Genomic DNA, 144,179 nt, shown 5'->3' on the forward strand with positions numbered 1-144,179 from the left:
ATGCTAAAGAGTTCTACAGTGCGTGTGCACTTTATTTCACTCCATGATATGTTATAAATATGCTACAGACTTATACAATGCGTGTGCACTTTATTTCACTCCATGATATGTTGTAAATATGCTAAAGACTTCTACAGTGCGTGTGCACTTTATTTCATTTTTAGGGTAATCAGTTCTTGTAAAATGCTAAAGATTTTTACAGTGCGTGTGCACTGTATTTCATTTGTTAATAAGATCAGTTGTCCTAAAAATACTAAAGACATATACAGTGCGTGTGCACTTTGTCATTTGTTAATATCTTTTATACTCATTGCGTGTACATTTTGTCATTACTTAATATCTTCTGCACTTGTCAATAATGTATATACTCTGTGACTGTAGACTTAGTTAACTAAATAGATTTTTAGAAAAATTTGTTGCTCATGGCAAGTCCAATTGACTCACCATCACTGCCAAATTTTTGCCCCCCCCCCCCCCCCCCCCCCCCAGTGGAGGGTTATGTAAGAGGTCCGAGCAGATGTAATTTCGATGTATTGCTCACGCAATGCAAGGTATAAGAGAATCTCAGACCAGAGAGCAGTGTTGACTGCAGTAGGAACTGTGTAGCTGTAGCAGTAAGTCGTTGCTAGCGAGTAGTCTGGTGTATCGTGTTGGCTGGGCCGGTCGTGGTGCAGCGATGCCGGAGCCTGAGCATTATTGTATAAGGCAAAAAGCAGCCTCACGCATATGTAGTATTGTTATCTCAAGTCCCATGTAAATGCTTTAAAAATGTCCTAATAATAATCTTTCTCATAAAAAAATAACTTTTAACGACCATTCATTTCAATTGAAAGAATTTACTAATATCTCCAATCCATGATCATCCCGATTATTGCAAAAGAAAAATCAGTTGTTTCCTTTCATAAATGACAAATCTATCGGCCAGCATTGCACAGGGCTGTGCCAGAAAAATTTATTGTAAGAGCAGATATATATGCGTTATCCGGCGACTTCATTGATGTAAGAATTTTTCTTTTTTTATTCAGAATGATCTTTCAGGGCCATGACGCAGCACTGCTGACGTCCAAAATTCAAAATTTACCAGGTTAAATTCATAGTCAATTATTGAAAAAATTGTAAGTGAGCGACAATTTAATTGAGAGGTTAGTTACATTGTATTATTACCAGGTTACTAAATTTATTTTTTTTGTTGGGACGTTACACTGTTGAGAAGTTTAGGAATTTTTCTGTTTTGAGGTTACACTAAATGAGAACGAATTTTGTGGGGAGGTTACACTACCAATACTGGTAGTACTTTGACGGTGAGGAAGTAAACAACGCGTTACCATACGACGTCGGGAGCGGAATTGCCACTAGACAACAACGTAAATCAGATCCGTCTTGCTGTGTTTTCGAAGCATTTTGCTCTCTCGAGTTATGGCGGCAATTCGACACCTGAAAATAGCACTGTTTCCACAAAGTAACTTTAATTCGTCATAATTCAGACAATTTGTACGAAACACATTGACGGAAAAAATCGCAACACCAAGGGTAGAGTAAAGAAATTTCGGGAATACATTTCTCTAGCTGACATATTTAAGTGATTAACATTGCAAGACCACAGGTTAATGTAAGCGCGAGATAGGGCACTGCAAATGTGAAATGCTAGTACATTAATAACCAATTTAACCGCCTGAATGTTGAATACAAGCATGCAAACGTGCATCCATTGTGTTGTACAGGCGAAGGATGTCAGTTTCTGGGATGAAGTTCCATGCCAGTTGCACTTTGTCCAACACGGATACGGTTAATGCTGTTCGTCGATAACGCTGAGTTGTCGTCCGATTATATCCCATACGTGCTCGACCGGAGACAGATCTCGTGATTGGGCAGCCCACGGCAACATGTCGACACTCTGTAGAGTACGTTGGGTTACAAGAGCGGTATGTGGGCGAGCGTTATTCTGTCTGAAAATACCCTCTGGAATGGTGTTCATAAATGGCAGCACAACATGTCGAATCATCAGACTGACGCATAAATTTTCAGTCAGAAATGGGTGGGACGACCACGAGAGTGCTCCTGTTGTCATAGGAAATCGCACCACAGATCATAGCCCAAGGTGTAGGTCCCAAACCAACACGCGGTCATTACTGGCACCGAGGCAGAACCAGTTTTCATTAGAGAACACAACGGAGCCTCCAATCAGCTCTCGCTTGACACGACTGAAGCCGCAAAAGGCGGTTGTTTGGGGTCAGTGGAATGCACTCTACACGGCGTCTGATTCGGAGCTATCCTTGAAGTAACCGATTTGTAACAGTTCTGTGTGTCACTGGCACTAACTACTACTCAGATTGCTGCTGCAGACGCAGTACCATGCGCCAGAGGAGCTAAAGACGATGGTCATCCCTCCCGGTAGTGCCACGTGGCCGACCGGGGCTCGGTCTTCTTGCGACCGTAGATTCTCTTGACCACCGCTGCCAGCATTCATGTCCAGTGTTCCTTTCCTTTCAAGCCCTTCTGCAGTATCGCAGAAGGAACGTCCATCTTCTCGCAGCCCTATTACCTGGCCGCGTTCAAATTCAGTGAGGTGTTGATGGTGAGGTGTCCGTCGCATTAAGGCCTTCTTGACTAAGATCAACTCACACCGTCCACCCTCAAACGTAAGTAACCCTCACAACCATTACAGCGTGTATTTAAAGGAAGTATCATTTGCATCCGCATAGTGGCGCTACTGACGCCAATCCTACGCGACTGGCGCGAACTTTGAATAGACATCATCTTTCAGATGTTGCTAGGAACACGCCTGCCAACTATCGTTTATGCAATACAGCTGCTTCTTGGCACTGTGACTTTTTTCCGTCAGAGTGTTTCTAAATTATAGGCCTCTACCAAACCTTCTTGGATCAGTGTATCCATTAGTTAAAACTGGGTCAAAATCCCTGTTGCACTTCCTGAGGTTAATCTGCATATACAGACGGACGCAAGTAAGGACTTCAATATAAGAGAAGAGATATACATCTACATACATACTCCGCAATCCACCATACGGTGCGGAGGGTACCTCGTACCACAACTAACATCTTCTCTCCCTGTTCCACTGCCAAACAGAACGAGAGAAAAATGACTGATTATGTGCCTCTGTATGAGCCATAATCTCTCTTATCTTCGTGGTCTTTCCGCGAAATGTAAGTTGGCGGCAGTAAAATTGTACGCAGTCAGCCTCAAATGCTCGTTCTCTAAATTTCCTCAGCAGCGATTCACGAAAAGAACGCCTCCTTTCCTCTAGAGACTCCCACCCCAGTTCCTGGAGCATTTCCGTAACACTCGCGTGATGATCAAACCTACCAGTAACAAATCTAGCAGCCCGCCTCTGAACTGCTTCTATGTCCTCCCTCAATCCGACCTGATAGGGATCCCAAATGCTCGAGCAGTACTCAAGAATAGGTTGTACTAGTGTTTTATAAGCGGTCTGCTTTACAGATGAACCACATCTTCCCAAAATTCTACCAATGAACCGAAGACGAATATCCGACTTCTCCACACCTGCCATTACATGCTTGTCCCACTTCATATCGCTCTGCTATGTTACGCCCAAATATTTAACCGACGTGACTGTGTCAAGCGCTACACTACTAACGGAGTATTCAAAAATTACGGGATGCTTTTTCCTATTAATCAGCATTAATTTACATTTATCTATATTTGCAGTTAGCTGCCATTCTTTACACCAATCACAAATCCTGTCCAAGTCAATAGATTAAAGTTTTGTGCTTATATTTGTATACTTTAAATAACTGTAGAACCCGCCAAACGACAAAGTAAAAGCGAGCACGTACGAAAAGTTCCGTGAAAAGAGGCATTGTGGAGGCCGTAAGATGCACGGCGGGCTCCGGAACTCCACAGGTCGCGCCTCCAGGGAGACGGGGAGGCGGGCGGCGAGCGGCGGCAGTAACTCTGGCGGCGGCGGCAGCTGGCCGGCGCGTGATAACGGGGGCGGGGAACGCCGGGCTCCGATCACCGGCTTACAGCGACCGCGGCCGGCGCCGCGCCGGAATCAATAGCAGCCGCCAACGGCGACGCGACGCACGGGCGCCGGCACGAGGCGAGACCTCCGCCGCGCGTTGTCCGCCGGGTGTCCGCCTCAGACTCCGACCCACTCTCTAACTTCAACTTTACCCTCGACGCAAAGGGCCATCGTGTTAAAAGAAAGAATCACTGGCTCTACCGAGTATGACAACAGATTTACAACGCGATTCACTACGGCCTTGGAGATGCACACGTCGTTCTTAACAGAGCAAAATAGAGGAACAGAAAAAACCTTATTTCAGGGACCACTCAAAGTGAGCATTTTAGGGGCACTCTCATTTACATTTCATGTTAATGATCTAGTGGAAAACGATGGAAGCTCCGTGAGGCTATTCGCGTTGGATGCTCTTGTTTATGGGCACTGTGCGACGTCAAATGACCATAACGGTGAGCAGACAACCTGATGAGGATCCACTAAAGGTACTGACATGATAATGACCCTGAAGCTAAATAAATGTAACCTACTGGCCATAAATAGGCTAAGAGGTCCACTACTTCTGGAGACAGTTACTTTTGCATTGTCTCTTTGCCATTGTCGAGTCTTGCACCAAGGGAAGCACGGGGACGATGTTGTTTGGTGGCCAGTATCCTCTTTCTACAACACAATTGCACACATGAAATAACAGGTTTCTTTATTAACAAGAACAAGAAGCTACTTATGTTTAAACTAGCCCATGTGTTTTGGTACGAGCTCTTCCGTAATAGTCCACATTAGCCTCGCTGCTGGTGAATTACAAGTCCCTCTATAAACATTACACTCTCGTGGCCGATGGTGTGAACTGACAGACTCCAGCTAGAATAGTGACTGAGCTATTAACTGACCTGACTCTGTCTGCGACTGGGTGACTGTCTGGGACTTACTGGGCCCTCCGGTTTGCTGCAACGATCTATGTATATCACTAACGTCGATTTGCAGTAGGGTTTTGGAACATATACTGTATCCGAACATTATGAAGTACCTCGAAGGAAACGATTTATTGAGACATAGTTAGCACGGATTCAGAAAATATGGTTCTTGTGAAACACAACTAACTCTTTATACGCATGAAGTAATGAGTGCTGTCGACATGGGATGTCAAATTGATTCCATATTTTTAGATTTACAGAAGGCTTTCGACACGGTTCCTCTCTAGTTGCTGTAGATGTAGGAAGTATGCAGCAGACCTCAGCAGTTACGGTGGCTAGGACAGTAGCAAAGTCTAAGAGAAAGAAGAAGGTTCTGCTGTTAGGTAGTTCTCATGGTAGAGGTGTAGGCCAGCAGTTGCAGGAAGTTTTGGGGAGTGAGTACCAGGTCACCAGCATTGTGAAGCCTAATGCAGGATTGGCTCAGGTGACTTTTAACATAAGGGGGTTATGTAGGGATTTTACTAAAGAGGATCAGGTAGTGATTGTGGGTGGGGCTGGTAATAGTATTGATAGGGATGGGGAGTACGACATAGATGGTGACTTGGAAAAGATAGCCACTCATACTGGCAACACGAATGTGCATTTCGTGGAACTGTTTCAGCGTCACGATCGGCCTCATCTTAATACAGCCGTCAGGCGTAATAACATGAGACTTGGGGGTGCGCTGATGACAGAAGGCATGAGTCACATTTCAGTGGTGTCGGTGGAGTCTATCAGCAGGACGGGTTTCACTAGACATGGCCTGCACCTCAACAGGTATGGGAAGGGGAGGTTGGCAAAATTTATAGGTGACAGCATAGGTGGGGGTGGTGGGATCACTCATGGGACAATTCCGGTAGTTGTGGGTGTTAGAGCTGTACCTTTTTTAGATTGAAGTCAGCTGATAGGTATTCCTGCTTAAGGGAAGTCTCTCTAACAAAGAAACCACTTTCTACAAAGCTTGGGTATCCGATTAATGAGGGAATTAGTATATTTCATCAAAATATACAAGGTATTAGAGATAAAGTTAGTGAACTGCTTATAGATGTTGACTGAAATTATTGGTATATCTGAACACTTCTTAAACAAGGAGATAATTCAGAGGCTTCCTTTACCAGGATACAGGTTGGCTGGCAGCTTTTCTAGGAGCTCTTTGCGGTGTGGAGGAGTAGCCATGTATGTGAAAAACGGTATCCCATTTGAGTCAATTGATGTTTCAAAGTACTCCACTGAAAAGGTGTTTGAATGTTGTGCTGGTGTGGTTAAATTTAGTGGAGCTAAACTTCTTACTGTTGTTATTCATAGATCCCCAGACTCCGATTTCACAACATTTTTGCTAAAGCTAGAGGAGGTTCTTGGTTCACTTTATAGGAAATACAAAAAGTTAGTTATATGTGGTGACTTCAATATTAATTGTATAAGTGATTGTGCAAGGAAAAGCATGCAGGTAGACCTCCTTAATTCATATAATCTTATGCAAACCGTATTCTTTCCAACGAGAGTGCAAGGGAACAGTAGAACAACCATAGACAATATTTTTGTTCATTCGTCATTATTAGAAGGGCATTCTGTTAGCAAAAAGGTGAATGGCCTTTCAGATCATGATGCACAAATTTTAAGGCTAAAAGATTTTTGTGCTGTAACACACGTTAAATATAGTTACCAACTTTTTAGGAAAGCTCATCCAGTTGCTGTACAGACTTTTGTAAACCCTATCAAGGAACAAGAGTGGCAAGATGTTTATAGTACTGATACAGTAGACGATAAATATAATGCTTTCCTCAAGACTTTTCTCGTGCTCTTTGAAAGTTGCTTTCCGTTAGAACGTTCAAAACAGGGTACTAGCACAAACAGGCAGCCTGGGGTGGCTGACTAATTGGATAAGAATATCTTGTAGAACAAAGTGGCAATTATATCAAAACGTTAGAAACAGTCAAAATCTAAATGCAGCAGCCGATTACAAACAGTATTGTAAGGTGCTTAAAAAGTTATTAGGAAGGCAAAAAGTATGTGGTATGCAGATAGAATAGCTAAGTCTCAGGATAAAATTAAAACCATATGGTCAGTCGTAAAGGAAGTGGCTGGTCTGCAGAGACAGGTCGAGAATATAGAATCAGTGCGTAGTGGGGATGTCCGTGTTACTGATAAGTCGCATATATGTACAGTACTTAATAATCACTTTCTGAATATAGCAGGTGAACTAAATAGAAACCTAGTCCCAACAGGGAATCATATAGCGCTCTTAGAAAAAAGTGTTCCGAGACTGTTACCTGAAATGCTCCTCCATGATACTGACAAGAGGGAGATTGAGTTAATAATTAAATCACTAAAGACCAAGAACTCTCATGGATATGACGGGGTATCTAGCAGAATACTGAAGTATTGTTCCACGTATGTTAACTCAGTACTTAGCCATATCTGTAACTTTTCCTTTAGGAGTGGTCGGTTTCCTGACCGATTAAAGTACTCGGTAGTGAAGCCACTTTATAAAAAGGGAGACAGGGATAATGTTGACAATTATAGACCTATTTCTATGCCATCGATGTTTGCTAAAGTTATCGAGAGGGTTGTATATACAAGGTTACTGCAGCATTTAAATTCACATAATTTGCTGTCAAATGTACAGTTTGGTTTTAGAAATGGCTTAACAACTGAAAATGCTATAGTCTCTTTTCTCTGTGAGGTTTTGGACGGATTAAATAAAAGGTTGCGAACGTTAGGTGTTTTCTTTGATTTAACGAAGGCTTTTGACTGTGTTGACCACAAAATATTACTGCAGAAGTTGGAACATTATGGAGTAAGGGGAGTAACTTACAATTGGTTCGCCTCCTACTTTAAGAACAGAAAGCAGAAGGTAATCCTCCGCAATATTGAGAGTGGTAATGATGTTCAGTCCCAATGGGGCACTGTTAAATGGGGCGTTCCCCAGGGGTCGGTGCTGGGGCCACTGCTGTTTCTTGTTTATATAAATGATATGCCTTCTAGTATTACAGGTGATTCAAAAATATTTCTGTTTGCTGATGACACCACCTTGGTAGTGAAGGATCTTGTGTGTAATACTGAAACATTATCAAATAATGTAGTTCATGATATAAGTTCGTGGCTTGTGGAAAATAATTTGATTACAGTTTCTAACTCACAATTCAACAAGAACTGACATTTTAATCAGACAGAATGGGCATGTTATAAGCGAGACGGAACAGTTCAAGTTCCTAGGCGTACGGATAGATAGTAAGCTGTTGTGGAAAGCCCATGTTCAGGATCTTGTTCAGAAACTAAATGCCGCTTTATTTACCATTAGAACAGTATCTGAAATAAGTGACATTTCAACACGAAAAGTAGTATACTTCGCATATTTTCATACGCTTATGTCATATGGTATTATTTTTTGGAGTAATTCTTCTGATTCAAAAAGAGTATTTTTGGCTCAAAAACGGGCTGTTCGAGCTATGTATGGTGTAAGTTCGAAAACCTCTTGTCGACCCCTATTCAATAGTCTGGGAATTTTGACATTGCCCTCACAGTATGTATTTTCTTTAATGTCGTTTGTTGTTAGCAATATTAGCATATTCCCAAGAGTTAGCAGCTTTCACTCAGTTAATACTAGGCAGAAATCAAATCTGCATGTGGAATGCACTTCCTTGACTCTTGTGCAGAAAGGAGTGCAGTATTCTGCTGCATCCATTTTCAATAAGCTACCACAAGAACTCAAAAATCTTAGCAGTAGCCCAAACACTTTTAAGTCTAAACTGAAGAGTTTCCTCATGGCTCACTCCTTCTATTCTGTCGAGGAGCTCCTGGAAGAGCTAAAAAATTAAGCAAATTCCAGTGTTACATTCTTGATTTTCTTTATTTAAACTAACGACTTGTCGCCTGAATATGTTTCTTATATTTCATTTTATCTGTTTCTACAATCGTGTTATAATTTCATGTATTGACTCGTTCCATGACCATGGAGACTTCTCCTAAATGTGGTCCCACGGAACAATAAATAAATAAATAAAAACAAGCGTCTTTTAAACAAACTGCATGCCTATGGAGTATCGCCTCAGTTGTGTGACTGGATTCGTGATTTCTTGTCGGAAAGGTCACAGTTCGTAGTAATAGACGGAAAGTCATCGAGTAAAAGAGAAGAAATATCAGGCGTTCCCCAAGGAAGTGTTATAGGCCCTCTATTGTTCCTGGTCTATATTAACGACATAGGAGACAATGTGAAGAGCCGTCTTAGATTGTTTGCAGATGATGCTGTCATTTAACGTCTTGTAAAGTCATCAGATGATAAAAACGACTTGAAAAATGATTTATATAAGATATCTGTATGGTGCGAAAAGTGGCAATTGACCCTGAATAAAGAAAAGTGCGAAGTTATTCACATGAGTAGTAAAACAAATCAGCTAATTTCGATTACGCGGTAAGTCACACAAATCTGAAGGTTGTAAATTCAGCTAAATATTTAATGGTTACAATTACAAATAACCTAAATTGGAACGATCACATAGATAATATTGTGGGTAGAGCAAACCAAAGACTGCGTTTCGTTGGCAGAACCCTTAGAAGGTGCAACAGGTCTACTAAATAGGCTGCTTACACCACGCATGTTCGCCCTGTTCTGGAGTATTGCTGTGCCGTGTGGGATCCGCATCAGGTGGGACTGACGGGTTTACATCGAAAAAATACAAAGAAGGGTAGCGTGTTTGGTATTATCGAGAAATAGAGGATATAGTGCCACAGACATGATACGTGAATTGGTGTGGCAATCAATAAAACAAAGAAGTTTTTCGTTGCGACGGAATCTTTTTTTGAAATTTCAATCACCAGTTTTCTCCTCCGATTGTGAAAACATTCTGTTGGCACCCACCTACAAAGGCAGAAATGATCATCACGATAAAATAAGAGAAATAAGGGCTTGCACAGAAAAATTTAACTGCTCGTTTTTCCCGCGTGCCCTTCGAGAGTGGAATAGTAGAGGGACAGCTTGAAGGTGGTTCATTGAACCCTCTGCCAGGCACTTTATCGTGAATAGCAGAGTAATCACGTAGATGTAGATGTCAATACTGGCGGTAGAGAGGGCGTTGGTTTCGCGTTACTTGCGAGTTTGTCTTTCGCCTCTCTCTTGTTAGAAGCGCTTGATTCAGCGCCTATTATCCTTCTTCTTGCAACTGGTGTGCTGGCGACAGTTTACGGCAGCACAGTTACTACCCAAAAACTACTTATAGATCACCATCCAAAGCTGTAAAAAGTCTATTTACCACGCAGAAGAAATACCAGGGAAATCATATGACTGACTAAAATTCGTTGACCGGACTTATGAAAATATATTTCATCCACGAAAGAAGTAGCTTACAAAACACTCGACCAGACGAGTCCTGAGTTTTGTTCATCAGCCTGAAACCTTTACCAAGTAGAATTAATAGATGAGATGGAGAAGACCCAACTAAAGGCGGAGCGTTTTGTCACAGAATCGTTTACTCGATGCCAGATCTTTGCAGAGATGCTCAACAAACTCCAGTGGCAGATGTTACAAGAGGGGCATCATGGAGAAGTTCACTATTGAAATTTCGGCAGCATTCATTAAAAGAAGAGTGGGGTAACATGTTAATAACTCCCACACACGTCTCACGAAATGATCACGAACAGATACTCAGAGGAACCACATCTCACACAAAGGTCTGCTGGCAGTCATTTTACTACACGCCATTCGTGAATCGAATAGGAAAATGAGTAAAAAGGTAATCATACGGACATACACAGCAAAGCGACTTGTGGAGTATGTATGTATAGTTGTTGAAAAAACAGCATGGAAAAACCGCGGGAAATGTGAGCTTGAATGTTAATGCAGATGATAGCCATGACTGCACGTGAGCTTGTTGTATTTGGACACCAACAGCACATGTGGAGTGTCCCGAATACGTTGCGAGTACATTAGTGGTCAGAGCTGTGTCCTATGTTGTTGTGTGTACATTATGTCGGAGCTAGTACATTCGAGCGTGGGAAAACTGTCGGACTGTCGGTGCTCGTAGGTGCGTGCTTTCGTAATGAAGGGAGCCGAAATGTTTGCTGGTTCAAGACACACCACATAGAAGATTTACACTGCACACAGGGAAGGCGGAGAAGCATCATCGGCTATGTCACAATGCGTGGTGAATGATGGTGACAGACTGTCAATGAAGACGACTGGGACAAAAAGTGAAATGACGGCAGCACCAAAAGTCACTGCAGAACCGAACGTCGCACTTACTAACCTTGTCAGCACCAGAACAACGCGAAGGGAACTCCATAATCAGGGCACTGCAGGGCGAACTGGAATACCAAACCTGTTCAGCACTTGTGCAGGTGCCCATAACAGAAAAACCTGGTGCCGAAGTCATAAAACGGGGATCATGGAGCAATCGAAGAAAGTAATTTGGTCGGGTGAGCTTTGTTGTAAACTGTTTCCAGCTACTGGCTGATTCTACGTCCCAAGGGTGAAACATGGCGGGGGTTCGGTGATGATATGGTCAGCCATGTCGTGGCGAGATCGCATTACTGCCAGGGGTCACTGACTAGTTTGGCTGATCAGGTCTATCCCATGGTTTGTTCCCAATGGTGATGCTATCTTTCAAGACTTTCACACAGCTGTTATCGTCAAGGGCTGGTTTGGTGAGCACAAGAATGAGTTATCGCATCTGCCCTGGGCGCCATAGTCATGAGATCTCAATATAATTGAACCTCTGTGGTGTACTTTGGACAGGAGGGTGCGTGATATCTACCCACTTTCATCGTCGTTATTGGACTTGACACTTAATCGTATTTCAGAGGAAGAGTGGTATAAGATACCCGTGAAAAACATGCAAGACATTTATATGGCAATTCCGAGGCGACTGGAAGATGTTTTGAAGGTCAACTGTTTTCATACGTCACAATAGGCATGCCAGTGTGTTGTGTTTTTGGTGTATTCCATATTTTTGTCCACGTACATTCTGACTGACCTTCCGTGCAGCAATTTGAAACATGCAGTCCGGGAGGGAGCATTCCTTATATTTTTGCTACACATTGATTTGTCTTGCCATTGGTAACTAAAGAAAAAAAGGAACACTTCGTTTTCACGCACTTCGGCGACAGGTCAGATTTCATTGTATCTTCGCACCTCGAGCACTTCTCTTGGTTGGTGAATTTGACTGCCAGGTTACGATTGACTGTGAAAATAGGTTAAAATGTACTTCATTAAACCTGATGCCACAATTACCGGAACGTAAGGTACTTCATCTACAGCAGACCAGACGAGTAATTTGTCAAAATGGTTCAAATGGCTCTGAGCACTATGGGACTTAACAGCCGTGGTCATCAGTCCCCTAGAACTTATAACTACTTAAACCTAACTAACCTAAGGACATCACACACATCCATGCCCGAGGCAGGATTCGAACCTGCGACCGTAGCAGTCGCGCGGTTCCGTAATTTGTCACCCGAGGAGAAATCACGCTAATGCTAAGTACGACCAGCTCTAGCCTTGATAAACGCGCCTCATTTCGTCGAGAAAGACATTTCCTAAGGTTATTCAGGTATGTCATATACCGGTGAATACACTCATTGATGTTTAGAACCCATACTGCTACCAAAAAGTTGACTGCTACGTTCCATCCGTTGTTTCGAGTAGTCTCACACATTTCTATGGGTTTAAGATGGAATGGTTTACCGGGTCTGTCGAGGTGCGTCGGGGTTCCTGAGTGTTCGTCGAACGAGGAACGTATGCACGCAACCCTGTGAACGCATTTGTCATCTTACAATACTAGTGTGTCCACGGCACACTCATCATGAAGCCGTAGTATGCAGATATCCTTCAAATAAACCTCTTGCTTAATGTTATCGGCAACCTGAATGAGTGGGCCGTAGTCATGGTACGAAAAAGAAAACAACAGTCCTGTCTTCAGCCTGAACCACACCTTCCACACACTGCGGATAAACGTTTCGTTGGGCCACTGGATGTTTCATCTCCTCATAAAGAATGCAAAATCACTACTCGTCACACCACACTACAACAGCCAGCTAAAAAAATGGTTCAAATGGCTCTGAGCACTATGGGACTTAACGTTTGAGGTCATCAGTCCCCTAGAACTTAGAACTGCTTAAATCTAACTCACCTAAGGACATCACACACATCCATGCCCGAGGCAGGATTCGAACCTGCGACCGTAGCGCAGCCAGCTACTGTTAGATTTCTGTGCTTTTCTTCACTGAGAAAGTGTAGCTCTATTTAACACAGAAAGCAACCACCTTTCGCTAAGTACGCAACTTCAAATATCAAATCCATGTTGTTGTCTTTGCTGACAATAGCTATTCTCGTCGGAACCAAGTCGAGTGTCTTTGGCAAAGCATAGCATTTGTCGCCGTACCGGCTAAGACGTTTCTACGACCACTTTTCGTCGCCCGTATTAGACGGAAAGATGTTAATTAAATACTCACCTTTCAAATTATTCCCTTCACTGGAGTTCAGAGTTTCTTATCAGTCGCACTGGTGTTCTGTGAAATGTACGTATGTCTCTAGGCAATACTTTGGAGCTAGAGTGAGCTGCCCAACAAAAGGGCTGCGTGGGAAGAGTCGCGTGCTAGCGCCCGTTCAATGGGAGTCAAAGCTTTATTCCCCCTGTTGAAACCTATAAAAATGACGAAAACTTGCTATTCCTGCACATATAAGTAATGGGTTCATTTATTAAGTAATTCCTGCCTACTGCCAGTTGTGCTTTTCTTTTTAAACAGAGTGCCCATTTCGATGGTAGACCCATCCCATATTAATGCCTGCTAGTGTTGATGTAGATTCTAACGTGGAACACTGGAAAGCTTTTTATCATAAAAGTAGAGTTAAGAACATCGAAAAATCTAGTGAAATTCATTGTCTGCACGACAGTAAATCTTAGAATGTAAAGAACAGTTATACATCTCTTTTAACAAAGGAGACACCTGACTGTCTTGCTGATAAGAGAACGTCTGATGCTAAATGTACATGCACCCAAGATGCTTCATAAATAATACTACGTAACTGGAGTTGGTAAGCTTGCCACCACTTACAAATGTTTGTATGCATTTTGTGGTACCCGGCTGGGAAACGCCTTTGCCTTTCTCCATCTGTCTTTGAAGAAAGAATTTCACATTGGCGCATCCACTCAACGTGTGTAGCCCATGAGAGATGGATATAATAGCTACAGAAATGGAGTCAAAGGATCAGTAGACAGATATATAGGTGAACTTCGCTGGTATTCAGAATGTTAATAAAACTTCATTTATGGAATTATCCTCAGGAATAATAGAAATATGTAATAAAAAATTTGTATTTAAGACAACGTGCGTAGTGTGTCCTCTGCTGGCTGTTTTGACAAGAATGTATCCTGCTAGTATTGTCAGAGCTGCTTCCTGTTGGCAGCTCCTAACTACCATTCATAGGCACCTTTGGCATGCATCTGTATCGTTGAGCGATATCAGCCAGAACGGCACGTATTAGTGATTACCCTTCTGTGAGCTGTGTACATTGCTCACGGACCCCTTATGCAACTTTCGATGGCTTGTGATCACTGTCCGTTGACATGTGTTGGCTTATCAAGAGACTGCATGTTAATGTGGTAGCTCTCTATGGCTGGGTGCTGTCTTGCTACCATTGTGTCAGCAGAGGCAAACGCTACTACGTACATATTTCTTCTTAGTAAGAATCTATTTGTCGTTAAATAATGCATAGCAGAATTTGTTAAACATTCAAGCATCTTATATTTACCTCATGCTTTGGAATAGTGCGCAGTAGTCATACTTTCTAGTACTTACAGAAAACACCGTGACATACTTAAATTGTAGTACTTCTGCCGACAGGATGTGCCCATTTAAACAAACATAATGATGTCACACACACACACTCGCACGCGCGCTAATAATATCAGGGTGATGCAGATTTGATATACAACACTTTATTTGAACAAATAATATATTGTTGTAGGCTAATTTTACTTATATGTCTTCTTACTCTTTTTATTGTATTTGGGGCAATTGACTCACCATGCTGCTGCTGGTGCTTGATGATCTCACACTGTAGTGAGCAGACATCGAGTAATGTGACCCACAAAATTGCTCTGGTAATAAAAGAGGAACTAGGGAAGAGAGAGCTTGTTGTTATTGGGCCAGAGAGAAAGAGAGAAGGGAAGAATTCTCATGGGTAGTAGAAATATAACATAGTGGTTAAGATCATGGACGTCTCTCCTCAGCCATCCAAGCTACCAGTAGATAGTAATGAAGCGACGTGGTAATTCATCAGTGCGAATGCAGAAAGTATAAGAAGGGGTTTATATGTTGTTAAATAATGCTAAGTGGTCGAAGAACGTAAACAGTGGTGGGGGTTGGGAGGAGCGATTATGACATAGCTTTTAACAAACTATGATATCACATATTAGTAATTCAAGGATTTTTTCATCACAACAATAGCTTATTTGTTGCACTGGGTAGTTCCTCAGTGTCACGCTTAGACCGGTTTTTTGTGGAAAAATCATCTGAAATTGTAGCGAATTACAATAGGAATGGTGACAGAAAATGTCGCAAAACTTCGCTGCTAATTGTGTCAATAAAGAAATAGAATTTGAAGGTGGGCATTTTGAACTATTAATTAAGCTAATATTGGCTATAATCTGTAAGTAGGATAAAACCATGTCACACACCATGTGCCTAGTGCAGTGGATGGACTAACATCATCCGACATTTTGTAGAATATGCCATGATGTCATAAAATTACAGTAATAGATACTGTAATGTCGAAGTGTCTTACCTCGACAGTTGTGGTAATTTTAACCGCCATTTTTTAAGTGTGATAACCCTGCTGCTGGAGCTCCATGATCCTTCCTCTCACTAACATGTAAGAGAATAAGAATGATGAGGCCCACGCATTTGTTCAAGTAAGGAATGGATGAGGAAGGGGAACTTTATTCATAACGGTCCAGAAGTTTCTCGTCTTTATCAAGCCTTAGTATTGGTCGAGAGAGAAAGAGAGAGGGAAGGTAGGTGGGATGTCCCCAGGGGGGAGGAATGAGCTTGAATATATTCGCGAAATTGCCTCAAGTGCAACTTACATCCCCCAGATGTCTTGTCTTATCACTCGAAGTCTTATCAGTGACACTGAAAAGTGGACTCGAACTGTCACTGCCCCTCTAGTTTCATGAACACAGAGGCGCTGTAGATAGAGGAAAACTGTTTAAGGAAGGGTGGGGCACATGTGGAGTGCTATTTCTGCAAGGTTTCGAAGGAAAGTTTCTGTGAAGTTTGGAAAGTAGGAGATGAGGTACTGGCGGAAGTAAAGCTGTGAGGACGGGGCGTGAGTCGTACTTGGGTAGCTCAGTTGTTAGAGCACTTGCCCGCGAAAGGCAAAGGTCCCGAGTTCGAGTCTCGGTCCGGCACACAGTTTTAATCTGCCAGGAAGTTTCAAGAATAAAATTCACTGGTGACTATAAACACAAAATGTCTACCATGCCTAGGAGCAATAAGTTACAGTTCAATGCCAGATATCCTGAAGGACAATGTTTAGCTAAGGTTCTTGCCAAAATAATTTTCCCCTGTGATCGTTCTGGAATAAATATTTCATAGCCGTCGGAGTTGGGTGCCAATGTTAATGCACGCGTGCTCACTTCCTTCTTAAGGAGCTTCTCGAACTTAACAGCCTGGCCTGTAGTTCAGTAGACTCACCAGTAGAAGCCTCCCGTTAGGCCACAACAGGGAGTGATATGACTAAGCAGGATACGAGCGGCGACACTGGCCGCACTTCCTCCAGGATACGACCGTTTCGACGAACCCCCACCGCCCCGCCTAGGTCGGCGAAGCCCGGTTGCCCCGTCTGGGCAGGAAAGATGAACAAATACTCGTCAATATAGCAAATATATGGTCACACACGCATTATCGATCGCACTCACAGGCGTCAAGTGGATATGTGATACTATTTCAGTGACAACTAAACAGTGTCAAATTTACTTGGAACTTAGCAGTTGGAGCGGTGTGGCGTTGCAGCCCCTGTCGTCTGGATGAATGCACTGATGTGTTTGAAAAGGATGTAATAAAGTCATTGTATCGCCTCCGGAGGCGAGCTGGTGCACAACTGCTGCAATTGGTCCCCGATGTCCAGTATACTGGCACTGGAACGGCACTGAGGTCCGTGCTGCTTCCATGCGAGTTCAACTGGGTACAAATATGGTGATCTTGCTGGCCACGGGAGTACATAAGCACCAAGCAGACACTTCATAGATATACGTGCCTTGAGTGGACGAGCATTGTCCTGTTGGAAAGTGGCATCACGGTCCTGTTGCAAGAGAGATAACACACGAGGTCGCAGGACGTTCGTGACGTGCCGTTATGCCATAATTCTCTAATCGCTACCAGCCGTGACCTTAGGTCGTGTGCGATTGCTCCACACGCCATGACGCCACCGATGAGCCCCTCCAAAATATGGGAAGAGTGTGACGTCTGTGAAGTTCGTCGTCATGTATGACGGTGTCGTGCAGAACCGTGATTCATCCATCGCTGAACCCTATACGACGCCATGCATCAGCAGTCCGTATTTATCGGTCACAGCACTACTCCAAATGCAGCTGTTTACATTGTAAAGTCGACATCACCGTACGTATAGTACGATAAATCCATATTCCGGCATCTTAAAGATGAGAGGCGACTCAGAAGATTGCTGGCGCGACCTTGAGGACGAGTACGCCTGCCGTCACGTTCCCCTGCAGTCGAACATCGTGACACTGTCAGATCCGAATGCCCCACAGATCTAGATATTGCACAATTCGACCAGCGAGCCAAATGGAGGCCGACAATGAGGCCCATTTCAAACTCTGTCACATACTGATAACGCTGTCTTACACCATTACGAAGCATTCCCTTGTCGATCAACGTTCTCAGTCACCAGGCGCAGTTCACGCCCTTTATATCCCTCGCCAGGCCTGGTAACATCACTAAACACCAATAACACTAACGGTGGCCGTTCTACCTGTCACTGAGAATTGCGGCTGTAATCATAATTAATCTTAAGCGTACCCGTGCTACAAAAGCAAACGGTAGCGTTTCAAATTCTGGTCGGTTGCAAAAGGGTTTTTGTATTTTACTGTGACCTCAGACTAATATCTGTGTATGTCCGCACTGTCAAGTTAGTAATTTTTTCTTTTGATCGTAGTTTTGCCCAGAGCTGACTGTGTGAACTGTCTAATAGGAGAGGTGAAGACAAGAACACACCACCTTGAACAGGATCCTGTCTGGTGGCAGGTGTACTTCCAGTATAATTCGTTTCATAGTTCTGTTTTTGTGGCTCTGAGCATCAGCCCCATTCTATCTCGTGCTGATGTATTAAATCCCCGTGAAGTATGTACTTTTTCTGAATATTAAATTCGTCTCCTGCCGTAACATATCATCCGCACGAAAATTAAAATTCTCATAAGCTTCAGTCCATGGACATCTGAAAATTTTCGTTTCCAGCAATCGCTTTTATTAAATCTCAGTGGACACCTTTTATAATATTTTATAATATTTACGAACTGAAGTTTCTCTGGAATGATTTGCAGTTTTTCCCCACGTAGTAATCACAATCATCGTAGGTTGTTTCGGTAAGATTAAGCAATTTATGTCCTCACAACCTTACTGTATGCAAGATAGTGGGTTCCTCTTGCAAGATGTTTCATGCTCTTTTGCTTAATTTATGTTTTATAATTTTTGAATTTCTTTCCTTGATAAGTAGAATAATGACCCAACATTCGCTTCTTAATGTTCTACGCGTTCTGAATATAGTAGGAACAGTGATTAATTTCCATTTTTTGCTCTCTCTTCCGAGTCCAATAATTATGTTTAAACTTCCTTGGTGAGAAATTGGTCCTGAGACTGAAACCGTCGTGTTACGCATAATTTACTGACTGTTTCGCGTCTCACTGTGGGAGGTTAGTTGCTTCTAAGAGCAAAAGCTTCGACCGCTGTACGGGAGCTGACAGTGAATGCAGCCGTATCCACGCAACGGCCACCCCGTCATGACGTCATTCGAAAGCTGTGAGAGATCACCAGTGCCGGAGGAACTGACCTGGAACTCGTTCGTCGGACGAAATAACGTCATTTGCGCCACTTAGCAGGAAAGTCCATAGCTTCTGAAGACGTCTGTCGCAGCAGAAGACGAATCTGTAGATAGAGAACTGAGCCGGAGAAGGCGGCCTTAATATAAGAAGTAATTAACTAAGTAAATAACGACAGGAGACCTTCTTTGTATTAAACACTACAGTAGAAAAAATATTTTCTTTTTATTTCCATCAATATTTGTTTAATTTGTATGTAATCCACCCTTATTTCGGTTTCTAATTTATCTCAGGTGAGGCAAATAGGACTGTGAATATTTTAACTGTAACTGTCTAAGTTGTCGTTGCGATTTTCAGTCCAAAAATGGCTTTGACGCAGCTCTCCAAGCTAGTTTTTTGCGCGATGCCCTTCATCTTTCCATAACTACGCCTGCTTGCTGTAGTGAAGCCTTTTTCGCTCTCTACGGTATTTACTCTTCACACTTTATGCCATTACTTGATGCCTGAAAATGTATCTTGTCAACCACCCGCTTTGTTCAGTCAAGTTGCGCCATCAAATTCTTTTCTTCCCAAGCTAATTCAATATCTTTTCATTAGTTACCTAACTGACCTACCAAATCTTCGGCATTACTCTGCAAGACTGCGAGTCAAAAGTTTCAACTTCTCTTCTTGAGTGTAATGCTTATCGTACAGAGCAGTCAAATGCTTTCACGAAAAACTTTCTAACAATTAAATATACACTCCTGGAAATTGAAATAAGAACACCGTGAATTCATTGTCCCATGAAGGGGAAACTTTATTGACACATTCCTGGGGTCAGATACATCACATGATCACACTGACAGAACCACAGGCACATAGACACAGGCAACAGAGCATGCACAATGTCGGCACTAGTACAGTGTATATCCACCTTTCGCAGCAATGCAGGCTGCTATTCTCCCATGGAGACGATCGTAGAGATGCTGGATGTAGTCCTGTGGAACGGCTTGCCATGCCATTTCCACCTGGCGCCTCAGTTGGACCAGCGTTCGTGCTGGACGTGGAGACCGCGTGAGACGACGCTTCATCCAGTCCCAAACATGCTCAATGGGGGACACATCCGGAGATCTTGCTGGCCAGGGTAGTTGACTTACACCTTCTAGAGCACGCTGGGTGGCACGGGATACATGCGGACGTGCATTGTCCTGTTGGAACAGCAAGTTCCCTTGCCGGTCTAGGAATGGTAGAACGATGGGTTCGATGACGGTTTGGATGTACCGTGCACTATTCAGTGTCCCCTCGACGATCACCAGTGGTGTACGGCCAGTGTAGGAGACCGCTCCCCACACCATGATGCCGGGTGTTGGCCCTGTGTGCCTCGGTCGTATGCAGTCCTGATTGTGGCGCTCACCTGCACGGCGCCAAACACGCATACGACCATCATTGGCACCAAGGCAGAAGCGACTCTCATCGCTGAAGACGACACGTCTCCATTCGTCCCTCCATTCACGCCTGTCGCGACACCACTGGAGGCGGGCTGCACAATGTTGGGGCGTGAGCGGAAGACGGCCTAACGGTGTGCGGGACCGTAGCCCAGCTTCATGGAGACGGTTGCGAATGGTCCTCGCCGATACCCCAGGAGCAACAGTGTCCCTAATTTGCTGGGAAGTGGCGGTGCGGTCCCCTACGGCACTGCGTAGGATCCTACGGTCTTGGCGTGCATCCGTGCGTCGCTGCGGTCCGGTCCCAGGTCGACGGGCACGTGCACCTTCCGCCGACCACTGGCGACAACATCGATGTACTGAGGAGACCTCACGCCCCACGTGTTGAGCAATTCGGCGGTACGTCCACACGGCCTCCCGCATGCCCACTATACGCCCTCGCTCAAAGTCCGTCAACTGCACATACGGTTCACGTCCACGCTGTCGGGGCATGCTACCAGTGTTAAAGACTGCGATGGAGCTCCGTATGCCACGGCAAACTGGCTGACACTGACGGCGGCGGTGCACAAATGCTGCGCAGCTAGCGCCATTCGACGGCCAACACCGCGGTTCCTGGTGTGTCCGCTGTGCCGTGCGTGTGATCATTGCTTGTACAGCCCTCCCGCAGTGTCCAGAGCAAGTATGGTGGGTCTGACACACCGGTGTCAATGTGCTCTTTTTTTCATTTCCAGGAGTGTACTTTAGGTGATATTATATTTCGCCTACCCAGAAACACTTCTTTTCTGTGGCCTATCTACATTATATATTCTCATTACATCAGCAGTTATTTTGATGCCAAAAGAGCAAAACTCGTCTGCTACTCATTTCCTAATCTAATTCCCCCTGCATCGCCTGATTTAATTTGACTACGTTCCATTACCCTTGTTGTACTTTGTTCAGTGTTCATCTTATAATATCTTTTCAAGATGCTATCCATTCCGTGAAAGAAACAGTTGTCCGCAGTAGACTGTAGTGTTATCTCTAACTATCGGCTCTGCAAATGAGCGAGGCTTCGTCAGTGTGCATCGCTAGCTACGTCGTCCGTACAACTGGGGCGAGTGCTAGTCCGTCTCTCGAGACCTGCCGTGTGGTGGCGCTCGGTCTGCGATCACTGACAGTGGTGACACGCGGGTCCGACATGTACTAATGGACCGCGGCCGATTTAAAGCTACCACCTAGCAAGTGTGGTGTCTGGCGGTGACACCACATTATCCGTTAGTTTTTCTTTTTGCAATTCACAAGTTTAGACTATTGAATCATCTTCCAGCACCTAAAAAATTCGTGAACATGGACGAGTATTACATTAAAGTACATACACTTCGGAATATCGGAAACCATAACTGTAGTTGCGTTTACATTCCATGAAGACAATCTTACTTACTTACTCATAAGCAGTACGTTATATGCCCAACGTTTTGTGACATAGAATGGGAAAGACCGTTCGGTATGTTCATTCATACGTGGAATAATGCATCAGCATTGCAATCTGAGACCGAAACAGAATACTTGAAGCAGTTAACATCATCTCATATGTAAACCGCACAACTTACACACTCAGACTATGGCAGAAGTCAGATGTTTTAGTTTCTGGCAAAGAATACACTCAAAGTTAAACAGATCACTACCGATAACAAACCTCTGTGTACATTACATGCTTTGGTGAAGTGCTACTAAGTGTAATTTAACCGTACGTCTAAAAACAGATTTTGTGAAACATATTTTACAGCGCCAAAATAAGTTAATGACCCAAATGTAAGGATGTCGAAGTGGTATGCATGACATACATATTACAAAACAGTATTTAATCATACTGAATGTATGCATTTTAAGTGACATTGTAAGATACGTTTCACAATATCCGTTGTTGGACATAAAATTAAATTGTACTTAATCGGACGCCAACAAAGCATATAATGTACACTGAAGCACTTTATCGATAGTCATCTGTCTTACTTTGAGTTTACTCTTTTCTAGAAAATAGAAAAATCGATCTCTGCCACAGTCTGAATGTATAAGTTGTGTGGTTTACATATGAGATGAAGTGGTTATTTGCTTCCAATACGATGTACTCGATCTCAGATTGCAATGAAGACGTATTATTCTACCTACGGGTGAACACATGGAATGGTTTTTATCGATTGAAAGCCACGCACGTAGGGCATATAGCGCATTGCTTATGAATAAGTAAGTGGTACTGCCACTACGCAATGTAAACACAATAGGGTAATGATATTCCACGGTGTATGTATTTTAATGTAACACTCGTCCATGTTCATGTAATTTTGTCGGTGCGGGAAATGACTGGACAATCGAAACTGGCCCATCGCACAACAAATAAAAGATAACTACGCAGCTTACTGCGGACAATTTTTTCTTTCACAAAATTCTAGGAGGCTGTGGACCAACATATGAACCAAATATGTACTGTCCAGTATGTTTATCTGCTACTTCAAGTCCCTTGCCGATCGTGGCGCAAATACAGTGTTATCGGCAACCAAAACCTTTATGGTTCTTCTCCCTATGTAGGTAGTGGCCTAAAATATTTATTCTGTTTTATAATGGAGAGAAAGTAAACAACTTCTTCGCATGTTTGGCGACAGTACGAGTTGACCTGAAAGTAATCTGAACGCAAACTGTGGTCCACTTTAGCATTTACGACACGTAGGTGATGATAGCGGTAGTGATTCTTTAGAGTTTTATTACAATACAAACATTTAACACTGGCTGGAAATACTGGGTTTGGGAAACACAGTGATTGTCTTGTCAACTTTCCTAATTGCACGTTTCAGCCTCATGTTACACAAGTGTTACCATTACAGTTTTCGACTTATAACCAAGTTATCATCAGATGATCCCTTTAAAAAGAAAGAAAAGGAATATGTTAAAGTCGAAGGTAAACAAAATTACAGATAAATTTAATACCCTCAGTATCACTTGATTTATTCGGCAACATTCCATTATTTTTTTTTATACTTTTGTTGATACTCTTCTTATAAATTCTTTTTTAGATAGTATCCATTGCGGCCATTGGTCATTGGGGCATAACATGTCCTGAAAAGCATCCGTATTGCCAGCAAACCTCGAATTTAATTACAGTATCACTCAAGAGTACTTTGTAGAGACATTAAATTCGGAAAAAATTTCTTTACGAGAACTCTATACAGGGTGGTCCACTGATCGTGACCGGGCCAAATATCTCACGAAATAAGTGTCAAACGAAACAACTACAAATACGGAAACTTGTCTAGCTTGAAGGGGGAAACCAGATGGCGCTATGGTTGGCCCGCTAGATGGCGCTGCCATAGGTTCAAATGGTTCAGATGGCTCTGAGCACTATGGGACTTCTGAGGTCATCAGTCCCCTAGAACTTAGAACTACTTAAACCTAACTAACCTAAGGACATCACACACACCCATGCCCGAGGCAGGATTCGAACCTGCGACAGTAGCGCTCGCGTGGTTCCAGACTATAGCTCCTAGAACCACTCGGCCACCCCGGCCGGCGCTGCCATAGGTCAAACGGGTATCAACTGCATTATTTTAAATAGGAACCCCCATTTTTTATTACATATTCGTGCAGTACGTAAAGAAATATGAATGTTTTAGTTGGACCACTTTTATCGCTTTGTGATAGATGGCAGTGCATTAGTCACAAACATATGGCTCACAATTTTAAACGAACAGTTGGTAACAGGTAGGTTTTGTAAATTAAAATACAGAACGTAGGTACGTTTGAACATTTTATTTCGGTTGTGCCAATGTGATACATGTACCTTTGTGAACTTACCATTTTCGAGAACGCATGCTGTTACAGCTTGATTACCTGTAAATACTGCATTCATGCAATAAATACTCAAAATGATGTCCGTCAACCTCAATGCATTTGGCAATACGTGTAACGACATTCCTCTCAACAGCGGGTAGTTCGCCTTTCGTAATGTTCGCACATGCATTGACAATGCGCTGACGCATGTTGTCAGGCGTTGTCGGTGGATCACGATAGCTAATATCCTTCAACTTTTCCCACAGAAAGAAATCCGGTGAACGTGCGGGCCATGGTATGGTGCTTCGACGAACAATTCACCTGCCATGAAATATGCTATTCAGTACCGTTTCAACCGCCCGCGATCTACAACAACATGTTGGAAGTACATCGTCATTCTGTCATGCTGTGAAACATCTTGTAGTAACACCGGTAGAACTTTACGTAGGAAATCAGCATTCATTGCACCATTTAGATTGTCATCGATGAAATGGGGGCCAATTATCCCTCCTCCCATAATGCCGCACCATACATTAACCCGCCAAGGTCGCTGATGTTCCACTTGTCGCAGCCATCGTGGATTTTCCGTTGCCCAATAGTGCATATTATACCGGTTTACGTTACCGCTGTTGGTGAATGACGCTTCCTCGCTAAATAGAACGCATGCAAAAAATCTGTCATCGTCCAGTAATTTCTCTTGTGCTCAGTGGCAGAACTGTACACGACGTTCAAAGTCGTCGCCGTGCAATTCCTGGTGCACAGAAATATGGTAGTGGTGCAATCGATGTTGATGTAGCATTCTCAACACCGACGTTTTTGAGATTCCCGATTCTCGCGTAATTTGTCTGCTACTGAAGGACCACTTTTTTCGCTTTGTGATAGATGGCGCTGTAATAGTCACAAACGTATAAGTACGTGGTATCACGTAACATTCCACCAGTGCGGATTACCCGCGAGAGCAGCTAAAACACCTACTTGGGCATCATCATTTATCACAGGTCGTGGCTGAACACTTCCTGTTTCCTTAAATGACGTAACTATCCGGCGTAAGGTCCGGACACTTGGATGATGTCGTCTGGGATACCGAGCAGCATACACAGCACACGCCCGTTGGGCATTTTGATCACAATAGCCATACATCAACACGATATCGACCATTGCCGCAATTGGTAAACGGTCCTTTTTGACACGGGCATTGTATCACGAAGCAAATACCGTCCGCACTGGCGGAATGTTACGTGATACCATGTACTTATACGTTTGTGACTATTACAGCGCCATCTATCACAAAGCGAAAAAAGTGGTCCAACTAAAGCATTCATATTTCTTTACGTACTACAGGAATATATAATAAGAAGTTGATATCCGTTTGACCTATGGCAGCACCATCTGGCGGGCCAACCATTGCGCCATCTGGTTTCCCCCTTCAAGCTAGAAGAGTTTCGTTCTTTGTAGTTTTTTCGTCTGATGCTTATTTCGTGAGATATTTGGGCTGGTCACGATCAATGGACCACCCTGTATAATGAGCATTTTGTTTCCCACATCTGATATACAGTTCTAAACTTTGCATCAATAATAAAACACAAATTAACTAATTACATTGGCTCAAAAGTATCTGTAAAAACCTAAGAAGCGAAAAACGATAATGAAGTTTTGACCCATGATGCTCTTGTCTTAATATTTGGTTGCAAAACCCTTTGCTTTTGTTACTGGAGAACACGCAGATGGCATATAATCCACGGGTTTGGCCAACCGCGCCTAAGGAATCTTCTTCCATATTTCACACAATTCTTTGTAGAAAGCCACCTTGTTGGACAATTATGGCGAACACTTCTATCCACCTCGTCCAGAAGATATTATTGGGTTGAAGTCTCGACCTTGGCTTGGCCATTCGAATACCTTTACTTTGAGCTGCTTTAGAACTGTCCTCACATGGCCAAAAGTGTGCTTCGAATCATTGTCACTCTTGATCTGCCAATTGCGAGTAATGTTTCGTCCTCGTGAAGTATAACATGGTCAGAAAAATTTCACTGTACTTTAGACAATCCATTACCTCAGGCATTTCGACGAGAGGCCCCACACAATTTCGAGAGAAACAGCCCCTCACCATGAGATTTGCTCCTCCGTGTTTCGTGGTCTGTACCTGGTACTCTATGTCATTCCCAATGCTTTTCAGCCGTCGAACGTACTGTATCCCGTCTGAGGAGGTGAGATTAAACTTGATTTTATCAGTCTGTAGAATTTTTGACCAGTCTTTGACGCTTACTTCTTAGCAAATTGTATTCTGGCCATTCTATTTTTCGCACTTATCGTAAGATTTCGAAAAGGTAGCTTGCCATTAAGAGATATAGCTGCTATGCTACGTGTAACTGTCGCAACATTGACCTTCACATCGTGTTTTATCTGTAGACCATCAGTATTGCCCGGGCCGATTTTTTGGCATGCTACTTTGATTGCCTTTAGTTGATTGTATTTTCTTATTGGTTGGTTTTTCGGGTTAACCACTTCATGCATTATCCTCTGTTGTCTCCTTCGTTTTTATGAAGCCAAGGCCAGACACTCACAAGCTTTTGCGAGGCGCCAAACACATTTGCAACGACAGACTGAGTTTGGCCCTGACTCAGTGCCGTTTAGACAGTTCGTCTGAAATCTACTGAATATTGCTTACAAGGGGAGGCCGCCAATTGTGAAATTAAGATTCGCTTCATACCGCGCATAATAAAATCTCATGGCCAGAGGTGTAATGTGGCAAAGCACCAAGATGCACTTCTCAGCCGTTGTCGAGAAAATCGACAGTTAAAAGAAACCGTTGCGGTGAAATATTCTCTACGATTAATAATTTCCTACAGCGTCGTGGCGCAGCGGAAAGCGCTCGGGTTCATAATCCGAAGGTCGCCGGATCGAATCTCGCGGCATGTAACTTTTTTTATTAATTGTTTTTTGTAATTCAAATGTACACAGACACGCACACACACACACACACACACACACACACACACACACACACACACACACACATATATATATATATATATATATATATATATATATATATATATATATATAATTCCCGGCAATCAGTTGCAACAATTATGCATATAACAAGTTGTTGAAAGTCGTTTGTCGTGGAAAAACAATACTTGAAACAAAACACAATATCACAAATAATATTCAAGTGGATACAATTTATTGAAAAGTTCGGTATACACTCGCACATAATTAACAATTAGTGACCAGAAGTAGCTGGAGTATCGCACGGACCAGAGTGATAGTTACGATAGAAACATGGAAAGCAGAAAACAGCACGACATAGAGCACATCTGATAAACGATGCGTTTTTACAAGAGCAATTGTTTTTTAAATTATCTGTTGGGAAAGACACCTGATTGACATTCTGAAAAATTGTTCCATCGTTCGTCAGGTTTGATGCATACCACGCGTAGCGTATCATATCGGCAAAAATCGGAGAAGACAATTGGTGGTGGACGATGGATTGGATTTTTATACAATCGTCTCTGGAGTTGATGTCACGGTTTCGCTCGATTAAAAAAGCACAATTTTCAAGGCGCTTGATCAAATTTTTTACCTGCCGGTAAAAATACACGTCACACGGTTGGACGAGAGGAGTGCACTTTGGAGGAATGACTTTTATAGTGCACGTTGGTAACTTCTTATCGTCCTGGAACATCTCATCGTATAATGCCGGGTTCGTTTGCCCACCCCAAGAGTCGATCAGAAGGAGAAATTCTTTCTTTTGTACGTATGGTTGCACAGCATTACGCAAGAAGTCCATGAACAAACTCGTTGTTAGTTTACCGGATTTGGAGGATGTAATAAAAACGTTGATATACTTCTTGGCGTACTCGTCGACTGTCTTCTGTACTCTGGGTCCAAACGTATCTGTGGACTCTTGGAGGCATACGAAAACATGTGGCAAGACTCGTCCAGACATCGTGATTGAATATTGTGCCGTATACGAATGCGTCACCTTGTTCATGTCGTGTCGGGTTACCAGGACGGCCTTCGTGTGTGTGTGTGTGTGTGTGTACATTTGTATTACAAAAAAACAAATAATAAAAAAAATGTTGCATGGCGCGAAATTCGATCCGGCGACCTTCGGATTACGAACTCGAGCGCTTACCGCTGCGCCACGACGCTGTAGAAAATTATTAATTGTAGAGAGTACTTCACCGCAACGGTTTCTTTTAACTGTCGATTTTCTCGACAAAGGCTGAGAAGTGCATCTTGGTGCTTTGCCACATTACACCTCAGGCCATGAGCTTTTTTTATGCGCAGTATGAATCGAATCTGAATTTCACAATTGGCGGCCTCCCCTTGTCAGCAAATAAAAATATTAGAATTATATGTGCTCTATGTAGTTAGGTTTGTTGCTGTCTTCCCATTCTACAAAACACTTACGAACCCCTTGGTGACACTGTACATAGCTAATGTCCACACTTACCTCCACTCAGCAATAAATGTATGTAATAAATATATGTAACGAAGGTGAGGTCAAGTAGTCTTCTGTCTGAACAGCCGGTTTGTTTTGATTCTGCATGAAGCTACAAACCTTTCTCACTCTCATCTAAACTACTGATTCCTTTTCATGTCCTTTAAGTCTTGTGGTTTCTGTACAGGTTGTTGATAACCTTTCGCTCCCTCTATTTTGTCTCTGCCAGTTACAGAGTTTAATAAGGGTATTACACTCAACATTCTCAAACTCTGCCAATACAGGGAATGAAATGTCGACTGTATTATTAAAAAGGTCTTCAATTTCTAATGTTAAAATATTCTCTTTTAGTATTCGCTATCTATGTTACTGACCTGAAAAGGATCTGAAGCTTACTTTGTCTGTACCTTTGTGCGAGGTGTTTGTCACTTCCTGCATCTAAGAAACGCCATGTACCCTTATGATAGGATCCTTGTCCTGACATACGCGCTCAAACGTTACAGATGAGCAGGTTGCGGACAGGTCAGGTCGGTGAGGCGTGGCCAAACTGGTCATTATGGAAATGCATCGGCGAAAGTTGAAAATTTGTACCAGACCAGGAGTGTAAACCGGATTTACCGCTTCTCACGAGCGGTTGCCTTAAACACTTCGGCCATCCAGACAAGGTCCCGAACCGACTCCCATTTCCAATTTACCGGACGTTGCAGTGCAGCGTCCGTCGTCTAACAGGTACCACTCAGATATACGCATTTCTGTAAGAGCGCGACGATATCTTGACGTTTGTTTCTGTTCGGATGCACTAATTTGTCCTAACTCCTACGGGTATCAATAATTTACGAGTAGGAGTTTAATTGACGAGGGACTCTGTATTTCAGGATGCGATAAGTTGGGAATTTCAATCGGTCTGGGACCGTATTCGGGTGGGTCATGCACTTAAGGCAACTGCTAAGCGGTATATCCGGGTTCGAGTCACAGTCCGGCACAAATTTTCAGCTCTCGCCTCTGCATTACCACAATGCTCTGTGCTGCTGAAAGTCAAGGTCGCCCACCCACACCTTCCCATTCTTTCCTCTTCTCTGTTTCATATAAATGTGTACAACAGCCATTACACCGCGAGTGGTGTCTGTTCTGTCTGACATGTCCAACAGAACAGACACCTTTCAGGTGTATACAAACTGGTCAGTTCCTGGTGGCGCCGTGCCGGTGTTCCAGCAGTGGCGCGTCGCCAGTCCACGACATCGGCATGTAGGTCGTCGACACGCCGCATTACGCGCCCTCGCTGTCTCGTTCGCCACCTGTCGCTCACATACACCAGCTGTTAATTACCTACAGCATGTTATTTAGCATATACTCACTGGCAGATCACTGTTGCTGTATTCTGGCACTCCTCACGTAATATCTGAATTTACGATCTTGTCTAAATGAGCACAGTGATATGCTGCACGATTTTAAAATTACGTGTCCCACTCACATAACACAAATCAGCGACAAAAATTGCTAAGCAATAAAGTTTTCTGTAGGAGCCTTCTGAGACATATGCACAAGAAGTAGAAGGCTACAAAAATACGCAATTTTTTCTTTGCAAAGGACATCAGTTCTACACGGTAGATTGTTTGCATTTAATCTGCTGTAGAGTGTAAACTGGTGTGAGCACTGTGACTTTCTCTTGAAATTTTAAACTGTGTATTCAGAGAATGATTCTGACGAAGAACTATACGATGCTGTTTACTGCCTTGGTAAGTTTATTCCTACGTGAGATATATTTCAAGACGTGGAGGATCATCGTCTGTTAATGGCTTCAGCGAAACTTAAATAGGACCAGTGATTTATTTAGGATCCTTAGAATCATAGGTTCAGCTTGTGGAGAAGGGGAAATGTTGTGACTGCTACCCAGCAAAAATCGCATTCAGAGCAATTTTTGGATTAAAAGAACGTAACGGAACATTTCAGATTCAATATTTAATAAAAACGTGCTGTATAATTTATGACCTAATACTCTGATGAGATTAATAAGAAAGATGACAAATCAAACCATTAAGGTATTCAACTTAATTTATTAACGTCGGCAACAGCAACTGAATTTTTAAGAGAACAAAAAGTGGTGTGTAAAGTCGTGCAATTTAAAATCAAGATATCGTAGGTAGAAGCAAACACTGTTTGTTAGACAAACGCAGAATAATAAAAGAAATGTAACAAAAAAGCACAATTTAATGTTTATTTTATTCATATACAATACTTTACCAAACAATCAGCCTTAAAATGGACGTTTCAAATAATCTTACTGTGTAATTGGTTTGCGCATGCATATCATATCAATAATGGCAATTAATTATAATACCTTCATAGGTTAGTTGTGTCAAGACGTCACTTCCAACGGTGAACGAAGTCAAACATGGAGGCTCGGAGCCTGCTCTTAATCAACTTCAGTTTTTAAGAAGGCCTCTCTCCACTGCTGTTCGTGACTGTAAGTCTATATATATTCGTAGAGCGACCTTTGCATAACAAAAACAATCCTTCACCTTTTATGAGTCCCACCTGAATGAAATGAGGTAGGGTTGACGTCAGCCTTCTGCGAAATCGAACTCGCTTCCATCGGCCAAAAATCGCTTAACCATCCTTTTAAAAGTATTAGCGGTTTTGCCAACAGAAGTGCGACTCATTTCACCGAACGCTACTGGGAACTGGAGACGAGGGTGTGTTACGTTAGACGCATGGATACTGGCTTCATTCATATGAGATGACCGCTGAAAAGATCAGCCCGAAAAGTTAGTACAGAATAATAAGAGGGGTCACCCATCATATGATCAAGATATCGAAATACAGAAAAAATTAATACTTACCAGCGTATATATGACATAATAAGGAGAACATTTAAATCATTGGAAAAGGCACAACTAATGTTTTATAGAACTATGGCAATTCCAAATTTATTATACGGTACAGAACGTAGGAAACCGAGAAAGATGACGACTACTAGAAGTATCAGGAATGAAATTTCTACGATCTATGAAAGGCTGCATTAGGAAATAAAAAATTAGAAACAAAGTAATAAGGGAAGAAGTACAGCTGAAACTATTAACCTAAAAGGAAATCCAGTACAAAGAAAGATGCAGAGAATATGAACTTCGTATGTCACCACAAAGACTGCCTAAACTAATAGTGGATCATAAACCATGGGGCAAGAGAAGTGTGGAAGACTGAGGAAGAGATGGTGAGTGAGAAACGTGCCCTAAGTCTAACCAAGGAGAAGATGAAGAAGAAGAAGGAAATACTTTACTTTAAATTCAGGTGGTTCGGGACCCTAGGCTGGAAGCGAAATTATCCAGCCAGGAACCAGATGGAAGTCGCTACCAGTTCCGGACGTTGTTTTCCTACTATGGTGGAACACAGACGTTACCATGGTGCCAATGTATGCAGGATTATCACAAATTTCGCTGAAATTCTCTTGTTTTTAAGAAAAATGTTGCTAAAATGTAATTCATTTATAAACGAACTAGCTGACGAAACTAATGTAAGAGCGATTATTGGGCACTGCTCTTCAGTTTCGGAACCTTACGAGATAGGAGTAATAGATGAAACAAAGGAAATAAAAAGAAGAGCGATGCCTTTCCTCACGGGTTCGTGGAGTAATCGCGACAGCATTACGGAGACGTTCTTCAAACAAACTGGCAAATGCTACGAGGGCGCGACTGCAAAATCGAAGACATTCCTACTTAAACGAAGACAATCCGAGCGACGTTATTTCCATCTGCCTTTCGCGAACTGAACTAGAAAGCGGGGAACGACAGAGCCTGGAGCGAAGTCGACGTTCTAAGTCCTCTGGAAGGTGTTCCATTCGCTCCAGGTGGGGACTCTCGGCAAGACAGTCCATTTCAGGTGTGGTATTGTCCACAAGCCGTTGCCTCGCAGAAGCTGCCTTATGACGGGATAAACTGCCATGCTAATGCAGTCATCGTCCCTGGCATTTTCGTCTGTCGTACATAGTACACAATATTGTAAAAAGTGTTCATATCCTTTCGCATTTAGTGTTTTCTTAAGAGCAATAAGGTAACCACAACATAACCACAAAAACGTCCGCCATACCGTAATACCACCTCCTCTGTCATTCACTGTTGGCACTGCACGTAGCCGGCTGGTGTGGCCGAGCGGTTCTAGGAGCTTCAGTTTGGATCCACGCGACCGCTACGATCGCAGGTTCGAATCCTGCCTCGGGCATGGATGTGTGTGATGTCCTTAGGTTAGTTAGGTTTCAGTAGTTCTAAGTTCTGTGGAACTGATGACCTCAGATGTTAAATCCCATAGTGCTCAGAGCCATTTGAACCATTTGAGCACTGCACGCAGTGGCAGGTAACGTTCAATGGCATTCCCACGATCCAAACACTTCCATTAGATTGCCACGTATTACAGCCTGATTGATATCCCAAAATTACTCGGTTCCATTCTTCCACTGTCCATTGGCATCAATCTTTGCACCTCCTCAAGAGCCGCTTGGCATTCATTAGACAAATGTATGGGTTATTGACGAGCTGCTCGACCGTTGTATCCCATTATTTTTAACTTGTTACAAACAGTTACTGTGGTAGGTGGCACTTTGGAACTAAAATGGCATTCCTTCTGCTGATTCCATGCGACTTTTACACCCACCCTCCTCAATGCTCGTCAGTCACTGACCGTCAGTAAACGAGGTCTGTCTGGTTTTAGTTTAGCTGAGGCTATCCTTTCGCGTCTGCACTTTACCTCACCAATTGCCGACAAGCGTAGCTGCAGAAATATTGAAATGTCCCTGATAAATTTGTTGCTAAACTCACATCCAATGAAAATGTCACATTCGAAGTCATAAGCTCTGCTGTCAGACCTATTTTGCTCTTACTGCTTCTTTACTAATAACACAATACCCCTCTCGACCACCTCTTATACTGTTGGGTCCCCTCTTCTGACATCAAGTGATCCATTTCGCGTTACATGGTGTCCGGATACTTTTGAGCAGATAATGTAGGTATAAATATGTTTGACTTTTTCGGAATTACTTGAAGAAATTCGTTCAGTAACTGGAAGGGCTGAAAGGCCATGAGGATGTGGGTAGCGGAGATGATTCACATGTATTATAAATAACAGAATCAATAATAAGCGTCTTTCAGGAGACTCATGTGTGAAAAAAGTACCAGGTCAAGCAATATCATACAGAAGGTGAATGTCGTATTTTCGAAAAGGACCAATCGGAACAAGATCAGGATTAATTTTCACCGGTTTGTTGCTGTGTCCTCACGCATATGGACATTTACTGGTATCTTCGTGGTCAGACACGTGCTTCACGTATAGGATAAAGTTTGTTGTAGTCCCTTTTGCGAATGGTCATGTAGTCACTAGGAAAGTTAGTAAAGCTATTGCACCTCTGCAGTACCTGGGTAACTGGCAACTTCTTGCATGTACTGCTCACTCGTCGCTTACTGGGGCTCTGTCCCAGCAGACATGGCGGCTGCCGACAGGTCTAAGACATCTCACTTAACGTATACACATTGATAATTTAATATTCCTCTTGTTGAATTTATTTAGGACCGTTCGATTAAGATAGTGACACTCCTGTAATCATAGTTTGCAGTTCTGCAGCTAATCCTGATCATACACTGCATTAAAAAGCACCAGTATAACACCATGATATTTGCTGATCCTTTTTCTTTCGTGATAAATTCAGCAGCCTGCACGCTTGTTCGTCTGTTCAAAAATGGTTCAAATGGCTCTAGGCACTATGGGACTTAACATCGGAGGTCATCAGTCCCCTAGACTTACAACTACATAAACCTAAGGACATCACACACATCCATGCCCGAGACAGGATTCGAACCTGCGACCGTAGCAGCCGCGTGATTACGGACTGAAGCGCCTAGAACGGCTCGGCTATCGTGGCCGGCTGTTCGTTTGTATATGTGTATCTAATCTGATGAAACCATTAGGAGTAGTGCTGGGTTAACTGTTTTCCGTCTGATGAACATGTTTCTATTGTATGCTTCCCGGAATAACTTCCGCGCATCAACAGGAAATGGATCGATAGCACACGCAGCATACATAATTCTGATCACATGATATACTATTATTAACTCATAATGCACGTACTTTTCTTTCTTGGACTTTTATTTTTGTCTTACGAGAGGTCCACGCCTACCCGAAAAGTACCGATTTCAATCAAATTTGTGGTATTTCAGTGCTTGACCAGAAATGAAAGTGACGGACATGGGAGCTCCAGACAACCAAGCTCATAGAAAACATAGGTTATTGGCGCGGGTTGCTAGCATGCAGAATGATTAACTTAGCGGTTTTGGATAGAGCCTCCATGCAGAAACTTTTTATTTTGTTATCTTTAGTTTTAACGCTGCTTACACTATAATTGATCAGAGACAACGCTGAATGTATCGTATTTACTGGTATTTGCGTAAAAGGTACAAAAAGAAAAGGCAGAGGAAACATATGGGTTGCAGGTAAGTTTCCAGGAAGGGATTGCAAGGCGTACACGAGAATTTTCTATGTAGAATTAGATACTTTTCTAATTTTACAGCCGCGGGGGGTAGCCCGTCGGAGGCTCGAGTCCTCTCTTGGGCATGGGTGTGTGTGTTGTCGTTAGCGTAAGTTAGTTTAAGTTAGATTAAGTAGGGACGGATGACCTTAGCAGTGTGGTCCCACAGAACGTACCGCAAATTTCCAATTTCCAATTTCTAATTTTACAAATTGGTTCTAATGGCTCTAAGCACTGCGGGACTTAACATCTGAGGTCATCAGTCCCCTAGACTTAGAACTACTTAAAACTAACTACCCTAAGGACATCACACACATCCATGCCCGAGGCATTATTCGAACCTGCGACCGTAGCAGCCCCGTGATTCCGGACTGAAGCGCCCAGTAGCGCTCGGCCACAGCGGCCGGCTCTAATTTTACAGCTGATGATTTACACGTGCTAGGATGATACTCCGCGTAAAAACAGGGTGCGTAGTAACAGTGTTGGTATTTTGTCCACGTTATAAAATCTATATTTTCACAATTACGCGGCTGTTTTAAATTGCAATAGAAAAACTGGAATAACTTTCATAAAATTCTCTCTCACATCGCACATTTTGGCAGCAAATCACACGTAACGCAACATTTCGTCAAATATTGGCGAGGATAGTTGGTGATGTAGAATGGAATGTATTTCGATGCAGACTTCTTGGGTTGTGATTTCGTTTTCTTTCTCCATGGGCCGAATTTAACTGTACCTGGTACCTACTGCTCGAGTGCAGCTGCCGCCAGCCAAGAGAATGCCAAGTCCCGTACGCTTTAATTACAATCTCTTCTTGGAAAGCTATTTTCAGAATCCTTGTAGACGCTGTAAGTATAATTCTAACTTAGAAATATATTTACAATCCCAAATTTACTTTTGCCTTTCGTTCTCATGTCTTTTATGAAAACAGTGTAAAATAAAATATATTGACAAGTGTTTCGGTTTACTTGCGATGTAAGTAAAGGGAAAACTGAAGATAAAAAGAAGTGGCTCTGAGCACTATGGGACTTAACATCTGAGGTCATCAGTCACCTAGAAGTTAGAACCACTTTAAGCTAACTAACCTAAGGACATCACACACATACATGCCCTAGGCAGGATTCGAACCGCCAGCCAAGAGAATGCCAAGTCCCGTACGCTTTAATTACAATCTCTTCTTGGAAAGCTATTTTCAGAATCCTTGTAGACGCTGTAAGTATAATTCTAACTTAGAAATATATTTACAATCCCAAATTTACTTTTGCCTTTCGTTCTCATGTCTTTTATGAAAACAGTGTAAAATAAAATATATTGACAAGTGTTTCGGTTTACTTGCGATGTAAGTAAAGGGAAAACTGAAGATAAAAAGAAGTGGCTCTGAGCACTATGGGACTTAACATCTGAGGTCATCAGTCACCTAGAAGTTAGAACCACTTTAAGCTAACTAACCTAAGGACATCACACACATACATGCCCTAGGCAGGATTCGAACCTGCGACCGTAGCGGTCGTGCGGTTCCAGACTGAAGCGCCTAGAACCGCTCGGCCACTCCTACCGACGAAATATAAAAAGAAATACCGTAAAGTTACATGACATTACGACCATAAAACGTCGTTTCGTACTCTTCCCGCTGCACTAACCACAGCCTGCCAACAATACTAACATAAATGGTTTACTTTTCACCCAATGTCCTTGATGTTACCTATCTAGCGCATGGACTACTCAGTTTGTATATTTTACTAATTTTTTTCACGGTTCCACGCAACTTCTTCCCGTTTTCTCGATTGATCTGTGTTCAGTTTTTCAAGGCCTATCCACTGTGCCAACGTATAACTAAATCTGAGGGGGGTGCGATGGGGAGGTTCCCTCGTAAGTTACCACCCCTTACTGACGCTAGACGGGAGTCAGGACTAATATTTGAATCTCATTGTAGACAAGTGTAATGTGCTGCGAATACATAGAAAGATAGATCCCTTATCATTTAGCTACAAAATAGCAGGTCAGCAACTGGAAGCAGTTAATTACATAAATTATCTGGGAGTACACATTAGGAGTGATTTAAAATGGAACGATCATATAAAGTTGATCGTCGGTAAAACAGATGCCAGACTGAGATTCATTGGAAGAATCCTAAGGAAATGCAATCCGAAAACAAAGGAAGTAGGTTACAGTACGCTTGAAAGAAGGATCCTTTATTGTATGATTATATGATAGCGGAACAAACACTGGTAGCAGTTACTTCTGTAAAATATCTGGGAGTATGCGTGCGGAACGATTTGAAGTGGAATGATCATATAAAATTAATTGTTGGTAAGGCGGGTACCAGGTTGAGATTCATTGGGAGAGTGCTTAGAAAATGTAGTCCAGCAACAAAGGAGGTGGCTTACAAAACACTCGTTCGACCTATACTTGAATACTGCTCAGCAGTGAGGGATCCGTACCAGATAGGGTTGATAGAAGAGATAAAGAAGATCCAACGGAGAGCAGCGCGCTTCGTTTCAGGATCATTTAGTAATCGCGAAAGCGTTACGGAGATGATAGATAAACTCCAGTGGAAAACTCTGCAGGAGAGACGCTCAGTAGCTCGGTACCGGCCTTTTGTTAAAGTTTCGAGAACATACCTTCACCGAAGAGTCAAGCAGTATATTGCTCCCTCCTACGTATATCTCGCGAAGAGACCATGAGGATAAAATCAGAGAGATTAGAGCCCACACAGAAGCATACCGACAATCCTTCTTTCCATGAACAATACGAGACTGGAATAGAAGGGAGAACCGATAGAGGTACTCAGGGTACCCTCCGCCACACACCGTCAGGTGGCTTGCGGAGTATGGAGGTATGGATGTAGATGTAGAAAAGTGCTATTTATTCAAAATTCTTGACCATCCTGAACTGCCACGTTCTCAATTTCATTTCTTGCGAAGCCCTGCAATTACGATAAATTTGGATGAAATCGGTACTTACGAGTAGGCACGGTCCTCTTGTAAATTAAATAATACAAGTCTAAGAAAGAAATGGAACTATATTATGAGTTTATAATATCACATATGATCAGAGTAATGTATGTTGCGTGTGCTACCGACCAACCTCTTGTTGACGTGCGTAAATTATTCAGAAAGGTATGCAATACGGGGGTGTTCATCAAACGGGAAACTTGTTCGTAGGTGAAAGAAACTCCCACTCAGGGGCAGTTTATATTCTTGTCTGAACCTCATCCTGACACTGACTTGCTAAGAGATCTCTCCAATACATTTATGATGAAGTCTATCTGATTACATTGTTAGATTACAATAACTGCATTGTGTTGCATGAAGATTTCTTTTAAAAAGCCGTGTTGTATTGTATAGTCCATCCCTATAGATGAGTGGTCAGCGAGGTATCCATGTTGGATACGTGGGTTCGATTTCTGGTATCGTCAGCGCTTTTTCCTTGGTGGGAGGACCGGTACGGGTACAGTCATCCTCGTGATGCCAACAGAGGAGCTACTAGACCAGTTATCAGCAGTTCCAAGGTAAATAAAACCGACAATGGCCGGGTATGCTGTGTGCTGATTACGTGCCCCATCCGTACAGTACCAGATGACGCCTTTGGCAGAGGATGACACGATTGTCGGTCGGCCCGATTGGTACGTCTAGGGCCAGAGTGTGGAACTGTATCTTACTTTATATTATTTACATTTTATTCCCCGTTGCCTTGTGTTGCTGTCTAAAATTTTTTAGGTTTGTTGTAGGCAGGATGTGCAGTCCGAAGACTGGTTTGATGCAACTCCTCATGTTAGTATATCCTGTGCAAGCCTCTTCGTCTCTGTATAATTATTGCATCCTACTTCCGCTTCAGATTGTTTACTGTAGTCAACCTTTGGTGCTCCTCTACGAACTTTACGCCCCTGCCCTCGCCACAGACACGCATAAATACTTCCTTCCATTCCCTAGTTAACTATTCCTTGATTTCTCAGGATGTTTCCTATCAACAGTCACTTCTTTTAGTCAATTTGTACCATAAATATTCCTCCTCGATACAATAAAATATCTCTTCATTAGCCATCCAGTCAGGCTAGCTAATCGTCAACATTTTTGTGCAGAACCATATTTCAGAAGTTTGGATTTTCTTTTTGCCTCTACTGTTTAACGACCACGTAGCACTTCCATATAAGACTACATTCCTACCAAATAATTTGATGAACTCATTGATGGTTGCAGTGTCTATCTTTATGCAGTTCTGTATTTTCACCGTACAGTATCCTTCAGACATGCATGTATGTCTGAAGGAACAGACACTGCCATTGGCGATTACAGCCGTGGCAAACATTACGAAGTAGATTCGCAATGTGCGACTATGCACTGACGTCAGCTGTTTGTGACATACGAAAATTTGTGCCGGACCTGGATTTTTCGCTTATCGCTAGTGGTAGGCTTAACAACTTAGGCTGTCAGAGTACGGCTCCATGACGGATGCAAACTTCCACATGTCACGTAATCATTGTATTGTAAAGCTACAGACACTGTGTAAACACAGACATCGTAACCGTCAGTGATGTATTCGCGCCTCGATGGACTAAATTGACAACATTGCGGGTGATCAAAAAGCCAGTATAAATCTGAAAACTGAATAAATCACGGAATAATGTAGATAGAGAGGTACAAATTGACACAGATGCTTGGAATGACATGGGGTTTTATTAGAACCAAAAAAATACAAAAGTTCTAAAAATGTCCGACAGATGGTGCTTCATCTGATCAGAATAGCAATAATTAGCATAAAAAAGTAAGACAAGGCAAAGATGATGTTCTTTACAGGAAATGCTCAATATGTCCACCATCATTCCTCAACAATAGCTGTAGTCGAGGAACAATGTTGTGAACAGCACTGTAAAGCATGTCCGGAGTTATGGTGAGGCATTGGCGTCGGATGTTGTCTTTCAGCATCCCTAGAGATGTCGGTCGATGACGATACACTTGCGACTTCAGGTAACCCCAAAGCCAATAATCGCACGGACTGAGGTGTGGGGACCTGGGAGGCCAAGCATGACGATAGTGGCGGCTGAGCACACGATCATTACCAAACGACGCGTGCAATAATTCTTTCACGCGTCTAGCAATATGGGGTGGAGCGCCATCCTGCATAAACATCGTACGTTCCAGCAGGTGGTTATCAGCCAGGCTGGGGATGATGCGATTCTGTAACATATCGGCGTACCTCTCACCCGTCACGGTAGCTGTCCAGCGCCATCTGTCGGACGTTTTGTGAACGTTGCTTTTTTTTTTTTTGTTCTAATAAAACCCCATGTCATTCCAAGCATGTGTGTCAATTTTACCTCTCTATATACATTATTCTGTGGTTTATTAAGTTTTAAAATTTATACTGACTTTTTGATCACCTGGTATAATTTGTTGTCGTATGCGGGAATCACGAAATGTGCTAGCATAAGGTTTGTGACTACGTGACATACAGAAGTCTGGATTGGTGCAGGAGGTGTGCTCGGATACTCGAAGTGGTTGCGGCGACTACTCGTGATAAGCGATTAATCCGGGTTCGAGACCCGGTCCGGAACAAATTTTCAGTGATACAAACAGCTGACGTTAATGCCCAGTTGCAGAATGGAAATATATTTCGTAAAATGTTAGAAAAGAATTCATGAAAGCTAAATTTATAGTCGGTGTTAATTTTCTCTGTTTCAGGAAAGACTCTCCGGCCACCAGCAGTCTCCCTTTCATAACCCGTTCACATCTGACGTCGTCACTTTGCCGCCCAGATACCAAAATTCGTCTATTTCTTCACCTACATGTTAACTTACACTCTTCCTTATCTCATTTCGTATTCTGTTTTTCGTATTTGGTTTTACGATACGTGTTCCCTCCGGTTAAATCATTTTAAAAGAGAAAAGTATACCCACAAGAGAGGGACGGAGAAGAGTCAGAAACTATGCTGCGCAGTGAGAACATTTGCGAGAGCCAGGAGGTTGGCGCAGAGGGGCGGTATGGGAGCGGTGGGGCTGGGCGGGGCGGCGGCTGTAGGGAGCAGGAAGTGTGCGTCATCAGGCGTCGCCTTGGAAACGGCTGCGGAGCAGCGCGGCGTGGCGAGGCCAGGAAGCGGCGCGCGCTATCGCCCGCCCGTAAACTGCTCGGCCGGCGGCGGCTGCTGCTGCTGCTACTGCAGCAGTGGCCCGAGCCGTGGCCCCCTACCTGCCGCGCCAGGATGGCCCACGTCAGACAGGGAATACACTTCTTGGACTTGTTCGCGCTTCCCGTAGTCTTACGTCCAGTCATTAGCTCGCTCCACATGTTATGAAAGTAGCTTACAGATTCACTGATGGCAACGAAAAATATTGCACCATGAAGCACATACATCAAACTTCGTGAATATTCAGTACATAACGAATACTGAATGAACACTTTCATGCCATTCTGAATTGATGTCCATCCCTTCAGATCACCGATGTTAACAGCTGTCGGGCCTGGCTAAGACTTGCGTAGGTGACCATCCGGCCTGCCGGGCGCTGTTGGCAAGCGGAGGGCAGTCAGCCGTTATGAGGCGAAGTGAGGAGCTACTTGACTAAGAAGTAACTGCTCCCGTCACGAAAACTGACAACGGCGGGGTAGCAGAGTGCTGACCACACGCCCATCCATATCCCTATCCAGTGACGCCTAGGGGTTGAGTATGACACGGGGGTCGGTCAGTACCGTTAGGGTCTTCCGGTACGGTATTTAGTTTGGTTTAATAAAACATGTAGTTTTATTAAAGAACGAACTAATGAGTTAGTGAGACAATTGGAACTGCTTGTCACTTTGTCATAGAATCATGAAGCAACTCTCAGTGCATTGCGAGTGCTACCTAAAATGACCTCCATGCGCCCCAATAAACTGTTGTATTCTTGTATTCCTCGACAAGCAATGAAATACAGTTCTGCTGGAAGAAGGAGTGTGGGAAGCCTGAGGAGGAGATGATGTGGCCGCAACAGGCCATAAGGCTTAATTCTGATTTGGCAAGAGAAGAATAAGATTGTCTGTGACATAGATACACCTCTATTCCCATGCCAGAAACACTGAAGCTTATTTTGTGTCAATTAATGAAGACTACTGCCAGCAGCATGTTATGAAACTAAAATTTGTGCTGTTGCATCCCAGACATGCTCATGGGAAACTATTCAGATGATCGGGCAGGGCAGTCTAGGATCTACAGATTCCTGAAGGCATTTGTGATGTGAACTGAAGCATGGTGTGTTGCATTACACTGTGGTATACTTCATTTGGTAACTTTGTGATGAAGGGGCTGGCAACCCTTTTCACATAATGCAATGACTCCTCACGTGACAGTTTTAGGTCGTCTCTATTGTCCATGGTAAGGCCACAGAGATAACCGGAACATGGCAAACTCGAGATGTCAATCCAGCTTCAAGTAATCTGTTCCCGACAGTTTGTGGTAACACTCTGCTTTCCTGAATTTAACATACTGGGATCCATTACAACCAGTCAATTAGTCTTACGATACTCTTGTGGTGTAGCCTTTCTAGAACTCGTCCCTACACTTCTTGCCATGCTGTTGTCAATAGCTGGCCTCGGTGACGGTGCGGTTCTAGGCGCTTCAGTCCGGAACCGCGCGACTGCTACGGTCGCAGGTTCGAATCCTGCCTCGGGCATGGGTGTGTGTGCTGTCCTTAGGTTAGTTAGGTTTAATTAGTTCTAAGTTCTAGGGGAGTGATGACCTCAGATGTTAAGTCCCACAGTGCTCAGAGCCATTTGAAGCATTTTTTTTTTTGTCAATAGGTCTCATCATTAACCGCTCGTTCTGCATTTATTGCACTACCGCCAGCTGTGTGTGCGATCTGTAGGTTTTTGCTCCCGTGTCTCTCATGCCATTGGTGAAACTTTCCCTAAATTCGATAAATGGCGACAGCCTCAACTTCCACCTCCGTTGGATATACACTGTTGCCAACTCTACACGAAGTGTTCCAGTGTTGTTAGACACGCCAGATGGGCAACGTGTACTCACATCATTCTTCATGTCATGGAATGGCTCCTTCTTTTACTGAAAATGAGTTATTTTAAGGATGATATTTTGGTCAACGCATTCCACTGTATGGTAATGCTGGAGTATCAATCAAATAAGGTTAGGTCCAGATGTTTGTGATACAACACTTTCACTTTACATCAGTGAAGACGTTGACTTTTTAATGTGCTCGTCTTGGAAATAAAAAAAAATATTATGTCACTGCTTTTGTCTTCTTTCGAAAATAGCTGGAATTTCATTGTCAGGTGTAGTGAACTGATTGCCTCTTCAAGGAATCTTACACAACAGCTGGTTCATCACCCAATAGCGCTCACGATGCCCTCTCTGCCTTCTGAAAGTAGCTTAATATCTGGTTACAGTTTAATTACAAGCCAGTTCGAACCAACCAACAGATGAAGTAAGAAGGTCGACATCTGGACGGAGAACACTGGTAAAGAAGAGAATGTAAGTGTTACAGAAGTGATGTTACTGTCGTACTTTAAGGCAAGAGGCTATTTTCAGCAGAATCACTGCGCAATATATTGAGGATACCAATCTGAAGGAGGAAAAGGATGATCGAAGGGATATTAACTTAGCAGCGAATAACTTTCAATAGCGAGCAAAAAATGTGGGTAAACACGGAGGCAGAAATTTCACAAGTAATTGAGGCCGTCGCACATAAGTGCTATTTTTGATTGCAGCAGCAGAGGAAAATGAATCTCTGTGAAGGCTGAGGAAAAAATAATAAATAAGACAAAAGAAGAGAGAGATGGAAAGAGAAAACACTATTAACATGACCCCAGTGGCTGTGTTACAGATTAACAGAGCCGAGTCTGTGTCAAAGGCGGTGGTCAAAGCGATACAGACAACGCTTGCAATACACCATCACCACAAGTCACCAGACTACATCGACCGACAGATGGGTCACAGTTCATCTGACCACCTTCGTCAGATTTTCTATTAAAAAAGATATTGAATCATGTGAGAGCCATATCAATAGGTTTGGTATAGGACTTTTGATTCACTTTGTACTTAAATTACCTTCAAAAGTGCAAGTGTTAGTGTGGGTTGACCACATGTCATGGGCAATGTAGTCATGATGAATGACAGAAAATTTAAAAATCAAACGTTGTGAGTGGTAGGGAATCAAGATGGCACTGGTGAGAATTTAAAAATAAAAGACTGTGGTGGGTGGGAAAATTTAAACAATGCAAAGCGGCGTTGGTAGGAAATCTAGTAATCAAAGATGGTAGGTGGTAGGAAACGTAAAAATCAAAGATGGTTGGGGGCAGGAAATTTCAAAATTAAACATGGTGGATCGCAAATTTAAAAATTCAAGTTGGTAAATGGAGGGAAAATTTAAAAATTAAAGGAGGGTTAAAAATTGAGTATGAAAATCACTGGCTGTGCTTTGTGCAGTCTGTGGCTGGGTGGCATTGTTGGAATAGTCGCCATTGTAGTGTTGGGCAGTTGGCTGTTAACAGCGCGTAGCGTTGCGCAGTTGGAGGTGAGCCGCCAGCAGTGGTGGATGTGGGGAAGTGAGATGGCGGATTTTTGAGAGCGGATGATCTGGACGTGTGTCCGTCAGAAACAGTACATTTGTAAGAATGGATGTCATGAACTGCTATATATATTATGACTTTTAAACACTATTAAGGTAAATACATTGTTTGTTCTCTATCAAAATCTTTCATTTGCTAACTATGCCTATCAGTAGTTAGTGCCTTCAGTAGTTTGAATCTTTTATTTAGCTGGCAGTAGTGGCGCTCGCTGTATTGCAGTAGTTCGAGTAACGAAGATTTTTGTGAGGTAAGTGATCTGTGAAAGGTATAGGTTAATGTTAGTTAGGGCCATTCTTTTGTAGGGATTATTGAAAGTCAGATTGCATTGCGCTAAAAAAATATTGTGTGTCAGTTTAGTGTTGATCAAAATAGGTAAAGAACGAAATGTCTGGGTACGTTCAGTTTTGCTCAGCTGTTTGAAAATCAAATAATGTGAGAGATTTATCAGCACAGTAATTCAATAATTTTTCTAAGGGGACGTTCCAAATTTACTTGTGGAAAATAGTTAATTTGAGGCACCGTTGTGCCTTACACCATTTATAGAACAAAAATCGAACTTCTCGTGTACGCAATTACTGCTTTACATAACGTTTTGGATAAAAATGATTTGAACATGGTACAAAAAACGAATTTGGTAGTTCAGATACTTTTCAGCATGGCCAAGATGGCTGTATCATGATCAACAGATCCAATTTAATGGCTTGTAAGGTACTTTTGGATGTGGAAATTCTGCAATAATTTTTTGGATAAATAATTTTGAACATGGCGCAAAAAAAGTTATTAGTTTCAGATAGTTTAGAGAACAATCAAGAAGGTTACATTTTGAGAGCCTGTTTCATTTTGATGGTCTGTAATGTACTAAGCTTAGATTCATGAAGAGGGGAGTGCAGGCAAATTTGGAGCCCTTACAAAGCAAAGCTGGGATTTGTTTATTTCTAGAATTTGCGTAACAAATTTAAGTGGTGTTGCAGGTGACATACCGCGTTAAGCATTGACATGAGGCTGAATTGGCTAGACAGCTACAAAACATACATTATTTTGCATAATGTTCAATTAATGTGATGATACTAATAAAAAAATTTGAAACACTCATATCTGTCTACTTGTTGCTGTCTGCTGATCTCCAAACGAACTAAACGAATTTTCATGAGTTTTTCACATGTAACATCAGCGTACCTTGGAGAAAAAGAAAAGGTTTTATTTCATCACGAAAAAAAAACATGTCACGTTTTAAAGTTTTACCTAAAACTATCTGTCTGTCTGAACACGTCAATCAACAAAACTACTAGACGAATTTTCATGGGTTTCTCACAGGTAAGTTTAGAATCGCTTGAAGCAGCATGCCGGCTTTACTTCATTAAAATCCGACCATAGAAGAAAGATACCATAATTTAAAGTTTTGTCTCGTTTGAATAATATAACGTGTTTATTCCACAAATTCTTATTAATGTTATTAATTGTGAGTTTAGCTGTGTTGTTAGGACTTCACGACTGTACTGCTGAAAATATTTCGATTAAATTTGGTCTGGCAATAGCTTGAAGCCTCAGGAAGAATATAGGCTATTTTAGAACGTAAGAAAAGTAGGTCAGCCCCTAAGGGTGTGAATAAGTATAGGATGGAACATCTTTTCTTGCATCAGTGAACATAAAGTATGTCAATAAGTTATTAAATTTGCTGCATAATGTCCACGTTGTATGATGTGTAGTTGCTTCAGTAGCACAGTGCATAGATGCGTTGTACTGCCCACGGCCCGCTCACGCACCGCTCGACATCAACGCCCTGCAGCCGCCGCGTCGTGCGATGGAGCAGTGGTACATCACTGAAAGGGAAGGAGGGAGGTACATGTCACTATCAATGCTGAAAACTGTTGAAGAACATTAGGGGATGTTTTCCAATTTGATATCGTTATCGTGTTCTGCCAGGGAGTGAATGAAAATTCAGTTAATAGTAGATTGTTAAGTTTTTCAAAACTTATACTGTCAAATAAAGTAGCGATTTCAGATCGTAGCTACCGAGAGACATCAATATTATATATTTATCATTCTGAGTATGTTACAGGCTCCTCCTGTCTTCGACTAAACTTCAAAATTCCATATAGTCCATATTTTGTGTGTGGGAACGTCGCCAGATCTGATCCCAGAAAAGAACTGCTTTGAATTCCAACGACAGTCGTCCGAAGTCTGTACGTTGGAGCCTTGGGATCATTTGCTTCGAGAGCGTGCACGAACTGGCGTACTGTTTTGGAGACACTAGCAGCCTTCGCTCATTGTCGGTCGCCGCGGGATGCCCCGACGTCGGTACTTCAGTCTAAGGGATTGATGCTGGCAGGGGGCCGACCTCTAAAATCCTAGCTAAGTGGTGAACCGTGAGAATCTGAAGAACCCGTCAAGTGACCGTGAATCATTTCGGCCCAGTCAACTTAGAAATTTTACTGCAAATTAAGTTGTCAAACGACTATGTGAAGATCGTGGTGTGATGAGTTAAGCTTAGCGAAAGAAGAGAATGCATATGCGTTGTACGAACATTTGCAATTTGTCGATTGAGTATTCTCCATTAGCCTCCATCATGTATGGTGCCTCATCACACAGAGAAAGTATTGAGAAATCCAGATGAAGCCAGCACACATCGGAGGCTGTTGTCGTCCTATTTTGTTATTACCAGGTCTTTTGGTTAGCCAACAATCTGTGATGAAAAACAGTTTATTCTCCGGCTGGAGCAGAGACCGTTTCCCGTCGTCGCAGTCAAACTCTGCCATAAAGTGTCGCCAAGACAACAGTGTCCGTATAACTCACGTTTAATGTCACTTTATATTACAGATGTCTGCAGCTTACGGTTATGGTTAATGGTAACGGAAGTAAGTAAGTTTGAGGTTTAAAGTCTCATCGATGGCCTGGTCATTAGAGACAGAGCGCAAGCACAGTTTATGGAAAGATTGGGAAGAAAATCAGACGTTTCCTTTCAAAGTAACCATCCTCGCATTTGCCTGGAGAGATTTAGGGAAATTACAGTAATCACGAAACATCAGTGAAATCACCTTACATAAGATGGGAAAGGAAAATGACACATGGAAGGGTGGACCCACAATAATCACTTCATTTTGCCTTTGACAGTTCACATTTATTTGCAGACCACATTACACTAACAAACGGAAGACAATATTAACCATGTTAAAGGATCATCAACAGGACTATTTTCTTACAAATAATTAGTTTAAGCCACTGATCAAAGGCCCGAGCCACAAGCAAGAAACCAGTAGTAAATACAGATTGCTAGGTACTCGTAACAGCGCAAGACATTTTCAAATTAAAGCATTTTGGAACTGGAATAATTAAAAGAGTTACTCTCTCAAAACTTAAAGAGCAAATCGCCACTTACAGCTCCCAAGTGGTTTTGAAAGCGAAATTTAAATTAATTTCAAAATAAATCAGCCACAAGTCCAAACATTCAGTCTTCAGAACAGACCAATCATAAAAGTTAAGTGCCAACAGCTACAATCCAGCAAGATTTTCTTTTAGATACATGGAATGAATACAATACAGAAGCGATTGCAAAACAATTACAAAGACATCTCGAACATCGATTACTAGAGAAAGTGAGCTCAAAGTTTCCAAATCCTAGCTGAAATAATCCGATTTAGAAAATTTGAGAGTCAGTCATAAATCGAATAATATAATACATCTCAAGATACAGGGTGTTTCAAAAATGACCGGTATATTTGAAACGGCAATAAAAACTAAACGAGCAGCGATAGAAATACACCGTTTGTTGCAATATGCTTGGGACAACAGTACATTTTCAGGCGGACAAACTTTCGAAATTACAGTAGTTACAATTTTCAACAACAGATGGCGCTGCAAGTGATGTGAAAGATATAGAAGACAACGCAGTCTGTGGGTGCGCCATTCTGTACGTCGTCTTTCTGCTGTAAGCGTGTGCTGTTCACAACGTGCAAATGTGCTGTAGACAACATGGTTTATTCCTTAGATCAGAGGATTTTTCTGGTGTTGGAATTCCACCGCCTAGACCACAGTGTTGTTGCAACAAGACGAAGTTTTCAACGGAGGTTTAACGTAATCAAAGGACCGAAAAGCGATACAATAAAGGATCTGTTTGAAAAATTTCAACGGACTGGGAACGTGACGGATGAACATGCTGGAAAGGTAGGGCGGCCGCGTACGGCAACCACAGAGAGCAACGCGCAGCTAGTGCAGCAGGTGATCCAACAGCGGCATCGGGTTTCCGTTCGCCGTGTTGCAGCTGCGGTCCAAATGACGCCAACGTCCACGTATCGTCTCATGCGCCAGAGTTTACACCTCTATCCATACAAAATTCAAACGCGGCAACCCCTCAGCGCCGCTACCATTGCTGCACGAGAGACATTCGCTAACGATATAGTGCACAGGATTGATGACGGCGATATGCATGTGGGCAGCATTTGGTTTACTGACGAAGCTTATTTTTACCTGGACGGCTTCGTCAATAAACAGAACTGGCGCATATGGGGAACCGAAAAGCCCCATGTTGCAGTCCCATCGTCCCCGCATCCTCAAAAAGTACTGGTCTGGGCCGCCATTTCTTCCAAAGGAATCATTGGCCCATTTTTCAGATCTGAAACGAATACTGCATCACGCTATCTGGACATTCTTCGTGAATTTGTGGCGGTACAAACTGCCTTAGCCGACACTGCGAACACCTCGTGGTTTATGCAAGATGGTGCCCGGCCACATCGCACGGCCGACGTCTTTAATTTCCTGAATGAATATTTCGATGATCGTGTGATTGCTTTGGGCTATCCGAAACATACAGGAGGCGGCGTGGATTGGCCTCCCTATTCGCCAGACATGAACCCCTGTGACTTCTTTCTGTGGGGACACTTGAAAGACCAGGTGTACCGCCAGAATCCAGAAACAATTGAACAGCTGAAGCAGTACATCTCATCTGCATGTGACGCCATTCCGCCAGACACGTTGTCAAAGGTTTCGGGTAATTTCATTCAGAGACTACGCCATATTATTGCTACGCATGGTGGATATGTGGAAAATATCGTACTATAGAGTTTCCCAGACCGCAGCGCCATCTGTTGTTGAAAATTGTAACTACTGTAATTTCGAAAGTTTGTCTGCCTGAAAACGTACTGTTGTCCCAAGCATATTGCAACAAACGGTGTATTTCTATCGCTGCTCGTTTAGCTTGTATTGCCGTTTCAAATATACCGGTCATTTTTGAAACACCCTGTAGATATAAAATATGTGGTGGAAAATATTATCGTAAGTGTAGGCGAAACAAACTCGAGAAATACACTGCTAGCGCGAAGAGCTCCAAAAAGGTAACGTCGGGCAACCACGAACACTTTCAGAAAACACCATGCCGGTGCATAACAGCAACAGGTCTCTGCAGCCGAGCACCGCTCCAAAAGGCGAAGCCGCAACTCGTAAAACCAAGAGCTGTTCACAAACACCCCTCAGTTGTGACATAAACTAAAAACGACAAATTAACAAAATGTAATTCGGCTCCATCTTAATAAGTTAATGGCGTAAAACTTTCAAATCTGCCATAATAATCAAACAGTACCGTTACTCAAAATTGCATAGAAGAAACACCGCTTAATAGTGTAAAACGGTAAAATGATGGCGTAATAATCGTCTCCCGAAAGACAACTTAACTGAAAAGGGCGAAATCATTAACCTCATAAAGTTACTTGAAATGGAAAAACACTCACTAAGTCATCTAGGCTACACAGCCAGACACTTGTTTGCGCCAAACAGAAATTTCTATGAGGAACGGTACGTTACCTCTAGGAGGTCGTACTTAATTCCTAACATTTACAAGTAAGGCCCTCTTCCATGACACTTAGAGTTCAAAACGATATAGAGTACAACCTGAGCAGCATACCTTAGTTTGATAAATTTCCTTAAAATAATTAAAACGTTAAATAAAACATCCAAGAAAATATCTAAGGCGCTAAAAAAAATGAATAAACCAGATACACCACAGAGTTAGTGAACAATTTAACAGTACTAAATAGCCAATTTCATTAAACTTTAGGTAACGACAAATGCCCTGATGGCTCACGGGAAAATAACACTGATTTGATACCCACTAGACTTAAGGTACCAGAGAGCTTGTGGCATAAACAAGTAACAGTAAGCCAAAATTTCAAGTAGGGCTTATAATGGCAAGCAGTCACCGTCACATGTACGAAACAACTCTAGCCATTAAATGGATCAAACTTAAAAAGACCAGTTGTGATTAGCAATAATTAAAAAGTTCTGAGATCCAAAAAGCGAGAGACACAGAGGCGGGCATATCACAGCGCGAGCGACACCAAACATTACTACTACAAGAAGTTGTTATTCCATAATGTCAGCTCAATGCAAAACGCCAGCATCCAAAAACGCACATCGATATACGGGAGGACAATTCAGATGAAGCACATTGAAGGTCGTGATGGAAGCTTCGATGTAACCACTAACGGTACACTCGCAACTAACCAGTCTCGGCAAAGATACAGCCAACGGCCCACACAGTTGACGGGCCGACCACCGTCCGTGTTATCCTTTCGTCACGTACCCAGACACTCCACACGCTCAAGCGTCTAATCAAAACTCCGCGCCAGTGATAACACACAAGAAGCTAAGGATAATTCATGTCTTCTAGCGGGGCACCAGCATATGAAGGGGAAAGAAGGGATGAAATGAAGCCGTCACGGCTCAGTCGGGATGGTCGAACGGGATTTGAGTGAGAGTCTCGTATATTAACCACAGTGCCACTTCTCTTGACATGGTTAATGATACTTGTCATGTTTTCCTAGAGATCTTGAAAGCATTGAAATGTCATTAAAAGCAGTCACATATCATTAGACACGAATACTTCACAAAGAATCTAACAAAGTTGTTCAGTTTCTAATAAACTGGAAAGAGTGTTAAAACCCCCAGTTTAGCTATTTAGACATGGGTTTTCTACGGTCACAACTAACTGTCATCAAGATAGTTTCTTTGAATAAGATAGGATGATTTTAAAAAATGGCTCTGAGTACTATGGGACTCAGCTGCTGAGGTCATTAGTCCACTAGAACTAGTTAAACCTAACTAACCTAAGAACATCACACACATCCATGCCCGAGGCAGGATTCGAACCTGCGACCGTAGCGGTCTCGCGGTTCCAGACTGCAGCGCCAGAACCGCGCGGCCACTTCGGCCGGCTAGGATGATTTTATTCCGACCATTTTTCACACGGGATATTGTATTTGAGAGCAGACATTAGACTCTTACCTTATTTTTATACTAAATAGTACATCATGTAGAGTGCATTGGAAATGGAGATACTTGACACGCACCGTTTAAAGAACTAAATATCAATAATCAAAATTAGCCGTTCGAAAATAAACAGAACAAATTCAGGGACAGGATATTATGTGGTGGAACACATTTCATGTCTTTTGTTTTCAGGGTGAAGTAACGAAACACAGGTCATCCGTAGTAACGTAAAAACCGTAATTCCTCTCGAGTATGGCTCAGCTGTATTGAAAGTCCTTCCTCCTTGCGTCTTGACAGAGAATAAAGAAACTGAGCATCCATCGAATACTCCGATTATGCATCTACACCTACACTGATGGATAGAGGAACGAGTAGATAAAAAGACAGTTCGCAGTAGAAGTCCTTGGAGAACTCACGGGCACTGTCGATATTATAAAATATAAGAAAGGCAACAAATGATGCAGGCAAAAGAGAATATGGACGTCTAAAAATGTGACTGACATAAATCCAAAATGGCAAACGTGAAATGGCTGTGGGATGAATACGAACCTGAAGAAACATGCATAAATCTGGGAAAGATAGATGCGACATATAGGAAAATTAAAGGAACGTTTAGGGAAAAGAGTAGTAGCTCAATGAATACCAATACCTGACATGGCAAACCATTACTAAACAAAGATGGTAAGGCTGAAAGTTTGAAGGAATAGGCGTACATAGAATGGATATACGAGGGTGAAGGTAAGCCTGAAAGTTGGAAGGAATATATAGTAGGGATAAACAAACGTAAAGTTACCAGAGACGCAATTCTGAGGTTTCGGTTGATAATGGAAGCAAGACTAACGAAAAATCCAAACACGCTTATAGGATCTGTCGAACGGGAGAAAGCTTTCGACAGTGTCAAATGGTGCAAGATGTTGGAAATTCTGAGAAAATTAAGGGTAAGCTTAGCGAAAGACTGGTAATGTACAGTATGTACAAGATGGTAAGAGGGAAGAACAAGAGTGGAAGACTAAGAGTAAAGTGCTCGGATTGACCCGGGTGAAAGACGGGGATGCTCTGTTTCCCCTCTACTTTTCAATCTATACACCGATGAAACAGTGACGGAAATAAAAGAGAGTTTCAATAGTGGAAGAAAACTTCAAGGCGAAAGGATATCAATGAGAAGATAAGCTGATGACATTGCTGCCCCCACTGTAAGTGAAGAAGAATTACGGGATCCACAGAATGGAATTAACATTCTAATGAGTATAGAATACGGGCTGAGCGTAAAACGAAGAAAGATGAAAGTAATGAAAAGTATCAGAAATCAGACCAGTGAGAAACTTATCATCACGGTTGGTGATTAGGAGATAGATGAAGTTAATTAATTCTGCTACCTAGGCAGCAAAATAATCAATGACGGACATAGCAAGGAAGACGTAAAAAGCAGAGTAACACTAGCAAAGACGACATTCCTGGCCAGGAGAAGTGTACTAGTATCACACCTAGGCCTTAATGTGAGGAAGAAGTTTCTGAGAATATACGTTTGGAGCATAGTATCGCATGGGAGTGAAACATGGACTGTGGGAAAACGAGAACAGAAAGGAACAGAAGCATTTGAGATGTGGTGCTACAGGAGTGTGCTGAAAATTAGGTGGACATAAGGAAGGGAATGAGGAGGTTCTCCGGAGAATCGACGAGGAAAGAAATGTATGGAAAACACTGACAAGAAGAAGGTACACCATTGTTGGAATTTGTTAAGACATCACGGTATAGGTTACATGGTACTAGAGGGAAGAGTAGAGGGTAGAAACTGTAGAGGAAGACAGAGATTGGAATACATCCAACAAATACCTGAGACGTGGGTTACAAGTGCTACTCTGAGGTGAAAGAGAAAAGAGGAAGAACAATACAGTATTATAGAAAGAGAGGAGGGATTGTATGAAGATGAGATGGGAGGTATGACATTGCGACAATTATTTGCACAATACTGAGTCTAAAGAAGGTACATGGAGTAGGCAACATTACCTCAGAATTACTGAGATCCTTGGGAGAATATAACTCGCCAAAAATATTCAGTCCGGTATGCATGATATGTGAGAGATAAAGTACCCTCAGAATGAAAAATCGCATTTCCAAAGACGGCAGGTACTAACAAGTGGAAATTTTATTGAACCATCAGTTCAATAAGACTTGGTTGGAAAATACTGCATTAATTACAATGAGAATAAACGTAAATGTGTTACAAGCGGACCTCGGGAAATATGAGTTTGTGTTCCAGAGAAACGTAGAAAAACGTAAAGCACTACTGACCGGACGACTTAGCTTAGACCATGAGTAGTCAACATTTTTTACTTACCGAGCCCTACTATATCTCTCTTAGTAGTAAAATTGTCTAGCCACCCACCGGTTACACAGTAACGGTGATTAATAAATTACGGAAGTAATTATATAATACTTATAAAGTAGTGTTATAGAAAGTTAAGGCAAATAATAATAATTACTAATCAATTATTTTATGTTAAAATTTAATTAAATCCCAATGAAATGGTTTTTAAAGCCCATACCGCCTGTTCGCTGACTAGTGAGCGGTAGGAACGAGGATGACTGCAGTTGACTTAGACGATGCAATGCATAAAGACAAACCTACACATTTAGGGTTTGTAGATTTAGAGAAAGCCTTTGAGACTGTTGACTGTGATACACTTTTGAAATTATGAAAGTGGGGAGAGTTAAATACACTGACGGGTGTTAATGCACGACTTGTTGGGAAACCAGACTGCAGTTGTAAGAACCAAAGGGGACAACAGAAAATCAGTAGCTCAAAAAAGTGACATAAGTTACTGCATATCCCCAGTGTTATTCAGCCTGTAGGTTGACGAAGCGATGAAGGAAAATAAAGATCAATGGCTAGAAATAAGAAAGTTGAGGTCTGCTTATGACAATGCAATTCGGTGAGAGACGGCAAAGGATCAGGAGAATCAGGTCAATGGAATGGAAAAGGGGCCACAGATGGATTTTAACAAAAACTACATTATTGTACTGGGTTATAGTGGAATTAAATCAGGGAATTCTGAGGGAATTAGAATAGCATAGAAACACTAAGAGTGGTAAACGATTTTTGTTATTTTTGCAGCACGCGTACTTACGACAAGCGAATCAGTGAAAATAAAATAGACACATTCGCAATTGCTTGAAAAGCCTTTCTGAAGAAAGGCAAATTTGTTAACGTCAAATATAAGCTGAAGTCGTCCAAGTGTGTTAAGCTATTTGCGAAAAATTGGCATTGCTAAGGTTAAGGCAGGCGGAAAGAGGCCAGTCACAGACGTGTTTAGGCTTATGATAGACTCACAAATGACTCTTGCGGACTAAAGAAGACGTTATTCGTTTTCCAATAGCCGAATTTTTGGTAAAATTTAACCCTTACACAGGATAACTTGTGCGTATAACTAATTTTTATCGACTTACATTCAAGTAGTCAGGTCTTGAAAGTTATCAGTAGCAGCAGAAAGTTTCCAAGAAATCTACAAACACCTTTCACCACCATGCAACAAAATGGTTCAGGTGTAATGCATGTTCTAATAGGTTCCATCACTAATGTCAATACTGTGCAAGAACACACTGCAGCAGAGCAATATGTTTAATAATACTGTGCAATAACAAACTGCAGCAGAGCAATATGTTTAATGTTGACCAGAACTAAAATATTACAGAATAAGAAGCTGATATGTACTGTGGCTACGAAGCAGTACTTCAGCCAAAAGGCTGCCCACTTTTACGGTATTAATTTCCTTCAACCCTCTACAAACAATGTGGGCTAGATTTTGTTTCTTAAACCTATCCCATATTTATTAATTATGCATGGACACACGTCTGGAAATGTTATCTTCAATTTCCTATTTAAAATACAGTTTATTCCCAGTGTTGATATCAATAAGTTAAAATTCCTGTTGTGATATGACGAAAAGTCTCTATTTCATTTAATTTCGTAAACCAAAATATGTACTTGGGGTAGTGAAAATATTGTAGACGTCTGTTAAACAATTCTGTGAGCTACAAAACTGGAGTTCATACATGTGAAACAAAATTAGAAACCATGTCCAAAGCAGAAACAACTGAACAATAGATACACATTTTAAAAAACGGACTGAGGAATATGGGCAGTACGAACTTGAAACAAATAAAACTCATAGTAAAACTCGGTACGAGAAAAGTATGCAGTGAAATTGAATTTAAATGTTTCAGTTAAATTGAACTTTAAGTAATTTGTGTAGGTAAATGAATAGGTACGAGCCCAATGACATTCAGAGAGCTGGTACAAGAGAAGTTTATTGTAAATAAATACTGGAAATTAAATGAAACGAACAGTATGACATCAGAGTATAAAATCAGGAATAAATTGTTCACGGAATATGGCATTAGAGATTGGCGAAGAAACAATGATATGTTTTCCCATTCGTAAGAGGCCTCTGGGAAAAGGGGTAAGAAACCAGATTTGTACATGACATACGATTATAGTGGAGAAATGAAGGTGCTTGTACATTGCAGGAGGTGCTCGAAGTGAGCTGACGCTGAGACGAATACATAGCTCCGCGTGGCGTTGTTTACTCGTGGAAGTTTCTGCCACAGTTCTGGATTTCACGGCGAATGTTCTCATGGAACTAGTTAACGTGACAGCATTTGCGAAATATGACAACAGTGACGTTCCACGAGCTCTGTGTGTATCTCGTGTTCCAGTGTGGTGTGGCTTTCTGTCCGCTGTGTGGCGTGGGTCTTCTCCCAGTGCCGTTTAATTTTGAAGATTTGTCGATATTCTGAAGAGTACTTGTTTCTTGTGAAACAGTGTTGGATGCTGTGGTCGGGCACATGAACCGTCTGAAAGCTGTTTTGAAGGCTTGACGACGAAGTTGGAGACACAAGGAACGTTATTGCCCCACATGTCTCGGGGAGGGGCACCGGGAGTTATTGCAAGAAATTGAGAATAATGTAAAGGCACTATTGTTGGCGTCGCCCGTGAATCCCTTCTACCGCCCCCCCCCCCCCCCCCATTCTCATCTGTGGCACAGCCTTAAAGGTAAATTGTACAAGAACTAACCACTCACCATCGGCGATGTAAGTGAGGGCATAGGGCATCCTCCATGAAATCTAGGGAGTCAGGTCTCACACTCTGGCAGTAACCTTCACGAAATTGTAGCACAGTGTAGACCTTTGTTTGCAGTTGGGAGAGAGGTCACTTCTTTTATTTCTCGTAATGTAACTTCTTTCCTCTGCCGTAAAGGTATATCAGGTACAAATTTGGTTTCTTATCCTCTTTTATTAAGATTTTTATAACACTTTTCGCAGTGATCCTTCTAGGTGTGACACCGGACATAAGAAAAATGTATTGCCAAATGACAATAACAATTTTGAGCTTGGAAATAAGGACGTGGAAAGTAATCGAATAAGAGAAATGAGCACTATAAAAATTATACTGTACACAACGCACGCTTCTACAATGGATAAGATCAGTGCATAATAATAATCTAGTATAAGAGAAATGTGTAAAAAAATGGACTGCAAGAAATCTGTACACGAAAATGGATGGTTAACTCAGTGCGAAAAATGGATCGTTTCTAATGTTTTTGTTTTTGTTCACGATCTGATTAATTTTTACTGAAATGGGTGTATGGGTATACGAAGAATAGCAAATCCCGAATCGCAGAATATTTTTTTGCGATGTAGAGAAAAGTCAAGCATTTGTCTCTTGGAGCTTTCGAAGTAACGACGTGTCTTTGGTATCTTTTCTGTTATCCAGACAGCATTTGCTAACTATCTTAAGGACTCTGCTAATTTATTTGGTTGCCTTGGCTTCTGTCAGAGAACTAGTTATTTCTCTTATGCAGCAGAAGTAATTTTGTGTAGTCATCTTTGAGAATATTTACATCCAGATATTCCACTGGATTATTTTAGCCGGACGGATGGCCGACCGGTTCTAGGCGCTACAGCCTGGAACCGCGCGACCGCTGCGGTCACAGGTTCGAATCCTGCCTCGGGCATGGATCTGTGTGATGTCCTTAGGTTAGTTAGGTTTAAGTAGTTTTAAGTTCTAGGGGACTGATGATCTCAGAAGTTAAGTCCCATAGAGCTCAGAGCCATTTGAAACTTTTCAACCAGTATGGCTGACTATAAACGTCGGATTTAGTGTGATGTTTGAAAACTTGTTAATAAGTGTTTCTGAAACAAAAAAACTCACACAAAAACTTTTATTTTCGCCTACGATTTGTTGATACTGAGTGAGTAACGGGCTTTTAGCATATAATAACAGTCTACTTGAGCGTTAGTAGCTGGTGTATTGATCCTCATGTACCTTCCCTATTGTCTTGTGATACTTAAATCGCGTACTGGTTTAAGTCAATCTACGAGTGTAAAGATTTTGTATTTATACTATGAAGCTTTATTGTTCTGCAACTACCTTTTGTTATAAATGTAGACTGTAATACAAAAAAACTGCGGAGGACAATCTGCAGTAGACTACGAAATTCTGTTTCAATGTTGTTGGCATAACGCTGTTGGACTGTCGGTAAGTTACCCGGAGTATGGAAACTTACATGGCTGTTACATGTGCAGTATTGCACTGTCAACAGTTTTTCTCTTCAGGATCTTGAGTACTGCGATATTAATTTTCCTACATTTTAAGGAGCTCTGTACGTGGGATTTTATTGGTTGGAGAATGACAATCTTATTTTAAGTAATTTATGAAGGTTCTTCAAGTATTAGAAAGACAAAAAGGAAACTCACTTCAAACATCATCATTTATACGAGTCGCGGCAAACTACAAATTCTTCGTGTGCTGCTGGTCTGGCAACACCCGCTGCTGGCACGCTAGAGTAGCCGCTGGTCTCGATTTGAGCCAGAGGCAGCGGGTCCATCAGACTATCACCTGTGTGCTATGCGAAACGAATGAACTGCCGCCGAATGTTAAATAACTCTGTTAGGGCGGCGGCGTCCGACGTGGAGCCCCAGCGGCCGGCGGCACGTGGCCCTTGTTAATTGTCAGCAATGATGAATGGCTCGCTGGCCCTTGTTAATACGTCCGCCCTGTCAAAACTTTAATTCCCCCTTTTTTGCCGGTATTTCCCCCCACCCTCTCTCCAGGCTTTTATTTTGCACGATGAGTCCTGCTGTGAGATGCGTGCAGATCTCCAATGCGCACGTCATCTGTCTGTCAAACCGTTGTACGGTCTCTCGAATTCGAACTAATTGTGACTTGATTGAAGGGCGATAAAAACAAGCTAATGTTATTAACGCCAGGATTCCACTCCGGCTGCAAGCACTGCGAGATTTGCAATAAAGTGTTCAGCAGCAATCACACTTTAATACGCAAAATGAGTACTGGTTGCATTCCAAACGTAAAAATCCAAAACATTTCATGCACAACAGCTGTTGAAAGAGACGTCATCAGTCACAAGTGGGTAAAAATGATAAATCTTGAGCTTCTGATTAGTGTAATTATTAATAGCAGATATTTGCTTACCAGAACAGAGACAATATCTTCAGAAACGAAGACTTTTTTTTTTCAAGCATAACATCCCAGCCGTTGTGGACATATCCTGATTTCTTCACATCAGGCTAGTTACCGTCTACGTCGAGGATGTGATCGAGCTTCGCACGACATCGTGCGTCTGCGACAGCGTAATGAGAACGGCGATTCTAAGAGTTCGTCCACACATGGAGCACCCTCTCCTTCGGCATGACAATACTAGATCACACACGAGTGCTGCGACATCTGCAACATCCCACGCCTTGGGTTCTCTATCATCGATCATAGTCCATACAGTTCCGACTTGGCCACATCCGATTTTCATCCGTTTCCAGAACTTAAAGTACAACTTCGAGGACTTCAGTTTGATTCGGATGAAGAGGCGCAAGCAGAGGTGAGGTTATGGCTCCGTTAACGTAGTCGAACATTCAACAGCGAAGGTCATATGGAGAAACGCGTTCGTCGGCAGGTTGACAATGTTGAGAGATAAATACGTAGGTATGAAGAATAAACATGCAGCACGTTAGTAATTGTTGCTTTATTTAAAAAGCTTCATGTGTTTTCCCATAAAAAATTCGGAGGCATTACCTTTCAGCATTCCCTCGGAGATCAGTATATTTGTGTTTCAGTTTAGTGTAACTTTGATATTGTTCCCAAGAGAAAGATTTCTTGGTGAAATTCGTAAACAATTGGAAAATTCCCCCTAAAATAAACTGAGATAATCATACTATTTGCGTTTATTTGGCCATAGATATGGAGAGATGAAGAGGTTTGCATAGGATGCATTAGCGTTGGTTCTTCCGCCTGAAGGCTAAAGTATCATTACACTAATATTCTCTTAAAATTCCGTCAAGCGAAGTCGGTGGAAAGATGAGTAAGATGAATTTCTTATAATAATTAAATTGCGTTAAACACAGTTCTCTGATTTACTAACGATAAATTATTTGTTCAACAAGAGCTATAATGAGAGTCACGTTTCAGTACGCTACAAACGCACAAAGCGTACACGTACTTGCGAAATTAGCCACAACCCATACTTTTAGCTATACAACAAGACTCGGTTTCATAGGCATTTTCACCTTCCAATGTAAAAATTATTTACAAACAAAGTCTACAATTTCAGAATCGACCTTTCATTGACGTCGGAAATTTCACCAGAGTTGCGTTTGAAAATGACCAAATGCCTACATTTCAGCTGTTAACATTAAATTTTAATAGCCTATTACAAACATATACCAAAACGAGCTTTGCAAAGTGTAGTTGTAGATGTAGTCACGATCACTACTCTGTAGATGCGTCTAATGGTGTACGATAAAGTGTAGTTGTAGATTTAGTCACAATTGCTGTTTTGTAGATGCGTCTACTCGGGTTCCATACTTCGTTTAATGGACTGCTGTATGACAAACAGATTCTCATTTTTCGGAAATAGTGCTCTTCGTGAACCTTCTGGTGGCATTCAAGACTCCCGACGACAACATGGTTACTAACACACACGTGTTTGAGAGAACAGGCACTGTTGAAGATCCACAGCTGTGTGAAGTATTTCGAAATTTCTTTATATCAGTTGTATTAGGCGTAGATCTACCACCCAATAATGAAATGTGAAAATCTGTGGCGTATCGGGACTCGAACCCGGATTTCCCGCTTACCACGAGCGGTTGCCTTAGCCACCTTACCTATCCGTGGACTCCATCCGGACCGGCCCAAATTCAATACGTCTCACTGTCTACATCCTTAATGGTAATCCACTAAATTTATCACATAATTCTCGCTACATAAATTGGGTTTCCAGAACAGGGAGGACGAGACAGTGAGGAATAGAGACCATTGTTCTTGTCGTCGTTTGCCGCGCTACGCTTGTAATACACAAATGTGTGTCTACAAGAACAAATACTGTTGATGATCCACAGCTTTGTGAAGTACTTCGAAATTAATTAGCTTGCTGCAAATTCCTTGACTTTAGCTGTATTGTGCGTGGACCTACTACCAAGCAGTGACCTTCGAAAATCTGTGCCAGATTTAATACAACTGATCTCAAGGAATTCTCAGTCAGCGCATCAATTTCGAAGTAGTCACTAACCGCTTCTATGTTGTCTTTCTGTTGCCACACATTGTGGGACCTACTGCTGGATAACTTACTCTTAAAGCACCCCCAAAATATAGCAGTTTTTTGGTGTAAGGGGACTACAAATGATGGGCAACGTCTCTAGCGTGAAACACTCCTGGGTCCGGGAGCAAACGTCCCACTAAACTGACTGTTTGTGATAATTGTTTCTCGAAAGTGCTATCCTTGCACTCATTTTATTTATCTCTTTATGTCGAATTGTATTCGTCCACCGAGTTTCTTACGTCCACCTGTGGCATCTAATTATAATTGCATCCAATTTCTTCTTTCAGTGTTTTCTTACAGCTTTCAATTCCATACTTATACATACCTTATACTTGAAAACTACGTTAACAGACATCTCATCCACAATTACATTCCAATACCTGGCAACAATAGGGCTATTAAGTTGACTTAAATCTTCTCTGCCTACGTTACCATGTTTCCTAGGTAGAAAACTTTTTGTCTTCCACTGCGTCTTTACCAGTTTTGGTGTTCAACATCTCACCATTTCGCTACGTCACAGTCACCTTTGCTTTACTTATTCTCAAATTTGGGCTCAGTCGTCAACAGGGAGGCGGTTTGACGCAGCTCCCTGCTCATTCTGCTTGTCTGGTGTCCTTTTTCTCCTTGAATTAGTCGTGCATCCGACATCATCGATGAAAGCCTTGCATATTCATAGCTAGGAGTGCCAGTGTGATTCCGTCTTTCCGCCTTACCTTCAACTACAGTTTCCAGCAACGTCTCACAGAATGCTTGCCAAACCATTTTCTCTCTTCCTTTCATTTTGTTTCATTTTACATTTTCTTTTCGTTCACTCATTGTAATTTATCTTCATTCCTTTCTCTATAAATCCATCTGACCCTAAAGGGTCTTTCATAACGCAACATGTCACACGCTTCCGTTCGCATTATTTACCTCTTTTCCAGGACTGCACTCCGAACACAGCTTTTCATTAACCTATTTTGGTCCAACATGTATGGTTTTAAATGTTAAAAGCGCTTTCATTGTGAATAAATCCTTTTTGCCTCCTGTAACCCTTACTCATGTAGCCTTTCTGCATCTTCCTTCTGTTTTTGTTGTACTTTTTGGATCTACACTTACAACACAAAATATACATATGGTACAAAAAAATGTTCCCGTGAAAAGCTAATATGTTTTCAAAGCAGGCATCTGTCTAAAGCAGACAGCTGTTTGTGCTGAAACTGGCCGCCCCTAACACTCTGCCCACGGGAGGCTGCGGTGGGAGAGGGCCCACTTATTTCAATTGAGCTCCCCCCCCCCCCCTTCCCCAGTTTTACTGCAGATTCGGTTTTTACGCCAAAAAATACCTGGGTTTTACTCGAAACATTTTTTCCTTTCATGGTAGATGGAGCCATAATCAACAAAATGCAGTTTCTCCGTTTTCTGCAATTAAGGGCAGACTCATTTGATTCTACATTTAACATTGCATTTGCGATAAAGATGTAAACCTTTTGTTATAAACAGTTGACAATTTTTGTTAAAACTTTAATTTAGTTTTGCAAATTTGACTGTATAGTAAAACATCTAGGTTCAGACACTCATAATTCTGGAAAACAAGCTACTTTTAACGTAACGTAGTTTTTCTTTTCTCTTTCGGGTTAATTTCAAAGAACCCTCGCACCATTGGGATGCTTAATTTCGATGAGTCCCCTCGAATCTCACCACCAGGGTGACTGATTTCGGTATATTTTGCTGTCCAACCGCCGTAAATTTCGCACCGGCCGCTACGGGAATAACGATGGAAAACAATCCACGACCATGCCACTGATAGACATATAATGAGTGAACACGCACACACACACACACACACACACACACACACACACATACACACACACCACCGCTCAGCCATATCCCACATGACACAAATCGGTGTCATGAGAAGGGGCACAACTGTGAAGACGGCTTACTGAACTGATGCAGTTCTCTGTTATGAGACGTACAGATTGTGAATGTTTGGCTTCGTTTGCTGTGAGATCTGCTACTTATGTTAACTTTTTCTCTAAACGTCCAAAGATTGCTGGTATTTCTGTAAAGGTGAGTTTTCGAATGACATGTTTTTATAGAAACGATGTACGCCCCTGGTAGCTGCGTGGTCAGCGGGACGGAATGTCATATCTAACGGCCCGGGTTCGATTCTCGGCTCGGTCGGAGATTTCCTCCGCTCAGGGACTGGGTGTTGTGATGTCCTCATCATCATCATTACATCCCCATCGACATGCAAGTCACCGAATTGACGTAAACTCGAAAATCTGCACCAGTCGAACTGTCTACCCGACGGGAGGCCCTAGCCACGCGGCATTTACATTTTTTAAAATACGAGGGCGGTTCAGAAAGTAACCTCCGATTGGTCACAGTGCGGGTTGTGGGGGGAGTAGCGACGCCATCTGTGCGTTCACGCACTCAACAGGTCAGTCGGCATCAAGCCGTGGTCGAGTGAACGTCGTACCTGCGCTAGTTTAGTTTTTGTGGCAGTTTGAAATGTGTGTTGCAATAGAAATCCCCGCCAAATGTGAAGTGCGTGCTGTCATAAGGTTTTTTACAGCCAAAGGATATTCTGCAGCAGCTATTCATCGTGAGCTTTGTGCCGTGTACAGACCAAGAGTTATGAGTGAAGGAGTTGTCCGTGAATGGGTACGTTTATTTAAAAGTGGACGAGAAAACGTTCATGATGAAGAGAGGAGTGGTAGACCATCATTGGTGACTGACGAACTCGTTCAGACAGTTGATGCAAAAGTTCGTGAAAATCGACGTTTCTCAATGTCGGAGTTGTCTACTGGTTTTCCACAGATTTCTAAGACTCTCTTGTACGAGATAGTGACAGCAAGATTGGGTTACCGTAAGTTCTGTGCACGATGGGTGCCAAAAATTCTTACCGACCACCACAAAACTCAAAGAATGGCCTCTGCATTAGACTTTCTGTCACGTTATGAGGACGAAGGAGAACCATTGTTAAACAGAATCGTGACCGGTGACGAAACCTGGATTAAGTACGTGAACCTTGAGACAAAAGAACAATCAAAGATGTGGGCACATTCAAATTCGCCTACCAAACCAAGAAAAGCCTCGCAAGATTTTTCTGCCAGAAAACTGATGGCAACGGTGTTTTCGGATGCCAAAGGGGTTTTGTTGGTTGAATTCATGGAACGTGGTATGACCATTAATCAAGACGTGTACTGTGAAACAATAAAAAAGTTACGACTGGCTATACAGAACAAACGCCGTGGTATGCTGACTTCCGGTATCGTTTTTTTGCGGGATAACGCCCGTCCTCACTCTGCTCGCAAAACAACGGCCCTTCTTGAGTCCTTCAAGTGGGACGTTATCAACCATCCACCTTACAGCCCAGACCTGGCGCCAAGTGATTATCACCTCTTCATGCATTTGAAGAAATGGCTCGGGTCACAGCGGTTTGATGACGACGAAGAGCTCAAAGATGCGGTCACAGGCTGGCTCCAGGCACAAGCGGGTGATTTTTATGCAGAAGGAATTTCAAAGCTTGTGAAGAGATACGATAAGTGCCTCATTCGCTATGAAGACTATGTAGAAAAATAGTGCAAAGATGTAGTTGTAAGATGTATATATTAAAATATTTTTATTTAACTTGGTGTATTTTTTTAAATCAACCGGAGGTTACTTTCTGAACGGCCCTCGTAGAAACGGTATGTAAATATAATGTAGAGAGTGAAGCCACATAATAGACATGTTACTGAATAGTTGTTTGTTGTATACTGGAAATGTGTATTACCATTAATTCAATTATATTTTTCAGATGACAGACAAGTGTTGTGTCCCAGGATGCTCAAGAAATTACCCTTTCAATGGCGATGAAAGCAACATTATTGTGTTCGGTTTCTTCACAGACACGGAAACGCAACCTGAATAGCTAATAGTGTGGACAGTGTGGAAAATGTCTTTAAGACTAGTTACCTTTAAAGAGATCTGCGGCCTGTGCTAAGTGTTTCGAAGAAGAGGATGTAATGAACTTTGATAGATTTAAAGATATGCTAGGAAACGAGCAGAAATTACCAAGAGCTCGACCAAAATTAAGAGATGGTGCAATATCAAGCAAGTCCGCCAATCTACCGCATTATTTAAGAAAACAGTCTGCATCTGACTCCAGAAAAGATCCAAACGGAGGTAGAGGAAAGCGAGTGGAAGGTCTTCACAAGAGAAATGAAGAGTGACTTGCAGAAGACGTTGTTAAAATGTTTTACAGATTTGGGTGAAAACATGGGTAGAACTGTGCGAAGTGTGATGTGGCGCCAAACTGTAATTAACGATTCTGTACGTTTCCGTAGGATATTACTGGGAGAAATTCCGAAAATTCAAGTTAGTGTAAAGATTGACAGTCGTATGCGTGTCCAATTATGTATTGGCAATAATATTGTAAATGCCCACGATCTCTGTTGTCATAGCCAGGAATGTAACTACTGAAACATCCAGCGAAAGTTGTGACCATGATAGTGTCACAAAACTGAAAAACTTTATTGGATACTCCCCCACATCGAGATGGTCCTTTATCTCTTTCATCGTAGATTGTACTAGACAAGAGCTTTTTTATTCCTACATACATTGTTGTCAATATGTGATTCTACCAGTCCATTTTTCTTCTGGAGAACATAAATTTATATTTGTCGAAAGCATAGTTAACATTTAACTCTGCTGCGGGTTGGGTGCTGTTTTCCAATCCAATTAAATCTGTGATCATTCGCTACATTCATTCTTAATTTACTCTCACTGTCCTCTTGCAATAATATAGTAAATGCCCACGATCTGCAATGGAAAGTGTCTCTAAACTTGATAATAACTCTGTGGTCACAGCTACAGAAGATTCTGCAGGTGTATGTAACTACTGAATCATTCAGTAAATGTTGTGACCACGATTGTATCACAAAACTAAAAACGTGTGTTGCATATTCCGCCACCTCGAGATAGTTGTTAAAAGTTTTACAGACTTGTGTGAAAACATGAGTAGAACTGTGCGAAATAAGATGTGGTGCTGTACGGTAATTAACGATCTTGTACGTTTCTATAGGATATTAGTGGAAGAAATTACAAAGATTCAAGACCTGATATGGATCCTATACATCTGACAAGGGGTAAGCTGTGGTTCATACAAGTGTTTTCTAAGCAACCTCTCTTGGAGGTACCTTTATGCCTCCTATGATTCTGTGAATGTAGCTAAGTTTTCAATCTGCTTTATAAATCTTTACACGTACTTAGTATTAGATATCTGTATTATAATACTGGCCTTAGTTGTGCTTCATCAAACCTGTATGTGAAAGAAGAAAAATAATAAATCACTTGCACAAAGAAAGCTGCAAGATTCCGGAACTGTTATCGAAGTTCTTCAACATCAGTAAGTTCAAAATGAGGGCGACGGTTACGAGACTGGAAGTGTCGATTACAGATGTGAAACTTCATTTGGGAAGCTGACATGTATGTCAGTGACATGGGCTTTATAGAATGGCATCTGTTTAGTCATAAACTGCCCGTATTTTCTCTCTCAGTTGATATTTATGCTCATTTGCAGAGAAACGTGGATAGTAAAATGAGTTTTTGTCATATAGCTGGTAATCGTACGAGTGGCAAGGCTATTTAACAGTCTGGGCTAATCCAGAAAGTTGTAATTGCTTCCTGCATGTATTATACGCTCGGTCCTTTGAGGCTGTACCTCGTTTTCAAATTTATATTTTACCTATTTAGTTCTCCTTTGCCACAAAGCAACAGCAACACATTTCGGTCAGCGAGTGTTCTCGGAAAACGTAACAGCCATGTGGGCTGTATCACAAGATAGTATTCCAAGACTCTGTCTGTACTGTGCTTTGCTCGTGAATGCAATACTTGGAATTCCGTTACCGCAGTCAAGTAATTACTGTCCATAGTAACTACAGAGAAAGGTGAAGCTGTGGTTGAACAGAAGAAACTGCACTCGCATACAGGAAGACTGACTTTCAAATGCTCTCTGTCTTTCCAGACTAAGTTTTTCCGACGTTTCCGTAAATCTCTTCAAGAGTATGGTGAAATGGTTTTTTTTGTTTTGTTTGCAGGCTTATCCTTGTATAACTGGTTTGTTGTTCTCTCCCTGAAAACCCGAGATGTTATTCAGATGAAGACCAACATTTCTTTCTTCAGTCTCTGGTTCCATCCCAATCACCGCATAAGTTATCAATAAAAATAACATGCCTTTAAAATGACAGAATTCCGATTCAAGAACAAATTAACATCTTGGCAATTACCTTCTGAAATAATGGTAGTTGAATGATCCATTTCAGAATACCGTAACACTCCCCAAAACGGAAGAACCGAAAAGTATCAAGAAAATGTTGATGCAAAAGCCACTGGAAAGCACAGCAGTGTACCGACTTCTAAAATTGTTGATAGTGTATCTTCTTTTTCGCATATTGCAATAAGTAAGTGTTTCGTATTCACGTCTTCGCAATCACGTTTCTGCACACGTTAAAAGAAACACGCAACAACAAAGTGACGACAATGGTCTAAGCCGACTTTCGGTTTGGTAGGTTTAACTGACCTGACAATGAGATGAAAACAAATAACGACACTTCAGGGAGTTAATGCTGTGAAAACCGATGGAATAGACACAGAGAAGGTGCAATGACTGTAGCAGAAAAAGAAACAGAATTGATAAAGCCCGAAAAGAGGCAACTATGGACAACATATGTAATAAATAAACAACGAGAAATTAAAAACTGTTGTAAGTGAATATAAACAATATTGGTCAGTCAGATATGAAAGCCGGCCGAAGTGGCCGTGCGGTTAAAGGCGCTGCAGTCTGGAACCGCAAGGCCGCTACGGTCGCAGGTTCGAATCCTGCCTCGGACATGGATGTTTGTGATGTTCTTAGGTTAGTTAGGTTTAACTAGTTCTAAGTTATAGGGGACTAATGACCTCAGAAGTTGAGTCCCATAGTGCTCAGAGCCATTTGAACCATATTTTTCAGATATGAAATATCGTGAAATGTAGAACAGCTAATGGAGAACGGATTGAGGTAAGATGAGATAGATACGAAATTGAGGCAGGGTAAAGCAAACGCTGCACATAGACTAAGAAAAAATTACTGTTGTGAGCACAGAACAATGTACAGAATAATTAGAGACGAAAAAGGTAATCTGTTAATAGAAGCAAAATATAAACCGGGAAGAAGGAAAAAATACTTTACAGAATTTAATATTTTTTAAATGTTCGGATAATAAGTTGCCGTCTTTTCATCTAAGAATAGATGATGAATGCAGCTAGCCGCTATCTCTGTGTAATGTCTTGTCTGTATAGACGTGTATCTGTTGCCTTTAAGATCCCTTCACCTTCACACATAAATCTATACAGTAAAGTAAGGGCCTCCCCTTTCGTGGCTGATCCCTGATAAGATAGGCGAAAAGTTAGACTAATGGATGATTATCAGTATTATCGCTATTTTCATTCTCTCTCTCTCTTTCTCTCCTTTGTCTATGTACAGTTTTTAATATAATATTTCATTACGTGAAATCAGCCAAATAGAATCTTTAGTGGAGTCCTTCGTCTTGGTAATCAGTGGCTGGCTTGCTGTAAGAGATCTTTACATTTATTATTACTGTTAAACACTGCATTCAGTCGGGAGAATCAATCGTTTGGACAATTTGTTCCTTTTACGAAAGATTGCGAATTCCAGATGTGTACGAAGCTTTTTTGGACGATTTAACACAGACTCAGTGATTGCAGGCTCTCTTCGACACAGCTGAAACTTCCCCACTAATTACAGGGCCAACGTGATCATCAAATGATTCAGAAAAAACTCATTCGTTCATTCACTCCAGAACAAAAAAGTCACAAACCTTATTTATGAAGGAAATTGTGTATTAAATCCATCTCCATTACATGTCCAGATCTCCGGTGATTCCACGCCTTAGTTATTTTTCTTTTACGGTCTCTTTCTCTTCAAACAAACCGCTAGCGGCACAAATGTTAATTGGCTCGCTTTAGCGAGAAGAAAAGCTGAATATGTATCTCTCAGAAACACGTCAATCCCTCAACAGATACTCCAGAAGCTGTCCTAGTTACCACTCTAACAACCATGGAGAATGCATATATGCATCTCTGTTATTTCAAAGAATAAACGCACTAGAAAATACTATGGCGTCGTCGAGCTGTCGCCGCATATATTACGAGAAAATCATCAGATCAGATAACTTTTCCAAAGTGAATGAATGTGGGTGGTTTGATTGAAAATGATTAATTGGTGCGTGGTAGAGGGTATTTTCTGTGGGGACATTACAAGACCAATTAAAAAAAAAAAACTTGGTGCCTCAGAATGATAGAGCAGTTCATTTCCTTTCAAAATTTCAAAACTATGCACTAAATCGGATAGAGTTAACGGCTAGGAATTGGTACCCTACCAGCTAAACTCTTATAAATATTATACTAAAGACGTGAAAAGGAACTATAGAAGATCGTGAAGGCCACTGGATTGTGAAAAGTACGAAATTACTACAATTTCGAAGAAGACAAGAGCGGATGGATGTGAAAATAACTGCACAGTCGGCCTAGTACCACATGCACAAAATGTATTCATGATAGTACTTTGATGAAGAATGGAAAATCTAAAACAAATTAAGAGAGTAATATTGCGATTTTAGAAGAATGAGTCAGACGCAAGAAGCAATTCCATCATTGTGGTTTAACCAAAGAAACATATACGTTCATAGATTTGGAGATCGCTTTTGATAATACGGAGTAGAGCAAAACCTTGCGTGTGGGAAGTATATAAATAGAATGTAATTCATTCTCAAACTGGAATATTCAGCACTGATGGAGTTAAATGAAATGGTGATATGGCATTATAGTCCGGCAAAGCCCATGAGGGGTTGTTTGGCTGCCTGGTGCTGGTCATCCTTTTTGACGCCACTTCCGCGGCTCATGCGTCGGAGAAGGTGAGACGAAAAGAGCAGGATAAGACAAACGCCGAGGGAAAACACTCTCTGAGCAGGCTGGGAATCGAACCAGAGGCCCCGCGATGGCCCAGCGATCTACAGGCGGCGTTGCTAATTGCTAGATCACGAGATAAGGACGTTGATGGTATTATAAAACATGTCAAAATTAAGAAGGTGGCGAGGCATGAGTACCAATCGTCCCAAGACATGAGCCTTTCACCTCCGACATCTGTTGTTGTCAATATGTAATTCTACGAGTCCATTTATGAAGAAGACAAATTTATATTTTTCGAAACCATGTAGAGGATTAGTAAACCCTTAACCATACGCGGGTTGGCTGTTAGTTTCCATTCCTGTCAAGCTTCTGAGTGTACCGTTTCAAATTTTAATATCACAGATTTGTTCGAGTAGCGGTAGAGGTAACAGATATGTTGCAACTCTTAACTACTATGAAAGGCGCTGGTCGCCGCGACTCTACTTGAGATCGCTTTATTTATTACGGACCACATGGAAACCTTAAAAATTATCTGAAGCAACGAAAAACACCTTCCACCACACATTTCACAGTGATGTGCAAACTTTAAATGCGAACATTTTTAGGTTAGGCTTTACCGTGACTACTACACTCCTGGAAATTGAAATAAGAACACCGTGAATTCATTGTCCCAGGAAGAGGAAACTTTATTGACACATTCCTGGGGTCAGATACATCACATGATCACACTGACAGAACCACAGGCACATAGACACAGGCAACAGAGCATGCACAATGTCGGCACTAGTACAGTGTATATCAACCTTTCGCAGCAATGCAGGCTGCTATTCTCCCATGGAGACGATCGTAGAGATGCTGGATGTAGTCCTGTGGAACGGCTTGCCATGCCATTTCCACCTGGCGCCTCAGTTGGACCAGCGTTCGTGCTGGACGTGCAGACCGCGTGAGACGACGCTTCATCCAGTCCCAAACATGCTCAATGGGGGACAGATCCGGAGATCTTGCTGGCCAGGGTAGTTGACTTACACCTTCTAGAGCACGTTGGGTGGCACGGGATACATGCGGACGTGCATTGTCCTGTTGGAACAGCAAGTTCCCTTGCCGGTCTAGGAATGGTAGAACGATGGGTTTGATGACGGTTTGGATGTACCGTGCACTATTCAGTGTCCCCTCGACGATCACCAGTGGTGTACGGCCAGTGTAGGAGATCGCTCCTCACACCATGATGCCGGGTGTTGGCCCTGTGTGCCTCGGTCGTATGCAGTCCTGATTGTGGCGCTCACCTGCACGGCGCCAAACACGCATACGACCATCATTGGCACCAAGGCAGAAGCGACTCTCATCGCTGAAGACGACACGTCTCCATTCGTCCCTCCATTCACGCCTGTCGCGACACCACTGGAGGCGGGCTGCACGATGTTGGGGCGTGAGCGGAAGACGGCCTAACGGTGTGCGGGACCGTAGCCCAGCTTCATGGAGACGGTTGCGAATGGTCCTCGCCGATACCCCAGGAGCAACAGTGTCCCTAATTTGCTGGGAAGTGGCGGTGCGGTCCCCTACGGCACTGCGTAGGATCCTACGGTCTTGGCGTGCATCCGTGCGTCGCTGCGGTCCGGTCCCAGGTCGACGGGCACGTGCACCTTCCGCCGACCACTGGCGACAACATCGATGTACTGTGGAGACCTCACGCCCCACGTGTTGAGCAATTCGGCGGTACGTCCACCCGGCCTCCCGCATGCCCACTATACGCCCTCGCTCAAAGTCCGTCAACTGCACATACGGTTCACGTCCACGCTGTCGCGGCATGCTACCAGTGTTGAAGACTGCGATGGAGCTCCGTATGCCACGGCAAACTGGCTGACACTGACGGCGGCGGTGCACAAATGCTGCGCAGCTAGCGCCATTCGACGGCCAACACCGCGGTTCCTGGTGTGTCCGCTGTGCCGTGCGTGTGATCATTGCTTGTACAGCCCTCTCGCAGTGTCCGGAGCAAGTATGGTTGGTCTGACACACCGGTGTCAATGTGTTCTTTTTTCCATTTCCAGGAGTGTATATGCAACATGCAATCTTAAGACTCCTTGCCATGTAAATGTTTCCTCTCAATAATCACTCTTTCCTCTCTCCCTCCCTCTCTCTCTCTCTCTCTCTCTCTCTCTCTCTCTCTCTCCCCTCCCCCTCTCCCTCTCCCTTTCACTCACACACACACACACACACACACACTTTTTCTCTCTCTCTACCTCTCCTTCTGCCTCCAGCCCCTCACTTCACATCTGTTTATTAAACCCCAATCAAAGAATGTAATGTATGTATGATTTTACTGTTGTAGCCAATATGATCATTGTAATTATAGTCTGTAACATTTCACCTAATTGTTATCAATAAGTATGAAGTTTAAGCCATTTTAACATTTCACCTGATTGTATAAACGAGTACGAATGTTTGCTGTTCTAACTTGTCAGAATTGGATTTATACACCTGAAGTACACACACATATATTTGACACCTCAAAACAAACACCGCAAATGCTTAAAGCAATTATTCTGTAATAATATTGTTATGATGTATATTCTTTGCACTTTGCGATTATGTCTTCACTTCTGTTATACGAACTTCGCACCCAGCTGATTCCAGACGCCATATTTGTTTACAAATGTGGCAGTATACATGTGATGTGTTACGACAGCAAAAGGAACCTGTGATCACTGAAGGTACTGTAGTTTACTTATTTAATGTTTACCATTAGATATCAGTTTAATTTTTCGTCAAAAGTTATCCTAAACCATATTCTGAAATAGTGTCTCGTTTCTCCACTAGGCAGTGCCAAAAGTTCCTCCAAAAATCGTAACACAACACACACACAAATGTAATACTTACTAATGTAAATCCACCCGATGATGGAGGTTTAAACCTTCGAAACGCGTCGTGGAAATAAATAAAACGGTGACTAGTAACAGTGAACTTATTGTTTCATTTAGTGATGTGCAAAATTACTACATGATGTGTTTTTGATACCGGAATACTGGGTTGACTTTGTGGTGTCATATATGACTATGGAGACAAATGTAAGAGTGTTCTCCACCTAAAGACTGCGTCATACGGTAGTACACTGTTGGCGTATGCTTCCAATAACTCTGAAAATACACAAAACTAAGTACCCCACGAAATCCCAAGATACTTCTTAACGCATCGATGAATCGCCAATTTGGTAACTGAGGGAAGTTCAGGGGAAGAACTGTAGAGGGAGAGCATGGGTTGGCAACAGTCAGCAGGTTCACATGGATGTAAGTTGCAACAGCTACACAGAGATGAATAGGCTAGCGCAGGTTGGACTAACGTGGAGAGCTGCATCAAACCAGTCTTCGGAGTGAAGACCACAACAGAAACAACTGTACTTTACCAATGCGCTACGCCACTTTCTTTTGGTTCTTCTACCGGGGTGCTATAGCAACGCCACGTACATTAAGTAGGCCTCTGGGCTGCCTGCGAACAGCACGATGGGTGTACCAAGAGTAGTCATAACAATAGCAAAAATCAAGTGTTGTGTAGCACTGAGCTGAGCTTGAGCAAAAGTGCATGTTGCACAGTGTGACTGTTTTAGAATGTTTTAATTTCATTAATGACATGCATATTTCGGCTTTTGCGTTAGTAACAGAAAAACAGAGGTTGTGTGACCGGGTGTAAAGGGAACTATCCGACAGATCCGGAAGTACAAAACTTTTGTTCCGTTTCCGAAGGCAGAGCGATTATTAGTAAATGGAAACTGACTGTCCCAAGGGAAAATTTAACTCGCAAAATAAGAGAGATTAGCCATTTAAGTTCCTTTGTGATATACTGTAGTACGAAGTTAATAATGTGAAGCATAATTTTAAATTTACACTTAACTTAGCATGTCCACTGTTCTATATAAATGCTGTGTAGGAATTTAAACCCCGCAGGTTCGGAATTCTCGTTTTAAATGAATGTTCCAATAGGGTATCGTTGAATTCACAGAAGCCGCAGGATACCCGCAGGACACCAAACACCAATTCCTTGTTGGGTTATGCGTATAGCACCTGTATGCGAATTTTTCCACACGACGTGTTGTTATTTCCCGTTGTATTTTAGTTGCTTGTTTGCAGTGGAAGTGAAGCCTGATATGGAACAAGAAGGTCTCAACGTATGCCTTGGCTTGCTCCATATAACGTGTTTAGAGAGGTCGTTCAATATTGATTTAGAGTACTACTTGCGTGGGGCTGCTACTACGACATCCAAGCTGCTCGCAGAAATGTAAAAATGCGTTGTGTTCAGCAGATGCTGTATTAGTGGTTCAGTAGACTAACAGCAAAGTTTTCGAATGTCAGTTGAAAGGTAGGCTGAAGAGTAGAGGATTCCGTCTTGACGCCAAATAATTAGAGAGGGTATTCTATTTTGGTCTTTTAGTACTGTGTATTGCCGTTGCACAGTAATAATATGACTTGGGAAACATCAGTAGCCTAATAAAAATGGCAGGACGGCAAGGCCGTTAACAGAACTCAACTAATATATCACAAATGTCTACCACAAATGTAATATTGGATATTTACAAATATGAAAGTGATGTATGTCACTAGAAATATATATAGCTAGAAAAAAGCATTTCTAGAAGTGTCTGTCAGTAGAAAGTGCTCTCGGGTAGACAAGACATGAGTGATTACTTTTCGCAGGGGGGCTTCTCAGCGCATAGGCCTTCTTAATCTAGGTGGCGTTGGCTGTGGTATGGGAACGGTACTAGGTTATTATGGGCCGGCGGTCAGTATGAGCCACTTGGTGTTTCTCGGGTTTACCCTCAGAGAGCGGACGCTTGGAATTAAGACGAGGTATCACTTCGCTATTTGGGGGAGCTTGACTGATGTAGCTGTCGCGTTTGTGTCACAAATTTTGTTTGGTTTTGATTGTCGAAGCTCGTGATCGGCCAGCCGCTGTGGACGAGCGGTTCTAGGCGCTTCAGTCCGGGACCACGTTGCTGCTACGGTCGCAGGTTCGAATCCTGCCTCGGGCTTGGATGTGTGTGAGCTCTCAGGGGTATGAGCCAACACCAGTTCGGCTTCAGATCTGGCAGATCAATAGATGATGCCATCAACCAGGCCCTGCACATAGTTAACACCACAAAACAGAAATACGCCATGGCAATAATGATTGACATTGCCGGAGCATTTGATAATCTTTGTTGGCCAGCACTGTTTCAGAGGCTAAGACATCTGGAGGTACCGCAATCACTGTACAACAGTTTTCTGGACTACTGTAAAGACCGAGTAGTCGAATAGCAGATGGACAGCCGGAAAGTAATTAAAAGAATTACCAAAGGCTGTCCTCAAGGGTCGATCTGCGGCCCCATCTTCTGGGACATAACAATCGAAGCCCTCCTACAACTTCTGGATGGGGATGACAGGTCAGACGGAATTGTCGCCTACGCAGATGACCTATTAGTTGTAGTCAGTGCAAACAACAGAGCCCAGTTAGAAGAGAAAGCCAGTGGATTACTACAAACAATTACTCAGTGGTGTCACAATAACAAACTCAGGATAGCCGAAAACAAAACAACATGCACTTTACTGAAAGGATCACTCCAAAGGAATCCTTCGGTTAAAATTGGGGACACAAACATCAAACGAGCACGCATTACGCGCTATCTTGGGGTACACATAGATGAAAAATTGAATTTCCACGAACACATAAGGCTAACAACAGACAAAGCAGAAAAAATACTCCACAAACTGGTGAGGCTAAATTCAAAACAGTACAGACTACCTCTACCAGTCATACGTACATACCACTGTGCGCTCTTCGAATCAGTACTCAGCTTCGCGGCTAGCACGTGGGCACATAGACTGAACGTGGTCACCAACAAAGCATCCGTCAGACGAGGGCAGAGAAGTGTCCTACTTAGGCTATCTGGAGCCTTCGGTACCACCTCAGCGGATGCACTGTGTGTGGTGCTCGGAATATGCCCCATAGAAATCACGATCAAATACAGAGCTGCAAGGTACTGGTTAAAGGTGGGGAGACTAGATAAGGTACACACAATAACCGGTGTGCCCATAGAGACGATACGTCAGCTTAAAAGTTGGCGTTTGGATACATGGCAAGCTGAGTGGGATGTAAGTGATAAGGGACGTAGACTGCACGACTTCCTCCCTGACATAAGGGAGCGGTTGAGAATGAGACATATCGATCCCAGCCGCGGTATGGTACATTTCTTAACCGGGCACGGACCTTATCCCACGCACTTAAACCGCGTGAGTCTGAGGCAGACACCTACATGCACATGCGGGGAAGAAGGTTCCCCAGAACACACTTTTTTCTGCGGGCAATATGCGAACAATAGACATACACTACACTTAGATTACACAGATACAGGCATAGATATATACACAGCAATAAGAGACGAAGAACAATGGGCACAATTTAACGCACTGACAAACAGTATTTCAAAAACAACACATGAAGAGTATATGCGGACACGACATCACAGACATGCCTATGTGCAGCGTAACAGAAATCTCCAGAGGACGGACAGCGATACCCACAGTGACAGCGAAAATAGTAACAATGAGGAGGAGCAGGAGGAGGAAGCTGAGATGTGACAGTAAATAAGCAAATTGCTAGCAATCTAGCCAAGGAAACACCAAATGCTGTACATGGATGCGCACCTAATGTAGTTAATACATAGGATTAGTTACAAATAGGATAAGAAACATCATTTCTCTACAAATAACCATTTGTGTGTGTGTGACTGGCGGTCAACGGCTCGATGAAACCATTCCGAGGTATTCACCGTCAGTCACACTCGGTGATGGTACTAACAAATCTCTCATCTATCCTATCTTCTTTTTATATTCTTCTTAAAAACAACAAAATTTTATTTATATTTCAACCTCAAATTATTGTTATTTTGAATCATTCTTTGTAAATGTTGTAGATAAAACAAAAGGAAAGAAAACTGTAAGAAGATGAAAAACGAAAATTGTAAGATGTACGACCTGTTTTAAACATCAGGTAACAGGTCTATAATTTGGCAATAAATAAATAAATAATAATGTGTGTGATGACCTTAGGTTAGTTAGGTTTAAGTATTTCGAAGTCTAGGGGAATGATGACCTCAGATGTTAAGTGTCACAAAGCTTAGAGCCATTTGAACCATTTTGCTAGTGACCGATGGAATTTTCAACAACAGTTTATATGGTTGAAGATAAGTATACCAGTATTAATACTGAAGTAATCTAAGGTACACTGTGTCGTAATAAAGAAATCCATATCACTCAACATTGTTCCTGATACCGCCACGTTTTAATGTGCTGTGTCCATCGGGTAGTGTGGGCCGTACCAAAGTCACGTGGTATGGACCATGTAAGTGATTTTCTTTTCGTTTTTAGGGCACAATGCGAAGCTTCAAGAAGAACCCTGCTCACGGTGGCCGAAGGGACTGGTCTGAGACTGCAATGAAGCGAGCGGTTTCAAGTGTTCTGGAAGGCTAAATAATCGAATGCGCTTCTCGGATCTTCTTAATGCAACGGAGATTAAAATCGACTGCTGGGAATCAGCAGACATCTGTGACACAGCAGATGCCGTTTTTCAAACCAACATCGTTCGTGGAGAATTCGGTCCAGTGTGAAAGACGCAAGAGCATGAGTTTTCTGCTGACGTTGAGGGTTCTCTGTGTCACAATGAACATACGGTATTTTTCGCTTTCAACTTTGAAAATTACACAAACATTGTTTAGTTACTTTGCATTGTGTGAAAGAACGAAAATATTGTTTTCCATAGAAAATTTACATTTCTGTTGCAAGTTTTGACTTTGCTTTGTAATTATATTGTACTTTTCACATGTAAACAGATTAAAACTGCTATTACACGACAAAAGCGTCATTTTCATTTAAAAATTAATATTTTGTTCTGTGGCACATATTACCAGCTACTTCTTAATAACACCTCGAGGAGGAAGAGAATAGTGTTTAACGTCCCTTCAACAGCGAGGTCGTTGGAGACGGAACACAAGCTCGGATTAGGAAACGAAGGAAGAGGAAGTCGGCTCTGTCCTTTCAAAGGAACCATCCCAGCATTTGCCTGAAACGATTTAGGGAAATCACTGGAAACCTAAATCAAGATGGCGGGATGCGGGTTTGAACCGTCGACCTCCAGAATGCGAGTCTAGTGTGCTGGCCACTGCACCATCTCACTTGGTAATAACACCTCGAGTAGCGACTATTAGAAAATCTTATCTTTCTGTGTGTCGTTCTGGTTGGAAATCATTTTTCACTATTTACATCAAACCAAATGTTTAAATAAAGGTAGTACGCAATTTTACCACATTTCGACACATCAATAAAAGTTTTATATCTCTTTTACACTACTGGCCATTAAAATTGCTACACAAAGAAGAAACGCAGATGATAAACAGGTATTCATTGGACAAATATATTATACTAGAAGTGACATGTGATTACATTTTCACGCAATTTGGGTGCATAGATACTGAAAAATCAGTACCCAGAACAACCACCTCTGGCCGTAGTAACAGCCTTGATACACCTGGGCATTGAGTCAAACAGAGCTTGGATGGCGTGTAGAGGTAGAGCTGCCCGTGCAGCTTCAACACGATACCACAGTTCATGAAGAGTAGTGACTGGCGTATTGTGACGAGCCAGTTGCTCGGCCACCATTGGCCAGATGTTTTCAATTGGTGAGAGATTTGGAGAATGTGCTGTCCAGGGCAGCAGTCGAACATTTTACGTATCCAGAAAGGCCTGTACAGTACCTGCAATATTCGATCGTGCATTATCCTACTGAAATCTGGGGTTTCGCAGTGATCGAATGAAGGGTAGAGCCACGGGTCGTAACACATCTGAAATGTAACGTCCACTGTTCAAAGTGCCGTCAATGCGAACAACAGGTGACCGAGAGGTGTAACCAATGGCACCCCATACAATCACGCCGGGTGATACGCCAGTATGGCGATGACGAATCCATGCTTCCAATGTGCGTTCACCGCGATGTCGCCAAACACGGTGCGACCATGATGATGCTATAAACAGAACCTGGATTCATCCGAAAATGACGTTTTGCCATTCGTGCACCCAGGTTCGTCGTTGAGTACACCATCGCAGGCGCACCTGTCTGTGATGCAGCGTCAAGGGTAACCGCAGCTATGGTCTCCGAGCTGATAGTCCATGCTGCTGCGAACGAAGTCGAACTGTTCGTGTAGATGGTTGTTATACTGCAAACGTCCCCATCTGTTGACTCAGGGATCGAGACGTGGCTACACGATCCGTGCCTGTCATCTCGACTGCTAGCGAAACGAGGCCGTTGGGATCCAGCACGGCATTCCGTATTACCCTCCTGAACCAACCGGATCCATATTCTGCTAACAGTCATTGGATCTCGACCAACGCGAGCAGCAATGTCGCGATACGATAAACCGCAATCGCGATAGGCTACAATCCGACCATTATCAAAGTCGGAATCGTGATGTTACGCATTTCTCCTCCTTATGCGAGGCATCACAACAACGTTTCACCAGGCAACTCCGGTCAACTGCTGTTTGTGTATGAGAAATCGGTTGGAAACTTTCCTCATGTCAGCACGTTGTAGGTGTAGGTGTCGCCACCGGCGCCAACCTTGTGTGAATTCTCTGAAGAGCTAATCATTTTCATATCACAGCATCTTCTTCCTGTCGGTTAAATTTCGCGTCTGTAGCACGTCATCTTCGTGATGTAGTAATTTTAATGGCCAGTAGTGTAGCTTAAGTAGCCCATACTGCAGACATGTACATACAATCAAATAAAACGTTGATTATGTTAACTTCCTTTTTCGAGGTCAAAATTAGAATTTTACATGTACCTCAGATAGTCTACTCAAGTCGAATTGTGTCTACCTGATACACATATTGCCATTAACCATTTCACACGCTCTCACTTTGTAGGACACTTGGAAGAGCTTCGAGTAATGAAATAAGAGCCTCTCTAATATTATTTCTACCAGAAATGACCGCGAACGTATAAAAATGTATTAATAAAATAACCGAGCCTTCAAATTAAAGCAGAATTGGCCCAAAAATGGCTCAAACCTGGTACGTTTCTGTTGAAATGATTGTAAGGTTCTATGCACGTAAATTTGGAGTAACTACAAATGTAAAATTTTTCTTTTCCTAGAAGTCACTCAATATTACACTCACTTGGACCTACTCAATTACCAGTATTCAGCAAAAAATTAACAAGACCCCACAGTAGCTCTGGAACACTATTGTATGAGGAATTGATATTTTTAAACAAACGCCAGACAACAGGCATAGAGAATTTTAAAATTTTCGCTCAATGTGAATGCTTCGCCGATGTAAATTCCCCTACTCTCTTTTGAATGGTCGTAGTGAACTGGCTTAATGATGGTCATGACACAACACGCCTATTTTATTTGCACATTAAATGAAACAACACGTAATTCGACATGCAACGTGGATAAATATGGAAAATAATAGAGTAACACTCAAACACTGCAAATACATGTAACTTTGCAGCAAGAGATGGAGGAAACATGAGAAAAGAAAGAAGTTCTTTTACTTCAGATGGATATGTAGCAGGGTAACATAATGAGAAGTCCTAAACGTAATTTGAGCAAAAACTGTATATGTTCGTCAGGTATGTCCTTCTGACATTAATCTGCGAGAGATGAGTCGCCTGACAGCTATCATAGTCGATGAATAAACGCTTAGCTGTCCTGTCAGCCTACGTTGGCGACCCATGACCAATGTTAGTGTAATCCTTATTAAGAAATGCCACAGGAATTTTTCTTTTGATTAAAGCCACTCCTGTATACATATGCAATAGAAAGTGCTTTATTTACAGTCTCATCGTTCGTTAAAGTATCTTTAGTCGGCAGCGTAGATAAAAAATGCTTCACTTTCCTCCCCCCCCCCCCTTCCCCGCCACCAAAAGAAAAAAAAACGAGTGTGTGTGTGTTTGTGTGTGTGTGTGTGTGTGTGAGAGAGAGAGAGAGAGAGAGAGAGAGAGAGAGAGAGAGACGCACACACAAAGTGACGTTTGCCAAAGTCACCGCGCTTATTAAATATTTATCAGTATTGTTCTCACTGCTCGGAAGTTAAAGGGTTTGTACATTTCTTTCCTAGAAATTAGTTTATGCCGAGAAGCTCTTCTGTGCATTTTATATTTTACAGTCCTCACTACGCATCGGGAACAGATCACTCGGTAAACATGTTACTCTAATGCCGACACATTGTGCTGTTAGATTATTACTTTTTGAAATAGAACAATTTGATTTATATGCCCTTTAAATTTACATTTCGTGATTCACGCCGCTAGCAGACCACTCAGTAGATACGTTACTCCACCGTCCGTACGTCGAAATTTTAAATTTTACTTTTTGAGACGATAGTCCACGACAGGTAGCACCATAATACTCTTGCATTTTAACTTCAAATTCCACGACACTCATAGAAAAAAGTTCTCGCTATACATAGAAAACACAGTCTAAAACTGCTACTGCAAACACGCCAGTCTCTCGTTCACCCGCTACAATAATATATGCTTGCTATTCTCTCCAGATTATTTCTTCGTTGCCGTTTCACATAGAGGCCTCTCGATACATTTCAAAGCTCATCTCCCCCAGAATATTACTTAGATCACAATATTTTAAACTTTTGTGTGAAATGACAATTTTATATAAATATACAACTTCATGAACGTAGAAATATTTCAGAAAATGAAAATAACAGTATCGTAGGCAGCAGGTACAAAAAGCAAACTGAAAGAAACACAAGTCATGCGCTATTGCAATTTGGAAACGAAAGGAAAAAAAGGGAGTATAAAGTTTACTATAGCAGTATGTTCACAGTAGCTGCGCAGCTCAGGCCGTTAACTGACGATAAAGATTTCAGGAACTGTAGGCCACTACTCCCCTTTCGATGCTGGTAAATTACCATCTTTAGACTGTACAGCCAGGACACAGAAAACCACTGCTTAAGTAGTGTGTAAGATTAGGGACTGATGACCTTAGCTGTTAAGTCCCATAAGATTTCACACACATTTGAACACTTTTGAAACCCAGATGGGGTCTCCCGGCCAATAATACCATACGAACATTTCCATACAAAGCTCCTCATAATTAGGAGTGACCGCTTGGGGCGCCAAGCTGGTACAAGCACGATAGTGCAATGTTTGTATACAGTGCTAAACACAAATTTAATAGCGAAAACTGATGCTGGTGAAAGTGTACGGTGACAAAAGAGGGAGAGGGGTGCGCAAAATGATAAGGCGCTTGTGTGGAAGAATGTTCTCGGACCAGCAGGTATCTTAGCCACTAAAACTGTAACACCAAGAAAATAGCATGCAACAGATGTGAAATTGGTATGAAGCACGCTATGAACTGGAATGCGCAAATGATTAGCGTTTCCGGCGAAGTAGGTATGAGTAGTACCATCTACATTCTGATTTTTAACACAGATTATTCACCTGGTTCGTCATCCAAAATTCGTATTTAAATGTTGGTTCTTCGGGAGACGATCGTGTTAAGCATTATGTAAGAAAGGGAAACGTTTTCCAGCGTGAGTGGTTATTCGAAAGTAGCATGAATATCGGACAAACAATTCGCACAGTAGCGGAGCGTTGCACTGAGCACAAGCAGCATATAAAACAAAGGGATCTTGACAAGTCGGTCACAGCGGAGCATTGTCTAGAAACCGGACATAAAATACATTTGGAAAATACAAAAGTGTTGACTCGTGCATCTACATATTGGGACTCCGTTATAAAGGAAGCGGCCGAGATTCGTTTAAACAACAACAATTTCAACGCGCGCGCCATATTGGGTCTATCTGATTGGCTGCTGATGATGTCATCATGCCTATATAAGCGAGAAACCGTAGCAGTCCCGGCAGTCAGTGAACACCTGACAACGATGGCGGAGATGGTCATCGAAAGCTTGAAGATTTTATTCGAATTGACGCGGCTTAACAACCGAGAACGTTTTACTCTGTACGATTGGTCTTACGGTAAAACGAATGCTTCCCAGAGTTATCATTCTGCTTCTAATAAAGACATCCACGAAGGGCAGCTACCTACATGTTTTTTTCTATTTCCGTAGTGAATTGGATGTTATGAAAGGAGATCACTCCAGTAAGTAACGTCCGCATATCTCTAAAATATTGTTGCTTGAAGGGCCACTGATTCCATCACTCTCTTCTCAAAATCCTCCATATCGCCATGGTGGCCTGGTACCTGTACCACTGGTTACAGGACACGATCACCTCTCGTTCGCAGAGTTTCTAGCATTTACATTATTGACATGGTAAGACTGGTGTCGTGTCCTATTTTCATGATTTCTGTGACAATACAACGGAAGATTGCAGGTTACCTTGGCTGTCCTGATTTACCTCAATAAAGAGACTGTCAGACTACTGCCCCGCTCTCCTGCTGTGCACATTCTCCAGATGAGTCTCATACGGAAGGCACATGACCATAGATTGTCGAGAAACTGGAATGCCACCGCTCTCCAGCCCCCATAATTTATGAACAGCGGCATACAACAGAAGCATCACAGAATGATGTACTCACATGTGTCATCCAAGGATCATTTTGACTCGTTGCCCAGGTGCAGTAGGACCGTAGTGGTTGTCAGACGTGACAAAGTACTACTGTTTACCGCCCTAGTACCAACAAAAACAATGGGTCAAATGGCTCTGAGCACTATGGGACTTAACATCTGAGATCATCAGTCCCCTAGAACATAACTACTTAAACCTAACTAACCTAAGGACATCACACACATCCATGCCCGAGGCAGGATTCGACCCTGCGACCGTAGCGCTCGCACGGTTCCAGACTGTAGCGCCTAGAACCGCTCGGCCACCATCGCCGGCAGTACCGTCTACAGATATAATAATGTGTTCTTCCTACTATAGTGTATAACACAATAAGTAATTCACTTGCCATCCATTCTCGTGTCGTAATTGTAATGGCCTACTGTACATCTGCATCTACAGAAAAGTCTTAAGCTTATTTTCTCTGGTTAACTCCAGTCGTTGCTATTTTATGCTAATTTTAACCCAGCATTGTTCTCCTGGTAGCATTTCTTTTCCAGGTAATAAGGCGCATATAGTCTACGTTTTGTTGGTATTACTTTAAGCATTAGACAGCTGTGCTGGAATACACATACGAGCATAGATAGATATTCTGAGAACATAATATGATGAATTGCAAGGATTTGGACAGCTAACTCTTGAGAAGGTCAAATACGAACTTTCCACCGAGTATTCCCCAGGCTTTTCCGAGTGCATAATGGCTACAGTAACTTTCCTGTTACCCCCCTTCCCCTTACTCCTTATATTTCAAGAACATACGCAGTGTAAGTGTAATTAAGATAATTGAAATCAATTTGGTTGGCGGGTGGAACTCACACACAGGGAACACGGGAAGGTCAGGAGCAGTGCATATGTGCCTAATACACATCACATACCTATTTTTCGATTAGATGGAACGTTATTAGTACTCATTACAATTCAGTTGGATAAAAATGTATGTATCACTTGTTTGGAATAACTGAGGACAAAATACTACGTTAAAATAGCCACTGTTTATTCGAGAAGTATTTCATCCCTAACAGTTCTTCTTTACACTCTCAACCGTCACTACCCTTACAAGGAATTTTCAATATTTTCAATATAATTCTGGACTCTTTCCTAAGAAAACCATAAAAATTTGTAGAAACTCGGTATGCTTCAGTTACTGTTCCGTATTATTTACAAAAAATGTAAATTTTTGTATCGTAATTTAATAGTCTTACAACATCTCGTTTCACGTCCCTTATTTTTCGTCCAGTAATGATCCACGTGATGCCATTCCTCACATTTGGTTGCCTCCTCCTAATTCGAGAATCTCAATGACTACACGAAAATGTACAAACGCGCGAATCCAGTACCCTTGCATTGTCTGCACTACAAGGCCTAACGCGTCTCACGCAGCCAAAGCATTTGCTGCACGGTGCATGCTTCGACTGCTGTGTGGTCGACTGCGTCACACAGCCGCGCTGCCATATGTCACATCAGTGGTGCTCACCCATCGAAATAAACAACAATATTAATGTCTTGCGCATCCACGTTTCCTTCGGACTTACGTTACAGGATTCCAAACTGTGCTAAGCTGCATTCGTTTGACTTTATTAAGAGTTTTTTTTTCGAACCTTTCATTTAAATCTCTACCTTCACATAGCTATTCTAAGTACAATTTGTCCATGTAATGATAGAGGCGTCATCGCATGCAAGTGTGACTTCACTTTGGAGAGCATGCTCAACAACTGCTCATTTATCGCGACAATGGATAGCGCTGTAGCGTGCAATGCCTTTCTGACGTTCACAGCGTCTCCTATACATCCCGGACGTTCTGAGACATATAGCGTCCTTCACAGGACTAATAAGTTGCCCAATTTCTGCTGAGCGCCAGCAGACTGATTTAAATTTGCTGCTCTCCACCAGCAGACCAATCTCCCCCGCAAGTGAGCCACGAAATGGCAGGCGTCCCAGTCCCTTGCTCTGCTCCTCGGAGGAGCTGTGGTTGCGTGCCTTCTGTGGAGTGGTCTGTGATATCTAACGGTGTCGTTACTGGCTAAGTGCAACGCCTACGTGGTTTCTCCCTACGCCCTAAGGTCCTCATAACGGCGCACCTAAGTGTCAGGTGCTGATACCGGCCATGGTCGTATATATGAATTTTCGGCACACGCTACGGCTCAGGCATCCGTCGAATATTGGAAAGATGAGGATATCAATGAAAGGAAGCGAATCATCTTTCTGTATCTTCACTGTGAACTCGATGTGTCTGTTCGCTTTTGAAATGATGCTGTAACTCTCCTAGCTTTTCACTATAATCTGGCGGTATGACAAGTTTACGTTGCATACAATCAATCAGGTTTTACTGAAGAACTTTCCACGCTTATCTCCTCGAAATTCTACCTAAGGAGGTCTTCTGCGATAATGTCGCGTTGTCAGTGTACAGCAGCCTGACATCTAATTATAGACTCCGAACAGTACATCATACGCCATTGATTACCTGATTTACTTATTGACCGCTGAACGACGGATTTCGTGATTAACCTGAAATCGATCTTTCCCATCACTCAATAAGTTAGTTATTTATAATGAAGATAGTTATGAAGTGTAGCCACAATAACAACAATCATAACAAATTTCTAGAACCTATCAGAATTGTACGAGGGTTAGAACTTTTAATAGTGGCAAATATTTATTTACACCTCGTACAAAGTAGATACATGTTTCAAAGTTTTACTGACTTTCAGTGCAGTCACCAGCATTGTGAATAATCCGTTGCCAGCGATGTGGAAGTCGCAGAATACTCTTAGTAGTGCCAGTTGTGTTGACAGCTCGAGCGGCGCGGTCTGTTGCCTAACGAAAATGTAGCAGTTCTGAAGCGAATGCCGTGAAGCGTTGCCTTCAGTTTAGAAATCGAGTTGAACTCACAAGGGCGTAAGTCAGGGGGGTGCAGTAAGTGGTAAAGCACTTAGCAGCCCCATCAGTCAAACAAATCAGTAACAGCTTGCACTGTGCGTGCTTGTGCATTGTCCTGCAAAATGATGGTCAAGTCGTGCAGAAAGTGCCATCACTTCTGCCTCAATGCTGTTCATTTTTGGAACATAACCTACGACCAGAGACATCATTTTGCAGGACAATGCTCCACATACAGTGCAAGCTGTTACTGATTTGTTTGACTGATGGGAATACTAAAGTGCTGTACCTCTTACTGCACTCCCCTGACTTAAGCCCTGGTGAGTAGTGTGTTAGCATCACCGTGTAATTAACAAATATTCAGAATAGTAATTTGGTAATTGTGCATAGGGAAATGGACCAGGCAATAAATAGTCGTGTAGACAGTGAAACAGCTAGTGAACAGGGTAGTATTGTCGATCGATCGGTCGGCAACAGCTCGCCCCAGGAACCCGTAATGACAGGACACAAGCATGCAAATACCGTAGATTCAGGCTTTGCGTCCTCACCTTTTTCTCAATTAAGTCAAGACACATTCTCTGCTTTTCAAAATACGGATGCTGCCGGTGCAAATGCACTGCCGATAGGCACAAAGGCACATGTTCCACACACTAATACATTATTATTCCAATTAATGCAACAAATGAAACAAAAAGAAATGGAACAAAATCAAAACCAATCACAGCAACAAATGGAACAAAATCAGAAACAAATTAAAGATACACTTCAACAAACGCATGAAACTTTGGCTTTTCTGACAATCATTAATTTCTCTCTCTTGTGACTCTCATGTCCTTTACCTCTGTCTCTTCCACGCCGGTCCTATTGGCGAAAGACGTTTACGCTGAATCCCAAAGACATGGGGAACTGAGGGTCCTAAGCCACCGTGTTGAGGAAAAGGGCTTTAAACCAAAAGTTAGGGGAGAAAACCTTAAAGAAATTCCAGTGCACCAGGTTGGAGTTTGAGCAGACAGCCAGAAGCCAACTGTTGTTTAAGATCTGACACTTTTGCTTCACTCAGTCTGGTCAGAAAACTGGTAGGACCCACGACGACGACGCAAGGACAAAAGCAAACCATCATGCAACAAATAACAGTTCATAAGAATGTAACTTCAATGTACACGGTTAATTCTACTTCTAAGTCGGTAAGCTGTGACAGTGATCATCGCTTTCCAAATGGCAGTAGTTGCGTTCAGTACTCTAAGATTTGTCTTTTTCAGGTATCACCCCAGAACGCTCATTATCGTTATCAATCGTTCTGTTCGTATTAAGCATTGAAGCTTGCCTCTGGCCCTTCTGGAGGTTGGCAGGTATGCATACTGCAAACAACTAGTAGCACTTTGCATTTGTCTACTGCGAATGTTTCTGATCACCAGTGTTGCAGATACTCATAGTATCAGGAAAAATAGTAAAAAATCGAATTCTTGCAAGTATTCCGAATTACTCCAGTCACGATCACCATGGGGCCAATTAAGAGTACGTACCGTACAGAATATAATATATGCCACGTAAACATAACACACCCAATCATTTTGAATTCGACCGAGGGCATTCCAGTGATACGTCTTATAGCGTGCTCGACGTATCAGTGATTGATATTTTCGCCTTTCAACTAGCAGTTTCTTAGTGTAAAGTGCGGTCTCTTTCTGTCGCTACGAAATTTACATACTATGCTGTACAATCGTACTGTCTCGCCATTCCGAAGCATACTAAGGCAGTCATATGAATCCAGTAGACCCTTGTGTGTAAAGTTGAGCATTATACCTGTGTGCATCAGACACTGAACTCGTATTCGGAATGAGTGGGATTTAAAGGCCTCTCTGACCAGTTCGATCTATGTTTTCATGAGTTTGTAGACCCTTTTAAATACAACACGGTTCTTCCAACGCTACGACCCATCCCCTTGCACGTCGTAGTCCCTAATGATCCAGTTGTTGAATGGACGTTGATTTGTTTCTGTCTCTGGGCTCCACGGTCTCTCAAAAGGGTCGTTGACTGGCATCGAGGCAGTCAGGAGTTCATGTCCCATGTCGGACGTAGAAGTTAGTTTTAAGGGTACGGTTCTGTACTTATTCTCTTAAACGTCCATTTTCTTAACATAAGCTTTCACTTCAGTTTCATAATTTATCATGTTTTATCATATTTTGTGTACACTTGTATTAAAAATTAACTCACGTAATAACTGTGACGTTTCAGGCTGCCTCCTGTCCTCCCTGTCTGCGAACCATTTGCAAATGTTACAGAGCCCGTGCCAGGACCAGGGTCTTTGAACCCTCCTGGTACACACAAAAAAGTTTCCGTGATTAAAAGTAGTGATTGGAGTTACTAGAAACGCCAGCGCTGTTTCCCTAAATTGATTACGTCGAGTAACGAGACGGTCAGTGTAGAAAAGGACGAGGTCCATTGCCTTTCCTTTTCTTGTTATATCCGCACCTGCTCTGTGCCTGTCACGACGTTTCCGTTGATGGGGTATTAAATGACAATCTGTATTCCTTTTTCGCATTCGAAATGAGCAGGATTCTAATTCTTGCCCCGTCATCCTGATTTCGATTTCCTGTGCTTTCCCTAGACCATTAGACACGAATTCTGGGTTCTCGTTCCTTTGTCCGGTGAGAACCCGTGAGGACAGGCAGACTGGAATCCCGTGCTGTAGGGGTGGTGTCTTTGATTAGCAGTTAAGGATCGGGGATGCAGGATTCGAGTCACCTCTTGTCCTTGCAGTGGTAGCCTGCCACTAAATTCGGAAGAATCAGAAATAATCAACGACATGAGTTCTGCAAAAGGCAATGTAAACTGCCGCATTAAAGGCACGAAAGCATACCTACAGTATATGCAATCTTTAAAAAATAACCTCATAATGGCCTCTTCCTCCGCAAGTGAATGTGGAGATAAGCTACCCCTTCTCTGGGGTTCAGGTGGCGAGCGGGGAGAGGGACATAAAGGAGGAGGGAGCGCTGTGAAGGAGAGGGTTACCAGGAGGATAGCGAATAAAACTAATATTCTACGAAGCTCGGCTTGGTACGTTAAAAGTGCGAAATTTGTAGGTAAATTGGTGAATATGATAAGTGAAAGGAGTAGATGTACATATTCAGAATGTAGCACGAATGAAAATTTGTTCTGAGGCCGATACTAGATTTGCAAAATATTCAATTCGTCTCGCCAGTCTGCATAAATACGTCCTAGATATTTTAGACTTGGCAAGATCTCTGGAACCATACAGTTTCTTATGAGGTGCATAGGATGATATTAGACTTAGTAAGATATAATGAGGTTGAATTAAAGGAAACTCCTGGTTAGGTGATTTTAGTGAAACCAGTGAATCCTAGATTCTTTATAGAGTTTAAATCCCTTACATAAAACAGTTTCAAGCGTTTTATTTCATAAACGCGCTTCCAACAACACAGCGAAAAGCGATCGGCATGCAGCGGTCATGGCCATGCCTCGGTGAGTCATGACGTTAAGTATTCGACGTTAAACATGTCAGCGTGAAAAAATTTAAAAATAATTTGAACTTGTGCTTAAATCTTGCTCGAAATCGCTAAGTGCTTTCATTACGGGCCGGCCGTGGTGGCCGATCGGTTCTAGGCGCTTCAGTCTGGAACCGCGCGACCGCTACGGTCGAAGGTTCGAATCCTGCCTTGGGCATGGATGTGTGTGATGTTCTTAGGTTAGTTAGGTTTAAGTAGTTATAAGTTCTAGGGGACTGCTGACCTCAGATGTTAAGTCCTATAGTGCTCAGAGCCATTTAATCATTACGGAATATAGTCTGGGTAATTTCAGCTACATTTTTAGCAAAAACCAGTTTTTCACGCATCTGAATGTTTACGTCGTCGCATATCCTGAATTATGTGCCGTACAATGATACTATTTTGCAGGTACATTTTGTGGTTCATGTGGATACTGTCTGCAGACTGCGTCGCAGTAGTAAAGAAGCAGGAAATTGAAACGTCATGTCTGGTGGGTGCTGAAGCTTTATTGCATGTACAGTGAAAATATAGAAAGGGATGGTTTTTTGCTTTTCTTCGTTTTGTAGGAGTCAAAGAGAAAAAATTACGTGTAGTTTAGAAATTGGGTGTTAATTTTGTTGACAGTCAGCAAGTGCTCTCGTTCTCAAATACTGGTTGAGTAAAGTCCGGGTATTTGCACAATCTCAGTTTCTCTCCCTCAAGGCAAAGACACACTTTCTAAATGTAATATTTCCATTATCGTCTTAAACTTTTAACGTAAGGTTATACCTATAAATGTATAGGTTATAACAGCATTTTAAATTTTTAAATTCGATCAATAGCTATGCGAAATATTGAATATCAAATTTTTGTTGCCCCTGTAGAGCTCTAGGTAGGCAACCTTCAATGTGTTGGTTTCCGAGCCAGTAGCTTGGTAATATACTCTGAGATTGCAAGGGCATCAGTAAATGTTGTATCACTGATACAGTATCGGTTATTGGTATCATAATGAATAGAAGCATATGTGACATGAGCAGTTAGTACCAGCAGCGGAGGGACCAGATCATTCTTGCATGGACTGAAACTAAGAATCAAACTAGTCCTAAGAGCGGAGACTTGAAATAGAATGTCAGAGTGTGCAGGTCGGTCGTCCTGCCACCTGTGGCGGATGGCGCGCGACAGCTGGTGCCCGCAGCAGCGGCCTCGACCTTCCCGCTCGCCGGCCATTAAACTCTGCGATTTCGCGTCCTCGTCACCGCCTGTAATCGTCGGTCGCCGTCCCTCGACAGGTCACACGTGCGGCAGCTGCAATTAAATGGACTCGCAGCTACAGAGTGCTTCAACAGCGAACAGGGGTGCTGACGATCTCTCGTTTGTTACGAAGTTCCCCCACCCCCTACCCCGGAGATGAGCCATCAGCAAGGAATTTAATGCATTGGATAATATGCTACTGGAATATAGCATTTGTGAAATTTAGAAAGTGAGGTATGATACGGGGAAAGTGAAGATGGAAACTATAGTGCAAGTCACTTCTAGAGAGTTTACTCGGTAAGAACGTTGCCGCTGAAACATAGAGGATCCCGCTCTGGAAAACAATTTCCGTAAAGAGTATGCTCTGTTGCCCAGCGAATGATTAAGTAGAGATATAAATTCCAGTTTGTGACTGAAAATTTGACGTTTTCCTCCCTGCCTCGAATACTATTCAAACAAGATGATAACGGGCGTGTTCACAGGAGTGTAGCATACGTTACTGGTTTGCCAAACATTCAAAGACCCTGACACACCTCGACTGGTCCACCAAATCGTACAGTATTATCCTCAGAGAAAATGTCTGGCACCATGTGGAACAGGGGTGAAAAGTAACAAATAACATACCCAAAACTGGTAACTCTGCGGAGTCTAATAATCAGCCAGTGGCTTCATATGAATTGACATACCTGAAGGAACTTACGGGCTCTATTCCTCGTAGAGTTGAGACCTTTAGCAAGGCTAGAGTCGCTGTTACACAGTATTGGTACGATATCTTCCGCAGCTGCCAAATTTTTTGTCCGATATGTTTATGGATCAAAACAATAGGCTTATAGTAATTTATTTTCTTCCTAGTGCGGCAATGTGTCACAACACACTTTTGTAACGGAGGTGATACGTTGTAAATTGTTTACATAAGAATGAAATCGGCTGAAAAAGTCGTAAAAGTATCTCCCCCTTTTTTATTTATGGGGAATAAACTTCACATGTGAGACTTTTACATCTACCTGTTCAAGATTTGATGGCTGTAGTTTACTGTGTGATAACTGATTTGTTAGACTGTTGGCTGTGGTCCACAGCAACTTTCCTTTCCAGTTCGCTTCTTCATAACGGTGTTTGAAATATTTCTCTTTCCATAGTCTCTGACAAGTGGTTGACAATTTCTTGCGACAGTGTATGAAGTAAACCGTCAGACGTGAAACCTCGTCCCTCAATAGTCATCAGATTCCACTTGGAACAAACGGCTATTGCTGGCCTGCCCTATTCCAAAAAAACTACGTCCGTCATCTCGCTGTTATTGGAGAGAGTGCTCATTTCCGTGTAATGAATAAAATGCCAGACATAACATTTAAATATAGCCGAATATGAAGATCTCACGCCAGACGACCACGACGTAATCGCGTGGCAAGAACACGTTTGACCAAGCCGCCTAGAAGCAGCAGAATAACGAATGGAGAAGAGTATATTATCTTGAAATTGTTTGCGGCCAGTCACGGGTGATCTAGTTTGAATTAACAAGAATACCTGGTTTAATTTTATATTATGAACTTGAAGACTCCAGTCAGAGACGCGAGTTTCATCTTCGTCATTTATAACGCACTTTTTTACTGGAATTACTGAAAATACCTATAAGATAACGCCGTTAGCTTGATTTGAGAGAATTTATTACGTAATAACTTTCTAGTCCAAATCGGGCTTACCTGCCACCAAAAATCTTGTAGCCCTTTAGGGCAGGGGCTGTTCGTTCACGGCGGAGATTCTGTGGCCCACCTATAACGTATCCGTCCAGCTCCCTCTGAACGCAGGAACCCCCATTCCTCAGAAGACACACTTGACGCTAATAAATAATTATGCGAATACATATCCCTGCACATTATTTATAATAGAGTTTATATTTCTTGTAGCTGTTTTGATCAACAGAGTGTCGTCTACTCCCACAATGCACAAGCACATTTCAGTATTTAGTGCCACTTTATAGGCAATATCATTAATAAAAACACGCTGAAGTGCTTGTATGTATTTAGATATAATGTAAAACAAATTTCCAGTAGATGGCAATTTGTTTTGTTGTGGTCCCTGTGGTTTTCCAAGTCGGTGCAAATCTTCTTGCTTAAACATAGCATACTTATTGTAAATAAATTATTGTGGAAAACATCATAATTTTCTTAATGTCAGTGTTGAACATCACACATGTGCTACACACTTGATGGTTTTGTTTAAAATGCAAAATTTATCACTAAGCAAAGATAAAACACTAAGAAGAGATAAAACTAGCTAGTGAATGAGAGTTTGTGGTTGACGCAACCAGTCACAAATATTTTTAAACTTTTTATTTTAGTTGCGTAATGGGTTTCGGGCTACCATGATCATCTTCAGATGGCTAATATTTTCAGTTAAAGAGCTGTTTTGATCAACAGCGTATCGTGTGCTTCCACAATGCACAGGAATATTTCAGTATTTAGTGCCACTTTATAGGCAGTATCATTAATAAAAACACGCTGAAGTGCTTGTATGTATTTAGATATAATGTGAAATACATTTCCAGTAGATGGCAATTTGTTTTGTTGTGGTCCTTGTGGTTTTCCAAGTCGATGCAAATCTTCTTGCTTAAACATAGCATACTTATTGTAAATAAATTATTTTTGAATGTGAAATAGTACCAGTTATTTGTAAAAAAAATTTAAAAAGTCGATATATCATATAAGATATACCATAGCATCTGTGACACCCATATGTTTGTAAGCTCTTTGTATGTACCATAACATGTGGTGCGTGGTTGGAATGATCTGAGCGACAAATCTAAAGTGTACAGTGAGAACTATTACGTGTGCAACAACGAGGATGCAGTGGGAACGTATTTACATCGATTGGATGAACGTTATGGAAACAATCACTCGAAACCGACGTTTCACGTAAGTCACATGCAACGAAAATCTGCAACGCAACCATCTGTGTGTGGCGTGTTTTGGAATTATGTTTTATTTATATTTTAGAACAATTAATCTATAAAAACACACCAAATGTCAGAAAGAAAGCGTGTAAACCGTCTGATGATGAATCGCAACGATTCGAAACCAGTAACGGTTTCCTTTGAATAAAGAAACTCAAAGTAAATTTGTGGCTGGTTGCTGTCCTAACACCAACAACATTTGTCTTCAAAAACAGCCACGGTCTCCAACATGTCATCATATGACAAAATTGCATTAAGCTTACCTTGCCAGGTAATGAGAAATATACATGCTTTCAAGAAACATAAAATCAACCTAATGAAAACGTCTCTTAACATTAAATTCAACAAAGAGTGTATGTCACTTAAAATAGTCCCAAAATATGTCAAAGTCAAAATTAACTGCAAAACTAAAGCTGCCAGATTAGCTAAGCAAAAATGTGAAAATCTATGGCTAAAAACAGAGATTAAATTGCAATACAAGAAAAAAGAACACTTAAACAATGTCATGTACAACTTGCATCTGCAGCTAGGACACAGCCTCTCACCTTTACAATTCTCGCACATCCTACAGCACATAGACGATAAAGTAGACAAAGAACAAAAGATTATCCTATCCAAACACAAAAAGAAAATTGAAGCCTTAAAATCTACGAACAATCCAGAGTTTGATAATAACAAACAGCTAAGCCAACACAAATTTTTTGATAGAGTCATTAATACAAGTGACATCCAATTTAGCAGCAGTGAACTCACTTTATTAAAGAAAGGTCTGAAACATAATATTGGAACAAATCTCAATAATCACAGTGTTAAAAACCTCATAGCCTGCACAAAACTTGCTTGTGACACAGCAAAACTAGACACATGTGAGAAAAATGCAGTTGCATACAAGACAAATAAACTGATAAGGAAACAACTTCAAACAAATAACACCCGCAAAAACACTGAACTTAAAGATTTGAAAAATATTAACAGCAAACTGTCTGAAAGTAAAGCACTCATAGTAAAAGCTGACAAAGGAAATTCTTTAATCATAATGCATGAAAGAGAATATGTAGAGAAAACCTTGCAATTTTTCCATAGCAACAATATTACTGAAATAAAGACAGATCCTACAGTAAAATTCCAAACTAAACTCCGAAAGCTACTACAAAACTGTAACTTTTTACTGAACAAATATGAAATACGTAACTGCATAACAATGAATCCCTCGGCACCAAAACTGCGTGCACAGCCAAAGGTTCATAAAGAAAATTGTCCCATTCGTCCGATTGTTAACTCAAGAAATAGCCCTGCATACTTCATAAGCCATAAATTAAAAGACCTCATTACCAAATACTATACGTTTGAAAATAACTACACCATACATAACCCACATGAACTCATAAGCTTAATTAAAGACATCCACATCCCACCAACAGCTAAATTAGCATCACTAGACGTAGTCAACCTGTACACGAACATCCCTGTAAAAGCGACTATTAACATTATAAGAAACAGTCAGCTTAAATATAAGAAAATTAGTGTTGCAGAGATCTGTGAACTCATAGAAATACTTTCACTTATTCTAGAGCATAATTACTTTAACTTCAACAACAAACTGTACCAACAACATGATGGTTTGGCAATGGGAAGTAGCTTAGCTGGGATATTGGCTGACATTTACATCAACCATATAGAACAAAAACTCTTTTCTGCCAACCAGCACATCTCAAACAAAATAATATACTACAGAAGATATGTTGATGATACAATACTGCTTTTTGATGGTACAAGCAATGAAATAGATACATTAGCAGCAGATCTTAGCAAAATGCACAAAAATATTAAATTCACAGTTGAACATGAAACTAATAAAAGCATTAACTTTCTTGACCTGAAAATTTGCAATAGTAACAATAAACATCAATTCAGTATTTACAGAAAACCTACCACCACAGATGTCAGTATTAGCAACTCATCTTGCCACCCCCGCAACAAAAATTGGCATAATTCAGAACGATGCTACACCTATTTAAAAAAGTACCAATGAGTGATGCAGACCAACAAAATGAAATCAATATAATTAAAACAGTTGCTCATAATGATGAACATAAACCCACAATAATAGAAAAACTCCACAACAAAATGCAGACAAAACCCACAGATTCACTTCACAGCAGTCACTTCAAGCCAAATCAGTGTGCCACTGAAGCCAAACCTAAATATGCTACTCTCCCATACATAGGCCCACTTTCATACCAAATAGCAAACTTATTTAAAAAGAAGAAAAATATCAGAATCAGCTTTTCCACAAATAATAAATACAACGAAAAGTAATCCATGATGTAAACACTTCCAAGAGTCCCTACCGTAAATCAGGAATATACAAACTCAAATGTGATACATGCCCAAAATTCTACATTGGACAGACAGGCAGAAGTTTTGAAATTAGATACAAAGAAAATATTGACGCTCTAAGACTTGGTAACTTGAACAAATCAGCATTTGCAGCCCATATTGCTGAAGAAAACCATTCAGTGGGAAACATTGAGGACAACTTAAAGATTTTACATCTAACAGAAAAAGGAGCCACTATGAATATATTAGAAGAATTAGAAATACACACACACAAAAACAGCACCCCACACTATATCCTTAACGAACAAACAGAGTTGGCTAACACCCCTTTCCTGAAAAATTTCCAAAAATTACTTTCCAGCCTCCAAAGCAAATAATATTAATACACCTATCTGCAGATCAAGTAGAAAATTTATATGTTACTATAATCCTCATGCTGCCAAATGTAATAAAATAATATACTATTTTACCTATACAGTTCTAAGTATATATAAAAAACTTTATAATTAAATTAGCAATAACAGATTTATTATTATTATTATGTGCGATTGGACCCATACGGATCACGCAAAGCTTTTCCGATTCAATTTTTTAATTCTCCAAACTTCTCTCATTCTTTCCCCATGAATTCTCTTTCTTTCCTCTGTCCATTTTGTCCCCTGTCTCTTGCAAACTTCATTCTCGGGTTGTACTTTCCAACTATGGATTTTTTGCCTGTATACATTTCTGTTTATAACTTCTGAAGAATTTATTTGTGCATTTGCTAGATCTGTTTCGGTTTCTTGTATCCAGGGTATGGTTTTCAATTTTTCAATGTATATTAAAATTTTGTGGGAGAGTCTGGGTGTTGGGAGTCTGTGGATATGACCGTAAAATTTTAGTCTTCTTTTCCGGATGTCTGCGGCGAGGTTAGATAATTTTTCTGTAGTTTTCCGAGACTGTAACATGTATCCATCTTCAGTTCTTTTTGGGCCAAGAATCTTTCTGATAATTTTGCGTTCCTCTTTCAGGATGCCTTCCAGGTCGCCTTTTCTATGGAGTCTGAGCGTTTCGCTGGCATATAGTGCTTTGGGCTTGATTACTGTATTGTAGTGTCGTATTTTTGAGTGAATGGAGAGACACTTTTTATTGTAGATGTTGTGGGTTTTCCAGTATGCTCTTTTCAGTTTTTGCAGTCGAACTTTTTGTGCAGTTTTCTCTCCCCCTGAGGGTTCTAGGACCTCGCCTAAGTATTTAAAGAATGGAACTCTCTCAATTTGTCCACATTTTGTAGTCAGTTTTTGAGTTTCAAATTTTGAGCAGATGAATTTGGTTTTTTGGAAGGAAATTTGTAGCCCAACTTTTTCGGCGCATTCTTTGAGAATGTCTATCTGTTTAATTGCTGTGGTCTCGTTTTCTGCTAGAATGGCCACGTCATCTGCAAATGCCAAGCATGAAATTTTAATACCATCTTTAGATCTTCCTAGTTGTATAGGCTTCCAGTAATTTTGATTCTTCAGTTCTTTTTCCCATTCTCGGATGACTTTGTCTAAGACAAGGTTGAAGAGGAGTGGAGACAAGCCGTCACCTTGTCTGACGCCGGTTTTGATCAGGAAGGGCTCTGATATTTCAGCCAGGAATTTTATCTTAGAAGTTGTGTTTGTGAGCGTTTCTTTGATAAGGTTTAGGGTTTTCGGATCGAGTCCTAGCTCCTCAAGGATAATAAAGAGAGATTGCCTATCGATTGAATCATAAGCCTTTGCGAAATCAACAAAGGAACAAATGATCGGACTGTTTCTGACTGCTTTGTATTTTAGTGTTGTCTTCAAATTGAAAATTTGTTCTGCACAGGATCGGTGAGGGCGAAAGCCAGCTTGGTATTCACCAATACTGTGTTCGAGTTGTTCTTGTGTTCGTTGAAGAAGACAAGCTGAGAGGATTTTATAAGTGACTTGGAGAAGGGAGATTCCTCGATAGTTGTTTATATCTGCCATGTCTCCTTTTTTATGCAGTGTATGAATTAGGGCGCATTTCCAATCTTCTGGTAGTTTTTCTGTCTGCCAAATGTCTGTGATGATTTGAGTGAGTTCTTTGAGGGAATTTGGTCCACGATTTTTAAGTAGTTCTGCAGTGATATTATCTTCTCCGGATGCCTTGTTGTTTTTCAGTCTATGAATATGTCTTTGGATCTCCTCTAGTGTAGGTGGTGGGGATTCTGGATTTGTGTAGACAGCAGTTTCTTGAGGGAATCTTGAAGAAGGTTCAGGGCAATTGAGGAGTCCGGAAAAGTATCTTGCCAGCTCCTCACAATTTTCCCGATTTGTGAGCGCTAGTTTTCCATCTGGTTTTCTGAAACATAGATTTCGTGAGCCGTATCCATTGATTCTCCCAGCAAAGGTCTTATAGAAGTCTCGTACATTATAGTTACGGAAATTTTCTTCAATAGACTCACACTGTTCCTTGAGGTACTTCCTCTTGACTTGTCTGATTGTTTTTGCCACTTGTCTTCTGGTGTTGTGGAAGTGATCTAGATTTTCTGGGGATTTTTTACTGTTATACTTCAGAAAGGCTTTCTTTCTTTCTTCCAGCGCTTTTTCACATCCAGAGTCCCACCAGGGGTGTTTTGTGTTCTTTTTCAATGGGATCAGTTCTTTTGCCTTTTTTGTAATTTTTGTTCGAAATTTTTCCCAAGAGTCAGCTGGTTCCTTTTCCCACTCCTCCTTCAGATTGGTTTCTTTGATTGTTCGTGTGTCAAATTTCATCATGTGTGTTTTCTTCGGATAGAATTTTTTTGGGGTGAATTTCACTTTAATGCGCGTTAAGCAGTGGTCTGAGTCAATGTTCGCCCCTCTGCGGACTTGGACAACATGGATCTCTTTCTGTACGAAATAGGAGATGGCAATGTGGTCAATCTGATATTCGCCGATCTCTTGTATGGGGGACCTCCAGGTCTTTTGTTTTCTAGGTTTTTTTCTCAAAGATGTAGACATTATTTTTAGATTATTTTGTTGGCATAGTTCAATGAATCTCAGTCCGTTTCTGTTGGTGAATCTGTGTGCTGGATATTTTCCTACAGTTTTTTGGTGTTCTTTCTCTCTGCCAATTTGTGCATTGAAATCTCCCATTAAGATTTTGATATCATCCGGGGAATTTTGGCCATGACATCTTCAAGTTTAGTCCAGAATTTTTCAGTTTGTAGTTGGCGTTTTTTGTTGTCTATGTTTGTGGGTGCATGAACATTTATCAATGTGTATTTCTGGTTGGCGCACTGGATACGCATGGTCATGAGGCGATTATTTATGGAAGAGACCTCTCTAATTGAGCCTAATATATTTCTGTGCACCGCAAATGCCATGCCCAGGAGTGGCGTACCATTGGCAATTCGTTTGTCAGTCTTGCTCTTGAAGATGCGATAGTTTCCATAGTTATTGTATTTTCATCCGTGAATCTAGTTTCTTGTAACGCTAAGATCTTAATTTTTTGTTGGTCTAGCTCTGTTACTAAGTTGTGTAATTTTCCAGGTTGAATTAGGGTCTGAATGTTAAAGGTACCAATGTACATGGGAACCTTGGGACGAAGTTTGCTTGAGAACTCTGATCGTGATGGCCCGGGTTCCCCAGAATCCGAAAACCCAGTTGTCGTCTGTCGACGAGTGGATTGGTTACCACCTGGGGTAATTCTGTCATTACTCTCACGAATCATGATAGCTTGTAAGTTTTGGTCCAGTGTTTCCACTGGGTGTTTAGAACCAGGGATTGTCAGTTCCTGGAGCATATAATACAGCCGCACCTACTAGATGGACAGACGCTGACCTCGCTGCCGCTCGACTCGAGTACAGACGCATTGAGGATTTGAAATGTGAGATTTTTTTTCAAGGTTTTCTCCTATAGATCCGCCGTGTTCTGCGTTAACAGGGTCACCTCGTGTAGGATGTGGCTCTTCACCACGCACGGACGGTCTTGGACGTGGCTTCCTCAGAGGCAAAGGTCTTGCATACCTCCTCAGCTCATACCTGGGGTGGTGAGGACCAGTACTGAGTCAACCCCAAGCAAAGGTGCTGCCTCTACCAACCACCTTGACCCCATAACAGATTTATATATAAAAAAAATTCTCTCTGTACTAATGTAAAAGACATTACAGTTTTGTAAAAGAATGTATGATCCTTTCCAAACATAGGACGTCATCGTCAAATGTTACGATATATCATAGCATCTGTGACACCCATATGTTTGTAAGCTCTTTGTATGTACCAAAACATGTGGTGCGTGGTTGGAATGATCTGAGCGACAAATCTAAAGTGTACAGTGAGAACTATTACGTGTGCAACAACGAGGATGCAGTGGGAACGTATTTACATCGATTGGATGAACGTTATTGAAACAATCACTCGAAACCGACGTTTCACGTAAGTCACATGCAACGAAAATCTGCAACGCAACCATCTGTGTGTGGCGTGTTTTGGAATTATGTTTTATTTATATTTTAGAACAATTAATCTATAAAAACACACCAAATGTCAGAAAGAAAGCGTGTAAACCGTCTGATGATGAATCGCAACGATTCGAAACCAGTAACGGTTTCCTTTGAATAAAGGAACTCAAACTAAATTTGTGGCTGGTTGCTGTCCTAACACCAACAACATTTGTCTTCAAAAACAGCCGCGGTCTCCAACATGTCATCATATGACAAAATTGCAGTAATTAAAACTACTCTCCATCGGAAAAGATTGGCAGTTTGATATGAGATTGTGCCCAGAAAGGGAATGCAAACAGTTTATTTTCTGTTACAGAGTTTGAATTTACTGTATATGATTTACTATCCTAATGTATAGGTGGTCAATAATTTGTTGCTTATAGCCATTATTTTAACTACAATTTTGATAATATTGAGTTCTTTCTCTTTGTCAGGCGAACTGAAGGGACAATTAGGTATACAATTTCGCTTTTATCTGAAATAAGCCATTTTGTGCTGTATAAGGTGGCATCAGGAATTATCTATAATTACATGTGTAATGGTGGGTTTTCCACGAATTTTGAAGGAATGCTATTGATTCATCGTTTTTGTTCTAAGATCAAGAAAATTTACAACCTCTTCTGCCTCATGTTCAACAGTGAATTTGATATTAGGGTGTATGTTGCTCATGGCATTTGCAAATGATTCTGTTTCATCTATTCTACTTCATCTACTGTACCTTTGAACAAAGTAGTTGTATCATCAACATGGATTGTGAAATAATTAAGTTTGTTTCAAATGGGTACTGGCTCAAAAAAATTATTTCCTAGTGTTTAATGTAAATATCAGCTAAAAAGTGTGGAAGATTGTTTCCCATTGGTAGGCCATCTAGCTTCATATAGATTTTCTTGTTGGATGAGAAATAGTCGTGTGACAGAATTAATTCTAAAATATCTATGAATTTCTATATCTTGTCCTTGCAAAACTGTTTTTTTATTTCCTTCACTTAATTATTTGCATAGTGTCATGGACAGACAGATTTGAGTAAAGGTCCACAATGTCTGGAGATGCAAAGCTGACACTATCTGTTAAGTGCACATCACCTACACCAGTAAAAGGTTGTTGGGAATTTCTGACAGAGAATGCCGTCGAATTTGTAAACATTGCTACAAAATATTTAAGCTTCTTAGAGACGTGATGTAAATGACTGTTCCTTGAATTAACAATGACATTTATTGGGCAATACGGCTTATGAATCTTTGGCTGAGATTTTAGTTTAGGAGGTACAGGGTTCATGAATAAGCTATGTTGAACAGCAGCATCTGATATTCAGATACAGCAGACGAAAATCGTTGGAAGTTTTTAATTGATTTCCTAAGCTGAGCCTGGAATTTAGGCACGTTGTCTGTGTTCACTTCTTTTACGTTATTTTCAGGAAAGAATTGTAAGGTTTGGTTGATGTAATCTTCTGCATACAGAGACATTGCTGTGTTATTTTTTTCTGTCGAAAAAACATGTATTTAGCTATCTGTAAATTTTTTATTACTTCTCGTGATAATTTTTCAGTCGGTTATAGTATTGTATTAGAGAAGTTACTTTCATGTGTAACTAATGATTTATCACATGCTTCATTTGATTACTACAACGTAAAGGGTAAGAATGTAAAGTAAAACAGAAAGAATATGCACAGGATAGAAAGTTAGACAAAGGTATTCGATTAGTTCACAGACGGATGACAAGTCAGTTTTTAAGCGAAGATGATCCACTGGAAATTCGGCAGAATCTGATCGCATGTCTCCCACTGTTCATCTGCTATGTCAGTGACCTACCAGTTTATTCGTCACAAGGCAGGAACAACCGTTTTCTTATGAGATGCACATTCTTTAGGTGATGAACAGTGTGTTGTCAACAAAAGCAAATTAGATCGACAGACAGAATCGGAAATTATGCTTTGTAAAATACGAGTATGTGAAGTGGATTTACACAAACGGATCCTTTTAAAGTTAAAAAAAACACGTATCACCCTCCTTTGTTTAGTGGGAAATACAGAAATAGAAGGTATGTACATCTCCGGGGTGTCAACAGGTAATGATAAAACCGGTGAGAATGTCTAACTGGGCAAACTCACTGATAGCAACGCCATAGAGAAGGACCCACAATTAACTGTTAGGTACTTCTTGTATCGATAAGAATAATGTACGACATTCAGAACACAGAAATCTGAGTATATTTGTAGCATAGTTTCATTACTGGCTATACTACAAGGTAATACTTTTTTATGATAAATTACTGAGGCAATAGAAAGTAAATGAAGTTATGGGGAAAATTTACGCCTTTATTAATGGTTAAGTATTTGGAAGCATTGTCTACACACTCACAGGTGACTTATTCACTGTCTGTCGTCATCATCTCATTTAAATCTGAGATTAATCTACTCAGAATTATTATACCAGATGCAGAAATTATCTGTGATTCCCTTTAGTGAACCGAGATATCGCATGGAAAGATACGTACAATTAGACACTACTTTATAATTTACCACCTGACATTTATATGTAGATTAATAATATTTTTAATTGAACATTTATGATTTATAAACGTGGAAATACAAATACCAAGTCTATGTTCCATTTGGTACTGTATGTAGTAACACAGAACCTGTAGGCCATTTGTAATCTAGTAGACCAATGTGTTATATCAGAAATTATAATTATAATTTTCATGCATCAAAAATAAAGAACAATAGTACAAATGAGAGAAATGTGTAGATCAAAATACACAACACCTCTAAAGGATACTGCATAAACATTCGTTTATAATGTCTAGTTGGATAACTATATTTTCGTTGGAATCAAAGATGTTGTAAAAGCTAGAATTATGATATAGCGCGCTGGGCAGGGTTTCTGCTCATTCTACCACCAAGCTGTTTCCGTCGATGTAGTTGCATCGCACGAGAGGCTGCGATGGGCGTGAAACTTATCCACTGGTCTTTGACGATGTTCAAGATGCTGTGAAATAAGCGTGCTAATTATGATCGAACGTCAGGGTTTAATTGGTTGGTCGAGGAAGGAGATGTTGGCTGCAACTATGATCACATCTGCCCTTTGTTAAACACTTCGCCATTGATTCTGTTGGTGATATGTCTATTCATTAACGTTTTAAATCCCAACAGCTCAATTATATTCAAGTGACAATCACAAATACAGTGATAACTTTTTTTTAATGATTTCATGAAGCTTTCAGCTGCAGTTTGCTTTATTTCCTGTGCGATTGTACAATTTCGGCCTTACGCCATTTTCAAGTATTTTATGGATGATTTTTTGGTAACAGATTATGTTATATACGTCGTTGTTCCTATGACATGATGTCATAGGAGCAACGACGTATATGAAGTTATCTGACACCATGTCACAGGAACAACGACGAATATGACATAATCTGTTACCAAAAAATCATCCATAAAATACTTGAAAATGACGTAAGGCCGAAATTGTACAATCGTACAGGAAATAAAGGAGATGGCAGCTGAAGGCTTCAAGAAGTCATTCAAAAAATTCATCGCAGCCTCGAACCCTATTGCATTGAAAACTATAGTGGTAACTCTTAATAAATTATGTACAATAGATCCACTGCCTACGTAAATTCGTTATCCTGATCACCTGTGCTTGTACAACTTAAATCTTAAATTTTGAAGATAAGAAGACAGTACTATACACAAGAGTTATAACCTGAATTGCAATATTTAGTGCAACATCCATCTGATACCACCTAAAATAATTACACTGTTAGCTATTAAAAAAGTAATAGCAGAAAGGATAGCAGAAGAAACGGAATTTTACCTTTTGGGATGTGCAGTATGTGTAAGAAGAACACATGAGAAAATGTGGGGTTAGTTGGTGGTGTTCAAGTAACAGTGGCACTAACTTTGTTGGGCACCGAGTCGAAATGAGTTTGAATGGCAGATACAGATATGTCATTCCATGCTGCTACAACTCAGTTTTAGAGTTCACCAATCACTATGGCTGGCGACTGATCGTTTACCAGTATCTCGTGAATCCATAACCAAATGTTTCAAATCCGTGAGAGGTATAGAGATTGTACTGTCCAGGACGAGAGTCGAACACTCTTTGAATCGAGGTAGGTTACGGCGGTGCTGACAAATGAGGTTTTGTGTTACCATGCTGAAACTTGACGTCACTGAGAGCTCGAAGATAGGGTACAGCCACTGGCTTTAACGTGTAAAAGACGTAAAGCCTGCTGTACAAATTACTAGCTATGTGAACCAAAGGTGGTTATGATGTGTACTCAATGGCTCTCCATACTACCACACCAGCTATCAGGCTCATACAACGACAACGAATGCTGTCTGGCAACATCGTTCTTCTCAGAGCGCCCGCACACAAATACATTCACCCTCATGCTGCACGCAGAACCGGGAATCGTCTGGATAGACGATGTTGCGCTGCTCCTGTGTCCATTTATGTCACCTGACGTATAACTGCCGGAATGCCCCTCTGCCGCGTCAAGGAACCCCGTAACAACAGCTACCGTGGTCACAGTCCGTGGTAATCATCGTACTATCCATGTGAATAATTGTCTTGTTGGAAGCAAGCCCATTTCCTAATTAATTGTAAGCTACGTGCCTATAGATTCCTGCAAGGCCGAGTGAACAATGTGTCTTTTCGGGCTCAGTTACGTGTGGTTGGTGACATCCTGAAACAGTGTGTATGGCCCCCCTGAACCAGTCGAGTCCATGTTCTCATTACAGTCGTGGGAAATTGATCAGCATGAGCAGTAATATCGCATGAAGAAACACAGCATTCTTGTTACACGAAGATGCAGCAGCTGTCGAGCTTCCACGCGTCCTAGTAGACGATTCACCTTCTTATACAACACATAACAGCATCTTCTCACAAATCACTAAAGTTTAAATGCGATTACTGGAACAAGCTGTCTTATCTTTCCCTGTCTGTAGAATGTAGAAGAGATTATTCCTGCGTGTCTTGTGCAGTTACGCTGAATTTCTTATCATATGCATATACTATGAAGAGCCAAAGAAACTGGTACACCTGCCTAATATCCTGTAGGGCCCCCGCGAGCACACAGAAGTGTCGCAACACGACGTAGCATGGATTTGACTAATGCCTGAAGTAGTGCCGGAGGGAACTGACGCGATGGGTCTTGCAGGGCTGTCCATAAACCTTAAGAGTACAAGGGGGTTGAGATCTCTTCTGAACAGTTCGTTGCAAGGCATCCCAGATACAATCAATAATATTCATGTCTGGGGAGTTCGGTGGCCAACGGAAGAGTTCAAACTCAGAAGAGTGTTCCAGGAGCCACTCAGTAGCACTTACGGACGTATGGCATGTCGCATTGTCCTGCTGGAATTGCCCAAGTCCGTCGGAATGCACAATGGACATGAATGGATTCTTATGTACGTGTCATCTGTTAGAGCCGTATCTAGATTCTTATGTACGTGTCATCTGTTAGAGCCGTATCTAGACGTATCAGGGGCCGCACACCTTTACAGAGCCTCTACCAGCTAGAACAGTCACCTGCTAACATGCAGGATCCATGGATTCATGAGGTTGCCTCCATTCCTGTACATGTCCATCCGCTCGATAAATTTTGAATCGAGACTCGTCCGATCAGGCAACATGTTTCCAGTCATTAACAGTCCAATGTTGGTGCTGATGAGCCCAGGCGAGGCGTAAAGCTTTGTGAGGTGCAGGCACCAAGGGTACACGAGTGCTCCTTCGGTTCCGGGAGCCCATATCGATGATGTTCCGTTGAATGGTTCGCACGCTGATTCTTGTTAATTGCCCAACATTGAAATCTGCAGCAATCTGCGGAACGTTTGCACTTACCTCTGTTGAACTATTCTCTTCAACCGTCCTTAGTCCCATTGTTGCAGATTTTTTTCCGGCCGCAGCGATGACGGAGATTCGATGTTTTACCGTATTCGTGATATTCACGGTCCACTCATGAAATGGTCGTATGGGAAAATCTCCACTTCTTCTCTACCTCGGAGATGCTGGTTCCCGTCGCTCCTGCGCCGACTATAACGCCTCGTTCAAACCCACTTAAATCTTGTTGTATTTGTAATCAACGATTTACACAAGTATTTGGACGTTACTTACGTTTGAACTCAATCTAATCCTATATCCAGCTATTCAATTAACTTCGGTATAACACATTTCGATATCCAACATTTAGGTAAAACAAGTACACGGTGAGTTTTACACAGTACAGATATGCTTGTGAGAAAGTGCACCGAACTTGTAAAGGGTGTTATAAATTCAGTGTGTAGAGAATATGACAAAATGTCTTATTAAGGACGTAACACAGTCAAACGCGTGCTTCCACTTCAATAGCAACAGTGGTGTGAAATACATTTTACAATTGTTTGCACTTAATAACTATAGAAGAGTAATTAAATACCTGTAATTGTCCAACATGCGACATAGATTACGCAACCCATGGCGTAATGTGTCGTGAGTGTCAGTTGTACAGTAAGTAGTTTGAACGAAAGTTTCATAGATACTGCAGGCATCTTGGTGTCGATCAACTTGTATCTTCAGCCTCTTCAACCCTCAAAATAATTCAAAATGGCTCTGAGCACTATGGGACATCACACAACACCCAGTCATCACGAGGCAGAGAAAATCAAAATAATTCAGAGAAGAAAAGAAAGAAATATGACCGCAAAGACAATACAGTGACACTGGTACTCAATTTTAAATTTCATCTGGAATAGACCTACTACAATAATAGCTCTACAGGTTGCGTAAACTATAACACAGACAAGAATACATGTTACTGAAAATTTCTACCAACGTTTAGGTAAGTAACAACAAACAAATGATTCGATTGGCATTAGACTATTGAACAAGAATAATATTCAGTATATTGTGAAGACACAAACATTGCAGTCAGTCTCTAAACGTCACGCCATGGCGTAAAAGTAGCTCTCTGTTTGTTTTGGTAAATTATCCTCCATGCAGTTTGCAGGCGAGCCCACAAAGCACGAAAACCGTCGAAGCTGATGGACGGTGACGAACAAGCCACCGAGCTGTCGCATTCCAGACTTGTTCGATGAACGACAAGTCAGATAAACTTTAGACCCTGTATGTGTCTTAATTTCTTAAAATTTTTTGAATAAAGTGTACGCCCAGTATCCTGAATTTCTTGTTTTATTTACCCTAATCTCGATGTCCCCCTATAATTGTTGACCCCATGGCTCCTTCTAGTGTTTTCGAGTTTATTCCCTGATGCATTAACGACTGTACTGTCCTTTCTTACCTTATCACGTGACTCAGTTTTTCAGCATCCTGTTGGAACACTTTGTCTGCGTCCGTAACTGATTGGTCAGCGCGGATGACTGCTGTGCGGGGGATCCGGTTTCGGTTTTCGACACTGCTAGGGATTTTGCCTTGGTTAGAGAACTGATACGTGCTGCGTTCAGCTTCGGGAGGCCAACTGAAGAGCTACACGACCGATTAGCAGCGGTTCTATGGCCAAAACCCCGACGACGACAGGGAGAGCGGTGTGCTGACCACATTCCCTCCTTACCACATCCGATAACGGCATTGGTAGAGGATGACAAGCTGTCCGTCGGGTTCGATTGGCGCGGAAATTTATCAGAGTTTACCTCAAACCATATCTCAAAATTTTCGATGCTCGTATTTCCTGGTTTTTCCTCAGCCGTGGGCAGTTCATAGGCACTTTTATGCACTGTGACGACAAGTTTTTACCTACAGATAACAACATTCAACATCATAGCAAAAATTTAAACCACATAACATGCAAAGAATTGATGAACAGGTAATGGAAAAACAGAATATCCTTCTAAAATTTTTCATGAAAAAAACAGTCAACCATACTGAAGTAATACTTCTACACAATATTTTATCCTTTTCTTCTTAAGAGAACTGAAAAAAATATTCTTTCGGTTTCATGACTCCTCTTTGCATAAAACTGCTAAAACACAATGTATCTGAATGGAATCACACAATGTAGGCTTTCACGGCCGGTGTTAAATTCAGTGCATACTTCCAGTCAGAGAGGCCTTATTCGATATATACGGGACAACTTTTCACTGATGTTTCAGCTCCGACTGCGGTAGACATCCATCAAAGGCTCAAGGGATATCCAAACTTATACAGGTGTATAGAGGGCACAACCATTCGTCACATAATGCCGAATGTGTAATTGGCTCTGAGCACTATGCGACTTAACTTCTGAGATCATCTGTCGCCTAGAACTTAGAACTACTTAAACCTAACTAACCTAAGGACACCACACATATCCATGCCCGAGGCAGGATTCGAACCTGCGACAGTAGCGGTCGCGCGGTTCCAGACTGACGCGCCTAGAACCGCTCGGCCACACCGGCCGGCCGAATGTGTAATTATGTTAGATTGGTGTCATGGAGCTCCATTCAAAGACTCAATCGACAATCTGTTGGTCCATAGTCGGCACCCATATTTTATTTAACGGTATTCCCTCTTCTTGCCTGTTGAAATTATCATCTTGTTTCTAAACAAGGAAACAATACAATGCAAAACGCTAGTTTCACTGGCTTTTATATGATGATCTCGATGAGGTTCCGCTACGACCAGTTTGACAGTTGATCCCAGACAGCAGTTCCTTTTCTGTTCGCCTAAGCGGGTGTTAACACTTCTTGTCGTTATTCCAGTGAATGCAATGGGTAAATCACAGTAGTACAGTGGGAACAGTCGTTTTGCCATCACAGACGGATATTAAAAAATGAAATTGGTCCTGAGATTGAACTTGGACGGTGGTGAGGTCGGAAATGATGCTATTACCGCAAACAGAGTTTGTAACGCAGAACTACTTGCTGAAAATTTGCGGCTCTTAGGGCATTATGACGCTGCGTTTGCATTTCACACGCGAAATCCCACAACGTGAGATAGAGAGAACACGAAATTTAATTAAAACAGTTGAGAGTGTAATTCCGTTATAAACGTGGTAACACACACGAAAGGTGGAAACTTGGTATCACCTACCAGCCAGACAGAACGTTTACTATATAAGCCCAGCACCAACATACCCACTTTTTTCCTCTATCCATATTTTTAGACTCATTGCATCAATAATCGCCGTGGCTTTAATATGCTTTCCCGGCACAATCCCTCCACTAATATCAACGCCATCCATTTAATATAGATGTTGAATAGCCGCAGTAACAATTTGTTTTATTTCTTTGTTGTGCTAACGGATGGTTATATTACCCTCACGTGCTGACGGACAGCTAACCATCAGTGGCGTCCCAAGACAGTAAACAGTATCGTCCCAAAACAGTAAACAGCATGTGACACAAACAGTCAAGTTTGGCTTTGTTGGCTACGTAGCACACTTCTGAAGAACAAATCACACGGTATTAAAAGCAATAATAAAGTTATTAGCCCTCAGAATTTGAGTATACAGTTACGAAGCCGCAAAGAAATAACAAGAGAAATACTGTTCAAAATAGTATGAAGATCATATATCGTCAATGTGAGACGTAATGTTCTTAAGGGTCTGTTATTATACAGTGGACTTAGTTGTAAGCTAATATATTAATGGTCTATGATACTGCAACGAGACGCGATATAGGAACCATCTGCTTGTAAAGTATCGCAAGAAACTTAATGAACTTTGATCCTTACAGTATGACAGACTAGCATAGTAGAAAGTGTAAATTTGCTATCACAGGTGTATGTTAAAAACAGCATTCGATGCCCACAAGCAGTACAAATCATAACATTGACTTCTATAACAGCTGAATTACTTACCGTTTCTACCTTTAGTTTATCAGTATTTCTAATTCAGAACCTTTCAAATAGAGGTATCACCGCGTAATTAAGTACTTCCTAGATGATATTTCGGAAAAAGCGTAGTATCTTCGTTTAAAACAGCTCCGCCATGAAACAGTGCAGGTGCGGACAACAAAGAACCTTGTTTAAAAACAGTGAGGACATATCCGTCGAAATTTGTAATGTATGGTGTCACGTGGGAAAATACGGTTTAACCCTTCGGAAAAACGAAAGAAAATTGGAAAGGGTTGAAAATTTGCTAATGTAAGAAGCGTTCTGTAACTACACTAATCTGATTGGCATTTTTTAACCACTCCTGGCAGGAAACTGAAGCGAGAGGAAACTAAGAAGCTCTGTGGTGTTTGTATCATATCGTTATAGGTAGTCTGTTGTTTAGTTAGTTAAATGTTGTCATGTGTGCACACCCTGCTAGAGCTGCAGAGTAGGGGAGAAATCTAGGGGACGGGTACATAAGGTACATATGTATGTTGTGTGGAGCACATGAGGCAGTTTCCTAGATCTGATGCAGAAATAATGCAAAAGTGGGACGTCAAACTGGCTACAAACCAACTAAATGGTAGTTCACTTGTGTTATACACGAGGGCTATCCAACAAAGAATGATCATAATTTTTTTGACAGCATACCTTTACTCATCCCCATAATTTTGATGAAGCTTCTCAGAGTGGTCTCCCATGAATGCGAAGCACTTGTACCAGCGTTTCTGCCTGTCTTCAAATACATGCTGGAAACCATTTAATGAGAGATCCTTCAAAATCACCTGCGCAGCCTTCACCACTGCTTCTGATGATTGATAATGGCTCGCACGAAGGCATTTCTTCATGTTACGGAATAGAAAAAACTCACATGGGGCCATATCCGGACTAAAGGGGGGTGAAGGATGCACTTCAAGTTGATTTTTGTAAGATATTCAGCAACAACATTGGCAATATGCGGCCTCGCATTATCGTGGGGCAGCATCTAGCCTGCTTCACGGACATGCGGTCTTTTGCGCCTGATATGGACTTGCAGTGTTTTCGGGACATCCCTTTAGTGTTGCCCAGTTACTGATGTGTGTACAGGTACAACATTCTGATAAACCATCCCATGAATACCAAAGAATGAGAGGACCACAACTTTCCCAGTAAAAGCAACCACTTTTGCTTGTTTTGGGTTTGGTGATGAAGGAGATTTCCACAGTGAGCTTTGCTGTTTGCTCTCAGGATCAAAATGATGTAGTCAAGTTTCATCAGCAGAGATACCATTTGAAAGAAACTCCGGATCTTCCTCTGACATCAACTTTAACAGCATGCAGACCTGCACGCGAATGTCCTTTTGTTCGGGAGTCGACAGTCTTGGAACCCATCCCGCACTGTAAGTAGGCTGTTTAGGTTTTTTTATTGGTAACGCCACCTCTGTATGAAAATCACTGGCTGTGCTGTGTGCAGTCTGTGGCTGCTTTGCATTGTTGTAATAGTCGCCATTGTAGTGTTAGGCAGCTGGCTGTGAACAGCGCGTAGCGTTGCGCAGTTGGAGGTGAGCCGCCAGCAGTGGTGGATGTGGGGAGAGAGATGGCGGAGTTTTGTAATTTGTCATGAACTGCTATATATATTATGACTATTAAGGTAAATACAGTGTTTGTTCTCTATTAATATCTTTCAATTGCTAACTATCCCTATCAGTAGTTAGTGCCTTCCATAGTTTGAATCTTTTATTTAGCTGGAAGTAGTGGCGCTTGCTGTATTGCAGTAGCTTGAGTAGCGAAGATTTTTGTGAGGTAAGTGATTTGTGAAAGGTATAGTTTAATGTTAGTCAGGGCCATTCTCTTGTAGAGATTATTGAAAGTCAGATTTCGTTGCGCTAAAAATATTGTGCGTCAGTTTAAGCACAGTCCTGTAAAATTGTTCAAAGGGGACGTTTCATATGTCGACCCTTAGCCGAGGATACCTCACTGGAATCTTCTGATTTTTTTCTTGTAGTTTGTGTAATTAGTGTAGCTTTTGTTTATTGCTAGCGCGTAATTGTAGAGAAAATCTCCTTTGTAGTTGTAGTTTTTCATTGTTGTACAGTAAAACAGTTGTGGCATGCATGTAGATTTGCACCAAGTATTTCGCAGCTGCAATTAACTAGATATTATTTTCAGTGTTATGTTAATGTGTTCTCTTATTTTTGCTCTTCAAATTGTGTTTTTCTGTGTTGTCATGTGAAATACTGTGACAATAATGGCGTGTGAAAAACGTAATACTAGGCTCCAAAGTAAACTGCGAAATGACAGTGAAAACGAAAGCAGTGTGTTAGCGCCACCGAGTAATGAATTAACTGATGTTCAAAGTAATAATTTGGTAATTGTGCATAGGGAAATGGAGCGGGCGGCAAACAATGGCGTAGACAATGAAACAATTAGTGAGCAGGGAAGCATTATCGATCGGTCGGTCGGCAACAGCTCGCCTCAGGAATTCGAAATGACAGGACACAATTTCGCAAATACTGTAGATTCAGGTTCTGCGTCATCACCGTTTTCTCAAATGAGTCAAGACACATTTTCTGCTTGTCAAAATGTGAATGTTGCCGGTGAAAATGCACTGCCAAAAAGCATAGAGAAACAGATTCCAGACACTAATACATTATTATTGCAATTAATGCAACAAATGGAACAAAATCAGAGACAAACGGGACAAAATCTTAAAAAGTTAGACACAGTGGAACAAAATCTTAAAAAGTTAGACACAGTGGAACAAAATCTTCAAAAGTTAGACACAATGGAACAATACCAGAGACAAACACAGCAACAGTTAGATTCAATGGAACAATACCAGAGACAAACACAGCAACAGTTAGACGCAATGGAACAAAATCTTCACACCACGCTTGAACAAACACGTGAAGATTTAACTACTGAGTTACATAACATTGAATCGAAATGTCAAAAAGTCTGTAATGAAGTAAAAACACAAATTTGTGAGCATTTTCAACCTATTTTTTCGCGGCATGAAAATGCATTACAGAATCACGAAGCAGCCATAAAAGAACTGTAAACCATTGTTCATGAACATCATGAGACCTTGTGGGCTAAAATTGACTCAGCTGCATCTACCGATTCGGTTACGCAACTTGCAAAAACTCAGGAAAACTTAAAGGACACAGTAGATTCGATTTTAACACAAATGGACACTCTGAAACTTGGTCCAGAAAAACACGCTGAGGAAATGTGTTCACTATCGGAGAAAGTAGCCGAACTTTCGGATCAGGTCACTAACTTATCTACAAAGGTAGATGATGATCTGAATGACACAAGACCTGTAGCCTTCACTAACACAGAAGAGTATGAACAAATTAGAAAATTCAAACAAAATCAAAATCAAATCAATACACAGTACAAAAGAGAAATCCGGGAAGTACAAGATCATTTGGCACAAGTAATACTAGAATTACATATTTCAGAGGACACTCGCGCTCCAGTACGGGAAGAGGGACATAGAAATACGGAACAGACACAAAATAACAACACAGGGCACTTCGGAAATTATGAAAGAAATTGGCAAGGTACACCGATTGAGATGGAACCGCCGAAACGACGTAACAATGACCGACATGCGACTCGCCGACATGATGATTTTGACTATAAGCTGTTCATTACTACACTTCAAAACATTTAAGAATTCTGGCAACGACATTCATCCACAAGCATGGCTCCATCAATTCTCTCATTGATTTCCTCCCAACTCGTCGTTAGAACACAGATTAGAATTTATGTGTGGCTACTTAGAGAATGAACCAGCTGTAAGAATGCGATCGGTCATTCACGATTGTCACAGTGAAGGAGAATTTTATCATGCCTTCCTCTCAGCATATTGGTCTCACGCCACACAAGACCGAGTAAAACATGGCATCATAATGATGAAACATTTCGAACAATCTGAATTCTCCAGTCTTATGAAATATTTTGAAGACATGTTGCACAAGAATCAGTACCTGTCAAACCCATACAGCTCCTCAGAACTCATCCGCATTTGCTTAATCAAATTACCTGAACATTTACGACACATTATTTTAGCAGGACGTTGCAAAGAAGACATTGAGGCTTTTCAGGGACTGTTACAAGAACAGGAAATTGACACTGACAATCGGGGAACGCGGGAACAGGAGCACAACAATTACAGGTCACATCTGTCACAATTCCGCGATGACAGAAATAATACACGACAAGGCTATTCTTATAACGTAAATCGCGACCAAAACAGACACCACCCGTATGACAACCGTTGGCAGAGTAGTAATAATTACAGGGAAAGATCACCTCTCCGCGGTAATGACTATTACAGAGACAATCAGAGAAACAGACAATATGGGAACCAAAATAATTATTATTACGGGAGACAGAATAACTTGAGACGCAACGGTCCAGCGCGCAGTTACGATTCAGGGAGAAATTCTCCACCACTTAACTGACAAGAAAGAAACTACAGGAACTACCAACATGACGACAGACGATGTGATCGTAACAACAGACCTGAATTGCATCAGAGCTGGCGGGATTTAAACAGGGCAGGGCCCTCTCGTCACGGTGAATTTGTAGAAGTTAGGTCTCCAAACCCCAATAACGACGCGCGCCAACAAAGAGACAATAGGCAATGACTCATACCGCTGGCAGCCACAAAACGCACGTGTGACACTAACGACGCAGCTGCCGTAGCTAGTAATTACGTAAAAATGGAAGACATTAGGGACATCTTACTCCAGGAACACGACGTAAAACTTAACAACATTGCATATCCTGTGATTCACATTACTGTAAATGACGTAAAATTTACGGCAGTACTTGACTCTGGCAGTCCCATTTCAGTAATTAGTGAAACAGCTTTTAGCAAATGCAACAAATCGAACGATTGCCCCACACTTCCGTTACGTAAGATTAAATTACAAGGTGCAGTCTTTGGAAAAAGTGTAGATGTACGCCAACAAACCTACTTAGAATTCTTTTGTCAAAGCCACAGCTTCTCTATGAACTTTCTCATTGTTCCATTATTGTCGACGGAAATTATATTGGGAGTAGATTTTTTGAATGAATACAAAGCAATCTTAAACTTTCACGATGCTGAAATAAGTTTAGAGAAAGAAGGTAAGTCAATAGCTTTGAAATTTGAAGATTGGCTCTCAAACCATGACGAAGAAATTAATCGGCTTTACCTCCTGTTAGACAACAGTTCGGAATTTTCGACGGAACTTGACACTAACAATCACTCTGCAAGTACTGACAGGGGTGATATCGACGGCGCATTTGATACTAATGAGTTAATTCAGAATAAAATTCAAACAATTGAGAATTGTAATGACAATGATAGGCAAGACCTTTTTGAGATTTTACAAGCACATTCCACAGTTTTTACTCACAAAACAGGAACAATCAAGGGATTTCAATACCAATTTCGTGTTCGTGAGCATACTAAATTTTGTGTTAGACCATACGTAATTCCGGCGCATTATAGGGACCGTGTTAGAACAGAAATACAATCTATGCTTGACGAGGGCATTATTGAGCCTGCAGTAAGCTCATACAACAATCCATTACATGTTGTTGAGAAGAAAAATGGATCGATCAGGCTTGTCTTAGATTCGAGACAAATCAATACTATCATCATTCCTGAAACAGATAGGCCGCAAACGTTGGAAGAACTTCTTCAAAATTTTAATGGTGTAAACGTGTTGTCTTCCATTGATCTCAGATCCAGCTTTTATCAGATCGAACTTCATCCAGAATGTAGAAAATACACAGCTTTCCTTTGTTTCGGCGTTTGTTATCAGTTTCGGAAACTTCCTTTTGGTTTGAACATTTCTTCAGCAGCATTCATTCGCGGGCTAAATTCCACATTACCTGAGTTCTTAAAACGTCACATCACCTTATATGTGGACGATATTCTAAGAGCAGAAGCTTCATGGGAACAGCATAATCGCATCCTCAACAGTTTGTTACGTATTTTTGCAGAATCTGGAATTACAGTTAACTTGGAAAAGTCTGAATTCGGTAGGTCAAAGGTGAGGTTTTTGGGACATATTATTTCTTCTGAAGGCATTCAGCCGGATCCTGAAAAGTTAGAAGCAATCAGAGCCATTCCAGTTCCATCCACAAAAAGACAAGTCCGCAGTTTTCTAGGTCTCGTAAATTTTTGCCGTCGTTTTCTGAATATGCAAATCCTTGTTACACCAAAACTTTGTTCTCTCACTGGAAAAAATACTATTTGGAACTGGGACGAACAAGCACAGTTGGAATTCAATTCTTTGAAAGAATCGCTACTTAATGCGCCAATACTAGCTCATCCAGATCTGTCACAAGATTTCTGCCTTAGCACGGATTCTTCTAAAGTCGGTCTTGGTGCCCATTTATTTCAAGAAGCCACAGAAAATGACACTACTGTTCAGAAAACCATTGCTTTTGCTAGCCGAGTGCTAACAAAATCTGAAAAAAATTATTCCGTTACTGAATTAGAAGCTTTAGCTATCGTTTGGCCATTTAACAAATTCCGTTTCTTTCTTTCTGGTAAGCACGTAAAAGTATACAGTGATCATCGTGCATTACAATTTCTTATGTCTTCAAAATTAAATCATGACAGGTTAAAACGTTGGGCATTGTTTCTGCAAGAATTCCGCTTCACAATAGTCTACATTCCCGGCAAGGAGAACATTGTTGCGGACGCGCTGTCACGCGCACCGGCTGGGCTTGAGAAAAGTAACACAGAAGGCAACACTGAGAAAAATTTCAGTATTCTTTACATTCAGAAAGTCGCCTTTGAAAACTTCATCACCACATCTTTAAAGGACATTGCTCATGAACAAGATAAAGATCCGATTTGGAAAGAGTAAATGGCATGAAAAGACACACACTCAGATTCGGCATTATTACCTGGTTAGAAACAACATACTCTTCAAACGCTGCACTGTTGATGACAAGCTATGGGTACTTTGCATTCCTGACGATTTTGTTAATAAGCTCATTTGGTACATTCATTTCAGCTACGCACATTTTGGTCCACGAAAATGTTATCATATTCTTCGAACGACTTGTTATTTTAACAATATGGAAAAGAGAATTCGAAGAGTCCTGTCTATTTGTAAACTTTGTCAAAAGGCGAAACCATCTACTATCTCACATCGTGCTCCGTTGTTTCCTATCATTCCTTCTAAATTAAAAGAATTTGCTGCTGTTGATCTCTTAGGACCGCTTGTCAGAACATCTAATGGATTTTCGTACGTTCTAGTCGCTGTTGAACTTACTTCAAAATTTGTTTCTTTCACTCCGTTACGTAAAGCCACTGGACGATCTGTATCCAATGCCTTTGTTAAAAATTTCTTACGTGAAGTTGGACACGTTAGTAAAGTCATTTCAGATAACGGACCGCAATTCAGATCTGCTGTTTGGTCACGCATGCTTCGCAATCATAAAATCAAACCTGTTTTTATTTCATTGTACTCACCACATTGTAACCCCTCCGAACGGATTATGAAAGAAATCAATAAGCTTTGCAGACTTTATTGTCACAGAAAGCATCAGCATTGGGACAGATATTTACACTTATTTCAAAACGTGCTGAATGAAATGCCTCATGACTCCACTGCTTTACCACCTACTCTTGTACTGAAGAATGAAAAACCACCGAACAGAATCAGAGAGCTTGTACCTTTCCCGAATACACGTAAACTTCGACACAAAGACATAATTGATTTGGCTATTAAAAATATAAAATCTGCAAAGGGGACGTTTCAGCACAAACACATGTCATGTGTAATTTTTCTGTGACCAACATGTGGTGGCACCCAATGCAATGTTCAGTATTTCAGAAAGTGATCTTAAGGTAATTCGTCGATTCTTTCTCACAATGACAGCAGCATTGTTGAGGTTTTCTTCCGTAAGAGCAGTAACTGCAGCACCGGGTCCACCTTCGAGCTGTGCTGTAGGGAAGAACAGATTCTCCATAGGCCTCCTGTAACATTGTATAAGCCTCAGCTGAAGATTTTCTGAGACGAAAGCAAAATTTCAAAGCCGCATATTGTTCCGCGCGTGTCCTGTTCCTGTTGAGGACATCTCTTTCCCCTCTTCCCATGCCGTCATTCCCAGATCAAGCAAGTGGTTCTCCTCTCTCTTATTATTCCTCGTATTCGTCTTTGCCTTATGTATCTTTAAAACATATACTGCCTGATCAAAACTATGTGGGGACCTATAAGTGAATATTACTGTGTGGTGTGTCTACATTTCATCATTACTCTGGCTTGAACTCTTCTTTCATTGATGTGGTTGAATGTCTAGAGAAATGGTAGCTCTCCCTCCACAGGAGCCGAGATCAAGAAAGCTATTGATTTATGCGCAGCGGTCTGGAGCGAAGTCGACGTTGCAACTCATCCCTAATGTGTTGCAGTGGGATCTGGTTAGTACTCAGTTTCAGAAACGTTATTGTCCTCAAACCATTGCCTCACATATGCTGCTTTTTGGCAGCGTGCATTGTTCAAGTTAATATAATCAATCATCGTCTCCGAACCGTTCTTTTAATATAAGCCATAAACAATGCTGTGAAACGTGTTCATATCTCTCCGCGTTTACCATTGCCTTAAGCGCAATAAGAGAGCCAAACTCTAAACATCAAAAACGCCTCATAGTGTGGAGGTGTTTTTCATGACTGGTAGCGTTAACCAGGAATTCGCTAAAAAGCTTGTGTAGGAAAACAACGAGATGTAGCGTGGTTCATCACTACAAATGGACCATTTTCCAGTCATCCACTGTCTTTTGGTGTCTCTCCTTGCACCATCCCAAGCGTTGCACAGCGCTGACTACAGAAATGCGTGGCTTATGAGAAGTTTTTCTCCTTACGCGCAGTCTTTGTGCTAGCTGGACTGCTGGTGGCACTCTGGAATTCACGAGAGATCATTCCGCTCATTTCATGCGATTTTTATATTCAAGTTCCGCATTTCTCGACGAACGCTGTCCATTGCTACACGAGATCTGCTGGTGATGGATTAGCTGTGGTTGTCCCTTTGCGTTTCCACTTTACTATCACATCACCAACATCGACTTGGGCAGACATAGAAGGACTGAAATTCCGCTGGTGAATTTCTTACTCAGGTAACATCCAATTATTAGTTCACATTAGAAATCACACAACTCTCCCGACTGACTCATTCTTCTGTTAACTGCTTGTCTACCGGCAACACAACAATCCCCGCCTCCTCAGCTGGTCCATCTCACGGGACACCTAATGGCCAATTTCGCATTACGTAAGGCTGTCCCCGATAGTTTTGATAAGGTGGTGTATTCTTTGCTAATTATATAGTCCATTGCTTTCAGAAGGTGTTACAAATATTCGATACATCTGGCCTGAAAAACTTTGTCATCTGAGACTCTTGGCAATTGAATCTGATTGCTTTCATTCTCTCTTCGGCAGCGATGTATTACACCTTTCTCAACACGAACGTTTGTCCTTTGATCTTTCATTTTTATTACTCCCACTTAGAGTCTGCAGATGGTTCTTCTTTCTCTATACCTGTTTTTCTAATTTTCTAAACACAGTCAACAATATGTTCAATCGAAAACGATCTTGCCCGCATCTCGTGGTCGTGCGGTAGCGTTCTCGCTTCCCACGCCCGGGTTCCCGGGTTCGATTCCCGGCGGGGTCAGGGATTTTCTCTGCCTCGTGATGGCTGGGTGTTGTGTGCTGTCCTTAGGTTAGTTATGTTTAAGTAGTTCTAAGTTCTAGGGGACTGATGACCATAGATGTTAAGTCTCATAGTGCTCAGAGCCATTTGAACCATTTTTTGAAAACGATCTTCAGGTCTCGGTAGCTTGATTTATCATTAGTCTGTGTTCCGTTACTAAGCATAGAGTAAGAATTACTTATTTAGGCGATTTTTTCTTATTAATACCAAAGTGGTCTTCGTCATTACGTCTTCAAGTTTTTCCTTCTCTATTTCTGTGTATCATTCCTCTTAACCCAATATGTCCCGCATTAATTTAAAAAAATACGAAAAATGTTCGTAATCATAACTAGAGAGATGTCTGTAACTAAAAACTATCAATACTTTTCTTCTTACACTTCTCACTTTCTCCCAACAATGCATTGCCATGTGGCAACGCTGGGTCATACAGAGAAAAATAATACTCCAACGCATTTTTCATTCCATACTAGCTGTTATTGTGTACAGACACGAGAAATTTCATTATTTGCATGAAATATGAACATACAATAATATTTTTCATGTGTTTAGCACCTTTTTTTAAATTTTTAAATGGTAATTTTGAAAACATTTTATACATAGTCCAGTTTCACACTTTGAGCATGCAGTTCGACCGATTTTGGAGCAGTTTTCACCAGCACATATCCTTTTCTTCTCAATTGTAGCTGGCCAGTGGCTAAGTCCATCACAACGTACATCTTCATAAGGTGTATCTTGTAACGCACGCTTGGATTTTTCTCCATAGTGATTGCAGTAGTAGATGGCAATGTGGCGGCGAAATTCTAAGTGAAATATGGTAGGATGGGAAATTCTATGTAGCTGGCATGCATTATGCACGCACTCATCAACCAACCATGTAAAGATGCAGCTCCACCGTTTTTTTACCACGATTCCCGATTCGATAAAGGTTTACATTCAGGTCCATTCGGTTCACGCCTCCCATTGGTCTGTTGTATTCTTTGATAACACAGGGCTGGCTAACACTGATTTTCTTTTTGTGTTCTCTTGAATAACGCTGCACCAATGAAATGGTTCAAATGGCTCTGAGCACTATGGGACTTAACATCTGTGCTCATCAGTCCCCTAGAACTTAGAACTACTTAAACCTAACTAACCTAAGGACATCACACACGTCCATGCCCGAGGCAGGATTCGAACCTGCGACCGTAGCAGTCGCGCGGTTCCGGACTGAGCGCCTAGAAATGCGAGACCACCGCGGCCGGCACCAATGAAATGGGATGCAACATATACAACAGCATTATCTAACCGTTTGGTGACAATTATACCAGTATCCTCCATTTTGATAGAAGTAACATATTCTCTTGGCCTTTTCTCAGAACTGCTTTGCTTTCAAGTGGGCAGTTTTTCGGAATTCTTTCTCACCGATGGTTCCTGTTCCAGAGAACCCAGTTCTACTAACAATAGAAATCCATTAAATAAATTATCAAAATAAAATGAAAAAAGGAGCTGCTGGACATCTGTTTCAAATTCATCAATCATAGTCACAAATGAAGCTGCCGATTTTCCAAATCTTTCTTCATACTCTTGAACTGTTCGTGGATTTTTACCCTGATGTATTTCGAAATTTATTAGGCAACCTGCTTCTGTGCATAAAGACCAAACCTTGTATTCAAATCGCACTGGTTTTTCCTTTATAAACTGCGAAGTACGCTATCATATTTTCATCATATGAAAGATTCTGCTCTGGATGGAAATGTTTTAGCATATTTGCTTTCAGATGGTCTGTAATGGGACGTAATTTCCACATTTTATTCCCCTCACTTCCTTTTTTCTCACAGGCCTCAAAGTGAAGAAACTGCAGTATCTGTTGAAAGAGGTTTCTTCGCATAGCGTTTGAGACCATTTCATTCTTTAGATCACCATCATTGCTCCAAAATGATCGTACACATGGGCGATAGTTGTATCTAGTTACAATCAAAATGCCAACAAAGACTTTCAACTCTTCGACAGTAATGTTTGGATTAGGGTTCCCAAGAAATATAGCATACTTTCCTGACTCATCACAAATATGTTGTAATAGAGCATCATGGGAAAAGTTCTCAAATTATTCATTGGGTGGCACTATAAAACAATCTTGATAATTGGCGGGAGGAAATACTGCAGTATTTGGTTCAGGTTCGTCTTCCACGCCGGCGCTCCAGTCTTGAACCGAGCGACCGCTGCGGTCGCAGGTTCGAATCCTGCCTCGGGCATGGATGTGAGTAATGTTAGTTAGGTTTAAGTAGTTCTAAGTTCTAGGAGACTGATTACCTCAGATGTTGAGTCCCATAGTCGTCAGAGCCATTTGAACCATTGTATTGCACCCATTTGAAATCTGCGTTCTTGTTGAACGATGGAATTGTACATGTAGATCTCGTTCACAGAACACGTTGTAACTTCACACAAGGCTTGCAAGACTGTTTGTTCATAATATCTTCATTATTAGTATTCACAGTCTGTTGAGAACATTCTAAAACTTTAGCCAAAATTTTGTCATCTCTTACAGTTTCTGCTTCCACGTTTTGTTGTGATTTCATTCGTTCAATAGTCTCAATACGGCTGCCACTTTTAATAACTATTTCACAATTACCATTTAACTGTCCACGGCACACATTATCTGATAACCCGCCTTCTTCATCTTCCTCGTCATCTTCTCCGCGGACAGGTCCACCTTCGATTTCAGGGGGTTGTAAATACAATGTTGTTGGCTCGTCTTCGTCATCCATAATTTCCTCTAAGTAATCACGGGCTTCTTTCAGTGAAATGGGTCGACAAGAACGTGAAAACAGAGAGAAAGTTATCCATCTATTGTCATGAAGCTTGAGTTCTGAATAACACTATTCAAAACACCGTAAAATATGTAATAGCGTATCAAAAGTGTCAACAATAAGGAAAAGCGCTGTATGACCTAGTGTTGACATACGACAACAAAAATACAATATACCATAAAACTACTTTCAAAATGCATTTTTTTTGGAAAACGGCAATACTAAAATAAAGATACATATTTCAATAAGAATCTCCAATAGGTATCATTGCTGCATTGAATAAGTAAATAATTCAAAAGTAACTTTCACCTTGTCACATACGAGGGATCATCTTTCTCCGACATCAAGTCTTCTTTCGCTCATGGCAAAGCAACAACCGACATAGACTTGTACCAGACGCCTGCTCGAGTTTCCTACAATGAAATTCCGATGCGATTATCTGTGACGCAACAAGCGTGTAGCGCCGATTCGTGGAAACGATTACGCTTGCGCTGCGTTGCCATATGGCAATGCTGAGATGATTCGAATTAAGCAATTTACAATCGCGATTAGTCAAACAAATCATGGGAAAGCTTTCCAATTTGTTTGAAAACTCCTTCTTTGGTAATGTGATATTTACACTTTTCTGCAAATTTTTTGGTGCGCCCTCCATTTCACAGATTTTTGACACTAACCCAAATAACCTTCCGGTTCTGATACCTCAAACAGACTTTAGTAGCTCCGAAGTTGTATTATCAGATCCTACAAGAGGGTCATCAACCACCCCACACGAAAGATTAAACAAAACCTTTGTATGGTGAAATCTGGCGTGAGTTACATGTCGACTGCCATATTCGCAGATGCGAATATTCTGATTGGCATACAGAGAAAAGCATTAGTAATGTTTCACTAAAGAAACCATTACTGAATTTCTATACACATCGCAAAATCGAATGGCCCTCATGTTGTAGGTTGTAGCCGAGCCCTAGCCTCCAGCCTACTGCGTGACGATGTCAGAAACAAGTCCCAAGCTCGCGCACTGGTTGAGACTGCATTATCAAATTCATTGGGATATTCTAAAAATCTGGTGATCTCACATTAGGCTCTACACCAATGAGCTGGTTATCACGAAACCTCCCAAATTCAGGAAGTCGTCGACAGGGTGCGTAGGTGTTCAAGAGCATCAGTCAACTGCGCCAGATCTGTACAATGTGACCGCCCCAGGTCAGGAAACTTATGGCTGTAGATATGGCGAGCGTCTTGCCCATATCTGTATCTACATACACACTCTGCAAATCACTGTGAAGTGAATGGCAGAGGGTGCTTAGCATCGTACCAGATGTTAAATTTTCTTACAGATCCAATCGCTTATGAAGCATCGGAAGAATAATAACAGCATTACCGCTTCTCTAAATGCTGTAATTAGTCTAATCGGATTTTCACGATTCTTACGGGAGTGATCCCTACGGGGTTGAAGATACCTCTAGACTCTACACTCACTACTGGTTGTGGAAACTTTGTAACTACTATTTCGTGGGATAAGTCTAAGAAGTCAGGTTTCTGTAAATTTCCGCAACGATGTCCTCTCACTCGTCAGCCAAGCACACCAGTCACTATTCTGGCCGCCCTTCTTCGCAAACGTTGAGTAAGTATCCCCTGCTTCTCCCATTTGAAAAGGGTCTCACACATGTGACCAATATTCTAAGATGTGACGCACAAGTGATTGTTAACTAATACCCTTTGTAGACTGACTCCTTTTTCCCAGTATCCTTCCAACGAACGAAGTGTGCTATCTGTTCCATTGACGACTGAGCTTTTGTGGTCACTGCATTTCATATTGATACGAACTGTTACGTCAACGCTTTTGTATGAGCTGACAGATTCTGATTGTGAGTCACTGATACTGTGTTAACGAGATACTACATTCCTTCTTTCTGTCAAAGGTGCAGTTTTACATTCTTGTAAATAAAAAGTAGGTTGCCAGTCTTTGCACCACTCTGAAATCTTTCCACGATCTGACTGAACATTGCGGTAGCTTTTTTTCCGTCAGTCCTTTGTTTTAGATAATTTCATCATCTGTAAAAAGTCTGAGGTGCACTGCTGTTGGCCGACCGCGGTGGCCGAGTGGTTCTAGGCACTTCAGTCCGGAACCGCGCTGACTGCTACGGTCGCTGGTTCGAATCCTGCCTCGGGCATGGATGTGTGTGATGTCCTTAGGGTAGTTACGTTTAAGTAGTTCTAAGTTCTAGGGAACTGATGACCTCAGTCCTATAGTGCTCAGAGCCATTTGAACCATTTTGCACTGCTGTTGGTTTTGTCTGTCATGTCATTAACACACAGCGTCAACAACAAGGGTCCTAACGCACATTCCTGAGACGCTCCTGAAGTTACTTCTAAATCTGCTTATTACGCTCCTTCTAAGATAGCGTGCTGAGTCCTCAGAAAAAAAAGGTCCAGTAACCCAGTTTGTTCAGATACCTACTCAACTGTACTTTTTTTTTATAAGTGCCATCGAGTGAAACGCTTTTCGAAAGTAAAAATACTGCTCCATCTGACTGCCTTAATCCGAGGCTCTCAGTATGTCACGTGAGAAAAGTATGTGTCAGTGACGTCAAACTAGCTACTGCTGGATCGCGAATTCCACATAAAAAAACAACTGCTCATGTTTATTAGCAACTACTGCAAAAAAACTATTAGTAACAATGCAGAGTAATCTAAAGTTGAGTGACAGCATAAAAAGAATCGTTGGGAGAAGGGGATGCCAGGGCGAGATTCACTGAGGAAGGTGATTACCAAATATTTGTTCAACCGATTCTTGAGTGTTGCTCATCAGTCTGGGACCTTCAGCAGGTGGCTTTACCAGAAGAGACAGACAAGGTCCGACGAAAAGTGGTGTGTTTCGACACCAGATCATTGATTCGCTACGAGAAAGCAGCGGGAATGCTCAACAAAGTCCAGTGCCAAACAATATAAGAGAGGCGTTCTATATACGGAGATGTTTACAACTGGAAGCCCTGTCGAGTATGTCTCGGGAAAATTCAGTCAACATATTAATTCCTCGCACAGAAGTCTCGTGAAATCGTGACAACGGAAAATTAGAAAAATTAGAGATGGTACGGAGGTTTCCCGACAATTATTCTTCCTTTGCGCTATGTGCTGACCAAGTAGAGAAGAAAGGAAAGGATGGAGGTAGCAGAAGCACCCTACGCCACACGCCATTAGGTGACTTGCGGAGTATATATGCAGATGTAGATGCAGATTCTGCCAACTCGGAAAGATAAGAACTAACGACGAGTTGGCCTTTGTTCGCTGGGTGCTATGATATTTATCTCATTCATGCTCATACACTATAAACTATGCGTTAAACAGTTAAGGAAACATGACCCACTACGGGTGATCGTCGCTCAAAATTTGTTTCTAAACTACTGAATCTCTCTACAGAATGAGTGTTTTACATTGGCAATTACACATTTTTTCTGAAGCTTTTGTTGTTTTCGAATCAGTCGTAGCTGTCCGAGAGTACTGATTGCATTTGTAATGACGGTCCCAAGGAACCCGGAGCTGCCAGTCGCCGATTCCGTTCAGCACGGCGGAAAATTGATTTCACGGAACGGAGGTGGTTCCGGCGCGCCGCGCGATAGCGGGTGACGGGCCAGCCAACAACGACACCTCGGCCGATTGGGTGGCGAGGCGCCACACGGCGTACCGTGTTGTCAGAAAAGTCTGTGCGGTCCATTCTGTCACCTGGTAACTGGCTACCACGTCTCGTGATGGCTGCTGCTGATTGCTATCGTTCTCTACGCTGATAAGAATTCCAACTATTACTCAGCTCGTACTGTCTCTCATCACACTTCGGTGTATGGGTAATTATTTCCCTTGTACTACTGCCAGATACATTTATACTCGTATTGATTTTGTGTTTAGCTTAACATAGGGCTACGCATTTCGAGCGTGATCTACTCGAAATCCGGTGCATATACACATGTGACTGTTGTTTACTGACAAGATCTCATGTTGTTGTTGTGGTCTTCAGTCCTGAGACTGGTTTGATGCAGCTCTCCATGTTACTCTATCCTATGCAAGCTTCTACATCACCCAGTACCTTCTGCAGCCTGCATCCTTCTGAATCTGTTTAGTGTATTCATCTCTTGGTCTCCCTTTACAAATTTTACCCTCCACGCTGCCCTCCAGTACTAAATTGGTGATCCCTTGATGCCTCAGAACATCCCTTCTTCTAATCAAGTTGTGCCACAAACTCCTCTTCTCCTCAATTCTATTCAATACCACATCATTAGTTATGTGATCTACCCATCTAATCTTCAGCATTATTCTGTAGCACCACATTTCGAAAGCTTCTGTTCTCCTCTTGTCTAAACTATTTATCGTCCATGTTCCACTTCCATACACGGTTACACTCCATACAAATACTTTGAGAAACAACTTCCTGACACTTAAATCAATACTGGATGTTAACAAATTTCTCTTCTTCAGAAACGCTTTCCATGCCATTGCCAGTCTACATTTTATATTCTCTCTACTTCGACCATCAGTTTATTTTGCTCCCCAAATAGCGAAACTCCTTTACTACTTTCTCATTTCCTAATCTAATTCCCTCAGCATCACCCGACTTAATTCGACTACATTCCATTATCCTCGTTTTGCCTTTGTTGATGTTCATCTTATAGCCTCCTCTCAAGGCACTGTCCATTCCGTTCAACTGCTCTTCCAAGTCCTTTGCTGTCTCTGACAGAATTACAATGTCATCGGCGAACCTCAAAGTTTTTATTTCTTCTCCATGGATTTTAATACCTACTCCGAACTTTTCTTTTGTTTCCCTTACTGCTTGCCCAATATACAAATTGAATAGCATCGGGGAGAGGTTACAACCCTGTCTCACTCCCTTCCCAACCACTGCTTCCCTTTCATGTCCCTCGACTCATATAACTGCCATCTGGTTTCTGTACAAATTGTAAATAGCTTTTCGCTCCCTGTATTTTACGCCTGCCTCCTTCAGAATTTGATAGAGAGTATTCCAGTCAACATTGTCAAAAGCTTTCTCTAAGTCAACAAATGATAGAAACGTAGGTTTGCCTTTCCTTAATCTTTCTTCTAAGATAAGTCGTAGGGTCAGTATTGCCTCACGTGTTCCATCATTTGTACGGAATCCAAACTGATCTTCCCTGAGGTCGGCTTATATCAGTTTTTCCATTCGTGTGTAAAGAATTCGCGTTAGTATTTTGCAGCTGCGACTTTTTAAACTGATAGTTCGGTAATTTTCACATCTGTCAACACCTGCTTTCTTTGGGATTATTATATTCTTCTAGAAGTCTGGGGGAATTTCGCCTGTCTCATACCTTGCTCACCAGATGGTAGAGTTTTGTCAGAACTGGTTCTCCCAAGTCTTTCAGTAGTTCTAATGGAATGTTGTCAACTCCCGGGGCCTTCTTTCGACTTAGGTCTTTCAGTGCTCTGTAAAACTCTTCACGCAGTATCGTATCTCCCATTTCATCTTCATCTACATCATCTTCCGTTTCCATAATTTTGTCCTCAAGAACATTGCCCCCGTATAGACCCTCTATATACTCCTTCCACCTTTCTGGTTTAACTTCTTTGCTTAGAACTGGGCTTCCATCTGAGCTCTTGATATTCATGCAAGTTGTTCTCTTTTCCGCAAAGGTCTCTTTAATTTTCCTGTAGGCGGTATCTATCTTACCCCTCTTGAACAAGCCTCTACATCCTTACATTTGTCCTCTAGCCATCCCTGCTTAGCCATTTTTCACTTTCTGTCGATCTCATTTTTGAGACGTTTGTATTCCTTTTTTCCTGCTTCACTTACTGCATTTTTGTATTTTCCCCTTCCATCAATTAAATTCAGTATCTCTTCTGTTACCCAAGGATTTCTACTAGCCCTCGTCTTTTTACCTACTTGATCCTCTGCTGACTTCACTATTTCATTCCTCAAAGCTACCCATTCTTTTTCTACGGTATTTCTTTCCCCCATTCCTGTCAATTGTTCCCTTATGCTCTCCCTGCAACTCTGTACAACCTCTGGTTCCTTCAGTTTATCCAGGTTCCATCTCCTTAAAATTCCACCTTTTTGCAGTTTCTTCAGTTTGAACCTACAGGTCATAACCATTAGGTTGTGGTCAGAGTCCACATCTGACCCTGGAAAATTTCTTACAATTTAAAACCTGGTTCCAAAATCTCTGTCTTACCATTATATAATCTATCTGATACCTTTTAGTATCTCCAGGATTCTTTCATGTATACAACCTTCTTTTATGATTCTTGAACCAAGTGTTAGCTATGATTAAGTTATGCTCTGTGCAAAATTCTACCAGGTGCTTCCTCTTTCATTTCTTAGCCCCAATCCATATTCACCTACTGCGTTTCATTATCTTCCTTTTCCTACTGTTGAATTCCAGTCACCCACGACTATTAAATTTTAGTCTCCCTTCACTACCTAAATAATATCTTTTATCTCATCATACATTTCATCAATTTCTTCATCATCTGCAGAGCTAGTTGGCATATAAACTTGTATTACTGTAGTAGGCGAGGGCTTCATGTGTATCTTGGCCACAACAATGCGTTCACTATGCTGTTTGTAGTAGCTTACCCTCACTCCTACTTTTTTATTCATTATTAAAGCTACTCCTGCATTACCCCTGTTTGATTTTGTATTTATAACCCTGTATTGACCTGACCAAAAGTCTTGTTCCTCCTGCCACTGAACTTCAATAATTCCCATATATATCTAACTTTAACCTATCCATTTCCCTTTTTAAATTTTCTATCCTACCTGCCCGATTAAGGGATCTGATATTCCACGCTCCGATGCGTAGAACGCCAGTTTTCTTTCTCCTGGTAACGTCGTCTTCCTGAGTAGTCCCCGCCCGGAGATCCGAATGGGGGACTATTTTACCTCCGAAATATTTTACCCAAAAGGACGTCATCATCATTTAATCATACAGTAAAGCTGCATGCCCTCGGGAAAAATTACGGCTGTAGTTTCCGCTTGCATCCAGCCGTTCACAGTACCACAACAGCTAGGCAACTACTGAAAAGGCTGCTGCCCCTCTTCAGGATCCACACGTTTGTCTGGCCTCTCAACAGATACTCCTCCGTTGTGGTTGCACCTACGGTACGGCTATCTGTGTCGTTGAGGCACGCAAGCCTCCCCACCAACGGCGAGGTCCATGGTTCAGGGGGGGGGGGGGGGGCGGATCTCATAATTAAGCTAAATTAACGCAGAAATACACTGCCCGATAAAAAGGGTGTAGCATCTATAAGGGGAGGTGGAAACGAAATGAAACTTAGCGGACTGAGATGGTATGTGACGTTATTTCAGTGTTTACAAAATCAAGTCGTATTTACAAAGTACTGGAGTGGTATAGCCTAATAATCAGAAAGACTTTGCACCCCATGTGGCCTGGACGCATGCTCGGATTTCATAGGGTAAGGTGTCGTACAGCTCTGGCTACCTTGCTGGACGAGAGTATCTCAACATCACACTGACACTTCACAGCGACACGTGACATGTGTAGATGAGCATTGGCGTGTTGGAATATGCCAGCAGAATACCGTCGCATGAGAGGAAACACATGAATATGCAGGATGTCAGTGACGTACCGCTTTTAGTTTCCGACCACCGGTGCGGGATGAAGCAGCTGCAGTCAGTCCACTAGTTGTTATCGGAGAGCAGGCGCAGATTGGAAGGGGGTTACGACCTGCTTGGTGCACAATATGTAATCCTTCCAAGTGGCGGTCACACGTCGCCGACTGGAAACTTGATGACGACTACGCCTGCCCTCACATTCCCATGAAGTCCTATGTCGAACCATTATCCGAATGCCCTGCAAACCTGGGTCTGAGCGACTCTACCAGCCGACCAAACGGGGATCCACAATTTAAACTCTGGTCACGTGCTTATAAAGCTGTCTCACCCAAGTACACGACATCACCCTGTCATTCACAGTGACCACTCAATAGCTGATGATGTTCATGTCCCTTATGTATCCTACCAGTCCTGGTAAAAGCACGAAACAAGAACAACACTAATGCAGTCTGGTAGCCATTTTATCTGTCACATCTAATTGCCCGTTGATGTTAGACGATGCAGAGGATATTGGTTTAGGAAATCAGACACTGAAAGTAGTAGATAATTTTTGTTCAAATGGCTCTGAGCACTATGGGACTCAACTGCTGTGGTTATCAGTCCCCTAGAACTTAGAACTACTTAAACCTAACTAACCTAAGGACATCACACACATCCACGCCCGAGGCAGGATTCGAACCTGCGACCGTAGCAGTCGCACGGTTCCTGACTGCGCGCCTAGAACCGCGAGACCACCGCGGCCGGCTAATTTTTGTTCTTTTGACAGCAAAATAACTGATAATGCCTGAAGTAGAGGGGATATAAAACACAGACTTGAAATATAAAAAAAAACGATTCCTAGAAAGAGAAACTTGTTAACGTTAAATATAAATTTCAATGTCGGGGAACCGTATCTGGGCGGTAGTTTTGTACAGAGGTAGAACGTGGATAGTAACATTCTCACACAAGAAGACGCTAGAAACTATTTAAATGTCGTCCTACAGAATAATGCTGCAGATAAGATGGATGGATCGGAAGACTAGTGGGTAGCTGCTAAACTGAAATGAGAGAAAAAGGAATTTATGCCAGAACAGGACTAAGAGAAGGGAACGGCTATTTATTTTTTTATTATACTGTTTGACAGTAGGAACCGGCAGTACGCCAGCGGAATCTTCGATCGATAATAACAATATTCAGTTATTCAGTGGAATATAGCGAACCAACCACATCCGTAAATTCTGCTGATGACGAGCTGCTGCGCACTGATACATTGACTTGCTGCTATTTTCATAATGATGCCCAACAGTTGGCAGCACATTTGCATTATGTAAAGGTTGAACATTCAGAAAAGCGTACCTCAGGTTTATCAATTGGAAAAGAATACTTCCGTTGCAGCTAAGACACAGTAAAAGTTAATGCACACAATTGTAGCCAGAGGTTCTGACAGGGTTAAAGTGTGTGGGTTACAGACATAATCTTTGTTTCGTTACTTTATTTATTGCGAAGGATTCTCTACAAATTTCTTTCCCTACTTTAATGACAAAATTCCGCCTACTTGTAGAGTTTTATGATTCTTCTTACATAAAGTTTTGGCAGTTACCCTGACCACAGCACCTCGAACAATAGCTTCAATGACACTGTGTTATATGCTTTGTCATTGTGTATAAAAACAAAATGAGTGCTTGGATTCCATTCCAATCTCTTAGGGTAAAGAATTTATCTGCATACATCCTGCCTCTTCTAAAGCCATTTTGATCTTCCACTTCATTTATAAAGTTCTCCATTCTTGATTTTAAAATCCTTCCGTACAGCCTACTAATTGTACTTGTGACACTTATATCACAATAATCACTACGTAATTTCTTCTTTCGTTTTTTATGTATGGGGCTTAGATACACGTACTCTGCTTGAATGAACAACTTGCTTAGATGTTCATACGGATAGCTTGGCCATACCACTCAAATTCTGTTTGTACATTTCCAGGATCTGATGGTTTCTCAGTTTCCATTCCTTCTGTACCTCTTTCGCAGTTACTTTCTCCACCTGCTCACCCTCCTAGTTCTCCCATATGTCCAACTTATGTATTCTCTTCTTTCTTCTGTTAACAGACCTTCAAAATGTTTCCCCCATTCTACCAGAATGATAACCGGCAGGTTTGCTATTTCTTTTGCTTCTTTCCGCAGCCCTGCAATCATTTCCCATTCTGCCGCCACTTTTGTGTCCCCCAAGCATCGATCGATTACTTCGCATTTATCCTCGCAGGTTTCATGATTAATTTTTATGGTACGAGTAGAGGAAAATAGCTCCTGCTGAAACAAGTATCTCAGCTCTCTTGCTATTCAGAGTGGTCTCCATGATAGTGCTGTTTTTCGTCACGTACTGAGAGCATGTAAAACTCAACTTCAGATTCTAATGCAGGTCGAATAACTACTCCTCCCATAACCCATCCTCACTGGATTCTACAACATACGTTACCTGATGGAAGTGTTTAGAAAGAAAACGAGCAGATGGCTGCATACCTTCCAGGACAAGGTGGCAGTGGTGAGTATGATACACGAATGGTCGACGTTTGTGGCTAAGACACTGGAGGGGAACAGTGCTACCTCAACTACTACAGTAAACAACTGACTCTGATGCACCCATATAAGATTATCAACAGATCAAGGAAATAACTAGGTTGAAAATGTTATAAATAGTAGCCAACAACGGAATATCGGCATATTTACTGGCATAGGCAATCGCATTTTTCGACTAAAACAACATAATCGGCCGGACTTGCTTCATTAAAGATAAAAGTGGCAATACAGTTCTGGAAAGATCCAAAGGTATGGAAATTTGGAGAGATTATTTTGAGGAGCTTCTACATGTTGAAGATAGACGTGCAGAAATAGAGCTACAACGTGATTGTTAGGGTGGAGATCCTTTCGAGGAGCTGCCGACAATGAAAGAGACAATAGACTCGATCAGAATACTAAAGAGCATCAAAGCTCCAGGGAGAGATGGCATAATAGCTGAATTGTTTAAGAAGGGAGGAATAAAAATTGCAAAACACATACTCAAACTTGTTACGAACGTCAAGAATGGAGAAAGAATGCCAGATGAGTGGTCAGACGCGATAATAATACCATTTCATAAAAAGGACAACAAACAACAATGGAGGAACTACAGAGGCATCTCATTAATTAGTACCGCATATAAAGTGTTCTCCTACATCCTCCAGAAAAAATAAGAACGATCTTTAAAAGAAATAATAAAGGAGAAACAATCGGGGTTTATGGAGAATCGTTCAACTACTGACCAGACATTCATACTGAAAGAAGCCATATCCATACATTTGGGACTACAACAAGAGCTATATTATTTATTGATTTTGAGAAAACCTATGACAATACATCGAGAGACGAGTTGTGGGAGAAATGCAGAGATTCGGAAAACGGAAGAAGATTATAAATCTTGTGAAGCTGACACTGAAAGACTCGTAACGGGTATTGAACGTGGATGGAGGATATTCCGAGGTGTTTGAAATAAAAACGGGAGTCAGGCTAGGAGATGGAGTTTTACGCCTCTTGTTTAACATTTAATACTCGAAGCGCTGGACGCAGCAAGGGAAGCAGAAGAGGGACTTACAATAGGAATTGCAAAAATAAATGTGCAGGCCTTTGCAGACGACGTAGAACTAATCGCTGAAAATTCGTATGACCTTAAAACAGTGGCAAAAAGACTGTTTCCAAATGCAGAGGAAGTTTGATTAAAAGTAAATGATGATAAAACAAAATTCATGAGGGTAGAAAGAAATTACAGAACAAAAAGACGGGAAACTCTGCAGATTGATATCCATGTGTTTGAAGAAATAGATGAGTTTAAATATCTGGGGGTAGTAGTAAACAATAAAAATGATGATAAGCAAGAAATAGAGGCAAGAAGAAATGCTGCATCCAGAGCATCATATTCACTCAACAAACTACTGTCATCTAAAATTTTTTCAAAATCAAGAATATATAAAACCACAATCAGATCGGTATTACTATATGGGGAGAAATATGGAGAATAGATAAATACACTGGGAGAAACAGAACAGTTTTTGAAAATAAAATCCTGCAAAAGATATTTTGACCAATCTGTGAAGGAGGAGAATGGCTAAGAAGAAAGAACAGCGAGCTTTACAATGAACCAGATGTAGTTGCCAAGACAAGAAGACTAAGACGGGTTGGCAATGTATATAGAAGAGGGCAGGGACCCTTACTGAGAGAAGTTTCAGAGAATAAACCGGAAGGACTAAGGCGTCTAAGCAGGCCGAAATTGAGATGGAGACACCAAGTTGCCAAGGATCTCCAGGTACTGGAAGCAAGAAAAGAAGATGCCAAAGACAGAAAACTGTGGAAGAGGCTACTAGACGAGGTCAAAAACCGACTGCGGTTTGTGGGGCCAGAAGAAAGAGAGAGTTATTCACTACTATGTCTAGGAAAATTAAATGGCTACAGAACAAGTGTCTTTTAACGTTTTCCTTTTCGTACTATTGTGCCATTGTGCGTCAACCAAAGAATGACCCGATTTGTAAAACGCATCTTCTTTTCTACATCATACATCTTATGTTGTTTCAATATTTATTTTTTGGTATATGCACCAACACTAAACGTTTTACTGTTCGTAGTACTGTTGCTACTGTCTCTCACCCTCGCCAAGGTTCTTTCCAGTGTCCAAGTCTCTGGGCTTTCCTAAAACCTTGCTGCGTTTATGTCCAATGCACCATGCAAGTTCTTCCCAAAAGATGACCTTCAACGAACAGAAAAACCTCTTTTTTAAGCGTTCCAAACTTTGTTATCTTGGAGTACTCTCACAATATTTATAACTGGTCATATATTAAAAACTGTTGTCGCCAGTTACAATGGTAATATTATACTTGGTGAAATTTCATCACATTTATAAAACTCGATTAACTGAAACAGAAAAGATCAAAGCACCGAAGCGGGAGAGGATGCGACTAAATTCCTTTTACAGGCTTTGAGAACAGGCTCCTTACAAATAAACAAAAAAAATTTTGTAAATATGAGCTCCAAACTGCATGCCTTAGGGCCAGAACACTCGTCTAATTCAAATGTTCAAATGTTTATGAAATCTTATAGGACTTCACTGCTAAGGTCATCAGTCCCTAAGCTTACACACTACTTAACCTAAATTATCCTAAGGACAAACACACGCACCCATGCCCGAGGGAGGACTCGAACATCCGCCAGGACCAGCCGACTCGTCTAGCCTCGATATTTTGAAACATGTCTCTTGTACTACGAGCTGTTTGCCTTCCACATTTGGAGAGGAGGTACTATGGATAAAACAAGAAAAAAAGGTCCCATAAACATGGGCTGTAAAGCGTTTTTTTTTTTTTTTTTAGTAAGTCTAAGCACTTGTTCACCTTTCCTACAGTGAAACACATCTTTAGTGTTGAGCAAATGCGCATACATTTCAAGTTATGCTTTTTAGGACCCATGTTTACTGGACATTATTCCCTTTGGTTTATCTGTACTGTCTCGTTTCAAAATATGGAAATCAAAGAGCTTTCTACAGAGGAGCTGTGTTTCGCAGGGTCGAAGATGAACAAGTGTTCATAGCTCTTAACGAATGATGCATTTTAGGCCACATGTTTAATAGACCCATTTTTTGGGTGTAAGGAAGCTATCGTCAAAGTTTGTAAAGGGGGTTCAGTTACACCCTGTATAACAACGAACAAAACTTTCGCTTGGTACGACGAAAACGTTCATACGTAAGTAAAGCCAGAGGGAAACTTGTAGCCGAAATCCCGAAGTTGGACGGGCTGTTTCGATGTTACAAATCATGATTAATTTGGACAAGCGCTGCTGTGGTTCTCACTTTCAATTATCACATATTTTAACGCATTTTATGTTAGCCTTCCGTGAAACGCACGGGGAAAAGATTCGGCACCAGCAGGCAGCGTCGGTGCTCGCATATCCCTGAACACGCGGCGCCGTGTGCTAATCACGCTGTTGTCCACTCAACGAGCGGTGATCCGATTACAAGCCGGACCAGCGGAAAGCCCGCCGGCAACAGGCGGCCCGGCCCGTCCCTTCCCTCTCCTGTGTGCCACTGGCTGGGCCCCGACAGCTGGCGCCACCAGCTGCCAGCCTCGTACATTATGGAAACACCAGCTCAGCGGCGTTAAGCTCCAGCGTAAGGGAGGTGGGATGAACACTCGACATAACATCTAATGTCCAGCTACGACCCGTGTAAAAGTTGTAAGTTCATTTACTTTACTAGCTCTATGAGACCTCTGTTCTAGGCCAGCGTATTTAACTTGTAATCGAAACGTCCTCGGAACCTGGTTCGAACCTCGTTACTGTTAAAATTTTCAATAAAAATCGTCAGCAGTGGCGGCCGGAGACTTCTGTCATAAGAAGTCGGGCGCTGTTAAAAGTGTGTCGGGCCAGACGGTTGGAGAGAGGTTCAGGACACTCTTCTGCTCTTTGGGTGGGAAACTGCCCCTAACAGACGGAAAAATCAGCAACAATCAACAGCACGAAGGTGCAGAAAGCAATGGAAACCACTGCGTTAAAGACAAATATAACTGAAAAAGTGTCATGATAATCTCTCCCTCATTCGGATGTACTAGGCTTGGAGGACTGCCAAATGGAGGTGACCGTGAGAAAAAGACTAACCAACCAACGAAAGGGTAACCTTCTGCGAATCAGGGCGTGAAATGTCGTAAGTTTGAACGTGGTAGACAATCTAGAAAATCTAAAAAGGAAACTTCTAAGGCTCAATCTACACTAAAGAACCAAAGAAACTTGTCCACCTGCCTTACATCGTGTAAGGCCCCCGCGAGCACGCAGAACTGCAGCAACACGACGTGGCACGGACTCTATTAATGTCAAAAGTAGTGCTGGAGGGAACTGAGACCATAAATCCTGCAGGGTTGTTCATAAATCTGTAAGAGTATGGTGGGGTGGAGATCTCTTCTGAACACCATGTTGCAAGGCATACCAGATACACTCAGCAATGTTTATGTCTGGGGTATTTGGTAGCCAGTGAAAATGGTTAAGCTCAGAATGTTGCTGGAGCCACTCTGCAGCAATTCTGCGCATGTGGGGTGTCACATTGTTCTTCTGGAATTGCTAAGTCCGTTGGACTGCGCAATGGACGTAAATGGATGCAGGTGATTAGACGTACGTGTCACCGGTCAGAGTCTTATCTAGACGTATTAAGCGTCCCATATCACACCAGCTGCACACGCCCCACACCATTACAGAGCTTCCACAAGCTTGAATAGCCCTCTTCTGACCTGGAGGATCCATGGATTCATGAGGTCGTCTCCATACCCGTACACGTCCGCCCACTCGATACAATCTGAAACGAGACTCGTCCGATCACGCAACATGTCTACAATCATCAACAGTCCAATGTCGGTCTCGATGGGCCCAAGTGAGGAGTAAAGCTATGTGGCGTGCAGTCATTACGGGTACACGAGTGGGCCTTCAGCTCTGAAAGCCCATATCGATGTTTCGTTGAATGTTTCACACGCTGAGACTTCTTGATGGACCACCATTCGAACCTGCAGCAATTTGCGGAAGTGTTGCTCTTCTGTCACTTTGAACGATTCCCTTAAGTCTCGTTCTTCCAGGATTATTTTCCGGCCACAGCGATGTCGAAGATTTGATGTTTTACCGGATTCCTGATGTTCATGGTGCACTCGTGAAGTGGTCGTACGGGAAAATCCCCATTTCATCTCTACCTCGGAGATGGTGTGCCCCATCGCTCGTGTGCCAACTATAACACCACGTTCAGACTCATTTAAATTTTGATAACCTGCCACTGTAGCAGCAGTAACCGATCTAACAACTGCACCAGGCACTTGTTGTGTTACATAAGTGATGCCGACTGCAGTGCTGTATTCTGCCTGTTTATATATCTCTGTATTTGAATACGCATGCCTATACCAGTTTTTTCGGCGCTTCAGTGTAGATACACTAGGGATGAGTGAAGTGAAATGGGAAGAAGACGAGGTTTTCTCGTCAGACGAGTATAGGGCACTATCAACAACGGGAGTACGATTCGTTATGAAAAGAAAGATAGGACAGAGAATGAGTTATTGTTCACCAGCTAGTGATATGGTTGTTCTCGTCAGAATCGACAGCAAACAAATACCCACAAGGGTAGTTCAGGTAGATATTCCGACGTCGCAAGAAGAAGATGAAGAGGTAGAGAAAATTTATATGGATACTGAACGCATAATTCTGTATGCAAAGGGAAACGAAAATTTAATACTCATGGAGGACTGGAGTGCAGTTGTAGGGGAAGGCGTAGATGAAAGGGTTGCAGGAGAATATGGGCTTGATAGTAGGAATGACAGAGGAGAAATACTAATTGAGTTCTATAACGCATATATGCAGACTGGAGCGACAAGTAAAAATTGTTCCAAGTATGGATTCGAACCTGGGCGTCCTGCTCACTAGACGTATGCATTAACCCGTTCGGTTCGATTCTGAGGTGTTATTCCAATACAGTTGGAGAGACTCTGCTGTGTTGTTCGAGTTTAAGGGGAAAACCGAGTGAAATGTGAATGGTCAATTTGATTAAGGAGTTAAGCGCTATGGGATAGTCCATGCAGATATCAAAAGCCGATGTGCTTAGGTAGCGCAGTGGTTAGCGCGTCTGCCCAGCGAACGAAAAGGCTTGGTTCGAACCCTGCTTTGGTATAATTTTTAATTCGGCCTTTCAGCCTGCATATTTACATCATACATGTTTGAGACATGGGAAAGTCTCTCTAACCATACATTTACTTTTGATAATTGAGTTCTGCAATAAATTTCAACTAATAATAGTGAATAATCTGTTCAGAAATCACAAGAGGAGGAGGTATACTCAAAACAGGCCGCGAGATTCGGGGGAAGTTCGAGTTATTTTACATCACGGTCTGGAATATATTCTGAAATCAGGTATTGGGTTTTAAGGTGTAACCAGGAGCGGATATATACTCAGACCACAATTTAGTAATGGTGGAGAGCGGGCTGAATTTTAAAAAATCAACCAGGAAGAATCAGTGCGCAAGGAAGTGGTATACGGAAGTATTGTGGAACGACAAAACGCGCTGAGGCTATAGATACTGTGATAAAGAATAGCTAGGTAGGCAGTTCAGTCGAAGGGGAATGGACTTGTCTAAAAACGGAAAACGCAGACGTTGGAAAGGAAAACATAGTTACAAGGAAGGTAACTGTGAAGAAACCATAAGCAACAATTCAGAAGGACGACGGTTCAATCCCGCGTCCGGCCATCCTGATATAGGTTTTCCGTGATTTCCCTATATCACTTCAGGCAAATGCCGGGATGGTTCCTTTGAAAGGGCACGGCCGATTTCCTTCCCCATCCTTCCCTAACCCGAGCTTGTGCTCCGTCTCTAATGACCTCGTTGTCGATGGGACGTTAAACACTAATCTCCTCCTCCTCCTCCTCCATAAGTAACAGAAAAAATACTTCAGTTAATAAATGAAAGCAGGAACTACAAAAATGTTCAGGGAAATTCGAAAATACATAAATACATATCACTTAGCAACGAAATAAAAAGGAACTGCGGGGAAGCTAAGGCGTAATGGCTGCATGAAAAATGTGAAGAAATCGAAAAAGAAATGATTATCGGAAGGATTGGCCCAGCATATAGGAGAGTCAATACAACTTTCCGTGAAATTAAAAGCAAGGCCTCTAACATTAAGAGTTCAATGGAAATTCTACTCTTAAATGAGGAGGTGAGAGTAGATGGGTGGAGACAGTACGCTGAAAATCCCTGTGAGGGGGAGAACTTGTCTGATGACGTGATGGAAGACGAAACGGCGGTCGATAGGGAAAAGAGAAGGGACGTTATATTAGGAACAGTATTTAAAAGACCTTGGGACGGTTCAAGATTGAAGAAGGTCAAAAGAATAGATAATATTCCATCGGAATTTCTAATACATTCCACACACGTTGAAATGTGGAACGTATAAGACTGGCGATATACCTTCAGACATCCGGATTAACATCATCCAAACAATTCCGATAATGGCAAGAGCCGACTAGTGCGACAATCTTCGCTCAGTCAGCTTAACAGCTGATGTATCCAAGTTGCTGACAAGAGTAATATACAGAGGAACAGGAAAGAAAACTGAGTATGTGTTAGATGATCATCAGTTTGGCTTTAGGAAAGTTAAAGGCATCAGAAACGCAGTTCTGACGCTGTGTTTGATAAGGGAAGCAAGACTGTAGAAAAATCAAGACCATTTCATAGGATTTGTCGACCTGGAGAAAAAGTTCGAGAATATGAAATGGTGCAAGACGATCAAATTTCTGAGAAAAATAAGAGTAAGCTGTAAGGAAAAACGAGTAATAAACAATATGTACGAGAACCAAGAAACAACAATAAGAGTGGGACACCAAGAACGAAGTGCTTGGATTAAGAAAGATCTAAGAAGGAAATCTGTTTCGCTCCTATGCAGAGAAAGGATCAAGAGTAGGATTAAAATTCAAGGAAAAAGTATATCAATGATACATTCATTGATGACATTGCTATCGTCGGTAAAAGTGAAGGATTGTAAGATCTGTTGAATGGAATGAGCAGTTTAATGAGTACAGAATATGGATTGAAAGACGGAAGTAATGAGAAGTTGCAGAAATGAGAACAAAAGGAACCTTAACATCACACTTTGCGATTAAGAAGTAGACGGAATTAAGGACTTCTGCTACCTACGCAGCAAAATAACTCATGACGGACGATGCAAGGAGGACATAGAAATCAGTGTAGCACTGGAAAAAATTGCAGAGGGCATTCTTTGCTGAAATAAGTCTATTTGTATCGAACATAGACCTTAATTCGAGAAAGAAAATTCTGAGAATTGAGGTTTGGCGCACAGCAGTGTATGGTAGCTGAAACATGCACTGTGAGAAAACTGGAACAGAAGAGAATCGAAGCATATGAGATGCGTTGATACAGACAAATGTTGAAAATTAGATGGACTGATAAGGTAGGGAATGAGGAAGTTCTCCGCAGAGTTGGTGGGGGAAGAATACATGGGTAACACTGATAACAAAATGGGGCAGGATGTTAGGACATTTGTTAGGACATGAGAGAGTATAAGTATCTTCCATGTTGCTAGAGGGAGCTGCAGAAGATGAAACCTGAACGTTGGCATACAAGAAGAATACTTGTCGGACCGCATCAAACCAGTCAGCCTTTGTGGATGGGCCATGTGTTGAAACTGTATCCAATACTTGTACATTATCTGATGTAAAGTATCCATATGCTCCTACGTTGTGCGAATCTCTCGTCCAGCGAAGAGCCCCATGCGACTGGAAAAAGAGCCGGTGACTCCTGTGGATGGGGAGGGCAGTAGAACAGACTCGTGAAATTACAGATCACTTTCCCTAAAAGCCGTCTCCTGTAGAAATCTTAAACATATTCTCAATTCGAATATAATAAATTCCTTTGAGACGGACAATCTTCTGTCCACTGTGAAGAATCACCCTCCTCTAACATTACGCTTTTTCTTTAGAGAGATAACCGATACCGTTTATACTATCGATTCTTGCACAGGTTAAAATTATCTCATCTGTTTCATTAAAATAATTCATATGTTTTTGTATACGATGTATTATATTTCAGTTTAAAATGTATAAAAAAGAAATTAATATGTTACAATCGATATGTACTAGCAGTTAAAATTACTCTTCTTCCCAAAATAATTGAAATTACAAAATCTGACGCATGCTTAAAATTTATATAACTAATTGCATATTCTAACGCAGGTTATTAAATTTATTGCTGGAATTATTTATAAAATAATGATATAATTTGCTGAAGATTGTTCTTTTGTAAACTCCTGGGAAACTGTGAGTACAGCAGAATGTAAGTAATGGTGGGCATGCCTCTGATGGAAGTAGATGTGTTCTAAGTTTGTCACCAACAATGTTATTATTGATTTTTTATTTGAATGTGGAAAACGTAAAAACGGTGTGATGTTGAAAGACGTGACAAAGAATAAAATTCAAAAATAATATAGGCAAATCGTCATCAGTTATTTAGTCATCAAGAACCTATAAAATCTAAATTTCAGCTGTAAGAATGAACTTCTAGACAAGACTTTGAGCCATCGACAACAACAACGAGATAATGAAGATGAGAAAAACTACTCTTTTGTATATCTTACGCCTCTCGAAGCCTTAAAAATTTGTGCAAGGAATGAGAATTTTAATAGTGATTTGGGGAATGATAAGATTACACCACGAATCAGCAATATTTTAGAAAGCGTTTCTCATACAAAACTGAGCTTGCCTTTCCTCATATGACATTCTGAGAACTATGGAAGAAGTGCAAGAGGCAAATCGAATATTCCTAGGTTCCCGAAAAGCGTCTGTCATGGGGTTCCACTGTAAACAAGGTACGAGCGTATGAAACAGGTTCCCAGATATGACTGGCTCGAAGACTTCATAAGCAACAGAAACCAATACGTTGTCTTGGACGCCGAGTGTTGATCAGAGAGAAGAATGTTGTCAGGGTTGCCACAGGGAAGCATGATAGGACCGTTGTTATTTTCTATGTACATAAATGATCTGATGGGCAGCAATCTGTGGCTGTTTGCTGATGTAGCTGTGGTGTATAGGAGGATGTTTTTCTTCAGTGAGGAGGTTATAAGATAACTTAAACAAAATTTCTAGTTGGCGCGAAGAGTGCCACCTAGCTCCAAATGTATAAAAATGTAAGCTAATACAGACGGATAGGAAAAACAAACCCGTAATATTCGAATACATCATTAGTAGTGTACTGCATGACACAGACCGCAAGCTGCGACATTGTCGCGA

The sequence above is a fragment of the Schistocerca nitens genome, chromosome 2, assembly GCF_023898315.1.
Source record: "Schistocerca nitens isolate TAMUIC-IGC-003100 chromosome 2, iqSchNite1.1, whole genome shotgun sequence".
Taxonomy (NCBI): domain Eukaryota; kingdom Metazoa; phylum Arthropoda; class Insecta; order Orthoptera; family Acrididae; genus Schistocerca; species Schistocerca nitens.